This window comes from Bos indicus, chromosome 6 (assembly GCF_029378745.1).
Source record: "Bos indicus isolate NIAB-ARS_2022 breed Sahiwal x Tharparkar chromosome 6, NIAB-ARS_B.indTharparkar_mat_pri_1.0, whole genome shotgun sequence".
NCBI classification, from domain to species: domain Eukaryota; kingdom Metazoa; phylum Chordata; class Mammalia; order Artiodactyla; family Bovidae; genus Bos; species Bos indicus.
In genome coordinates this window covers 21405212-21549390 of record NC_091765.1, presented here as the reverse complement: position 1 = coordinate 21549390, position 144179 = coordinate 21405212, and the positions used below count along the sequence as shown (strand labels likewise).

At 38.3% G+C, this 144179-nt stretch overlaps 1 protein-coding gene across 3 annotated transcripts; it reads right to left on the bottom strand.

Moving 5' to 3' along the window:
* Positions 1-49403: 49403 nt before the first annotated feature.
* CXXC4 (CXXC finger protein 4) lies at positions 49404-79992 on the bottom strand. 3 transcript variants are annotated; one of them, XM_070791125.1, is made up of 5 exons: positions 79640-79992; positions 79441-79516; positions 75645-76984; positions 74883-74968; positions 49404-56206 (listed from the first exon to the last, which is right to left on the bottom strand). In XM_070791125.1, exons 3-4 carry the CDS (start codon positions 76725-76727, stop codon positions 74906-74908), a joined length of 1146 nt encoding a protein of 381 aa, XP_070647226.1. In that variant the 5' UTR covers positions 76728-76984; positions 79441-79516; positions 79640-79992; the 3' UTR covers positions 49404-56206; positions 74883-74905. The 3 variants fall into 3 exon arrangements, with proteins under 3 accessions (XP_070647226.1, XP_070647227.1, XP_070647228.1); XM_070791126.1 differs by lacking the exon at positions 79441-79516; XM_070791127.1 differs by lacking the exon at positions 74883-74968 and having other exon boundaries at positions 79640-79983.
* Positions 79993-144179: the final 64187 nt, after the last annotated feature.

Genomic DNA, 144179 nt, shown 5'->3' with positions numbered 1-144179 from the left:
AGTCTGGAAGATTACAGTTATCAAACCAGCTATGAAGAATCCCAATTATAAAACCCATTTTCCGGCGCCTTCTGGACTTTCCTTTCTGGCGGCTCTGCAGAGCTTAATAACGCTATAAAAGCATCTAGATTTTCTTTCATTGATCAGATGGCCCTCTTTTCCTTTCCAGTTTTCCTCTGATTAGAAGTGAATGTGAAAAAGAAGGTTTGTGGAGGCAGCCCGGGAAGGGAAAAAAATATTTAAAAGGCCCAAGCAAACAAACTGTTAAACTGTAAGCAACGATATACAACACTGCTCTCTTTACATGAGGCTTGGGAGGAATTTTACTGAACTGTCTGTGAAAGAGCTATGTAAAGCTAGGGGATTGAGGGAGTTGAAGTGAGAACGCACAAAATTGTAAGGCTTCCCAGAGTGGTTGAGTTCGGCTCCGTCCCCCAAGGCGCCTCCCCTCCCCCTCCCCGTCCTCCTCTAATGAGAACGCATTAAGCCTTTCTCAATGCCCTCATGTGCTCTTACACGGCAGAATCCTTGCATTGCAATGCACAATGCAGTCCAAGGATTTCTAACATCATAAAGAGAGAGAAAATGCTTTCTAGACAGCTCATCCAACCCTTCCCCAGCGCTCAGCAGGGATTTAAGTGTGTCTACTTCGGCTGAAAGTAAATGCATATTTTTGCCCCCAACTAAAAGGGACTTTTCCCCCGTTTCCTGCTCACAAAGGCATCTGTATATTCTCTCTGCATCTTACTCTTACACTGTGGACATTGTCAGAATTTGGAATTGTAGACCACACACACATAGTTTATGCTCTCGGTTTATAATACCTTCACATTTTATTTCCTCACACACATTGCCCATTATTTTTAAGCTCTTCGTGGAGATAAAGGAAATATGTAACCCAGCTAGGAAGGCTGGGAGCCCAAATTAATTTCAGGAATAATCCCACCACTTAATTTCTAGTTTATTTTTTACACTTCCTTAACTATGTAGAAATCAAGTATTATGTTTTCAAAAAAATCATCCAAAAAAATTCCACCACCCCTCTTCTTTTGACTGAGGCAAAGATTTCATATAAATAATTAAAATTAAGGTACACGTTTCTTCAGGATTTCCACGATTATATAGTATATTCAGTGAATAAAAACCCTGAATTTTCTTCCCATGGGAAAATGCTTTGCAAACACCTGCATTCTGCTGTCATTAAGCCCAAGGATACCTTCTGAGTTACCAAGGAGGCCCTATAAATGATGGCCAGCAGGATGAAGCCTCTGGTCTGACTGGGGGGGGTTAAATGCTGATAGGAAACCAAACCAGCTTCCCAACACCTGCTATTGTGGTTGGCCCCTCCCCTGCTGGGGAGTTTCATCAACATGTATAATAAAAATAAATGCAACATAATAAATAGGAGGATGTGTTACTTGTCTGGTTAGAGGGGAGGGGACATAAAGGTTTGGATTAGTTCTCTGAGGCGCTTCTTCTGTTGTTGATACTAGCCATTGAATAGGTAACATCCCCCATTCATCTACTAAAACAAGCTCAGAGGTGCAAGTGGAAGAAATGTAACATTCCATTTTTAAACTTTCATCAGGACAGATAGCTAGCAGTATTGGTGCCAGGTGGGATTATATGACAGAGAGCTCTGGAGTGTGGGCTCAGGGTGAAAAATGGAATGTAAATTGCGAACTGACACCTGGGCAGTGGAACTCCAGTCAGATTCAGGAGATCAGCTATCAATACTTGTACTAACCCTGCCCTGTACTAACAGGAGCTTGTTTCTGAGAGGGACAATATGCCCCTCCCCCTTCAGGCAAAAATGAACAGCTTCATCAGTCTCAGACTGTCTACCTAGCACAGATCCACAGTCTGTTCAGAAAGAAGCAGTCAAGAAGGATGTCGGACACCTTAAAGACAGAACTGCTGGATGAATGACTTGCTATCTGTTGTTTTGTTGTCTTTTTGCTTTTTGCCAATTATTTTTTGGTCTCTGTCCCCCAGGTATAATTTCTGTCTAATATAATTTATTCAAGTCATCTAATATTTTTTGACTGACATCTAGGTACAAGGAAGTTAAGAAATGTGCTGACAACTGGGAAAGATGGGTGATATTATATTCAAGGTCTCCTTGCCATATGTTGCACAAGGATTTTACCTGGTGCTGTGATAAAGGAGCTTGTTTCCACAGGGTTCTCTAGCATTCTTGATGGATTGCACCCAGTCCTGAGTGTGTCCTTGCTGACTGAAGGCTTATCCCAGGCTCCTTTAGGTTCAAGATTGCCCACTCCTCCTCTTCTAACCAGAAGGCATCTCCCTCAGCTAAAGAGCATCCACAGAGCCTGACGGTCACTTATTATAGAAATCAGTACAACATACAAAAATGTCCCAAATAAGGGAGGGTTCAGCTGGTAAAGAATCTGCCTGCAATGTGGGAGACCTGGGTTCGATCCCTGGGTTGGGAAGATCCTCTGTAGAAGGAAAAGGCTACCCACTCCAGTATTCTGGCCTGGAGAAGTCCATGGACTGTATAGTCCATGGGGTCACAAAGATTGAGACATGACTGAGCGACTTTTACTCACTTCCACTACGGAAGACTGACATGATCTAGTCTCAGGTCAAAGTCTACCTTGGACTTTTCTCAAATCAATCACCATGTGCCTGCAAACGTGACTGATTATACCAGATATCCTGTTTTGTTACACTGCAATTTACCAAGTACACAAGAGTGAACATAGACACGCACACACACACTGTCCTTTCTTAACGGAAGGAACTTCTACAGAGTTCCATCCCTCTTATTTTGTCAGCTAGCTTAGGTGATCCAGTTCCCTCTGATTTTCTGCATCTGCTTCCTTTAATCTGAGTGTGTTGGTACCATCTCTTCAGACCAGAAAAATCTGACTGAGAGGCTCTCAGATTATTCAGCATCCGGTAATTCGTAATTCTGTCATTTCTCTAGTTGCTGATAACTCTAGGTCTGTTCTAACTTTTAGGATCTTTATAATTCCACAAAAAAGCCAAATTCAAAGTTTAACGTTTTTGACTACCTCACTGTGTGATTTAAATATGGATTTTAGGCAGCACCCTGGCCAAGCATTTCTGACAAGGCATTCTACCCTAAGTATATGTTCATTTTAAAAATTTTGTTTGAGATTTTTAGTTCCCTTGTTTCTTCTTTGCCAAACTTACTGGCTCTCTTTTATTGGTCCATGCTCAGCTTGAACATATTAGAAAATAAAAGTTCACGTAATATCTTCGAGACAGTCCTGAAAAACGAATCTGAATGCCTGACATATTGTAGTTAGGTAATTGGACAGGCAAAATTCCAGGTATTAATTGGATACTTTAATTATTCCTTATTGGTAAAACAAATTTTAATAGTATAAATATATTTGTTTGTTATAAACAAATCTTAATAAAATAAAACTCAAATTCACCTTTTCCTTATAATTATTGTTATATTTTCAAAGCTATGTCTTATTTGCTTATCCCTACACTGTTTTCCTTTTCTCCAGCCTTTTATGCTTGTCGATGCCAGAGAAATAAGTGGGATGCAAAAGATGTACTCATTGTTTCTGATTATTGGTAATCATGGGAACTTTTCATAGAACACCTAAAATTTAAATGCAGTCTAGAGGAAGACAATACGCCTTTGTGTCTGTTGAGGGAAACCTCCTATTTCCCTTTGTTGTCTGAATGTATTTCACCCTTCTGTCAGAGTGTGTCCACTTTAACCTTTCCCTTCTCACTGCTGGCATCTCTCCAGGCTCCAAAATGCCTGTTTGACTCTCCTCTGACACCTTTATCTGATACAGTCACAACACTTCTTTGCATAATGAGCAGGCATACCCTACTCATCAGAAAGGTAATTAAAAAAATGTTTAGATTTTTGTGTTCACAGATGTAACAGTATAAAGGCAACTTTTGCTCAATGAGCCCTAGCATCAGAGGCGGGGGAGGGGAGGAATGGTTCTTTTAGTAAGAGCAGGTCTTAGGCTTCAATCTTTAAACTGGAGATACGGATTTGTGATTTTTTTTCCCTCCCCCATGGAAAGAAATCTTTAAATAAAGATGTCTTCATCTGAATTGACCACCGTTTATAAAAGCAAATCTGGTCGGGGCTCTGCTGCTTATGCTAAGGAACATTCCTCCCCATTACAACGGCATTTGCACATTTATAGGCGGAATAAAGAAAAAGATGCATGATACATGTGAAGGAGCCTTCTCTCTGCCATCCAGAGAAAGAAGAACTAAAAGGATTATAAAAGTTCAGATTAAAATGATATAAAATCTAGCTTTTGGCTCCAACACCAGAGCCTTGGTCCTCTGAAGCTAATCTGTATGCACTCTGTGACCTCCTCGCAGCGAACCCTGCTAAATATATTATTCCCACGGGGGCTTTCACTGCTGCTTGGTGTCAGAAATCAATATGTATGAGGCGCGTGGATGGGAATTTCTAATAGATCTGCCTGGCCCTGTGCTGCTTTTCAATATCTGCCTTGGACTATTAGTGCCGGCTCGGTGCCTGTGAAATAACCGAGATAATCTTTTAAGGTGCACTGTTAAGGTGGAACCTAAATGTTGCTGTTTCAATTAAAACAAAAATTATATTCATAAATCAGTCAGGTCCATGTAACCTTGTATAGTCACTCCAGACAACTGATTAGAAACAAGATGGAATTTAAAGCTTTAAGGAGTGAAATGTTATTTTTACCTTTTACTTAGAGTCACAGGAAGGTATTGCATTTTAAGGCTCATGATGTGTTATTTTGGGGGAGGGGACCCAACTAGAAATTAAATTGGCAACTTCAGAGTTCTATAACCAAATGGTGTTTATTTTATTTGATTCCTATATGTACAAGAGAAAATACTCATAATATACGGAAAGCAAAGTCATTTTCTCCTAGTAGATGAGAGCACCTTTGTAGATGGTCTTTTTTCATATAATTTATTCTCACTAAAATTATTGCATGAGTGATTTCCTTTTTTCTTTTCTTTGCTTGATAACTCCATAAATTAATTTTATCACTATCATGCAATTATATCATGTCGTGATTTGTTCTTATATCTGTAGAGATATTTAGAGATAAATGTGGGCAAGAAAGTGGTTAATTAAATTTCTGTGTTACTCAGCCTCATTGATGAATATGTCGCTTCTTGGCCAGCCCAGTGCAAAGAGGCTTAGGTTAGAGTTGCGTGCAGGGGACAAGGAGCCTGCCTCCTGACTCTGGGTTGTTTCCTCTTTGTTTTCAGGTTAGTACTCAGAGGCTCAGGGCATGGAGGTGCAGGGCCCAGAAACAACTAAGGTTCTCCATCATTACCAGTGATGGGATTATCATGATTAATGTGAATGAGGAAGAGGGAGGTGGCCAGTAAGCCACACATACATTCATCTGGCTTTTCACACTGCCAGGCTGGGGTCAGATCCCTGAGAGGAGTGACATCAAGAAAGGGCTCACCTGAGACCATCATTTGGGGCCACCTTCACCTCTGCTGCCTTGGGAGGCTGTCAACCTACCAAAGCTTGAGGAACTGGCATATAACTCCAGTTTTTCTTTTTCTTTTTTTACTTTTCTGCTTTCCCTACACACTTCACTTAGCACAGCACAATCCACCTGACAACCTCTGAAACCACTCTATGACTGCTTATCAGGCCTACCCTGGATGGGGTGTGAGGCTATAGCATAAGATCAGGGAGATGGGGCTGGATGCTGGAAGATAAAAAGGAAGCATATGGCTGGTAACCTTCAGGTCATTAGGGATCTGCCTTCAAAAATACCCCAAGCTTCTTAGGATTTATTTAGAGTGATATTGACTCAATTGTTTGGGGATAAAAAAAGAGAGAGAGAGATGTACTCTTTTAAGGAAATACTCTTTTTTCTACTTATTTATTGAATTTTAAAATAATTTTAATAGGAACTAAACTTCTTACACTCCTCAGCACAAGTTACCTTGGAAACTCCCTTTCGAGGCACTTTCTCGTGCACGCTTATTTTGTTTTAGAGATGCTAACCCACAGGTATGTTTTTAACTGATCTGTAACAGCACTTCAGAATTATTACAAGGAAAAAAAAAAAGTTCAAAGCGCAAGACACCAAACTGCTTTCTGAGTTCTTTGTTGAGGAAATGGAATTCCAAGTACTAACTTTATTTAAAGTTACCACCAAGAACCCATAAATAAAATGTAAATGTTTATGAAATGCTGCCCCACTAGAGTCATTTCTTTTTTTCTCGACCCTCCAGTGTGGAGAAAACAAGCCAGCTAGCTCAATTTTCAACTGGGTATATAACACAAACAGTTATGATCTAACAGGAGAAATCCCCAGCAGTCTAATCTGTCTACAAATTCCTCCCTCTCCAAATCCCTCCCTCTCTCAACCCTTCAATTAGAGATTTGCAAAAACAAACATTATCTGTGTTTTCTGCATCTCCCAGGGAGGTGTAATGTTGTGAAGTGGTGGCTATAATCTTTCAGCAATAGTAAGGGGAATTATGATGGAGTTTTATTAATGAGGACTTTTTACAAATTTTTTCCCCAGAAAAGGTAGGGAGGAGGGAAGCAACACCTAGGCAGTAGTGTTAAGCCCTATGCTTCTAAATGGGCTGAATAAAAGTAACTGTTTTTAAGAAAACTGACTAAAAGGCAAGGTAAAAAGGATAATTTTCGAAGGTGACTTCTTATCAATACATTGGCTTCTAAGCCTAAACCAAGTAAAACAGGTAGTAAAATAAGCAACAGCAATGACAAAATGTGCAGTAAAAATGAGCATAGGCATATGAGTGTCTATGACAAAAAGAAAAAAATGGTAATGTTTTTGTTTATTATCCTTATTATCCAACCCATAGTTGGAAAAAATATGCTGTGATAAATTTTCATCATCTTTTTGGCATTTCTTTTTTGATCATATCACTACAATTGTATCTAACATGAAATACTTAAAGAATTATACTCTGCAGCATTCTTATCTTCATTAAATATCAACTGCTTCTACCATGGCTAAAACAGTCTGAGAAATAACTATTGGAATTTCTCCTGAATTTGTCTATCTAGCCAAGAAAACTGAGAGTGTTCCCTTTGTTAATAGATTCTCCAACATGGTAGTTAAAATAATCAAATCTTTATTTTGCAATCAACATCACTGATGTAAATTTCACCACCCAGCCAAATAAAGTTAATATGTATTCAACCATTTCTGCTCCTACCTGGTATTAGAGATAATTCAAAACTGAGCATCAAACCATTATGTAGGAAGAGTCTGAGCTTGCATCATAAAAGGGCAGCTTCATATCTTGACATTTTGTGCAAATCTAAAAGAAAAAGGCTTTGTTCCACAAGTTCTGTGCCCTTTCTTCCAAGAGATATCAATATCCTAGACAGAGATTTAAAATGCAATGTTATTTATTTCTGTTTGAGTTAGTCCTCTTTGCTGTTCATTTCTCCCCACCACTCCCCACCCCCCCCATCTCAATATTTTGGCCCATAAGAATACAGTATTTGGCTAAATAAATCACAAATATAAGGAAGAAGGAAAGAGTAGAAGAAAGGGAAGTACATGGCAAGTGAGTTGCCTCTCATAGAGAGAGGCATTGAACCCATCACCTTCCTTTATACTTCCATGGATCCAACTAGAGAGCATTTACTGGGTGTCTTTACATCTCAGCCAGTGTGTGACAGGCTCTACAAACAAAAGGACTATATGATGCCCACAATAGTGGGCACAATGCCCACATAGTGCTTATATTCTAATACAGGAGAATAACCTAGACAATATTTAAAGTATTACATAGGAAGTTCGGTGTGTTCTCTAGTTCTGTGAAGTCTGGTTTTCAGTCTTTTCACTCACCATTAGCTCTAATACACAATCCTGCTCTGACACATCAATCAGTCAATGTCTAATCAGATTAAAAAAAAATAATAACACGCCATTCAAGGTGTTTCCAGGAGAGGGGAATTTAATGTCAAGAACTCCTTACTAGGGAGTTAGAAAGAGCTATTGGAACTAAAAGAAGAAAGTTGGGGCTGGTGATACACTACAGAGAAGAGCATTACCCAGAGACCCAGCTGAAGCCAGGAGCCCAGGCACTACCACTCTGGCACTGTTGGAACTACATCACATTTGAAGAAGGAGACCCAGGAGCATAAGCTTGCGCTAATCCCTCTGGAGGTGCTGCTGCTTCTGCTCTTAGAAAAGCATTACCTAAGCAGAAGCTTGTCTTCCCTGCCACTGGCTACCGCAGGAAGCATCTCCTGCAGCTGGGACTGGGACTGGCTTCTCTTTTCCTTTTGTCTTCCAAACTCCTACTAATGCCTCCCATTGGCAGAACCAAAGGAAAAGCCAGCTGACTAGGGCGTCTAGAAAGGCAGTTGGTATACAAAGGAGAACAATAAAGGGTGGAAACAGAGCTGAAAGACAAAAGGTGCACAAGTAGCTTTTCAAACAGCACTTGTTGAATGAAAAAGGAGGTACATAAAATGTACAAACATAGTAGGTAGAGAAAGGATTGGCAACCCAGCCTAGAATCGTGCTTAACTCTGGCAATTCCCTAATGTTCTGGGCAGCAAAACCAATATTTTTCCCAATGAACTGGAAGGAGAAGTACTGTACACAGTACATGACCAAAGCAGGCATGTAAATGTAAGTTCACATGTATTATCATGCAAGTAACAAGTTACTACAAAGTTGCTGCTTTGGTAAATGCAAGTTTTTCATATTAGGGATTCTGGATGATACTTGCAAGTCAGAATCGGCAAAATTCCAATTGAGTCTGAAGCGATTTCCTGAAGTACTTACTTATGCAGGAGGCTAGATTTTCAAGGAACAGTTTAAAATTTCTGTCCTAATCAAAATACATTTGATAGATATTCCCAAAATTATAAGAGCCCATAACAACAAAAGTATTTAACTATAGTAAATCTTAATTTCAATAAAATTCATCATTATATATATATACACACACACACATACCAAGTGGCATTTAGTTTATCAAAACTTAATGACTGCATGCAGTAAAAGCTTTGAAATGCAAAGTCTCATAATAGGCAGTCAAAAAATTCTACTTATCTACAACACTGAGATACTTCATCTTCCCTTACAAGATTTGATAAGATCTTTCAGTTCAGCTTTGCCCACTTCACTCCTCTGCTAAAATATTAAATAATTTCAACATGTCTCCATGGCACACAAGATAGTAAATGCCCAGCTGGTCAACATACAGTTCAAGAATTTCTACTGTCTGAAACATAACTAATATTACAATCCTATCTTTACATTTTATTTACAAGAATCCTCTGCTCCAATTCGTTGGTCCCTGGACATTGTTAACATTTGTCTGTCTTTTCACCTTTCATCAAGTCATTCTTTTTATCAAATTGTTCTCATCACTCTACCCCAGAACACCCCTGAGTCTCCACACCTAAATGTACTGCAGTGGCCTTCACTGCAATTTGGCATCCAGTGTGAGAGTGCATATGTTTTGAAAGATGTTCAAGTGAATTCAAGAGTACCCTTTATCAAAATTCAAATACAAGCCAACCTAAAAAAAAATACACAAGACACACACAAGAAAGGACAAACCAATGAGGCCATGAAGACGAATATGGCATATATTTTACTCACAAGAGACTATTAGATAGCTTAGTACTCGGTATTGGAATGAATAAAATTTTTAAATATTATTAACTTCCAGACATCTGAAATTTGTGACTTGTACATTTCTGTACATAGATAAGGCTGAACCTCTCTCTCCCTCACCATGGACAGACATCAAAAACTAACCGAGGTACTTTTTTTTTTTTTTTTTGGAACTCAGGATTACTTTCATAATCCTTCTAAACACAGTGCTCTGAGCTGCCAATTTTCATCATCAGAATGGGATAGGAGATAGTTACTTGGTATCTATTATAGACACTAAATTGGTCTTTAGAATATGGTAATTAGTGTTTTCATTTAACATTTAGTGTTAATTTAACATTTCGCCCACCAGCTGGATTATAATTCCTGTTGAAGACAGGGACAAAATATATCACCCCAGCCTATGCAGGACTCTACACAAACTAGGTGATAAATAAATATTTGCTTAAAATGATGAAATCTCTATAATGTAAAAGAATCTGAAAAAGAATATATATATATATATATATATATGTATATGACTGAATCACTTTGCTGTATACCTGAAACATTGTAAATCAACAATACTTCAATAAAAATGAATTAAATCAAATTAAATTTTAGAAAATCTTAAAAATATTAAAAACAATAAAATGGTGTAATCCATGCAGAAGCAGAAAGCTGTAGTTCCAGGGTATTCTGCTTCTTTGCTACAACATAACCACACCAATGAGTGTGCTCAGGAGAGGCTAAAACATTATGGTAAACTTGTTGGCCTTACTGAATATTTGGTTTCTATAGATCGTGCTTGATGAAATTCCTGACTCAAATCTCCTGAGGATCGCAGTCAAATACAACCCCATTCAAAATGCTGGTAAATTCTCCTCTGCCCCTCCTTTTCTACCTCTGAGTTATTCTGCAATTTGAAATTGTTTTCCATGTGTCTAGAAGGTAACAGAGAAAAACTGTTGCAGAATTCTTTTTGTGTGATAGTCACACACACACACTGTCCATTCTTGCAAATAATGATGTGATCAGCTCTACTTTAAATGTCATATAAAAATAAGCCTTCATCAAATGAAGCTATAACTAAATATTAGTATGATCAGTGGGGAAGAGTGATATGAACCTTTACTGCCTTATACTCACAAAAGTCAATGAAGGATTGAGTGTGAGCAATACAAACCCAGTTACATCCAAACAAAACACTCATTTAGTTTTGCAGTTAGAATTTCCTTATGTTTCCAGGAGCCACAAGACAATGGCGGCTGCCCTATTGTTGAAGAACTTTCTTCACATATGGACTGAAAATGTCACAACTCTTTAAGAAAAAAAAAAATCCCTCTTATCATCTTTCCAATCTGCCTATAAATAACACCTGGAGAAAAGGGGTTGACTTACAAAATGTGGAACAGCCTGTTTCTCTTATGTCCTTTCCTTCATAGAAATGAGTTTGATAGCAGTTAAAGTGTCAAGACAAATCCCGCCAAAATTCCTCCAGCAAAATCTCATTCATCATGGTGGGCTACTTTATCATGTCTTCTTGTAGCTAGATAATCCTTTTCTCATTTTGGTTCAGAGAGCTTTATGCATACTACCTCATTAACTTCATGAAGGGCAATGTGAGGTAGTTGAAGGCAGGAAACCCATACAAGACCTGGGAACAGGTTGTCAAATGTCAAGTAATACAACAAACACACAAGTACCATGTATAAATTGAGTTCATAAACAGAGAATTGTGTTTCATTTTCATTGTTAAGGAGTCTATAGTCTTTATAACAATGCGTTGTGGACAGTTAAAATTAAAAGAAAGTGGATTACTTATCTAGGAATGATGTTAGTATATGTACCATCCTTCTGAATAATTAATTCCAGCAAAAATAATTTGAATTAACTAGTTGCTCTGGATTTGCTGTTGTTTAGTTGCTCAGTTACAACCTAATCTTTTGTGACTCCATGGACTGTAGCCCTCCAGGCTCCTCTGTCCATGGGATTCTCCAGGCAAGATTAATGGAGTGGGTTGCCATTTCCTTCTTCAGGGGATCTTCCTGACCCAGAGATCGAACCTGCAACCCTTGCATTGGCAAGTGGATTCTTTATCACCAAACCTTTGTATGAAATAAACTGAGAGCAGTAGCAACAGAAAAATGTTATCCAAACTGGCTGTTCACCTACATTAATTTGCCAGATAACTGTTCAGTCCCTGGGATGACTTCTGTTGGATAAACCTAAGCTTTTTAGATATACTTTCATTTATAATTAATTTTTATACTTCAGTAAGCCTCTTTGCTCCATTATCGAAGTCAATATTAGGAAATAACTTTCTGTCAATTCAGCAATACTGTATACGTACATATACATACAGCATTATTTTTCTAATGGTCTGTATATAAAAAAATATGGAATGCATTGGAAACATATTTTAAGGAAGAATCACAAACAGACCTCCAAAAAGATATAATAGATGTTTCTGAGCTTACTTTCACAGGTTATGAACCATATTATTAGAATATTGGCTTTGACATAACTATAAAATGGAGGTAGTGGGCTTTAACCAAATTCCTGTAGCATGTATATTAACGTCCCTGAAGCAAAACCTTTCCTAGATACTCTCTTGTATACGTTTTTCTTTCCATTCTACTGAAATTTTGATTCAAAATAGCCAATCAGATCTGAGTCAGTGAATACCACAATTTGGACTAACAATGAAAGTGTATCAATTGAGTTCTACAATAAATACAACACAGGAATTAGAAATTGAGGAAGGTAATATACCACAGTCATCAAAGAGTCTCATTCTTTCTGAGACTATCGTCTATATCTCCACTCCTCAGCCCACCTCTATTTGTCCCTTGTTTCAACAAATATCACCACTGTCTAGCCACTGTCTCAAGCGAGAAAAGAATGACTCCTCTCTCTTCCTCATGGTCCCTCACATACCAAGAAAAGCTCTATTTTTGTAACACCTCTTTTATAATCAACGTAATTGCCACTACCCCCATCCAGGCCACCATTGCCTAGACTAGAATCTGCATTATTACTTATTTTTAAGTTGGCTCTATCCAATTTATTATTAACAGTTGCATATGTTGTCTCAGTTCAGTTCAGTTCAGTCGCTCAGTCATGTCCGACTCTTTGAGACCCCATGAACCGGAGCATGCCAGGCCTCCCTGTCTATCACCAACTGTGGGAGTCTACCCAAACCTATGTCCATTGAGTCAGTGATGCCATCCAACAACTCATCCTCTGTCATCCCCTTCTCCTCCCACCCTCAATCTTTCCCAGCAGGGAAAGCAGGGTCTTTTCAAGTGAATCAGGTCTTCGCATCAGGTGGTCAAAGTATTGGAGTTTCAGCTTCAACATCAGTCCCTCCAATGAACACCCAGGACTGATCTCCTTTAGGATGGACTGGTTGGATCTCCTTGCAGTCCAAGGGACTCTCAAGAGTCTTCTCCAACACCACACTTCAAAAGCATCAATTCTTCGGGCTCAGCTTTCTTTATAGTCCAACTTTCACATCCATACGTGACTACTGGAAAAACCATAGCCTTGACTAGATGGACCTTTGTTGACAAAGTAATGTCTCTGCTTTTTAATATGCTATCTAGGTTGGTCATAACTTTCCTTCCAAGGAGTAAGCATCTTTTAATTTCATGGCTGGAATCACCATCTGCAGTGATTTTGGAGCCCCAAAAAATAAAGTCAGCCACTGTTTCCCCATCTATTTGCCATGAAGTGATGGGACCTGATGCCATGATCTTAGTTTTCTGTATGTTGAGCTTTAAACCAAAATTTTCACTCTCCTCTTTCACTTTCATCAAGAGGCTCTCTAGTTCTTCTTCACTTTCTGCCATAAGGGTGGTGTCATCTGCATATCTGAGGTGATTGACATTTCTCCCAGCAATATTGATTCCAGCTTGTGCTTCCTCTAGCCCAGCGTTTCTCATGATGTACTCTGTATATAAGTTAAATAAGCAGGGTGACAATAAACAGCCTCGAAGTACTCCTTTCCTGATTCGGAACCAGTCTGTTGTTCCATGTCCAGTTCTAACTCTTGCTTCCTGACCTGCAAACAAGTTTCTCAAGAGGCAGGTCAGGTGGTCTGGTATTCCCATCTCTTTCAGAATTTTCCACTGTTTATTGTGATCCACATTGTCAAAGGTTTTGGCATAGTCAATAAAGCAGAAATAAATGTTTTTCTGCTAAAGTCCAAATATGATATTATTATACTTCAGTTAAGAATTTTTCTGTAGCACTTAATTCTCTTCAGGGTAAAGTCTAAAGACAAAAATATCCTTTATAAACTAGTTCTAGTCTGATTCTCCAACTTTACTGTTTTTAAGTATTACTTTCATCCATGGCAGAGGCTGCTAAACGTTCATTAAAACACATTTTTTTTTTCATTCTTAAAGACCAAGAATTTATTCCATAAGAGTTACATTTTTTTTTCTAAATTTATTAAGTTGAAATGGCCAGATCACAATTGCATTTTTTTTTTCAAATATATATCCAGAAATTCCACTCCTGGGTATATATCTGAAAAAAAAAAAACAAAAAAACACTCATTTGAAAAGATTCATGCACCCCAATGTTCATAGCAGCAGTATGAACAATTGCCAAAACTATAAATGGAAAGTAACATTTAAAAATTGTATAAAAATGGCAAAACAAAATGTTTTTAAACAATTGTTTTCCAACTGTTCTCAGAGCTAGACTACATTTTCCAGCATTCTTTGCCATTTGTGGTACCCATGTGACAAAAATCTGACCAATGGAAGGTGAACAAGAAAAATGTTCTCCAGACATGGAGAACAGACTTGTGGACAATTGGGTGGGGGGAGGGGAAGAATAGAGGTGGGATGTATGGAGAGAGTAGAGTAACACGGTAATATACATTACCATATGTAAAATTGATCACCAATAGGAATTTGCTGTATGACTCAGGAAACCTCTGTAACAACTTAGAGGTGTGGGATGGGGAGGCAACTGGGATTGGGGTTCAAGAGGGAGGGGACACATGCACACCAATGGCTGATTTGTGTTGATGTTTGGCAGAGACCAACACAATACTGCAAAGCAATTATCCTTCAATTAAAAATAAATAAATTGGAGGAGCCAAGATGGCGGAGGAGTAGGACGGGGAGAACACTTTCTCCCCCACAAATTCATCAAAAGAGCATTTAAACGTCGAGTAAATTCCACAAAACAACTTCTGAATGCCGGCAGAGGACATCAGGCACCCAGAAAAGCAATCCAACTCTTCGAAAGGAGGTAGGAAAAAAATATAAAAGACAAAAAAAGAGACAAAAGAGGGAGGGACGGAGTTCCGTCCCGGGAAGGGAGTCTTAAAAAGAGAGAAGTTTCCAAACACCAGGAAACCTTCTCACTGCCGAATCTGTGCCGAGCTTTGGAAGCACAGAGGGCAACATAACAGGAAGGAAAAAATAAATAAACAATTAAAACTCGAAGATTGTGAGTCCTACAGTAACTCCCCCAGCGGAGAAGCAGCGCAGACGCCTGCACGCGCTATTAGCAAGCGGGGGCTGGGCAGGGAGGCGCAGCGTGGGCTGCACCGCTTAGAGTAAGAATCTGGCCTGAATACCCTGAGCACTATCTGAGCGAAATAATTTGGGCTAGCAAACCAGACTGTGGGGTATCTACCACGCGAAAAGCCAGCCCTAACCTAAGACCGCCAGGCCCGCGCACGGAACAAAGAATTGAACAGAGATAGCCGGCTGCAGACCTTCCCCCTCTGGTGACAGGCAGCCAGAGCCGGAAGGGGGCAATCACAGCCCCAGAGAGACATTATCTATAAAACTGTAAGCAGGCTTCTTTGCTAACTAAAACTTTTTGGGGGTCTGGACGGTTAACATCTGCCTGAGAAGGTGCGCCAGTTTTACACTTTTACACCCAGATAACCGAGTGGCGGGGAGGCGATAAGTCGCAGCATTGGCGCTCGCCAAACACCTCATCACTTGAGCTGCTCGGACCTGGGAAGAGCACAAAACTCAGGCCCAACTGAGTCTGCGCCTCTGAGGACTACCCGAGTGCCTGAACGAGCGGCTTGGACCTGGGAGGTACCTGCAACCCCGGGCCAGCCTCGGATTGTTCCCAGCAGAACAACCTAGAGCCCGAGCAGAGTGGGCAGGGAGGCTACATGCGCCGTGAGCGGGGGCAGACCCAGTGTGGCTGAGGCACTGCGAGCGCACGCCAGTGTTATTTGTTTGCAGCATCCCTCCCTCCCTCCCCACAGCGCGACTGAACAAAGAGAAGAAATACAGCTCCACCCATCAGAATACCCACACAAGCTTCCCTAACGAGGAAACCTTGACAAGCCACCTGTACAAACCCACACACAACGAGGAAAAGCCACAATAAAGAGAACTCCACAAACTGCCAGAATACAGAAAGGACACCCCAAACTCAGCAATTTAAACAAGATGAAGAGACAGAGGAATAGCCAGCAGATAAAGGAACAGGATAAATGCCCACCAAACCAAACAAAAGAGGAAGAGATAGGGAATCTACCTGATAAAGAATTCCGAATAATGATAGTGAAATTGATCCAAAATCTTGAAATTAAAATGGAATCACAGATAAATAGCTTGGAGACAAGGATTGAGAAGATGCAAGAAAGGTTTAAAAAGGACCTAGAAGAAATAAAAAAGATTCAATATATAATGAATAATGCAATAAATGAAATTAAAAACACTCTGGAGGCAACAAATAGTAGAATAACAGAGGCAGAAGATAGGATTAGTGAATTAGAAGATAGAATGGTAGAAATAAATGAATCAGAGAGGATAAAAGAAAAACGAATTAAAAGAAATGAGGACAATCTCAGAGACCTCCAGGACAATATTAAACGCTACAACATTCGAATCATAGGGGTTCCAGAAGAAGAAGACAAAAAGAAAGACCATGAGAAAATACTTGAGGAGATAATAGTGGAAAACTTCCCTAAACTGGGGAAGGAAATAATCACCCAAGTCCAAGAAACCCAGAGAATCCCAAACAGGATAAACCCAAGGCGAAACACCCCAAGACACATATTAATCAAATTAACAAAGATCAAACACAAAGAACAAATATTAAAAGCAGCAAGGGAAAAACAACAAATAACACACAAGGGAATTCCCATAAGGATAACAGCTGATCTTTCAATAGAAACTCTTCAAGCCAGGAGGGAATGGCAAGACATACTTAAAATGATGAAAGAAAATAACCTACAGCCCAGATTATTGTACCCAGCAAGGATTTCATTCAAGTATGAAGGAGAAATCAAAAGCTTCTCAGACAAGCAAAAGCTGAGAGAATTCTGCACCACCAAACCAGCTCTCCAACAAATACTAAAGGATATTCTCTAGACAGGAAACACAAAAATGGTGTATAAATTCGAACCCCAAACAATAAAGTAAATGGCAACGGGATCATACTTATCAGTAATTACCTTAAACGTAAATGGGTTGAATGCCCCAACCAAAAGACAAAGACTGGCTGAATGGATACAAAAACAAGACCCCTACATATGTTGTCTACAGGAGACCCACCTCAAAACAGGGGACACATACAGACTGAAAGTGAAGGGCTGGAAAAAGATTTTCCATGCAAATAGGGACCAAAAGAAAGCAGGAGTAGCAATACTCATATCAGATAAAATAGACTTTAAAACAAAGGCTGTGAAAAGAGACAAAGAAGGTCACTACATAATGATCAAAGGATCAATCCAAGAAGAAGATATAACAATTATAAATATATATGCACCCAACACGGGAGCGCCGCAGTATGTAAGACAAATGCTAACAAGTATGAAAGGAGAAATTAACAATAACACAATAATAGTGGGAGACTTTAATACCCCACTCACACCTATGGATAGATCAACTAAACAGAAAATTAACAAGGAAACACAAACTTTAAACGATACAATAGACCAGTTAGACCTAATTGATATCTATAGGACATTTCATCCCAAAACAATGAATTTCACCTTTTTCTCAAGCGCACATGGAACCTTCTCCAGGATAGATCACATCCTGGGCCATAAAGCTAGCCTTGGTAAATTCAAAAAAATAGAAATCATCCCAAGCATCTTTTCTGACCACAATGCAGTAAGATTAGATCTCAATTACAGGAGAAAAACTATTAAAAATTCCAACATATGGAGGATGAACAACACCCTGCTGAATAACCAACAAATCACAGAAGAAATCAAAAAAGAAATCAAAATTTCCATAGAAACGAATGAAAATGAAAACACAACAACCCAAAACCTGTGGGACACAGTAAAAGCAGTCCTAAGGGGAAAGTTCATAGCAATACAGGCACACCTCAAGAAACAAGAAAAAAGTCAAATAAATAACCTAACTCTACACCTAAAGCAACTAGAAAAGGAAGAAATGAAGAACCCCAGGGTCAGTAGAAGGAAAGAAATCTTAAAAATTAGAGCAGAAATAAATGCAAAAGAAACAAAAGAGACCATAGCAAAAATCAACAAAGCCAAAAGCTGGTTCTTTGAAAGGATAAATAAAATTGATAAACCATTAGCCAGGCTCATCAAGAAACAAAGGGAGAAAAATCAAATCAATAAAATTAGAAACGAAAATGGAGAGATCACAACAGACAACACAGAAATACAAAGGATCATAAGAGACTATTATCAACAATTATATGCCAATAAAATGGACAACGAGGAAGAAATGGACAAATTCTTAGAAAAGTACAACTTTCCAAAACTCGACCAGGAAGAAATAGAAAACCTTAACAGACCCATCACAAGCACGGAAATTGAAACTGTAATCAAAAATCTTCCAGCAAACAAAAGCCCAGGTCCAGACGGCTTCACAGCTGAATTCTACCAAAAATTTAGAGAAGAGCTAACACCTATCCTGCTCAAACTCTTCCAGAAAATTGCAGAGGAAGGTAAACTTCCAAACTCATTCTATGAGGCCACCATCACCCTAATACCAAAACCTGACAAAGATCCCACAAAAAAAGAAAACTACAGGCCAATATCACTGATGAATATAGATGCAAAAATCCTAAACAAAATTCTAGCAATCAGAATCCAACAACACATTAAAAAGATCATACACCATGACCAAGTGGGCTTTATCCCAGGGATGCAAGGATTCTTCAATATCCGCAAATCAATCAATGTTATACACCACATTAACAAGTTGAAAAACAAAAACCATATGATTATCTCAATAGATGCAGAGAAAGCCTTTGACAAAATTCAACACCCATTTATGATAAAAACTCTCCAGAAAGCAGGAATAGAAGGAACATACCTCAACATAATAAAAGCTATATATGACAGACCCACAGCAAACATTATCCTCAATGGTGAAAAATTGAAAGCATTTCCTCTAAAGTCAGGAACAAGACAAGGGTGCCCACTTTCACCATTACTATTCAACATAGTTTGGAAGTTTTGGCCACAGCAATCAGAGCAGAAAAAGAAATAAAAGGAATCCAAATTGGAAAAGAAGAAGTAGAACTCTCACTATTTGCAGATGACATGATCCTCTACATAGAAAACCCTAAAGACTCCACCAGAAAATTACTAGAACTAATCAATGATTATAGTAAAGTTGCAGGATATAAAATCAACACACAGAAATCCCTTGCATTCCTATACACTAATAATGAGAAAACTGAAAGAGAAATTAAGGATACAATTCCATTCACCATTGCAATGGAAAGAATAAAATACTTAGGAATATACCTACCAAAAGAAACTAAAGACCTATATATAGAAAACTATAAAACACTGGTGAAAGGAATCAAAGAGGGCACTAATAGATGGAGAAATATACCGTGTTCATGGATTGGAAGAATCAATATAGTGAAAATGAGTATACTACCCAAAGCAATTTATAGATTCAATGCAATCCCTATCAAGCTACCAACAGTATTCTTCACAGAGCTAGAACAAATAATTTCACAATTTGTATGGAAATACAAAAAATCTCGAATAGCCAAAGCGATCTTGAGAAAGAAGAATGGAACTGGAGGAATCAACCTACCTGACTTCAGGCTCTACTACAAAGCCACAGTTATCAAGACAGTATGGTACTGGCACAAAGACAGAAATATAGATCAATGGAACAAAATAGAAAGCCCAGAGATAAATCCACGCACATATGGACACCTTATCTTTGACAAAGGAGGCAAGAATATACAATGGATTAAAGACAATCTCTTTAACAAGTGGTGCTGGGAAATCTGGTTAACCACTTGTAAAAGAATGAAACTAGAACACTTTCTAACACCATATACAAAAATAAACTCAAAATGGATTAAAGATCTCAATATAAGACCAGAAACTATAAAACTCCTAGAAGAGAACATAGGCAAAACACTCTCTGACATACATCACAGCAGGATCCTCTATGACCCACCTCCCAGAATATTGGAAATAAAAGCAAAAATAAACAAATGGGACCTAATTAAACTTAAAAGCTTCTGCACATCAAAGGAAATTATTAGCAAGGTGAAAAGACAGCCTTCAGAATGGGAGAAAATAATAGCAAATGAAGCAACCGACAAACAACTAATCTCAAAAATATACAAGCAACTCCTCCAGCTCAACTCCAGAAAAATAAATGACCCAGTCAAAAAATGGGCCAAAGAACTAAATAGACATTTCTCCAAAGAAGACATACAGATGGCTAACAAACACATGAAAAGATGCTCAACATCACTCATTATCAGAGAAATGCAAATCAAAACCACTATGAGATACCATTTCACACCAGTCAGAATGGCTGCGATCCAAAAGTCTACAAATAATAAATGCTGGAGAGGGTGTGGAGAAAAGGGAACCCTCTTACACTGTTGGTGGGAATGCAAACTAGTACAGCCACTATGGAGAACAGTGTGGAGATTCCTTAAAAAACTGGAAATAGAACTGCCTTATGATCCAGCAATCCCACTGCTGGGCATACACACTGAGGAAACCAGAAGGGAAAGAGACACGTGTACCCCAATGTTCATCGCAGCACTGTTTATAATAGCCAGGACATGGAAGCAACCTAGATGTCCATCAGCAGATGAATGGATAAGAAAGCAGTGGTACATATACACAATGGAGTATTACTCAGCCATTAAAAAGAATACATTTGAATCAGTTCTAATGAGGTGGATGAAACTGGAGCCTATTATACAGAGTGAAGTAAGCCAGAAGGAAAAACACCAATACAGTATGCTAACGCATATATATGGAATTTAGAAAGATGGTAACAATAACCCTGTATACGAGACAGCAAAAGAGACACTGATGTATAGAACAGGCTTATGGACTCTGGGGGAGAGGGAGAGGGTGGGAAGATTTGGGAGAATGGCATTGAAACATGTGAAATGTCATGTATGAAACGAGATGCCAGTCCAGGTTCAATGCACGATACTGGATGCTTGGGGCTGGTGCACTGGGACGACCCAGAGGGATGGTATGGGGAGGGAGGAGGGAGGAGGGTTCAGGATGGGGAACACATGAGAAATAAAGGAATAAAAAAAAGAAAAAAAAGAAAAAAAGAGAAAAAAAAGAAGAAAAAAAAATAAATAAATTAAAAAAAAAGAATAATGTGTCTCTTCTGAGTTAGACTGGTTAAAACGGATGTATCTTTCCCATGGTGTGTTTTTTTGCTTCTGCCTGCTAAATAAAGAGGACTGTGAGGATTTAGGAAAGGATCATCCCAGAAGACAAAGGAGGCACATTCCTGGATTATGACATGGAGGACGGTCCCTACCCCTGCCCCAGGATTAGAACTTGTGGTTTACTTCTTATAGCAGTTAGCATCCCCTTCGTTTCTACATGATCCTATGGTCTGACCCCAGCTACCTGCTTTTCCTGGAATATTTCAAGTGTCCACTCAGTTCTAGGTTTGGCATATGCTGTTAAATATCTAAAATTCTCTGCCCTCCCTTTTCTTTTAATTTCTCTCACTGCTGATCACCTGTCAGATTTCAGATGAAACGTCACTTCTCCTGAAAACTGTTCTCCCTTCCCCAAAGCCAAATCTGTACTCTTCTTGTGTAGAGATGTCAGAACACCTAGTGCCTACCTTATTTAAGCATGTATCACACACATTGTATTACAATTGCATATTTATCTATCTCACTAGATCTAGCTTGCTACCTTCTCAAAATGCCAGCCTTGTTCACTGCTACAGGTTTAGCAGCTTATACATAGACTGGCTTATAGTAAGCATTTACCTTTGAATCAATACAGGATTATGCTGCTTGTATTCATTCAATTCACAAATATTTATTGATACCATATACACCAGGCACTATGCTAGACAAAGCGGACATAGTAATAAATAAAGTCCCTGCCCTCATAGAGCTTAGCATCGAGTGGGAGAAACAAATTGTGACAAAATGCAAGAAGGAAAATGATATAGTAAGTAAAAAGTACCTGGGGTGGGAGTGATATTTAGGACTATGAATTAGACCTTCCATGACCTTAAAGTCTGAAATCCAATTTTCTCTAATTCTGGAGGCAAATTGCCTCAACCGTAATTTGTAGATAAGAGATTGACAAAAGTATAACATGGAAGTTTCAGTGATTCATGAACAGGTTTTTCCCAGCTGGTGTGAAGATCATATTCTTCCAAGCTTTCTCACAGCTGACCCCAGCAGGAGGGCACAAGGGAAGCATATTGGCCATGGTGTCCACTCACCCCAGGCTCTGGCTCTGAGCTCTATCTTGGAAATAGTACTTATTGCACAGTCTTCCTGGTGGTTTTGCATTTCCCCCTTGTCTCCATAACACAGCAACCTCAGCCTTCTGATAAAATTCCTTTATAAGCCTGCTCCACTTACTTTTTTAAAAAAAGTGTAGGTTTCCTGTGTTTAGTAATTCTCCATGTATAAGGAACTTAACATCTCTTTTAAACTGTGTTGGTATTTTAATTAAGATTGCTTTGAAGTTTTGTTAGCACATTAATTACAAACTTTCAAAGAGTTTCAAAGTTTCACAAAACCATAAAAGTTTCAAGTGAACACTCCCAAACCTATCCTCTTATATGCCCTGCTACTCTTCTGTAACTGTTGTGGAGCACAAGAATTTTCAGAAACTTGTATACTGTATTATAGCAGAAATTCTTCTTCCAGCTTGCCCGATCTTCCTCTACTTTCTTAAATTGTTTCAGTGGAGTTTCTTCTGGAAAATTAATAGATGCTTTGCTCCTCCTGCCACACACCCAACATTGGGCATGTCATTCCGTCCCATATGTGTACAGTAAACCTGTCCAAATGTACTCGTCTAACTGTGAACTTGGCCTTTCCACCCCACTTGGTGAGAGTTTTCTGTACAATGCATTTCAAACTGTATGTACTGTCACTAACAGAAATGAAATGTGGAGAAGACAATTCAGCTTATCATCTTGCAGTGACAGAGCTCTGTGCCTGGTTCCTTTGTCACACTGGGTAATGCCACGATATCAGCAGCCAGCCACATAGGAAATCTTGGAGTAATTGTCAACTCATCACCGTCCTTTGTTCTATAGATCTATTTTCTTCAACTCTTGCTGTAATTATACTTCCCAAATATGGCCCTTCTTCACTATATTTTTTGCTTTATCCTTCTCTTAAATGTTTCTTATTAAAATGCTCTGATCATCAGACTTTGTGTGTCCAGTTACTCTGTGGAAAAAAATGAATGAGTTCTAGGGCCAGATAAACCTTCATCAAAAATTCACTTTGTGGGACTGAGGGCAGATTCTTCAACCTTGTCTGGATCACTATTTTCTTATAAGCAAAATGGGACTAATAATGCTTATTGTGCACAGTTGTTATGAGATTGGAATAACTATGTACGAAATGCATATGTCTGAAACTCTGAATAATTAAATGAAAAACAAAGTATTTGTCCCCAAACTTAGAGGATTAATATTATTTAAAAATGTTTTACAAGCTGTTAAGAAATAAACTGAAAGTAGAAAAATAGACAAAAGATGTAAATTGATACCCAACAAACTAAATATGAGACTAAAATGAAAGAAAGATTTTAATCATACTAGCAACCAGACAAATGCCCATTAAAATATCCATGAGATCCTATTTTATCAAAAACTTAGTGAATAATACAATAATAAAAGCCAATACTGAGATGAAGCTGTATTAAGCAGAGACACTAACTTAAGAGTTTAATTGGTATATACTGTCTTAAAATCATTTTGCCCAATTCATGAGAGCCTTTGCTTTCTTAAAATTTTGACTTAATGGAAAGTAAATACCTTTCCAGAAAGCTCACATCATCGTCATTTTCAGAATTCTCCTTTCCTAGGAGAAAATATAAAATAAAATATAGGATAATCTTGTCAAGAAATTATGATATATGAGATCATATGGCTAACACAGTTCCTGAGCTACAGTCCTTTGAAATTCAGGGCATTTTAAACAGACACTTAGCATACCTTGGTCCCGCCTTATGTGATAGGTTTACTATGTACAAATCAATTAGAATCTAACTGTGAGATGTTCATACATTTAAATGCATGAAACAAACTCTCTTTGTTTAGCAGATAATCAAGAGAATACTGTTCAAATATGTACTTTAAGCTAGGTAACCAGATGTCTAGCCAAAGGAAAAAAATGTCCCTTATGTCTATCTTCATACATTTTTGCTGCAATATTCTCAAACTTATAACATCTAGATTATTTATTATTCTCTTACTTTTTTTCTATAATTCCTCACTCAGTAATTTTTTAAATCTAAGATGATTATTTTTTAATCCATGTCATCCTCTAGGATACCTTTTTCCACTATTCACCAATTTTATTGATTGACTGTCCTTATTTTTACTACCCATGACCCCTCATATTCTCTCTCCTTAACTATCTTAGGTTATATCAGTATAATCACTACAATACATAAACATAACTGCCTTGTCCTGCTATCTCTTCAGAGTTCTTTCTTGCTAAATCTGTTTACATGAGATCACATTCCTCTGGTGAACATAGATGGAGGAAAACTGACAGGTTTTACTTTTAGTTGATGACCACTAACTTCAAGTGAGCTCTGCCTCCCCGCCCAGCTCGATAAACCTACTGCTTTTCTCCAGTCAACTGACAGGGCTTCCCTTGTAGCTCAGTCCTTAAAGAATCTGCCTGCAGTGCAGGAGACCCGGGGGTTCTGATCCCTGGGTCGGGAAGATGCCCTGGAGAAGGAAATGGCAACCCACTCCAGTATCCTTGCCTGGAAAATCCCACGGACTGAGGACGGAGGAGCCTGCAGTCCATGGGGTCACAAAGAGTCAGGCACGACTGAGTGACTAACACTTAATCAACTGCCATTCCTGTGCTCTCAAACTTATCTGTCTCTCCCCTCCTTTTTCTTCTTATCCCCAACGCCTCCTCACTCACTGACTCTCAGGCTGACTTTGTTTCCTATTTCACTGAGGGAACAGAAGCAATTCACAATTTGTAAAAGTGGTTCCTCATCCTCGCCCTACCAAATAAATCTGCATCTAATTTGATGATGGAGGCATTCTGTCAGATTCATTTCTTTTCAACTGCAGAGGGAAGCAGGCCCACATGATGAGTCTCCTTTGATTCAATCTGTTTTTTTAAAGCTGACTTGTAAGGCTTCAGCAAAATACCCAGAAATTGGCACCAGCATGTATATAAAGACTTTTCTGATGAACTCTTTTCCTTTAGTAAATCATGACTCCATCCTGCGAAAGTCAGCTATAAATGATTACATCATGGAATAATAAGAATATTCTGGCTTATGGGTCATGTTGCATAATGCAGAGCATTAGCGTTAATCTAAGCGCTCTTATCTTTGCATTTACCTTCACAAGGCACTTCCAATTCATGGCCTTAGATTATGATTCAGGAAACTAATATGGAAGTAAGTGTGAAGCACAAACCTGGAACAAATGCCTTCTTCTGTTTCCAAATTAGTTTCAAGAGCTATACCCCTTGTAATGCTGAATTGTAAGTGAAAACTGGTGCAGTTCTGAAAGAAGGCTATGCCAGTCTTTAGAGCCCTGGCTCTTTTAATGAGGCTACAGTGTGCCTTACTGTGAGCCAGTGAGCAAATGCTACAAGGAGAGTCAGGGTGAGCAGAGAAGGGCTAAAGTAAGTTTAGGTCAAGAAAACAAGAGCATAAAAAAGTTGAACGAGTGAAATTTGAAGTGTACTTTCCAAACATGTAAAATTAAAAAGGTTGCATTCCTCACATTGAAATGTTTTAAACAATGGCAGGTTATAGAGGATAGGCAAACATTTTTACCACTAGAGCTATTTTTGATGAATCCCAAGCGTCCTTTGTCTATATTTTTTGCCTATTCTTTATTCCTTGCTTTTTGTTCATCAGTGCAGTGCTCAGCCGCTCAGTTGTGTCCAACTCTTTTGCAACCCAATGGGCTGTAGCCTGCCAAGCTCCTCCGTCAATGGGATTTCCCAGGCAAGAATACTAGAGTGGGTTGCCATTTCCTACTCCAGGGGATCTTCCCAACCCAGGGACTGAACCTACGTCTCTTGCATCTCCTGCACTGGCAAGCAGATTCTTCACCACTAGTGCCACCTGGGGAGCCCTGTTTTGTTCACGCGTGCTAAGTTGCTTCAGTTGTGTCCAAATTTCGACCCCATGGACTGTGGCTTGCCAGGCACATCTGTCCATGGGATTCTCCAGGCAAGAGTACTGGAGTGGGTTGCCATATCCTTCTCCAGCGTTGCTAAAATAAAGCAGTAAGAAGACAATATGATGTACTGGGAAAGAGTTAAAAGTTTTAAATTCCAGCCTCATTGTTACCAGTGTTTTGTGACTTTAGCTTAACTCTCTAAGCTGGAGTTTCTTCATTTGTGAAATTAGGAAAATAAAATGTCTACAATCTAGCTATATGGTTCAGGTCAAATAAGATACAGAAGAAATTGACTATTGTAATGCTTAGCGTGCTCTGAATACTCTGCTTCCTTTTTTTAATCATCACATAAATTTGGCTGGTACTCTGCTTGCCCTTCTCTTACTAAGAGAAACACCCTTCCTTGCTATCTCCACCACTTCTACAGTGGCATCTACATCTGTTTTATGGTGATGCTCAAATCTGTATCATTGCTCCAAAGTTCTCTTTTGCACTTCAGTTGCTACATGTGAGTATCCCATAAAAAACTCAATCCCAAAGTGAACTGTCTTTTCTTATTATTTTATCCCCAAAATACATCCTTCTTGTGCAGTGCAAGTCTCATGAAATGATACTACCAACCACCAAGCCAGAAACCTGGGTATTATCTTAGAGTTGGCTCTTTTTCCTTCACTTCCATTTCTAATAGATGGACAAGTTTTATTGTTTTAGCTTTTTAATCTCTCTTTATATTATTATTGCTTTAATCAGCCTCTTGCCTCTTCTCAGCTTCTTTGCTCTTCCCCATGTCTCTTTCAAATGAGCGTCACTGTCTTGCCTCTTCTCAGCTTCTTTGCTCTTCCCCATGTCTCTTTCAAATGAGCTTCACTGTCACCAAAATGCTCTGAAGACAAAATTTACTATTCTACTTTTTGTAAAAAAAAAAAAAAAATTTAGTTTTGGCTGTGCTGGGTCTTCATTGCTGTGTAGGGTTTTCTCTAGTTGCAGTGAGCAGGGGTACTCTTCACTGCCCTGTGAGGGCTTCTCATTGTGGTGGCCTCTCTTGCTGCAGAGCACGGGCTCCTGGGTGGCCCGGCTTTAGCAGCTGCAGCACAGTCTCAGTAGTTGCGGCTCCCGGGCTCTAGAGCACAGGCTCAATGGGCTCAATAATTGTGGCTCATGGGCTTAGTTGCTCTGCAGCATGTGGATCTTCCTGGACCAAGGGTCCAACCCATGTCTCCTGCATTGGCAGATGAATTCTTTACTACCGAGCCACCAGGGAAGCCCTATTTTTCTACATTTTAGCATACAAACTTCTGTGGCTCCCCCACGACATACACAGTAAAGTCTAAATTCCTCACTATGATATATTAAAGCCTCTCAGATCTGCAGATTTGTCTGAACTTACATGCCCCTTCTCCCACGGTAACCTCTGGCTATCATGAGTGTGAAGTTGTCTGCACACAGAATAATGTCCCAGGCTTTCTTGCATTACCAGTTCTGTTCCCTCATCTGACAGTGGCCCTTCTACCCCAGTTTCAGCCCAATCCATTCATCAAGCCATTGATAACAAGTTCATCACTCCACGCATCACTTGAACATTACTCCAAGAAGCCCTCTCTGATAGGCTCTTCCTGCATGAAATGAATCACTTTTTCCAGTGTGAATTCACTGTACCTTGTATCTGTTTCTATCACATGTTCTATAATTCATAAGTCACTTAGGCGTTTACATGATTGACTCCTTTTTCTACAGTTGCAAGTTTCTTAAAGGCAACAGCTATATCTAATTTCTTAATATTCCAAGTCTCTGCCAGTCAGTTTAGAAGACAGATGCCATGCTCAGAGTTTCTAACTTGAGGGCTGTTCAATAAGGAGACTCATTTCAAGGGGTACAGCAGGGAATTGGGGAATCAATAATGGATAAGTCAGAACTTGGAAGCTAACAGAGAGGAAAACCCATATGGAAGGATAAGGGAAGGGCAATTACAGAACCTGGAGAGGGTCATTATATAGAGAGGGCTTCCTGTGACCCCAAAATGGTGGCCTTTCAACAGTGATGCCATCAACCTGAAGCAGACTCCATAGGGAGAAAGAACTAAGATAATAAATATTCCTTCTCTGCTGCATGTGTGCATGCTCATTTGCTTCAGTCGTTTCTGACTCTTTCTGGCAACCCCATGGACTGTAGCCCATCAGGCTCCTCTGTCCACGGCATTGTCCAGGCAACAATACTGGGTTGGGTTGCCATGCCCTCTCCAGGAGATCTTCTCAACCCAGGGATCAAACCTGCTTCTCCGGTGTCTCTTGCATCTCCAGGCAAATTCTTTACCCACTGAGCCACCTGGGAAGCCCCTGACCCTGGCTAGTTAGCGTCTCCCATATTCTGAGCCCAAACCACAAGCCAGAGAGAAATGAAGCCCATTGATGCAGCCTATGTGGTTCGCTTTGAAGGGTGGTGTTTGAGGACAGAATACGTTGGAACAACAAAAAAATACATAATGAGGGGTCTGAAAGGGCTGACAGATCCTAATTGCTTAAAAAGTGTATGTTGAGTGAAAATTCATTGAAGGATTATTCACATAGCTTTGCCTCTTATACAAAATGGACAGTAAAGAGTTACACAAATTCTCTGAAATAGCATTTCTGCCAGCTTTATACAGGATTATGTTGTGCAGCCACTTAGCTGCTTCAGCAGAGAAATGCTTTAAAGGGAAAGAACGGAAAGCATTGGAGAGAAAGGGTTTTGTCATATTTCCTGGGGGAGAAATGTATTCCTGATGGTGTTACCCAGAAGGTGGTCCTTTCTGACAAAACGGTGATGCTTATGGAGGATAGATGGAAAAAGAAAAAATAGGAAGGCCTGCATATACAAATAAGCAAGTAGACACAACAAGACAGATGTCTAAATGAGAATGCCAACAGCACAGGGATAAAGAGAAGTGAGTGGAGAGAAGCAGCAGCAGTATGGCTAGAAAGAAAGGAGAAATGGAGAAATAAAGTGAGATAATAAGGATTTACAGCAAGGAAAGCAAGCAGTAGTATCAGCAGGAAAATGAGATATCCGTGCAAGGAATCTGTAAATCTCCCATGAAACTCACAACAACTGTGAGAGCCTTGGAATAGCATGTCTGCCAGCTTGGAAAGCTTGTCCAAGAAATGACAGGCTGCTCAGACAATAGGATCTGCAAGGACAATGTAGGTTCTTAAGGAAGATGAGGAAATAAGACCAAAAGATGAGATGATCGGGACCCAGGCCCGTCTGGATTGAAACGAATGCTTTCCCAACAATGAGAGATAGCTTTCACTAACTGTACTTGTAAAAATTCATTCTTTGCTGAGCTGATAACTTTTACACTCTGTGTATAAGGAACTACTTTCTAATGAATCATATAGTTGATTAAGGTTGGAATCATGTGGTGTCAAAATAGCCTAACCAGATATTTTTTTGAAAGAAATGAGTGACTTCATCAAGGATAGCAAGGAAAAATTATAGGAGGCCGTGTGACATTATCCTTAAGAATGAGGACTCCACATCAGACATATGTTTGTGTCAGTTGTTCTTCTACAAGGAATCCGTTATGTTAACTTGGTTTCCATCTTAGTTCCTTTTTATGTATAATGAGGATGTTAGTCCCTCATCAGAAGTTTCTTACGAGGATTAGAAGAGTTGTGTGTGCATGCTAAGTCACTTCAGTCATGTCCAACTCTTAGAGACCCTATGGACTTTGGCCCACAAGCTTCCTCTGTCCATGGGATTAGAAGAGTTAAGACATTTTAAATTTTACATAGTCAATGCACATTAACACAATGTCTCACAAACATTATGTGCTCTAATCCTAAACTACTATTCCTTCTAATGGAGGCTACTTTGTTACTTGATTTGCATAAAGTTGAAAGAAAACTTAAAAAACTGTTATATTTTGAAGAATGCAAAATATTGCACAAATTTATATCATTATTATTACATATAATTATTTATGATGTATCTGGTATAGGGGACTAGATCTAAAAGTAGTTTGAAATTAGCAATTTGTAGCACATCAAAATGCCATACCTATATTGAATTGTTGCATCATCATACTGCATTATAATATCCCTTGGTATCCTCAGGGACTTGGTTCCAGGACTTGTTGCAGATACCAAAACCCAAGGATGCTCAAGTCTCATAGTTGGGCCTCAAGATCCACAGTTCAGCAGGAACAGATTTAACCAAACACAGACCGTGTACTGCTGTATATTTACTGGGAAAAAAAAAAAAAACCTCAAGTATAAACAGACCCACAAAGTTAAAACTCATGTTGTTCAAGGGTCAACTGTTATTATAGTGATGGATGAATGCAGAATATTATTTTATGAATTTAACTGTATGTTAGTCACTAAACTTGGAGAAGGCTATGGCACCCCACTCCAGTACTCTTGCCTGGAAAATCTCATAGATGGAGGAACCTGGTAGGTTGCAGTCCATGGGGTTGCGAAGAGTCGGACACGACTGAGCGACCTCCCTTTCCCTTTCCCTTCCCTAGTCACTAAACTACAATGTCATAAGATGTCCCAGGTTTTAAATTACAATTTCTATTGAGTTACATGGTTTTAAAAACCATAATAGAGCATAGCATCCTGTATTTTTATCATCTAAATCTTAGTTTCAAGAGTTATTTCACTTTACAAGTAAAGCAACAACCTGTGTTTAATACATAGTGGATATTTCTGACCAAATAGATAAGACTTGTTTTGATTAAAATTGTGTTAAGTCAGGAATAAAACACATGGGAAAAAAATCTTAATGGTTAATCACTTTTAGCTAAATAAAAGTCTTTGTAAATGTGACTGATGAATCTAACTGAAAAATGAACAGGTTTTAAATACCTTGGAGCCAAGAAAACAGTGCAACACACTCCACATTCCCATACCACACTTTCCAACTACTTCCTCCAGCAAATGAAAACTACAGGTAAGCCAAAATCCACCCTTGCACAAAGTAATATTTATCATGTAGAACTTCTTTGCCATAACTTAAAAATTATGATTTTTGAGTCAAAACATTGAAAGGTTTTCTGTTCATTTCTATTTTATCTTGACTCATTGTAGAAAAATGTTCAAAATTATATTTTCATCAGAAGAAAACAACGAAATGGGTTGGTTGTGGTGTACTTACTAGAAGTCACTGAGGCTTTGGTATATGCAGAACAAGTGTACTTTCTTAGTATTTTCCTAGTCCTGGGACCAACACAAATCGGTAAAACATGAAGAGACCTGAGGTCAGATATTTCAACTATTTTAATCCAGAACTGTCTTGATTCTGTATCTAGAATGCCTATAAAATTAAATTCAAAGTCATTCTTCTGTCCCAACATCCCTGAATAAAACTCACAGTGCACTCTTCCCCTTCCCTTAACAGTGATTAACTAAAGAGGTGACAGTACTTCTGAAATTGGGCAGAAGGAGGGAAGCCAAATAGATATGTGATTTTAAATGACCCTACCCCCAAATTATTCTACTGAGTTTCCTAAGAGCATGGACCATTCTTCCTATTGTCTCTTACTGAGAATCTCTGGGCAGAAAACAAGGATCACAGTAATGGTAAATAGGAAATACTTCTAATGAAATGTTGCAAAAAAGAAAATGATATTTAATTTTCATAAACTAAAATGTATCAAGCACTTTTTAGACACTTTTGAAGGTTTTAAATGTATTGCTTCATTTGAAGTTCATGATAACATTAAGTATGATTTCCAAACAAGTGGGGTACCCAGGCAAGAGAGGGTAAAATATTTCACTAAGAGTAAAGAGCAAGTGAAAAGTGATAGAACCAAGATTTACACCTAGGCTGTCTGGCTCCACAGTCCACACTCTGAGCCATAATCTTATATTGCACAGAAGATGCATTTTTGCTAAAATGTAAACAAAACTGCATTTTTTTTAACGTAAAGGACATAATTTTGTTGCTTTACACCACCATGTTCTTGCTTATGCTGTCAAGTTTGTCTCTCAACTTTTGCTTTCTTTGCTATTGTTCATCCTTTAAGACTCATCTTGGTCACAGTCTCCTTCAAGACTTCCTTGGAGTAAACAAAAGTTATCTGCTCTGTGCTCTGAAGTAAACCCATAACTAATTCCATCAGCTTGTTAACTTACTCGCTCTCTAATACAGTTCTCAGGGCTCCCATGAGTCAGATATTGTACTAGTTGGCGTGCTTGCTCGGTCGCTAAGTTGTGTCTGACTCTTGTGACCCCATGGACTGTAGCCCCGTAGGTTTCTCTCTGTTCATGGGATTTTTCCAGGCAAGAATACTTGAGTGGGTTGCCATTTCCTCCTCCAGGGGTTCTTTCCAACCCAGGGATCAAACCTGCGTCTCCTGCATTGGCAGGCCATTCTTTACCGCTGAGCCACTTGGGATATGTATCATTTAAATTGCTTGTTTTAAGAACCTCTAACTTGGATGGCAAGCCTTACTCAATTTTGCATCTTCCGAGTTTGGTAAAATGGCTGGCACATAGCATGCTTAATGTTTTTTAACTGGAATAAAGATTAGTCATTGTATCTAGCTATGTTAAAGAATCGTTGACCAAAACCGTCCACCTCGGCCAGTCACGATAATAACCACTTGCCTGAGTTGTCTCACAATAAGAGGTCCTTAAGGACGCCATGCTGCTGCCGGAAAACTAACCGGAGAATTCTGGAGGAGCCAAAACAAGGGAGGAGAGGCCAACCCATGAAGTGTCTCATAAAACTAACCTGGAAGAATTCTGGAAGGACCATAGGAGAAGTAGACACCAGCCAATCCCTCCTGTCGATCTCCCAGAAACCCTCATGCTGAAATCTGCTTTGACTGAGAAATGCGCGCACTGTCAGAAAGGACCCTGAGTCAGACCAAACGTGGGCCAAGCAAGATGATTGGCCAGAGACAACCCGGAAACTAACCCCATTACCATAGAACCTGGACTGCTAGACACTTGGGCTAACCCAGTGGCTCAGAGGTAAAGAATAGGCCTACAATGCAGGAGTCGTAGGAGACGTGGGTTTGATCCCTGGAGGAGAGCACGGCAACCCACTCCAGTATTCTTGCCCGGAGAATCCCATAATCAGAGGAACCTGGCCGGCTATAGTCTATAGGTTCACAAAGAGTAGGATACGACTGAAGCGACTTCGCATGGCACAGCACAGGGAGCCTTGTGGTAGAGCGGTTCTCCTGGCTTCCCTCACTCCTCTGCTCTCCGCCCAGTTGCCCTTTCCCAATAAAGTCTTCTGCTTTGTTAGTATGCATTTCTCCTCCAATGATTCATATCCGAGTGTCAGACAAGAGTCCACTCTCAGGCCCTGGAAGGCGTCCCCCTTCCTGCAACAGTTACATAAATATCAAGCAAGGATCCATAGCAACACACAGGCCTGTTCAAAACACCAAGAAAAGGTAGGTAGAGATTCAGAAAGAAATATAAGTCCTTGCATAAAATCTTCTTGTAATTTGTTTAATTGGGTTTCCCTGATGGCTAAGCAGATAAAGAATCCTGCAGTGCAGAAGACATTGGAAACTGGGGTTGGATCTCTGGGTCTGGGAAGATCCCCTGGAGGACGAAAAGGCAACCCACTCCCGAATTCTTGCCTGAAAAATCCCAAAGGATCTCAGAAAGTCGGATGTGACTGATCAACTAAGCAAGCAATTTATTTAATTATTCAGTTGGCCAAACAGTTCCTTCGAGCTTTTCTGCATGATGTTATGGAAAAACATGAATGAACTTTTTGGCCAACCCACTATGTTCACCATTTTTAACTACCTTTATTTGTCAAGTCCTATGTTAGGTACTAGAGAGAATATGGGTATAAAAAAATGTATAGAGTTTATTCCCATGTCACATGTAGTGTAGTGGCGGAAAATAGAGTATGTACCAGGCCATTTCAAATGCATGTGGTAACGACTGCATTAATAAAGTTAGAAAAAGAAAGCACTTTGGACTGGAGTGATGAGAGAGTGCTTCCAAGAAGAGGAGGCACTCAAATTGCAGCTTGAATATATAAAATTCTAATTGGTAGCAAAAAGGAATTTCAGGAACAGAGAAGAGCCTAAACATAAACATTGTAGAGGAATAATATTTTGAGATATTAACTGAGATTTGCCTCTTGTTTTTCCTTTAACTCTTTGTACTGTATTCCTCCTCTCACATTGTGGGAAAGATAGACTACACAAAGAAAAATCTTCTGATTTTCAAAAACTAAAGCTTTTAAACCTCAAAAGGCAAGGCTTTTACACTGAAAGAAGCTAAGCCCTGAACCATTCAAGGTAATACGTTTATGCCATAAACAAGGAATAAAGAACTATACCTCCCTACTCAGACTACATGAAGATTGCACAGACTAAGAAAAATGGGACATAACCCAGGAGGAAGCTAGGGCTTAGAGGTTGTTAGATTCCTGAAAAGAACCCTGTCCTGTGCCCTCCCTTAACTTCGGTAAGCATAATTAAACCCTTAGGCTTGAGATACCAGAACTGGGATAGAGGCACGTCAAACCCCAGAATGAGAACAATAAGGGCCAGTCGTGATCAAACACTGAATAGGGTCAGGCATTATTCTGACCAAATCTTGAGTCATATCCAGATTATGAGGGTCTGACCATTATAGTAACCCCATTTTATAGGCCATACAACTAAGGGCTTCCCTGGTGACTCAGTGGTAAAGAATCAACCTGCCAATGCAGGAGACATAGGAGTTGTGGGTTCAATCCCTAAGTTAGGAAGATCCCCTGGAGGAAGAAATGGCAACCCACTCCAGGTTTGTGCCTGGGAAATGCCATGGACAGAGGAGCCTGGTGGGCTACAGTCCATGGGGTCGCAAAGAGTTTGACACAACTGAGCGACTGAGCAGGCACACACACAACTATGTCACAGAGAGGTTAAATAAGATATCCAAAGCCATCCCACTAGAAATGGCAGATTTGGTCTTTGGATCCCCGTCATCTGATTCTAAATAGGGCTCCCAATTTTTTGTGTGCAATCTAAGGAAGACACATTGTGCTACCTAAGATTTAGCTTCTAACACCGGCTAGGTTTAGGGATCAACATGAAAAACAAGTTCAGTTATAGAAAAAGAAAATTATTCTTTTTTTTGCATGACTGAATTGTGGGCATAATCATCATAATAATGATAGCTTTTACATGAATGATCCATTTTAAATCCTCCAATGGCTCTATGAGCATATTATTATCAATTTAAATGTGAAAAAAATGAAAGACCACATATATTAACTTGGCCGAGTCATCATAGTTAGTAGGTGGTCCAGCAGTATTGGAACTCAGGCAATCTGACTCCCAAGTCTACGTTCCCAGTTTCTATGCCATCGTTTTTCAGGAAACAGCAACTGTGGTGTCCACACAAATGCACTGCTTACATCTCCTCCAACGGGCAACTTGATTGATGCCCCAACATGACCACTGTCCCTTTAGGCCCACCTCTGCATTTACTCTGATACTACACCTCCTGCTAGTTGCTCCCACTCAATGACAGACCCTGAGGAGGATACACGTGGGACTCCTCCGATGGGGGTTTTGGCTCAAGGACTCCCATCGTCCTCACCAAATCTTATGTGAACTGTGTTGCAGTCAGTGATTCTACTTTATTCTCCTTGCTTGCTTCTCTCCTAACACAGCTGTCAAACCTATACCATGATCTGAAGCTTGCCCTCACCTTCTGCTGTTTCTTCCTTCGATATATCTCTTGTATGTTGTCTAACCCTCTTTTGGCATCTGCTTCTCGGTGAACCCCAACTATTGCACGTGGTACTAAGAGTGAACAGAGAAAACAGTGGCAAGGTGGGTATTTAATTATGTCTCACTAATGGCACCCCAAATCCAGTACTCTTGCCTGGAAAATCCCATGGATGGAGGAGCCTGGTGGGCTGCAGTCCATGAGGTAGTCGGACACAATGAAGTGACTTCACTTTCACTTTTCACTTTCATGCATTGGAGAAGGAAATGGCAACCCACTCCAGTGTTCTTGCCTGGAGAATCCCAGAGACAGAGGAGCCTGGTAGGAGGCCATCTATGGGGTCGCACAGAGTCGGACACAACTGAAGTGACTTAGCAGCAGCAGCAGCAACCATCCACTTTGAGTGAAAGATGGGTCACAGAAATGCCCTGGCACAAAGCCCAATTGCTAAAGATTTCACTCTGGGTGATGATTTGCCTTTCAGGCACAATGGTTCAGACATTTAAAATAGAGTTGTGTTGGCTGGTTACTGCTATATTGTACTGATATTGACATCCTACAGAGAACGGGACACTAAGGAGCATTATAAATAGTTAACATAAGAGCTAAAGGGATGCGTGTGCATGCTCAGTCGCTCAGTCTTGTCTAACTCTTTGTGACCCCGTCAATTTTAGCCCACCAGGCTCCTCTGTCCATGGAATTTTCCAGGCAAGAATACCAAAGTGGGTTGCCTACTGCAGAGGATTGTCCCAACCCAGAGATGGAACCTGCAACTCTTGGATCTCCTGTATTAGGAGGTGGACTCTTTACCACTGTGCCAACTGGGAAGCCCAGGGAGATTCTCAGTAAGCTACAAAAAGCCCTTATCTCTTTGAATGAAGAACAGATCAGCTAAATTTTCAGACCAAAGATCCAATAAGTCACAGAGTTCCAGAGACCTGAGAATGCTCAGAAGAGGAAGATCTATTACACAAAATGCAGGGGTTTGTTTGGGAAAACCTGAGATCTTAAAATATAAGTGGGGACATGCAGACAGTTGCCCCTGAAGGTGTTTGCTCTGCACTGACCCCTCAAAACTTGCACTGACTACTCAGAGGTGGCCTATAGCTTCACCCCCATGGGTTAGAAGATGCCGCAAAAGTTACAATTCTACATGGCAACTGATATCCCTTAAATCAGTGGTCCCCAAACTTTTTGGCACCAGGGTCCAGTTTCATGGAAGAAATTTTTTTCCATGGACCTGGGAAGGGGGGATGCTTTGGGGATGGTTCAAGCATGTCACATTTATTGTGTACTTTATTTCTATTATTACTGCATCAGCTCCACTTCAGATCATTAGGCATTCGATCCCAGAGGCTGGGGACTCCTGCCTTAAAGGACCAACCTCCATCTCCTCTCCTGGATTCCAGGACCTAACTAAAGCTAAATCCTGGGAAAACCCAGCTGGTTGTTGTTGGGCTTAATAAGGGAGGATGGAGACTGCATGTGAATGTACTTGTGAGAATTAGCTCGCCTGTACCAGCAAGAGCCTGGAAAGTAGCCCAGCGTTTGCATTTAGAAAGTGCTTAATCAAGAGGGTTGGAATATAAGACTAGGTAAGGAAAAATTCATTGACTTGGATGAAAGGGGCAATTTCTGCAAATTTAGCTTCCTGACAAAAGCCCTCAGGGAGTGGGCAAATTCGCAACTTGATTGATTAGCCTAAGATCTTTTTTGAAAGGGTTCTACATGACAACATGCGTGCTACCCAAACTTTCATCCTGCATGCTCCTTCCACACAACTTTTCCGTTCTACAAGTCCTCCCCTCCTTCTCCTACTCCTTCCCAGAATAAATCTCTTTCACCTCTAATCCTATTGTATTTTCTGCTTCTAGGTGGACCTATGTTGCTGTTGTTTAGTAGCTCAGTCGTGTCTCCACCAGGCTCATCTGGCCATGGGGTTTCCCAGACAAGAATATTTTTGGTGTGGATTGTTGTATACTGGCACAAGCAGTAAACACACCCAGTCAAAGATTTCACAGAAGCAAAAAGAGGACGTGAGATTGGAAACTAAGGTCTAGATCTGATAACACACCTTAAAATCGTATCTCCACCTGCTCGGTGAGGTGTTGTAGTGAGATAACTGTTTATTTATAGCAAGTAATTAACATAAACAAAGGTTGCTGGGAGTATCATAATTGGGGATTCAGGGTGAGAAAAAAGGGATTAGGAATCAAACAATTGAAAATCATTTTAACTTTTTATTTTTTCATTTTAACTTTTTAAAAACTTGAGATAGTAATGGATATATCCTTTATGTGGGTAGGTGATACAGTTATATTAAAATGACTAACCAAGGGCAAATAAGAGGAGGTCAGCGATTCTCTTTTTCAACTTGCCTTGTAGAAGTCTCCAGAACTCCAAGGCCCAGTTAGGAGGTCCTTCATTCACCATGAGCAGAGCTTTGGTGAAGTAAGAGAGGGACCAGGCATTCACAGAAGTTAAGAAAGTGTTACCTGATCAGATATGAAAAGTTAATACATTTACAAATGAATTCATTCATTTAAAAATGAAACACCACAGTGTTGATGTCCAGTAAAAAATCATTAACTAATAATTAAGAAGGAACTATTTGTCATTTGGATGAAAGAGCGCTTCCACGGCTGAAGGCAGGGTAAGAGAAGAGACCTCAACAATGCAGGCTTCTTTCAAAGTTGCCTTTGTTTGGTGATTGCTTTTCAGTTATGTCCATTGCTTTACATATGTTTTTGCTTCCAAAATAATAAAAATATGGAAGGATATCAATCATTCCTTTAAAAAAGTAATATAAATGAAAATTAATGTCATGCTGCTACAGACATTGAAAATACATGAAGCTTATTAAAATGTGTTTGTTTGGAGTCTACTTTAAAGGGCTTCCCTGATAGCTCAGCTGGTAAAGAATCCGTCTGCAATGCTGGAGACCTGGCTTCGATCCCTGAGTCGGGAAGATTCCCCTGGAGAAGGGAAAAGCTACACACTCCAGTATTCTGGCCTAGAGAATCCCCATGGACAGAGGAGCCTGGTGGGCTACAGTCCATGGAGTCACAAAGAGTCAGACATGACTGAAGTGACTTAGCACAACATTATTTGTATACTTGTTTCAGTGGAAGGGCTTTCCAGGTGGTGCAAGGGGTAAAGAACCTGCCTGGCAATGCAGGAGACTTAAGGGAGGTGGGTCTGATCCCTGGGTCAGGAAGATCCCCTGGAGGAGGGCATGCCAACCCACTCTAGTATTCTTGCCTAGAGAAGTCCATGGGCAGGGGAGCCTGGAGGCTACTGTCCATAGCTTTGCACAGACATGACTGTGCAGACATGACTGAAGTGACTTAGCACACATGCATGTTTTAGTAGAAGATTTCGAGAAATACATAATGTTCATGTAATTATTTAAGTTTGTGAGCTATTTGTGATATTAATTCTGAAGAGCTATGTTTTTAGGAATGAACACAGTACTGGATCCTCTTAGGTGACTTCTTACCCTAAAGAAGAAACATGCAAATAAATAACTAAACATTTACTTTTGTGAAATGTTACAGAAAAATTACAGCAGTAATTATATTTGAATTATCTAATATCAAGTTACATGAGAATTCTTTTTGTCAACTGTCATTTAGGCTTTTACATTGAATTTACAGTGAATGTATCAATATTATCAATGTTGTAAACATAAATGCCTTGTTTTTAGGATGACAACCATCTCTTTAAAAAAAAAAATCTAGTGTTAATACGTATGTGTATAAATTCTATTAATGACTCAGGAATGACAAATAAATTGAAAATTCATAAATATGGATAGAGAGTCATTATTGTCTAACCACTTATTATAAATAAGATATTCCATATAGATTGAAAGCATTCATTGTCATAAATAAAAGCAAGCGTAATTATACTTCTGATAAGCATATTTAAATGTCATACTTAGATTTCACAGCAGTGTCCCTGGATCAAACTTTTCATGTTGATATCTGTAGTAAAGTTCTATTTTAATGAAAAAAAAGTTGCCTCTTACTATTCAAATATAATGAGACTCTTAATTCAGGAGTTTACAAATTATTCTTTCTTAGCATTACCTATTGTAGGTGTTTTATTTTTATACAAATGCATTTTAATCTGATTTGGCTTCTCAAGATCTTGTACTCACCCCTGAATCACTGGTCTATACATTTATTAATCAAAATGGGCTCCCTCCTCCTCTTCAGTGTGAAGGATGTGAAATCAATCCACCTTAGCTACAGGGACAGAGAGAAGAGGGTGGTCTCTCTCATGCTGGCCACAGAAAGAGTATGGATTCAATTACTTACTGCCTTGTTTCTCCAACAGTATAACAGGCTCCACTTCTTCCTTGTCTAGTAAGAGATTTAAGTGCCAGCAATGATGAGAATGTTCACTTCCCCATGCAATGGAAAATTACTGCATTTACCCGCACTGCATCCACTCCCCCTTATTATGGTTTGACTCTGCTCTTCCTCCTACACTGATTCTCCACTCCTTTAGTAGAGTTGAGGGTAGTACACTTTTGAGCTCCCTGTATTCCTAAGTGAAATTCTGGTGTACAGAATTTAGACTTTCTTTTCCACCAAAGAACAAATATATTAAGCTATCATTTCTACCCATAGTTCAGCTTCTTCAATTGCGCCATCTTTGTCTTCAGGGTAATCATTTAAGTCTTTTCTTATATACACAGTTTTATCATTTGATAATAAATGGGAAATGCAACTTTGCCATTCCTAAGAATAGCAAATAAGAATTTTCTCATAAGCATAAAGTAATTGAGATCAAGATGAAAAAAATTAAGTGTGCTGAAACTTGATAAACCCTTGGCTTCCATCATACTCATTGGGCTGAATCCAGTGAAATGAAGGTTCAACCATGAGGTAGCAAATACAACTGAACAATCTGTGGGAAAGGCATTAAAGTTGGTGGTGAAAATCTAGTCTCTATTTTGAGATTTGATGACCTTAGTTCCCTGAAACAAATCCTCTCATGTATAATTCTACAGCTAATCTTCCTCATAATCAACATTTGTACACATTTCTATAAAGTAACGGGTTAACTGTAAGGAATGGAATTTTGCTGGTAAGTCTATCAAACTCGTTGTAAATTGTCTTCTTTATCCCAGAAATAGTGTTGTGCTCATGTAGATCCAATCAGAGACATACTGGTATTGTGTGCACCTGTGTGTTGTGTGTGTGTTTATGCATATACATGACTAATTAATAAAAATGGATCTTTCAAGTTAACTAAATAGAGTTATCATACAATTATACAGAAATTAATTATCCTATTAGAATTCCAGTGAAGATGTTTCTCTGCCTCCTCCCTCCTGCTGCTTCCTTGTCCATTAACCCTTCAATAAAACATGATGTAGTAGGTATTTATCATCATCTCCCTTTCCTTCTTTCTTCCCTCCTTCCCCCTTCTCTTCCTCCCTTTCTTCCCTCTTTCCTTATCTCTCTTTTCTCTCTTGTACTTTCTCTCCTTCTTCTTTTTTTCCTTCTTCAATCTTTCCTTTCTTCCTCCCTTTCATTCATTTTTTTTTTTTCTGCCCTTGGTACCTATTTCCCTTTTTGTTTCTGTCATTACCCTGATTTTCCCTGGAAACTACTATTAATTCCTTCTCAGTAAATGTGGTAGGGAGAGGCTGATCTCCACCCAGATCTTAAGGACAGGCCAAGATTAAACAAAATTTTTCATATTACATTTGTATAAGATACACCAGCGCTTCACTCTTTACAGGGACTAGCTAAGTGTTGGGCACAAAATCCAGTATAGGCCAATTGGATCCACCAAGAATTAGCTCCAGGATTTTTGCTAAATTTGTCAGGAAAGAAAAGTTTTCCCTTTACACAAATTCCTAGCAATGGAAGGTAAACATTTACAGGCAGTAGTGGCCAAAACATAAATCAATAAGGCCTCAAAATAAAACCAACTTACAGTACTACAGGCAGAGAGGTCTGAGTCTTTCCTTAGGACTTTTCAATTACCTGACATAAAAAACTCCTTTCATTGTTTCCTTTCATTCCTACCATTGTGAGTAGTTACAGTTTTTACCTTAAAGTGACTTGCTGAAATAAAAAATTCTCAACAGAATGATTTTCCTACAAACCAGTACTTCATTTACTCTTCTAGAAAACAAGAAGCTAATTATATTGAATCTAACCATCTGATTTGTGGTTCCAACTTAGCAACTCAAGAAAAGTCTGAGAAATTTAGAAACATACTTATGAAGATATGGATACACTAGATTTTTTGTTATCTATTTATTTTTTCATCCTTTATACAACTCTGCAGTTGTAATTTGACTAGGAGCATAAAGAGTGGGCTCCCAGGTGGCACTGGTGGTAAAGAACCTGCCTGCCAATGCAGAAGACTTAAGTGACATGGAAGTGATCCCTGTGTCGGGAAGACTGCCTGGAGGAGGGCATGGCAACCAGCTCCAGTACTCTTGCATGGAGAATCCCATGGACAGAGGAGCCTGGCAGGCTACAGTCCATAGGGTCGAAAAGAGTCAGACATGACTGAAGGGACTTAGCATGCACACATAAAGAGTGACATACTTTACTTCCTTTTAAATGCTTTAGGACTTCTAGTGAAATGCCTTTTTGAAACTATAACCCATCATTTAAGAATCTATTTCCTCAGGAGTCTCTGAATAAACCAGTAAGTAATTTATTAAATAAGGTTCACCTAGGAGTCATTGTTTACTTAATTCTCTTTTTAAAGGTAAGTAGATGAGACAGTCACGTACAGTGTAAGTATTAAAATGATTGAAAAGGGCTATTCAGCCACACTCCAACGGCAGTGAATAGCCTCACTGTCTCAAAATTCACAAAGTAAGACATATTAACTTTATGTCATGAATAAAATGCAAATTTATCTTCCAATTACAATTGATATTTTAGAGTTTACTATTGGTGGCAGCTGTAGGGACAATTAAAGAATTCTAATTAAAGCTACTTGAAACAGATAAAACCTATGCCAGATTCCTCCATCTAAGGCAGTTTCTGTTAAAGATGGAAAAGGATCAACAGTGATTTTTAATTTAAATCAAGAACAGGTTTGTTTACCTATTACATGCTACTCCCACTAATAACATAAGGAATGCATACATAGATTATGTAATGAAGGATATAAATGTTCAACATTGGCAGAGTTGTGATGATTACGGACAAGAATTAATCAGCATTCCTCATGCCATACACAATGCAGTTAGAATAGAAACAGCAAATCTGTTCAAGTAATGCAAACAAGCTGCATAAAAGGCTAAACAAGTAAAAGTATATCATCAGCCACGACTCAAATTACATCTTCAAATTGTGTGCCAGCTTCCTCTAAATTAGCCACTTAAGAAAGTCTCTGACAGACTTTATAAAACTGGAAAGTATTGCGTTTTCTCAGGTTTACAATTTTGTCATAGTATGGGAGTGCATTTAATAATTCAGGGTATAAATTAACCCTTACTTGATGCAACAGATAGAGTGGAAACTTATGTAATGTTTTTCTTAATTGTGAATCTGTCGATAACCCTCAGAAGTTCTACAGCTATCCATGGGGACAAAGTTGCTCAGATTGCCAAAGAACATGTCAACTGTAGTTTTACCACTAAATTTTTTTCAGGTTTTTTTATTCACGTTTCGTATGGGTCTCAACATTTTCCATCAAACTGTGAAATCAAGCATTTCAGTTTTTGTTGTTGTCATTCCTTGTTTTCTTGTTTTGAATATATTGAGGGTCCTTGAGATTTTAAAGGACTGAAATAATTACCATTTGTTTCTTTCAGATTTGGAACTACTCATTGTTTAATCATTGTTTAAAAGAAATGCAAAAAGGCAGAATAGTTGTCTGAGGAGATCTTACAAATACCTGTAAAAAGAAGAGAAATGAAAGGAGAAAAGGAAAGCTATACCCATTTGAATGCGGAGTTCCAAAGAATAGTAAGGAGAAATAAGTAAGCCTTTCTCAGTGATCAATGCAAAGAAATAGAGGAAAACAATAGAATGGGAAACACTAGAGATCTCTTCAAGAAAATTAGAGATACCAAGGGAACATTTCATGCAAAGAGGGGATCGATAAAGGACATAAATGGTATGGACCTAACAGAAGCAGAAGATATTAAGAAGAGGTGGCAAGAACACACAGAACTATACAAAAAAGATCTTCATAACCCAGATAACCACAATGGTGTGATCACTCACCTAGAGCCAGACATCCTGGAATGTGAAGTCAAGTGGGCCTTAGGAAGCATCAATAAGAAGAAAGCTAGTGGAGGTGATGGAATTCCAATTGAGCTATTTCAAATCGTAAAAGATGATACTGTGACAGTGCTTCACTCAATAGGCCAGCAAATTTGGAAAACTCAGCAGTGGTCACAGGACTGGAAAAGGTCAGTTTTCATTCCGATCCCAAAGAAAGGCAATGCAAAAGAATGTTCAAACTACTGCACAATTGTACTCATCTCACACGCTAGTAAAGTAATGCTCAAAATTCTCCAAGTCAGGTCTCAACAGTATGTGAAACAAGAACTTCCAGATGTTCAAGCTGGTTTTAGAAAAGGCAGAGGAACGAGAGATCAAATTGCCAACATCCGTTGGATCATTGAAAAAGCAAGAGAGTTCCAGAAAAACATCTACTTCTGCTTTATTGACTATGCCAAAGCCTTTGACTGTGTGGCTCACAACAAACTGAGGAAAATTCTTAAAGAGATGGGAATACCAGACCACCTTACCTGCCTCCTGGGAAATCTGTATGCAGGTCAAGAAGCAACAGTTAGAACTGGACATGGAACAACAGACTGGTTACAAATCAGGAAAGGAGTACATCAAGGCTGCATGTCACCCTGCTTATTTAACTTATATGCAGACTACATCATGTGAAATGCCAAGTTGGATGAAGCACAAGCTGGAATCAAGACTGCCAGGAGAAATATCAATAACCTCAGATATGCAGATGACACCACCCTTAATGCAGAAAGTGAAGAAGAACTAAAGAGCCTCTTGATGAAAGTGAAAGAGGAGAGTGAAAAAGTTGGCTTAAAGCTCAGTATTCAGAAAACTAAGATCATGGCATCTGGTCCCATCACTTTATGGCAAATAGATGGGGAAACAATGGAAACAGTGACAAACTTTATTTTTCGGGGCTCCAAAATCACTGCAGAATGGTGACTGTGGCCATGAAATTAAAAGACTCTTGCTCCTTGCAAGGAAAGTTATGACCAACCTAGACAGCATATTAAAAAGCAGAGACATTACTTAGGCAACAAAGGTCCGTGTAGTCAAAGCTATGGTATTTCCAGTAGTCAGGTATGGATGTGAGAATTGGACTATAAAGAAAGCTGAGTACCGAAGAATTGATGCTTTTGAACCGTGGTGTTGAAGACTCTTGAGAGTCCCTTGGACTGCAAGGAGATCCAACCAGTTCATCCTAAAGGAGATCAGTCCTGAAGCTGAAGCTCCAATACTGTAGCCACCTGATAGGAAGAACTGACTCATTTGAAAAGACCCTGATGCTGGGAAAGATTGAAGGTGGGAGGAGAAGGGGATGACAGGATGCAATGGTTGGGTGGTATCACTAACTCAATGGACATGAGTTTGAGTAAACTCTGGGAGTTGGTGATGGAGGGCTGGCATGCTGCAGCCCATGGACTCGAAAAGAGTCAGACATGACTGAGCGACTGAACTGAACTGATTGTTTAATCCTCAGAACTCTGGTGATAAGGATTCAGTGGGAAACTTGTGATAGACAGAGATTTCTGTCAAATGGTAGGTCTGGAATGGAAAACTCAGGTCTAAGGAAATTCGGGTACAAAATGCTTTCTCTTGTATACAATAATGAAGGAACACTTCTAGTCACATTCTCTGAAGTGCATTTAGGCTATTAATGAAAATAGGCATGACTATCTCTGTAAAGAATCAAGGGCAAAGAAGAAAAACAACAAATACTAAGAAATTTTCACTCTCACTTTTATAGTCATGAGCCAGCTTGCTCTTCATGAAGGAAAGTTTAGACATGTTTGAAAACCTCATTCCTTTCTTATGACTGGGATTCAACTAAACAATCTTCATTCTCAATTTGTAGTTTTAGTATCTATCCACTTTCTGCTCAAACATTTAGGTTCCCAGAGATGTTAAATAAGAGAAATGATTTTATATCTTTTGATGGAATTTCTAACAGACAGATAAATTATACTGAGTACAGAATTATGCTTTATTTTTTTAATGCACTAATTTTGGTCAGCATTAAACATTGAACTTCATGTATATACATGTATTTTAGGAGAAAAGATTGTTGTATATAATTATTGCATTAGAATGTTTGTGAATAAATACAAATAATGAATGTAAGCTTTTGTATGCAGTGGAGATGGGATAAATTGAGGGGGATGAATAATCAGTCACTTGTGGATGAAGGGTAAGGATTGAGGTAACAAAAGGTCAAAAGAATATGGGTCACTGGGAAGAGGGGGAAATGGAAGAATTCACCTGTAGTTTTTCCTGGGTTTCCATTTCTTCTCTGGACTTTCCTGGTGGCTCAGACGGTCAGGAGTCTGCTTGCAACGCAGGAGACCTGGGTTTGATCCCTGGGTTGGGAAGATCCCCTGGAGAAGGAAATGGCAACCTACTCCAGTATTCTTGCCTGGGAAATCCCATGGATGGAGGAGTCTGGTGGGGTACAGTCTACAGGGTTGCAAAGAGTTGGACATGACTGAGTGACTTCACTTTCCATTTCTTCTGTACTTTTGTCAGTATGGAAGAAAGGCGCTAATTAAATGATGATTAGAATGAAGGTGAACATACAACTGTGGCAGGTGAGTCCCAGATCTCAGTCTTTGCCCTTCCTCTCTTTTATTTATCTACACTCGCTTTGACAATCTCATCCAGGCTCATTATTTTAAAATTTATATCACCAGCCCATAAATCTACCTTGAACTCCAAGTCCATAGATCCAATTGTATGCTTGACATCTTGAATGTTTGAGAAGCAGCTCAAATTTAGCACATCTAAACCCAAAATTCCACCCCACTCCAGTACTCTTGCCTGGAAAATCCCATGGATGGAGGAGCCTGATGGGTACAGTCCATGGGGTCACTAAGAGTTGGACACGACTGAGCGACTTCCCTTTCACTTTTCACTGTCATGTATTGGAGAAGGAAATGGCAACCCACTCCAGTGTTCTTGCCTGGAGAATCCCAGGGACGGGGGAGCCTGGTGGGCTGCCGTCTATGGGGTCGCATAGAGTCAGACATGACTGAAATGACTTAGCAGCAGCAAACCCCAAATTCAGCCTTTGCTTCTCAGTTAAGGGAAAGGCAACTTCACTTTTCCAGTTATTCACATCAAAGGCCTTGGAGTTATTAATTTCTCTCATTCTTACATACCTAAAGCTCTACCTATTCAAATTCTATTTCCTTCATTTCCAACTATGTGCTGAATTCAACCTTTTTACAACCTCCAAGGCTGCCACTCTAATTCCACCACTTTCTTCTACTTGGATATGGCAATGGTCTCCCCAGACTGGTCTCCCTTCTTCCATTCCTGACCTTCTGTAGTCTTTTTCTTAATCCAACACAGTAGCCAAAGTAGTCCTTTTATAAGTTGGATCATTCTCTCTCCAATTAAACCCTCCAAATATTTCCCCTCACTCTGAGTAAAGGTCAAAGTCCTTCATGAGACACAGCACAGTCTTGTCTCTGTTTCTCCTCTAATATTGCCTACTATTCTCTCTCTTACCCATTGCACCCCAGACACCAGGCCTTGAAAACTTTGCTGGTCTTTGAAAACTTCAGGCTCTTTCTTGTCACAAGGTCTTGTTACTTGCTATTCCCTTTGCCAGGTAGGCTGTTTCCAAGATATCCACATTGCTTACTCACCTACTTAATTGCCTCCTTCAGCATGTGTGCTAACTCACTTTTCATGCCTGACTCTCTGCAACCCTGTGTACTGTAGCCTGCCAGGTTCCTCTGTCCATGGGATTCTCCAGGCAAGAATACTGGAGTGGGTCGCCATTTCCTTGGGAAAGATCCAGGGGATCTTCCCAACCCAGGAATCATACCTGTGTCTCTTAGATCTCCTACATTGGTGGGCAGATTCTTTACCACTAGCGCCACCTGGGAAGCCCCTTGCCTCCTTCAGGCTGTACCTCAAATGTTACCTTCTCTGTTAGGCTTTCCCTAACTCATTTAAAATTTACTCATTTAAAATTCCAACTCTCTTCCACATCCTGTCACCCCATTTGGCATATCTAATCTCATTTTCTCTCCTTATTTGTATCTAAATTATATATTACTATATGACATTTATATTTACTTCTTTGTTTATGACTTTTTTCTTTCCACTAGAATATGAACGCTATGAGGGCAGAAATTTCTGTCCTATGTGCTTATGAACATATTCTAGCTGCCTAGAAGAGAGAAGAGCACATGATAAATGTGTAATATCTCTTTATTGAATGAATTAATTCATTAATAAGGGCTATGAAGAGGTACCAGAGAAGGCAATGGCACCCCACTCCAGTACTCTTGCCTGGAAAATCCCATGGATGGAGGAGTCTGGGAGGCTGCAGTCCACGGGGTCGCTAAGGGTCGGACACAACTGAGAGACTTCACTTTCACTTTTCACTTTCATGCATTGGAGAAGGAAATGGCAACTCACTCCACTGTTCTTGCCTGGAGAATCCCAGGGACGGGGGAGCCTGGTGGGCTGCTGTCTTTGGGGTCGCACAGAGTCAGACACGACTGAAGCGACATAGCAACAGCAGCAGCATGAAGAGGTACAAGTTACTTTAGTGCCTATAATAGGTGAATTTAACAAAGTCATAAAAGTTGAGGAGAAGTTTCTTGTAAAAGTGTATTAGCTAATTTCTGAAGAATAAAGAGGCATTATCCAGGAAAATAGAGAAGGAACAAAGATTCCAGATATTAATAACAAAATGAACAAAATGTCCTGAGGTGAGAGGCAAAACCTATCTTGCAACTATGAGGATGGAAGAAAGTCTAAATGGCTGGAGCACGGAGAAAGGGATGACATGAAATGGGATGAGACTGCAGAGCTAAACTGCAAGATCCTTGCAACCACATTTAGGATCTTATTCTAAGAGCAACGGGAGATCGCTGACAATGAGCATGGAATCCCAAGAACTTTGTGTGTATGTGTTTTAAAAGAACTGCTTAGGCTGCAACATAGAAAATGTTTGAAAATTGACAGGAATGAATGGAAAGAGAATACTATGGTAGCGCTTCAAGTGGCCCCCATGAGAAATGACAGCAACTTGGACTAGGACGATGGCATGTCTCAGGTCTTTTGAACCTTCCTCTTTCTTTCTTCTGCCACTCCAGTCTCTTTGGTTCACTACTTTAACCTCAGGTTTTACAACCCCAGAGTATTTACTTGAGCCTTGCCCTCTTCTTTCAACAGGGAAAAATTTTAAATGAAAAAGCTTCACTCCACCATCTCTTGCCATGCATTCACATGATGCCTGTTCCATTCAACACAAACACTTTCCACTGATTTTATTTGTGTATTTATTTCAATCATTCAGTTGACTTTCATGATGATGGTAAATGTGTCAGGAGGAACATTTTATTTATATTGATATCTCCAGTAGTTGGCACATTGAAGATCACAATAATTCTTATTGAATAAATGAAAAATTAAATCAATTGCTGGTTTGCAAACACAAAAACTATTCACAATATTCTTCTTGCTGCTGCTCCATAGACATCACAAATTTTAGGGGGACAGAGGTCTTTTCCTATGGTCAAAGTATACAAGCTACAGATTAAATAATCTATTAGTGTTTGCATGTGCACTTGAAGCTCAAATATACATGTGTATAAATAGACATCTCAATAATACATAAATATACCTAAAATGTCCAAATTATATGAAGAAAATAACACATTTGGGGAGCAATTTGTGTAAATAATTTTCAAAACAGTTCCAAATGACTGCAAGTGGGACACAGTGAAATGTTAAATTATTAAAACACCCCTAAAATGTTCAAAAGATTTCATGTAGACTTCCCCAAATTCCCTGATTCCCAGAGAAGATATGAAGTATTATAAGATGTTGAATCATTAAGTTCAGTTGCAACTGTAACTGAATGGTGGCAGAATCTTTTACATGAAAGATGTTTAATAATCTACACTGACCCTTAGCTATTGGAAGCATGAATTGAATTGTGTCAGCTAAAAACAACACACACATATGCACACACAGATTAATCTATTTCCATCCCCCCCACATTAATTCAATATTAATAAAACTGTAAATATTTATAAATAATTAAAATATGAATGAAATTACATGGTAAGTCATGAAAAGTGAGAAAAGGTTTTGATGGGCATAATGAATAAGAATTTTCAGTTACATATGTTTCATGATGATATCAAAGGTTAAACAGTGCCATTTAAATGTTTTTCTTTTTTAACCTCCCTTCCAACTGTGCAATTTTCCTGAAGCCATATAATTTGAAACAGAAGATCACTTTTCAGAAAAGTTGTAAGCAGAAGATCATAATTCAAACCAAGCAACCAGATTCTCCTAACATCTAATTATTAAAGAAGTCAGTAATTCAGTCCCATATTAAGAATGCTTTACATGTAGTTTTGTACATGATTAGAATGGCTTTTAAAAGTACTGTTCTTGGAAAGAGACATGGACATTGCTTCCAATTTGTGAAATTACAACACCTGCTAACCAGAATGATTTTGTCATAAGAAACACATTGTAAACAAAGCACAGACTTAGAATGAAAAGACAGTTGACATTCCATTTTACATAAATACATGGAAAATAATAAATATTGACTAAAAAAATGGCCAAAAAAATCTGAATTGCAAAGGACATAAATATAGATCTTAAACCAAGTTATTAAAAGATTAGAAACAAAACTTACAAATAAGCAAAAATGTCCTTATACTTATGATATGCATGCAAATAAAATCTCAAATTTGTGTTCACTGTGTTTATTTCAAATAACATTTTTTTCTCCATCAAAAAAAGAGTAGAAATAAAATGGGGAATAACTTCTGCTAAAATATGTCAACTAAAACAACTGATACCAATAAAGACACTTAAAAATGTGTATTATTTTCCAGAAGCCATATGAAATTATCTGGTTCAATGTCTAAATAAGTTATAGAGTTCCCCTGTCTTTCCCTTTTTAGTTAATTCAAGCTATTTTGAAGAATTATTCTCTTATCATTACATATAAACCTCAAAGCATTTGTATCCTTGAAGATGTCAAGGAAAGTATTATCATGAAAATCTGGTTTTGCCATATTGTTGCTTACACCAAAATATAATAAAGAAGCATAGCAACTCACCTGCAAAATTGCTGAATACCCAGAAACTCTCATGATTCCAGTTATCTAATTCATGTTTCTCACACTATATAATCCAGTTCGGTTGCCAAGGCCAAGATATTTTATACTAGTGATATTCTAACAGAACACATCTTGAAATTTATAACATTGACAAAAATCTTCTCATGTGGTCTTTTTTTCTGTGAACATGAACTCTTTCAATTGTCTAACGCTCCATGTTTGAAACCATATTAATGATTTCCAAGATATAATACTGTGTTCTACAATAGTTTCTCATAGTTTATGAAGCAGCAAAAAAAATTAGCTCTTTGTTCTGGGAAGCAGTGAAGTAATAGTTAAGTGCCTTCACCACCAAATAATAAGCAGGGTGGACCACAATATTCTACAATAAAAAAGTAACACAATAAAAAGGTAATCTCAGAGTATTGCTGGGAGTGGCTGAAGATACAATTCCAGTATTGTGTATTTCTTCATGTACCTTAATGCTTTTAAGTATTATCACCAAGACTTTTCATTCACAGCACAAGGAGTTCATGGAAAGCTTTCTCGTGTCACTCTTATAATGAATGAATGAAGAAAGTTTGGATATACTCATTTCTTCCTCTATTTTGGGGAACTTTTAAAGCTTTCAACAAGAATATAGCCTTTAGAAATATAAAAGGCATCATGTTCTTTCTTTCCTTTAAATATATAAGAAAGACAAAAATATATGAAGAAAAAAGATGAACAAAATGGGAACATTTTATGAAAATTTTATAAACAGTATTCATTCTGCTGATGTAGGAGCAAGTTTAGAACGAAAAATGTTTTTATCGTAAAAAAAATTAGACTTTCAGGATCATATGCTGATTATTTAAAATCTCACAAATAAAAATTTGTTCATGGAAAAAGAGATCTTTGAATACTAAAGTCCTTTATTCAACAACACAGAAATTTCACAAAAACAACTTTACTGGGCAAATTGAATGTGTTTTTTTTTTTAAGTTTTTTTTTTTTTTTACAGTTTTGTACATGCCCCATAAGTAATTTTCTTTAATAAATACACTGTTTTCCAAAACTGCTTTTTTAATAATTGCACAAGCATACATACACCTTACACAAATATCTATTAGAGAATTTAATAGATAACTGCACAGTTCAGAATAGGAGAACACTGTGAAAGGAGTACATTTTGTGGCCCATGTTCCTGAAATATCTCTGACTTCCTTGCAATTGTGAAAATGAAATCCCTCTTAACATAGTAACTGTCTTTTATTCACTAGGAATACAGATCTCAGTGTGAAACTGCCAAATTTAATAAAAACAAAATTTGAAACATTTAGCTGTTACATGAGAACCAACTGTGTGATATCACTGTGAATCTAGCCATGATCAAAGACCCACAACGGTTTTTTGCTGAACATATTTGACCCTGAATAGTGTGTTCATTTAACTGCTTTCTTGTTTTCATTATTTGATTACAGAGACTATCAACTTAAAGACTTTATATGCATTAGTATTAATTGTACAACTTACATGCCAGGGGTTCTGAATGAAAGGAAGGGAATATTCCTTTCTTTTAGTGACTGCTTAATATTAATTCATAGGAAGTCTTCCATCTCTTGCTTCCTATGAATGTGTTTAGAAGAAGAAAGTTGGGTATTTGGAATTAAGCAACAGGAGACACTTTTATATATTCTTACCCTGGGGGAAGCCTATTACTGTTCTCCCTCCCAAGAATGGACACATTTCTAGTTTGTAAATATGCCCTCCACTTGGGCACAGACAGGAGGAATCCATCAGAAAGCCACTTTGGGATGAAGGCCTGGAAAGAGAGAGATTTGCACTCTGATGCTCTTGTGATATAAGGGTGCTGAGTGAGAGCTGGAAAGGGATGGGTCCACTGCTCTACACGGCAGCAGCCCGAGTACTTTCCATAGTCTTCCCAAACGCTGATGCATGATGGCACCTCCTCACCTACACCTCTGTACGTGACCTCTCACACAAAGTTTTTTATTTGGCTTATCTGAGATGTAATTTTTAAGTTGTAAAGATACCCCATATGATTTACAGCTGACTGCTATCTTCTGAATTTTCTTGATTCTGAATATGAAACATACAGCAAGGAATTTTTAAAAGTTACACTTCATTGGTATTTAAGAATCAAGAAAAGTGTAAATCTTTCAATCACTCCCTCAGTGCTGCTATGATGTGCTTTACAAGTTCTCAATACATCAACTTACAAGGGAAAAAACTGAGGGGAGGCCAGAGGAGTGATACCTTTCTTCAGCATCACCAAAGGGAACCTTATATGCACCCTCCATTACATAAATAGCTTAACCCAAAACATTAAAAAATGGGTGGTTTAAAAAAGAACAACATCAGGAATAAAAACACATAAGAAATTCAAGAAAAGCTGCACTCCTCCATATCAATAATTAACAGATTATTTCATTAAAAAATTGAATTCACATGTAAAAAAATCACATTTTACAATATACAAACTCATTAATTCTTTAAGAAAACAAAAACACATCAAGACATGCAATACTAGCATGTATTTTAGACTCACAGTACATAGCGATGAGATCTTCATATGTTATTGTATGCCTAACGTAGCCTGAATAAAAGTTTGTTTCAATTCTGTAATAACAATGATCACTTTCCAAAAAGCCAGGCAAGCTTACCATTCAAGTGTGAAAGTAAGTTTTCACTTACTCGTAATTCATTAGCAAATCGGTTAAAAAAAGTCAAATAAAATTAAAAATGGAACAAGAAAGAACTCATACAGCTCTTATTGGTCCCACAGCAGAAATAGAAATTCTAACTAGAACCTTCAAAGGAATATATATCAAGTAGAAAGCTATCTCAAAATTAATATACAGCACGTTTTAATTTGCGATGGTTTTCTTCTCTAAACATGGATAAGTGTAATACATCATGAATTTTCTTCAAAAAGGCTATTTGACAGTAACTGTAGACCTTGTATCCATACTCTAGGCAAATTAAGTCATATTGTTTTTCACATTGGCATTTGTAAGTACCTTCTCCCCCCTTGCCAGCACTCTAGCAATGAAGTGCTCCTTCTGCTTTTACAAAAACCTCTTCTGTCTGTATTTTTTCCCATTCATAACTACAACTAGCCTTTTAAAATTATTCATCTGCTAGTCTTTCTAAAACTTTACAGTTCCTTTCATCATCCTCTGTCTTCTCAAGTTATTTTTCTTCACCTGATCCATGTTGCTAAGTTGTCAGCAGGTCAATGGATGTCACAGGCTAAAATAGCTGGCTAGTGACTAGAGAACAAAAAGATACAGTAATGTGGAAACTTGCATACTCTATGTGTTTTTGCTAAACTCTGTCTTATTTCTGAAGCTGAAAACAGTCTTTATAATTTGGGGGGAAAAAGAGAGAGAGAGAGAGAGGAGAACTAAAACTCTTAGGGATCATGCCATCATAAATCATAGCCCATCATAATGGGCTAGCCTAAAGAACACTGACTGCAGAAGAAAACCAAACATTATGAAGAAAAGGTAGCTCAAGTCCTACGAAGCATTACTCCTTTTGTTTGGGGGCTGTTTGCATTTATGGAATTCCATAGACTGTGGCCCTGTCTTCTCAGGAATGGAAGCATCTGGTGATGGTGATGAGAACGGGAATGGGAAACATGGAGCATTTCACGGAGGGCCTACAAGAAGGCCACGGTTTTAACTGGGAGGCTGTGAGAAAGGAAGATCAAAAGAGATTTAACAGCCTCACTTCCATGAATGTGTTTCACTCTTTTGAACTTAAAAATGTACCAGCCATGTCTCGATGCAGGAGGCCTTTATGTAATGAAATTTTAAAACAAAACTACACTTTTAATATCATACATAGAATTTAAACAATTGGATATGTTTTATTAAGTGTTTATTTTTTTCTACCAAAAAAGAAGCAGAAAAACAGGCAAACAAAAAAATACATACAAACAAAAAAAACCCATGTTGGGCTGGGGGGAAAAAAAAGTCAGTCATGAATTTCTCCCCTAAAATATGATACTCTAGCCTGTATCCTAGAAAACACTGTTTAAAGAAAGAAAAAAAAGTTATACAACAGATTCTGCATGTTTCAACTACTCTGAGTACTCCGTCTTACAGTGCCACCCAAGACAAGTCAACTACACTAAGGATTTGGGAGGTATACCCTTCTGTACAGCTCGTTTGTAAGCAATGCAAGTGCATAACCACTACTCTAATATAGTGCTCAAAAGATTAATTGAAACTTTCCTAATATCTTCCCCTCTTAGAACAATACAACGGAAGGTAACTGCTGGATGCATCATCATCTTTTAGTCTTGTAAAACTTGGCATCAAGTCTCTACGGAAAGATGCATGGCAAAACACGCCACTGCTGTTGCTGCTCCTAGAAACAACTGGCAAAAAAATATTTAAAGCTAAAATTTATTGCTCCAGATTTAACTCGCAGAACCGGAGTGTTGTGAACAAACTGTTAATCTCCATAGATGCTCAGACATGATTGTCCTCTTGTGTCTAAACACACAAAATACAAGCTGCTATCTGTACAGTTTACAGTCCTGAAACACATATATTTGAAAATGAAGTATAGATATGTACTTTGCAAAGATACATGATTTTACAGCAGGGGCTTACCCAGACTTATTTTTTACAGCCACTTTCAAAATAGACAACAACTTCACTAGGATAGCTAAATTACATCAAAGAAAGAATCAGTGTATTGAAAGTAAATAGACTGGCCAATTCCCCAGGCTCCCAGATTATTTTTATATGTCTTTTTTTTCTTCTTTCCCCCCACTTTTTTTTTTGAAGAAACCCCTATACATAAAATGAAAATAATATCTGGATATTTTCTTCAGTGGTGGACTAAGCAGTTTCTTAAAACAAGACATTAGTTTGCCCTTCACTTCCAAATGCCTTGAAAATAAGATATACTACTGCTTTAAAAGAACCATCGGAATGCTTCAGCGCTGGGAACAGGTGTTCTCTATAAAAAAAGAGCAAGAAAACAAGTTAAGCTTTCTTTCTATGCCAATATAAAATTAGATTTTCTCCTTTACACTTCAACAATATTTCTAGTCAGCAATACACAAATAATGACTTGCATATTTCAACATTTAATTAAAAAATAAATGTTTAATCTTAGAATATTACAAAAATTAGAATATTGAATTTAACGCTAATTTACTAAATCTAATGATTAAAGCACACTGATCTAAAAAATAGAAGAAACACAGCTTAGAACATGGATGGCAATCAGAAGAAAGGGGAATGTACAGACTACTAACCAGTAGTAGGAAGATCAGCCAGCAAGTGTACTTAAAAATCTGTATCCACTACATACGCAGCCTATGTAAGGCTGATGTTTCAAATTTAGTGAAATAGTTTCTTCATTCTGGAGAATTTCTTTTATGACAGGACAACAACAAATGTAACATCAATACTGCTTCTATATTTAACTACTAATGCTAAACATTCCTACATATAATCTGATATGAGCTATACTGAAAAATATACCTCTATTTTAAAATGTCTGCATTTGCAACAAAATAATGTCATATACACAAAACAAACTTACAACTAACCAATGATACTCAATAGAGCAAAAATATCTTTCTGCACCAGAAAAATACTATAGTTTTCCAATGAAGTAACAGGCAACACTAAACATATGAGCAATTCTTTTAACGAGAAGTTTACAGTTACTATGGGGATTTTGCTAGATAAACAGTAGTTAAGCTGTCAAATTTTCTTTTATATATTAACATTACAGTAGTTCATCATTCCATACCCTTCTTTATAAAACAGGATCACATGAGTATATGTTGAAGGTACATGAGGAACAACTAGCTAAGAGTAAATCTTGATATGGGGCAAATGAAAACTTCCTTTTCTTCCTTAGATCTGTCCAACAAACCTATGGAGCCTATAAGATAGCTGCTCAAGATGAATAAGTATATAAATTGGAAAGTTGAATATTACCAAAATATATAGGAGGTATAAAAGAATGCACTCATACACACACACACTCCTCATAAACACATCTTCAGACAGTGTTAACAGCACCTGAATTTTCAGAACATATATAAAAATTCTACTACAAATACTCTTTAATAATCGAGGTTAGCTTTTATTTACTTTTCATATATGACTTGTTAGGTTGACACAATCCTACCATAGAAATGTCATCTAAAAATTTAACTGTTATTAATTGATTAAGATTCAAATGAAATTTTAATTGAATAAAATAACCATGCTGGCTATCTGCACTAAAAAGGATTTTAAAAAACTGTTCTCATAATCAATACCATATACATCACAATGAATGTGTTAAGAACAAACTAACACTATCTAATTCAAATTTGCATATAAGTATACAAAAAATATTTAGCTTGTAAAGTATTTTCTAAAAGCACAAACAAAAAGGTCCAGGTGTGGAGAAAAGGGAACCCTCTTACACTGTTGGTGGGAATGCAAACTGGTACAGCCACTATGGAGAACAGTGTGGAGATTCCTTAAAAAACTGGAAATAGAACTGCCATATGACCCAGCAATCCCACTGCTGGGCATACACACCAAGGAAACCAGAGTTGAAAGAGACACGTGTACCCCAATGTTCATCGCAGCACTGTTTATAATAGCCAGGACATGGAAGCAACCTAGATGTCCATCAGCAGATGAATGGATAAGAAAGCTGTGGTACATGCACACAATGGAGTATTACTCAGTCATTAAAAAGAATGCATTTGAATAAGTTCTAATGAGGTGGGTGAAACTGGAGCCTATTATACAGAATGAAGTCAGTCAGAAAGAAAAACACCAATACTGTATACTAACGCATATATATGGAATTTAGAAAGATGGTAATGATGACCCTATATGCGAGACAGCAAAAGAATCACAGAAGTATAGAACAGTCTTTTGGACTCTGCGGGAGAAGGCAAGGGTGGGATGATTTAAGAGAATAGCATTGAAACATGTATATTATCATATGTGAAACAGATCATCAGTCCAGGTTTGATGCATGAGACAGGGTGCTCAGGGCTGGTGCACTGGGATGACCCAAAGGGATGGGATGGGGAGGAGAGCGGGAGAGGGGTTCAGGATGGGAAACACATATACACCCATGGCTGAATCATATCAATGTATGGCACAAACCACTACAATATTGTAAAGTAATTAGCCTCCAATTAAAATAAATTTTAAAAAAAGGTCCATTGGTCCCATAAAAATAGTACTTATTAATATTGTAACCCATATTCCTCATAGTTTAATATGTCTTCCTCTTTCCAGTTCACTATGCATACCTGGATCCCATCATTTGACTTGGCTGAGGAGAAAAACCCCTTTACTACTTTTTACAATTACCTTTTAAATGATAAATGTAATTATACATTCTCATGACACATATTTAATCATTATTAAAGGTACTTATGAAATTATAAGAAAACATATTCATTCATCCTAATATTCATAATTTACAACACACATATATAAGCAGTAAATGAAAACTTAGTTTACACCAGATGCTAACTTGCTGCCTGATGCCAACTAAGAATACATTTTATATAAGTATGCATACTTATATAAATGTAGTCATTTTTAACAAGATAAGTTAGATCCAAGCATATCCATGCATTGCAGAATCACATATGAAAAATAAACATGTGCATATATATTCATATATATTCACATTTATGTGTACAGTATATGACATAGAGATGCCAACTTGCTTTCAGATGCCAACTGGAAACAAGACTCTAAGTATATACTTATATATCTTGTATCGTGATAAACATATATGTTCATGAAGATAAACAGAAGAAATATATATGGAGCACATTTTTTAAATAAGATGAACTCCTTATGCCTTAGTTTCATTTTTAAATCCTTCTTCCAACTCTTGGCTCTTCCTGTGCCCCTCTCCACCACTCAATTTTATTTGCAATATTTAGAAAAAGCAAGCTTTATAAGACGCCACCTGCAATCAAAGGTCATGGTTGTAAAGAAAAAGATAATCACTTCTCAATGCTTGTTAGCACTAAAAATTAGATAATGCAAATGTGAGAAAGGCTTTCCAGGTGGCACGGTGGTAAAGAATCTGCCTGCCAATACAGGAGACTCAAGAGGTGTGGGTTCTATCCCTGGGTTGGGAAGATCCCCTGGAGTAAGAAATGGCAACTCACTCCAGTATTCTTGTTTGGAAAATTCCATGGACAGAGGAGCCTGGAGGGTTACAGTCCATAGGACTGATGTGTATATATTAGTATGTATACAATTTTGAGACTGGTATGTATCTCCAAACAATTTGTTGCTAAAGAGGAAGGGAGAAGGTAAGCAGAGATGCTTCTTTTAAAAATTATTTCTCCCTTGTATTAAAATCTTTGAGGTTGAACCCTAAAAATGATTAGTTGGGAAATCACCTAAAATGTTTGAGAAAATTTAGGAAAACTACAGGTGCATTAATTTTAATAAATCTTCAAGGCATTCACCAGAAACTCAAGGTGAGGCTTCTCTGTTTTATTTCAGGGTTAAAAAAGGTAACAAAACTCTTCAGCGTCACACAGGCCATGCAAAAAGACTGGATGTATATCCAGCCTCCTACCCAATCTTCACTGGGATCATTGGAAAATTCCTTATGGCCTGGGCTGAATTTTTTTCAGCCAGGACAGGGTAGTAAACTGTTCTCACAGGTAAAATACTGGGTTTAACTATGGGTTCTGATGAAGTCTGTCCTAATTTGCGGCCATAATGAGGTCATCTTTATGAGAAGATTTCTATTTTAAATGACTGGGGGACTCAGCACAGCAATGTGGGCGATTAAGCACCCTGACCAGCTCCCATCGGGTTATATAAATTCAAGAGTCCCAGTTGTGGAGTCACACAGTTGATGAGATTACAGTGACTTTCTGGATCTCAGTGATGCTTGCAGGAAATCGTTATCCCTTATCGGGAGTAACAGAGAAGCCAGATTCCCCAGGAAGAGAAGGGAGCAGGGAGGTAACAAATAGAATTGAGTTGATCAGCAGCCTTCAAGGCTCACACAGGTGCCAACACTGACAAACAGCAGCCTTGCTCCCAGGAGGCCTGGGGAGAAACCTGCAGCCCCTAGTTCTCCTTCTAGGACTGCTGTGAAGTATGTCAGGGGAATTCATCCCTACACGCGCCACACCAGGACGACCTTCAGGTTTAAAGGAAAGATGGTAACGATGACCCTATATGCGAGACAGCAAAAGAGACATAGATGTAAAAAATAGTCTTTTTTGGACTCTGTGGGAGAAGGCGAGAGTGGGATAATTTGAGAGGGTAGCGCTGAATCGTGTATATTATCATATGTGAAGCGGATCGCCGGTCCAGGTTTGATGCATGAGACAGGGTGCTCAGGGCTGGTGCACTGGGATGACCCTGAGGGATGAGATGGGGAGGGACGTGGGAGGGGGGTTCAGTATGGGGAACACATGTGCGCCCGTGGTTGATTCAGGTCAATGTATGGCAAAAACCACTACAATATTGTAAAGTAATTAGCCTCCAATTAAAATAAATGAATTAATTTAAAAAAAAAAAGAAGAAAAGATGCTCCTCACTGATCATCAGGGAAATTAAAAAAAAAAAGGAATGCCTTCTGTTCTCCTCCTAAGTAACTTTAAAAAGCAAATTGTTGAATAACATAACTGTGTAATCCATGCCTAAGTACATTTTACATTTACTTCTTTTAAAAAACTGAATACAAAAAATTATCAATGTCTTTGGCAAAAATGTATTTCAGTTTGATTCTCATTAAATCAGCAATGAAAAAACTATTAAATGACCTAAAAACCAACAGACATCCCCAAATCTGCTACCTTAAGAATTTGAGCATAATTTTCTCTTCTGGTGCTTGCGAGGCAGTCACATGAACTGTTGTGTCTTTAGGTTGGGCACACATCTATGTACAAGCAAGCGTGTGAGGTCGCTTCAGGTGTGTCTGACTCTGTGTGGCCCTATGGACTGTAGCTCTCCAGGCTCCTCTGTCCATGGGATTCTTCAGGCAGGAATACTGAAATGGGTTGCCATGCCCTCCTCGAGGGGATCTTCCCCACCCAGGGATTGAACTTTTGTCTCTGGCATCTACCTGCATTAGCAGGTGGGTTCTTTACCACTAGCGCCACTTGGGAAGCCCCACACATCTACATATTCTTGTTTAAAATATGTTCACTCTAATAAAAACTCATCTCCTAAAAGCTGAAATTGAGTATCTGTATCTTCATACATATGAGTTTATACGGGATTGGCTATTCATGTCTAGCCAGATACGTATGTAAAATTTGTTGCAGTATTCAGGACACCAAACAAAACTAATCATTTTTAATAAAGCTAGACACATGTTTTCAAAGACCATATAAAAGACAACCTGATGTTGAAATTTGCTTCAGAATGCATGAAAGTTATAAACTGAGATATAATTAAGACATTAGCAAATTCCATAACTAAAGTTAAATATATCCTTCCAATATGTATTCATGTAGTTTCTAATCCAAAGACTCAGTGGTTCACCCAGGCCTTCAAAACTCTGCTGTTAAACAGGATGGCTTTAATACAATACATTCTAAGCTGAAGTCAGTATTTTGGGGTACCATTACTCTTATATTCATCAAAAATGTCCTATTTCCCCATTTATTATTAATTGAAGAAGCATAAATCATCCAATCATTTTCTGATCCCCATATAATAATGGGAAGTATGCTTTTTCCACCCAAAAACAAAGCAATCTCGAACTGCAGTTAGCCAACACAGCCTCTTCTAAACTCTTTTGAAGTGTTGTTTTCACTGTGAGAAGCCCCACTATAAGTTTATTAAACTTCTGAGCATCTAAGTCCTTGAAACCGGAACCTCTTACTGCATTCAATTTGTCTCTTTGCAATAGAACTTGAAAACCTTAATGAATCACTGAAATTTTGCAATAGGAAACACATAAATAAATATGATAAAGAATACTAAGGCTCATGGTTTGCCTTTAGATATTTGATTATATTTTGTTTTGGCTTCATATGAAACAAACTTTGGAGTAATATGGATGAACAAAAGGAAAAATCCTGATGGTAAAAAAAAAAAAGAAAAAACACTACTTTTTCTGATTTGATTCACAGAGAATGCTAAAATATCAAATTATATAGGTTCTTAATTTTTGTGCTGACAAAATTTCAAAACCTAACTGGAGAAATGGAAAATTATTTTATATAAACATATATATATATATATGTTTTATATGTACAATATTGTGAATGTCAAAACACACACACATGTATGTGATTACAAATTTGCATTATTAGTAAATATGGCCTAAAATTATATGTAGTAAATGTTGAGACTTTCAAACATTTTAGGCAAAACTATTATTCTATATCCTATTTATAAATAGTATATTTTAAACATCATAATCCAATAACTATAAGAATTATTAGCAAGCACAAGTATAGCATAGGTCAGTAAGTTTGAGAGAACAAGTAATTTATGATAAATGATAAGCTCACAGTCCAGTAATTCACTGTTACTGTAATAAAAGCAACTTTATATCTTAATAATAATACCAATTTTTCAATAATAATTCCAATGTTTTAGGATATATGGATTAATATAAGTACACAATGTTTCCATTTTTTAAAGCACATCTTCCTTACTTTCTCTTTTTCTCCTGTTATAAAATGTATGTGATATCTATCAGATTAATTTTTCTTATAATTCAGATTGACTTATAACTGTATAAATCTTTGGTATACTCACACCTTATCTTGGCCATGATCCAGATATAAATTAAAAACACCTATCACATGCCACTAACTGGAGTATTAGACCCCTCTTTAAAAGGGAGAAAAGAACCAAATAAGTAACTGCATAACTTTTATGACCCAAATTTTTGGAGGTCTTAATCATGATTATAAGGAGCATTCCAAATTTCTGGTTTCCAAATTGACATCTGTGGCTAGGATTTCTCTGATTAATGGTGGAACCCAGAGATGGCTTTTTCATTAGCATTGATTCTGTGTAGTCTATTGCTCCTGCTACTCCCTATGCCTGGCAAATGTGAGGGCTCTTCCTTTTCCTTCCTTCTACAAGACCACCACACCCTCCCCATCACCACTGCAATGGCATGACTTTAAACTTAGCTAACTTTTGTAAATGGAAAGATGAGATTGTATACTAGGTTGGAAAAGTGCTAAATCAAATCAACCTGGTAGTTAAACCAGTAAGAAAGACAACTAACTGTCCAAAGGGAGATGTGTGTATGGGAAAAGAGTGGGTTGGTAGGAAGAATAGTAACAGTTTGACACCAAGATTCAAACTGGCCTGCTGCTGCTGCTGCTGCTAAGTCGCTTCAGTCGTGTCCGACTCTGTGTGACCCCATAGATGGCAGCCCACCAGGCTCCCCCATCCCTGGGATTCTCCAGGCAAGAACACTGGAATGGGTTGCCATTTCCTTTTCCAATGCATAAAAGTGAAAAGTGAAAGTGAAGTCGCTCAGTCGTGCCCGACTCTAGTGACCCCATGGACTGCAGCCTACCAGGCTCCTCCATCCATGGGATTTTCCAGGCAAAAGCACTGGAGTGGGGTGCCACTGCCTTCTCCTCAAACTGGCCTACAAGTGGCCAAAAATGCACCCATTTTTGGTCCTAGTATCTAACGTAACTACTTCAGGCAAGTGTCTTGATTAAAGCTGTAAAGGATCATATTTCAATTACTTTTGATAAAAACACTTCAAATCACATCCTTCCAATAATAAGTAAATTATTGTATTACACATAGGTAGTTTAGTGATTAAAATATACTTGGATTTATAAAAATAAAATATAATAGCATGATATCAGGATAAGCAGAAAGATGCAACATTTTAAAAAATCCAAAAATATAAAAGAAGTTTGTTTTTTTTTTTTGAAAATGTGGAAAATTTTATTAACATTCAGTTTTAAAAGCTTTACGCCTGTGGTAGAAAAAAAAAGAAGTTTTTGAAAATTTATTTTAGATACTATTTTTCACTTACGTATAGGAGGAAGTATGAAAGGAAATGAAAACAAAATTGATATTTAAAAAGTGAAAATTAGGTTAATAAAATCAATATTGTCAAGAATGACACATCTTTATGAAAAATATATATCCAAATAGATATGGTTCTATAATAAATGAATCTGAATATACATATGAATATATGAATTCATATATATGGCAAAGCCACAAGTTAAATGATTCTATCTGCCCTCAAAATCACTCTACTGATTACTGTTGACTACAACAATATGTTTAGGTGAGATCACTGCTAATTAATTATTGAAAAACCACCAATATTCTCTTCATGATCAAGTTGTTGGGAAATTTTTAAAAATTCTGTTTTTCTTTTTAAAGCAGACAGTGAACTGTCTCCTCATACTGAAAAGAAGAAATATTCTTGTGAAATGTGAAGAAACGGGAGGTCACTTAAAAAATTAAGAGGTGATTTTTAAAATTCAAAAGTTATGATTTGGACAGCCTCTAACTTACATTCAAGTAAAATACAACAGTTATACTTAATCTCTATAAAGAATTCAAATTATAGTTCCTTTCTGTGATTATTATAGATCTTGGAATTTGAGAAATATTATTTTTTTCTATATTACATAAAATCCAAAAAGAAGTTTAATAGAAATTTTCGCTTAGACTAAGTTCTGTAGTGTTTTGAATGCAGCCACTTAAGTTCACTTGGTTCAGAATCTTCTATGACAAAAACCCAACTCCTGAGATAGACCCAGCCTAGAAATCAAAGCAGGTTTTATGTCCATTAACTACTTGGAGGAATTTAGGGAAAATGCCAAACATTTCATAGTCATTAGACATTATCATAATAAAAAAAATGTACTTGGTTAAAACTGTACTTCTGAGAATCACATGTTGCTTTTGGAGTTTTTCTTTAAAAAAAAGTTTTTTTAATAACTGCAGTGGACATTACATCAGATATTTAAATTTCACAGTCATTTTGATTTTTTGGTTTCTTTCCTTAATTTTCTTTTTCAATAATAAAATTAAAAGGTATATAGTCAACAATTATAATTTAATCAATTTATTACATGTTACCTCTTTGGAAATGCATTTTAGTTAGTCATCTCCATCATTAAGAGGACACACACTCTTAAGCATCCTCTCCTAACAGGGTACCAGCACATCTTGTGCTGAGCAAGTCCTTAAAAGTCAAATTTCTCCTCAGGGGTTTTCCATGTACTACTTCTTTTTCTATGTATATCACGTATGCTCCACCTTCATGCACACACAGTCACAATTGCATAGTTAACTAACTAGCAGAGTAAATTAACAAGCCTAACATTTTTCAGGCATAGGATTCATAAGACATAATTAATATTCTTTCATCAATTTTCTGGAGTCTTTTCTATATGCGCAATTCTGTATTTTCCAGGAAGTTCTCTGAATTACCACTTAAAAATTACCCTGCCAATTTGAACAGTCAGTTGTTTATAGATGCTGAATGGCCTCTATATCCCTAAACTCCTTCATCAATTTGAGCATTAGTTTTCCCATCCTGTCATTTCAGTGTTTCCAATTGCAGACTTGAACAAGTAACTCTTAAAGAGGAATTAGAAGAAAAAAAAAATCTAGTCAGTTTACAGGAAACTATTTTTTCCACTAAGGTAAATGAAATGATGCTGAGTGTTAGCCAAACTCGTGGCATCTTTCAAAAAAGTTTGAGGCATTAACCATTTCTACTCATTTCTTATTTAAACCAGACTCAAGAAGATGACCTTGAACATGACAGTCCTTTCTGCCAGAATGCTCCTTTCTTAGTTCCCTTTAAACTATAACACTACAGTCTGCCTGCCTCCCTCCCTTCCTTCTTTTCTTCCTTCCTTTACTTCTTCCTTTCAATGTGGCCCTTTCCCTTATTCAGCTCATACAAAGGTTTCCAGCACTCTATAAAATACACTTGAAATAACAAGTCATACTGTAGATTCTCACTGTGTTCAAATATTCAAGGCCAGTATTTCTTTTCTTTTCTTATTCCTTGAAAAATTCTGGAGTAGTAATAGAAGACAATACTACACCACATGACCACATGAGGCAGCTAAGTAGAAATCACAACTGCACTGTTTCTTATCTAGATCTGGGAAGAACTAAGCCAAGGATGGAGCAAGGAATTCAAGGCTTTTAAATAGGTGTGAGATTGCATTCAGAGTTTTCTAAAAGTACAATCATATCTTTGAAATGTGTCCATTTTGTGGCCTGAGAATAAAGAATGTAATTAGGAAGCTAAGTGTCTTGGATGAAAGAGTAAGGTGTAGAGTTATGGAGTTACATGGGTATTTTAAGAAGGTAATTAGAAACAAAGAAAAGTTTGAGTTTTTTAAGCCAAGGTGTATATATGTGTATGTGTTTCACAGCTCTTGCTTACAAATCTTAGAAAATAATAGTTCCTCAGTTCAGTTCAGTCACTCAGTCACGTCTGACTCTGTGACCCCATGGACTGTAGCACGCCAGGCTTCCCTGCCCATCACCAATTCCCAGAGCTTGCTCAAATTCATGTCCATCGAGTTGGTGATGCCATCCAACAATCTCATCCTACCTAAAGATACTCTGAATGGAACTTATCAAGGGTTTACCATATGTTAAGCATACACCATGAATTTATAAATCTACCTCATATGTACAGACCTGCCTGAGAGAAGACACGCTACTTACAGAAACACATTTAAATTTTACTCTTTATCTTGTTAACATCATTCCATTTACAAATATAATTTCTTTCTTCACTACATATCTGTTCAGTAGACTTGTTGCTGTCACTAAACTAGTGTTTTTCAAACTTTTTTGACTGCAACCAAGTTAGAAATACATTTCACACAGCAGCCTAGAACATGCACACACATTTATGTGTACATACATAATTAAAACCGAAGCTTAACAATATGTGCTCTTACTACATGTGATGCACTCATATATTTTCTCCTCCACTCTAATCTATTCTACTTTCTAAAAATCCTGGCCATAAGCCAACACATTGGTCTCATATACCACCAATGTGCTATCTACAAGTTCATGCCATACAAATAACATATACATGTGAAGAGCATCACATGAGGAAAACTGAAAACCACTCCACATCATAACACATTTAACAATAGATAGATAGCAGCCTTATATAGAAGATCCAATATTTATAGCCTTTGGAATTTTAAAGGCTGGTGTTCTCCATTTTGCTTTTCAGGAGTGAAAATTAGAGCATACAACATATTTAGGGTTTGTTAGAAGATTCCACATCTCACTTCGCATCCATCTATGTAGAATTGAGAATTTTATCTCTTACTTGTTTTTGACTCCATTAAAACCAACCTTGATCTCATTTAACCTATAAATAAGATATTTACCATAGAGAAGTCTTCCCCCAGCACAGTTATTTTTCTGCCACTGATTCACTGTCACTCATAAATCATCATTTCCACACAATTAAACTTATAGAGCTACTATTCTTTAAAAAATTCATTTCATCTCCTTTCACTCTGTAAAGTTTTGGAGACAATGTATCTTCTCTGGAATTTGCCAGATTTGCTGAACCATACAGAAATGCCCATGACTCTTCCTGATAAAGTAATTTATCCCTTTCTTCTCTTATCCTTCTTGATCTCTATCCTTTTGATACAATTAATCATTCAGACGTTTTTGGTTTGGTTTGCTTTGGTTCTGTGTTTTTTTTAAGTCCTTGAGCAAGAAACAGCACTTTCAGCCCAGTTTCCCCTATAGTTTGACACTTTTGTTCACTTGCTCCAGAAGGTCCTCTGAAACATTAATTTAGATGAAAATGACACCCAAATAGGATCCCATTTTCCACCCATCTTGATGTCTTCTTTCACTTACACTCTGAAATTATTCTACCAAATGTTTCAAAGGCATAAGTAAATACAATAACATCATCTAAAACACAATCTGTTTTTCCTTGTCTCTGAGTCAGCTGCCACTCCACTGAACTTGAGACTTAGCTCTGACTTCCAAACCAAATGTACTAAGTCAAGTATGAAAACATTATCTTCCCCTCTTTATAGTTTCCATTCTCCGTGAAACTTCTATAACTGCTGAAGCAAAGCAGACATCCATATCCTGTCTTTACAAAACTCCTTCTAATACTGCATTGCAGCCTGCTTGCATATTCCTTTCTCCCTTGTTTTTAAAGCTTTCTTGGATAGTATTTCAAATATTTTAGGACTTAACATTATTTTTTCCCAGAAAACCACTAGGCTTTTCTATTATTGCTCACTTTTTTCATTTCATAAATGCTCTCTTCTTAATAAGAGAAAAAGCTCTACATAGTTCATTTTTTAATCTCAAAATATTTATCTACCTGTTTAATTTCCTACACTCACACACATACATACACACACACCCCTATCTTCTGAACAAGAGTAACTCTACAATTTTTCAGTATTTGTTAAATACAATCTCCAATCAGAATTTGTGATAAGCATTTAACCATTTCTTACACTGATTTTCCTAAACTCACTAATGCACATTTAGAACAACTCCCTGTGTCTGCCCAAATAAAGAAAGTAACAGCTAAACAAAGGTACTGAGTTGGTAAAGTGAAACACACTCACACACACACACACAATCTTATTAAAAGATATAGAAATTAATGGCAGTAGTGTACCTTTGGTGAGAAAGGAGGAAGAGCACTAAATTGTCTAAATTGGCTCACCATGGTGACAAAGGTCCCTAGGTAACCTGTGCAGATTTCCCAGGCTTTTGACAATACAGGTACAAGAACAAGGGAAACTTGTCCATCAGGTTTATCCCCTTCCAAGTGAAATCAAGCCAGAGCTCTGGTGAACTGCATGATTAAAACAATATTCAGAAAACTCAAAATCACAAAATAATCTATCTAGGCTTTAATTCCTGATAACTACAAATAACTTGCTGGTGTACGGAATTATCTGTAAATATAATCATCTTCTCTACTTTTTATTGATGACTTTAAATTAGGAATGAGAAATCATATAGCATCTTTCAGGATGCAGAGAATATGAACCTACATACAGTATCAAAGAGTTGTAATGAAGGTTGATATTGTTATGTCCATTTCACAGTTGAGGAAATGTTCAGAGAAGTTATGCTGATGTAGCTAACATTGTTCCACTGGTAAGTTACCTGAAGCTAGTAGCTCCTGCCACCACCTATCATCTAAATTTGGGCCACGTGGCCCAAATACAAATTTAATTATAAAAGAAATGAAAAGCCAAGAAACTAGTAGTATATTTTCTAAATAGAATTTACATTTGGTTTTATATCAGCCAAAGAAATTTATCTTTAGTCATTAGTTCTCTGAAAAAGCAGTTGTTTGCTTTGCCACTTTCTTTTGAATAAGAAACATACCATGAAATAAAGAGGTTAAATATCAAAAAACAGAAACAGAGATTTCACAGGCTCACTCTCATATCTGGCTTTGGATGCTCATGTTCTTGAAATAAATTAAGAGAAACCCCTAAAGTTTCACAGAGGAAAAAATATTTTTCCTAATGTTTTAGAGTAGAAGTTAACAAGCCTGCTGGGATCCTTTTAGCCCCTGCAGAGCTAAGTCTTCAACATTATTAAATGGCTGTCGCATCTGAAGTATGGTGCAACATAACTCAATAAACAACAGAAAACATATGATGCCGGATGGAGGCAGGCTTTTCGATTACCCTGCAGAATAATTCAATTTCAGTACAGGTGTTTGCATGTGATGGAACAAGATGTGACTGAGGGATAAAACCACCCGTGTGTCCCTCCTCCAATAATTTGAAACTGCTAAGGATAACAGCATAAATGCTCAATGAAAAAAGTATGTTAAGAATGAACAGAAGCACTCTAGGACAAATAAAGAAATTAAATTATATATGCACAAAATCCTCACAACTTATACCAATCCCACCAAAAAAGTACTTTCTTAAAAACAAGTTTTGTTTAAAAAAAAAACACAAACTTTTTCTAGAGTGCTCTACTTTCCCAGCCAAGATCATCTGATATTTTAATCAGTGACTAAAAAATCACACTTACAAAATGACTTTACCATTACTTTGGGTTCATTATTACTTTTTAGAGACTAATCTAAAAATAAGAGGAAAACTAAAAGAGAAGTAGTCCTTTCTCCAACTTGCATATTTACATGGGCCTTTCAATAAATCCTGAATTTAACCTATTGATTTAAGTAGTGATTTTTATATGATGAATGAATTTATTTTAAAATTTTGTATAATTTGAATAAAAATAAACATAAGAAACTGAGCATATCCATGCTTGTGAAATGTTTGGATAGCAGGACATTTTGTTGCGTTTCTCCAAAGCAAAAATAAAAACTGAATTGTTTTCTAGTAAAAGTAAACTAATACAAGAACCAATCTGACCAACTCAGATTGAATAGTAAGTTCTAGGAGCACCAACCACTTCAGAAGAGATTTTTTAAAGCCACACTATAACCTATTCCTGGGGAAAACTCCAATAATGTTTTATGTTTATATCCAGAAGGAATATTCTACCAGCATCTTCTCAGTCACCCTGACATAGATCTTCAATCTCCAACTGCGTACTCTAGAGCAAATACGGATGAAACGCCCGTCACTTCTGACACACCTTTCAATTTTCAGTCTTACAGACTATTTTATAAATTGTCCTGTATTTGTCAATCTGTAAGTCTGAACTGTGCCAAAATCTTAACTATTCACCCAGAAAAACAGTTGACTAATAAAAATATGCAACAATGCTTCAGTAATCAATTAATTAAAAAGTTTAAAAATCAAGTAATTTTTATCTACTTCATCACTGGATACAATTTCCATTCTTGTTTAAAATATCCAAATATTTTTATATGATTAAAGTCTAAAGTTTGTTTTTGTTCTTATCGGCTTCTGATTTTTTTAAAAATTTTGCTTGGTGCTGACTGAATTTCAAACAAACATTCTTATAGGATAATTTACAAATGCTTTTAATTTTTTTCATTTTACTATTCCTAATTGCCATCCAAAAGATTGCTTAGAATTTACATGATGTTTGGATAGGAAAGGGAATTATTTTCATTTAGGAATTATTTAAAAATGTGTGATTCTTTTAAAAACAACTTTGACTACCTTGTATTAAATCTAGTGATGGAAAGAGAATCTTATTGGACTTGTATAATACTTTGCTGCCTTGGCTACAAATCTATTTTCTGACTTCAGCCAAAGCTGAACTTTTCTGTGCTTTTTTCTTAACATTTATGAAATTCTGGATCTTTTCTCTATGTTGTTTCTATACTACATTCCAGTGTTAATATATTATCATTTTGTTTGAATTTATTGAAAAATTTCTTCTTTCAATAGTTATATATTTACATTTTCCAATCAAAAAAATTTTTGTTTTTATACTGGCATGGTTCTGACTCTTCAATCTGAAAACCCATTTTTGAATTATGATATAAAATGATAAACCACTATGTATCACAATTTAAGATATGAAACATTCATATTTTACCTCTAGTTTTTTTTTGGTCATCAACTTCAAGAACTTATCCGACATGTTTAATTGGTGACCAGTTTCACTATTTAACCATACAGATTCTGAATCTGAGTGACACAACTATTTTATGTGTGTGTCTACAGGCCTGGTGTGTTGCGGTTCATGGGTTCCACCAGACCCCTGAGGAGCTTGACCTGACTTGTGGAAAATAATTTAGGGCCTGTCCATTCAGCAGATAATTGAAAATAGAGAAAAGAAAAGAGAGGGAAAAAAGACCGTCTTGCTCCTGACTTTCCAGCTTCTCAGCCTCTTCACTCTAACATGCCTCTTCTAAGTCCCTTGTCCAGCTCAGGGAAAGCATCAGTGGCGGTGGCCTTGGCGCTGTGTACCCAGCAGCCAGGAATGGGGGCAGGGAACACTCCTGAGGCACTGCTGACTAATGTAATTCCATAAATCAGCTAATGGGAGAGAAACCAGATCTGTGTGGTCTCTAATGCTGTCCCACAGAGATCAATCATGTCACCTGAACAATGTTCAGGGACTAAGAGAGGCTGGGGTGGCCCATGGGATGACTTTCTCCCTTGAGTAAGATTAGGTTGAGAGATTTTTTAAAGTTAGATCTTAGTATAAGAAATGTAACTGCTGTGAATACGAAAACTAAAGGAATACCTTTGTATGAGACTACTTTTGTATGAGACGAAGGTCTATCATAGAACTTATCATGATATATGATAAGTTTTTAAAAATATTTGAGAACTTAATATTAACCATTTAGGATACAAGTTATTAAGATAAGTTTTGTCACACAAGGGCATACAGCATGACTGCTTTGAATAATCAGTGATAATTTTTTAGTACAGCAATCGATTGAATGAATAGTGTTATATACAACTATACAGTACACAATAACACCAAAAAGCTAAATTTACGTTATGTGCATTTTTATCATATGAAATACTATAAAGCAGTGATTTTGTAAATAAATTTTTAAGGAATTAAGATGCCCTTCACCTGAGACTTATCAGGAAAATGTGGAAATAAGTAAAGCAATTTTAAAAGGAATGCCAGAGGGGAGGCTTTAAAAAATGTGGGCAAGAGGCCCAACACACCCATGTGAGTCTATCTTAATTTCAGTTTACTCACCCTGAAAATCTGATTATGCCTCCAGTCCTTGGCATGAGAATAAGTCAAAGGAAAGAAGAGCACGTGGGACTTGAAGTGATAAATACTAGTATCAGCAATGACTATAGTCCAGATATGAATTTAAAGCCAATAAATATTAGCTACTGAACTTACGCCTGAAATCCACAGGTAATATCCATAATGAATCTCCAAATTACTATCCTCAGCTCCGGAGTCTATCTGACATCTAAAACATCTCCACAGATGATGATAAGTTACAAAAACCAAATTAGAGAGGGAGGCAGGTCAGCAGGGGGACTTTGCACCATCCTGCAACCACTGTTTCAGCTCTGGTTCAGTCCTGTAAACCCTGCCACTCTGACATGCGTCCAGCTGGTTTCCTACAACCATAACTGTGTGGTTACACATGTGCTTGAGGCAATCATGCTGCCTTTCCTTTTAAAAGTGACCTAGATAGAATCTTAGCCAATTAATTTTTTTTTTTTTTGCTTTCTTTCTGCCAAATTGCATTCCACTAATCATCTTAGCCTTGAACCAAGAACAATTCTCTGGTAGGAAAGGGTATGTAGGGAAGAGAACATCTTCAGAGAGCTCCACAAAGAGAGAAATATGTTTCCCCTCTCATCTACATCCCACTTTCTGAAGATCAATAGATCTTTTTCCATGGGAATTTTTAAAAAGAAGAAAAGGTAATACTATGGAATTTTGTGATAAAAAAAAAAGCTAAAGAACATAAAGATCACAAGAAGTTTTGGGGAAAGCTATCAAAAGGAAGAAAAAAGAAACTTATGAAGTTTGTTTAGACTAATAAACCAGCATAGAAACTTGTGCAGAAAACCTACTGGTATTCACATTAAACTTGTTCAGAGAGGTTGCTTCCTAAATAAATCAGAATTATTCAGTGGTCCTGCCTACTACATACAATAAATTGGAATGCAGGCAGTACATAGGTCTAGCTAAAGATGAAGTCCACTTAACCACAGCAAATCTATAATTCTAGATTCTATAATTCTAGATGCTATAGTTCAAGGGTAAAAAAATTAAAGCCAGGTAGTGCTCATCGACTAAGCATTAACAGAAGATTTAAGTATGAACTAAATTTTAATTTCCCATGGGCCTTGGAGACCTTAAGAAGTTATAATAAATTAATCCAGAGAAGATATTTCAAAGCTAAAAACAAATTTTTTCCACCTAAGAAAACACATGATCCATGCCTTTATGATTGCTACTATCTTTGCTTAAGAAGAGTTGCCAAAGGCAATGTAATAAACCACCCTAGAATAAAGTCAAACTTTCAGCAGACATGGGTTCTCTTATAAGGAGGAATAAATGCAATATTTTGATGGAATTGATCATAATCAATGATGATATCAACATAATATTTGTTTGAGGAGAATTACAAAGTGCTATTTGCTTTGATTTATATCAATAAAACTTTAAAAAATCTGTATCTTATTTACATCCAAACCTGCAAAGATCTTTAAGTCTCCTTTCAAAGGCCAGTCCTTCTTGGAGAAAACTCCTATGCAGGTTTCCCTCTGATGAGAACTTGTGAGAACCACTCTCAGCCTACAGTCCAGCCCATAGAATATTCCCTAATGCTAAATCCATCACCTATATATGAGCATTTAGCCATCTACTCTGTGCATTATATCAAGAGGCTAAATATGATTATCTGTCCATATTTCATTACTAAGTATATCACCAAAGCCATTTACTTCTGATTTTCCGTTTTCCCCCTTTTGTTGTGATCAGGTCACTGTATGAAATTTCCACCAAACACATCAATCTTTTTGTTTAACATAACCGAAAGCCTAATATAACAAGTACTTTAGTGATTATTTGTACATTGTTTTAAGCACACATAGGAAAAGAAACTGTCATTGACCATATAGTGTATCAACCAAAACAGTGCTTGATGTATAGGACGATTTTGTGACCACATAGTGGTTACTTTGTTAAACACAGAACCCCAAGTTTATATTTTTTGTAACTGAGTTTTAGGAATCCTTAGTTTCTAAACTATGTAAATAAAATTACCATCTCACCTGCTACAAATTGTCATCTCTCCTTAAAAAAACTGCAAGTGGTGTTCAGTTTTCTCTACTATTTCCCCGTTCTGAAAAAATACCAACTATGCAGAAAATAAAATGGAAAACAGAAAAATTTTGTCATGGTAAGGAAAAAAAATTAGAAGAGTGTAGAAAATCAAAATCCCCTTTTGAATTCATGCATGTTAGTTTCAATGATCACTCTGTGTGTGTGTGTGTGTTCGTGTGTGTGTGTGTGTGTGTGTGTGTGAGAGAGAGAGTGTAAAAGGGAATGTAGGCTTGTGTGCCACAAACTGTGTCCTCAGTTACAACTGGGTCACTAATAGGTCTCTCTTGCCCAGTATAAGTATATAGAATGTGATGTATCCGACCCTTTGGGCAGAGATGCTTTTAAAAATAATAATAAGAGGGAAGGGGGCATTTTAAACCACCGAGGGTAATTTTTGACCATATTGAATGTGAAACTTCTGATTTTTCAAACCAATTACATTAGTTTTCTTCCTAGAGCTAAAAAAAAAAAAAAAGGAGGGGCGCCCTTCCGCATCTGGAGGGCGGTTCCAGGCGAAGTGCAGGTGGGGAGGGGGCGAGGAGAGGCCATGCCCTCCGCAAACCACCACCAACTGTATCTTACAACCTGAATGAAGCTTCAGGAAAAGGGGACTGCATCTTGAAGCCAGACAAGAAGCCCTGGAGGGGAGAGGAGAGGGGAGTGAGGAGGGAAGGGGGGAGACTGGGAAACAAGAAATCATCTCCTCTGACCTCTAGCGAAGTGCCAGGTTTTTTCTTTAGCTCTTCACATTTCCTAAATTTGCAGATCTGGTGTCCCGTTTTGCGGTTCCTGCAACTGCTGCAGACGCCACAGTTGATGAGCCTCTTGCAGGGCACGCAGACCCCACACCTTTTCCTCTTCTTCTTGGCCGGGTTGGCTCCGCCAGCTCCCCCTGAGGAGGACGAGGAGGAGGAGGAATGGTTCTGCGGGCAGTCTGCCAGGTTGGCAATTTGAAACGCACTGTCTGTGACGGCTGCTGAGGCTGCTGCGGGGGAGTGAAGGGCTGTCATGACGATGACCCCTGGAGGTAATGAGATGCCCCCTAAAGCCGGGATAGCGGAAAAAGTCCCCACGCGCTCGGGGAGATTCATTATCTCTGCTTCAGCAGCGCCGCATTTGAGCTTGTTCATGCATTCCCCCGCCAAAGGTCTGCAGTGTTCAGGGGATAAGGTGGAGAGGAAATTAGTATTTGCCATTTGCAACGATGGCTCTGGCGGGCAGCCAGCTTTCCCCAGCCTCTGGGAGTCGTTTCGGTGGTGCATGCTGGTCCTGCCGCCGCCACCGCCGCCGCCGCCACCACCACCACCGCCGCCGCCGCCGCCACCGCCACCGCCGGCGGGGAGGATCGCCGAGGAGGAGGCGGAGGAGGAGGCGGCGGCGGAGGAGGATTTCCTGCCGCCCCCACCGCCCCCGCCGCCGCCCCCGCCGCCGCCGCCACCTCCCCCGCCCCCGCCGCCGCCCCCGCCCCCGCCGCTGCCCCAGAGCATGGCGGTGGCGGCGGCGGCGGTGGCCGCGTTGTCGCAGTTCCAGGGGGACATGCCGATGCGCGCGGCGGCCGCGGCAGCAGCGGCGCTGCTGGGGAAGATGGGGGTGGTGATGCGCGCGATCTTGGCGGCCTGCGGGAAGGCGCCCCCGTTGGTCTTGTAGAAGGAGGTGGCAAAGGAGCGGTAGCGCTCCATCTCCGAGTTGTAATCCACAAGGCTGTTCAGGGACCCCTCGGGCAGGTGGCTTTCCTTGGGCAAGCCCGGGGCCTCCGGGCTCGGCCCGGGCTCCACGCAGACATTGGTGTTCATGGTGCAAGGGGGAAAGAAGGGGTGCAGGGTGGAAGTGGGGACCGTCTGGTCCGACACCTGGGTGGGGAAGGGGGGGAGGTGGGTGGGAGGGAAGGGGGTGATGGTGATGTTGGGGTGGGGGCCGAGGCGGGAGGAGAAAGTGGGTCCAGGTGGGGAGAGCAAGGTGAGGACTGCTTTATTCCTCTCTGGGGCGCATTTCCACAGACGGTGAATTCCCAGGCAGCGTCTTCCTTTGCATTATCCTCCAACTGTTACAACTAAAATAAAGAAAGTCATTCCAACGAGCTGCACGAGGAAAAAGATGAAAAAATAAACAGCCTCCCTCACTACCCCACCGCAGACACAGAAAGCTCCCACATTCTTCGTCAGGTCGTTTGCATAACAATCATCAAGACGTGACACCCCCCCCTCCTCATTCCCATCCTTCCCCCACGCTCCCAACCCCGATCCCTCCCTCCCCAGAGCACACCACGGCTCCTCCCCCCTATTCTTATAACCCTCCTGAGAAAATGTATTAATAGCCAGGATACCCAGGGTAGAGGAAAGACGGGGGTGACAAATGCCGAGGGAAAAGGGCAATTGGAGTGCTAAAGACATGCAAATCAGGGGTGGGAGGGCGATACTACCTAAGCAGAGGGCATTTAAACACTATGAAATGTGTGAACAAGTGCTGCCTGGGCATGCAAATGCTCTAAAGTAGAAAACAGCTATGGCCCTATGAGGAAAATGAACAGGAAATTAGCAAATGAAGTACTGAGAAAGTCTACAATACATCCGAGTATAAACTGTAAGCAAACACAATACAACTGAGAGCTAAGAGACTGCCCACATACAATCTGAACTAAAGAGGCAGGGAAAAAAGAACTACCAGCTGCCACAGTGTCCTTCTGTGTCTGCGGTCATTAGTTTGAATCCCAGCACAGCTGGCTCTGTTAGGGTCTTAATTCAATGGACCAAGGACAGGTCTCAATTGTACAAGCCATTTGGTGGTGGGGCATGGAGGGGGTAAGAGAGTGGTGTTCTACTTGTTTGAAAGAAAGAAAGAAAAGAAAGATGGACTAGATTTAAAAAAAAAAATTTTTTTTAAATAATGCAAACCGTGTCCTAGGTTTCAAACCAAGTGCCTGTAGTCACTTTAAGAATATTCCCAATAATTCCTAATGGAGACTCCAGCCTCTTCCCAAGACAAGAGGAAAGCATGGACTTTGAGGCTCTCTCCAGTCACTGATTTTTACATTGAGTAAAAGTAGGAGGACATCATTTAAGGTGTTCCATGAAGAAATAGTCATTAAGATGATTTTTTTCTTTAGCTCTGTTTAAGAGGAAAGTTTAATATTAACTGGGTATTTGCATTCATCTCTTTGCTTACAGGGCATTATTATGCTTAGGCAGAGGTATTTTAGTTGTTTATTACAGGGGGAGAGGTGCATCAGAGCCTTTTGAGAAGTAAAGCAAAAATGTAAAGTGTATATTAACCTAAAAAACCAGTTTCTTTGTTTCCAGATTTTTTTTTGGTGGGGGGTGGGACAGATATCTTTTTGTGACATCTTCTGAAACCCACATACTGGTCTAGAATGTGGAGTTCAGGGAATATCAAATGGGGGCCCAGCAGTCTCAGTCTCAAATATTCAGTTCAAAATGGATATCAATTATAGCAATTATGCTTATAATTAGATTAATGAGCCATTTATGCCCAAACTCCAAGTGCAAAAACTTCAAGTCCTGATGAGAAGGCGCCCTAAAAAAAAGAGAGGTTTATGTAAACAAATCCCTATTAGGCAAAGTAAATCAAGATAAGGAACCTCACCCCAGGCTGGATTAGAAGCTAGCAGGCATCTTTCAATCACAGCAAGTCCCTAATCACTCAGGAACCACCTCTGTGGTTTCGCATTAGGGAAAACTGCTCCCTTCAGAGGTCTGAAGGCAATACAAAGGGTGCCCCCAAAATGCTCCTGGCTAAATATTCTTGATGCTGGGAAGGTGATGGGGGAAGACACAGCAAGGATATGCATATAGCTTCAGTTTCTGCGAATCACATTGTAACTGCAAGACCATAATAACTGCTACTCAGTAAAAACTAGTTATGCCAACCATGCATTAGCTACCAGCGCATTGAGTGGAGGGAAAAATTTCAACATTTTAGTCTTTTGACCTTGTTCCAAATAAAGAAATCATTTAATGTCCCTTTTTCGGAGTATTAGAGTGGTGTCTCCAAACAGAAGCTTTCCTTATTACCATCAGCCGCCCCCCCCCCTTCCTCCCTCAAGGTTTAATGCCACCAGAAACTGTAGAAAATGATTGTGCCCAGTATCCAGGTCATTATTGTTTAATCAATGCATCTCTGGAGCATGAAAAAGGTACCTAAGCCATAGCTATTGTTTGGATTTTCTTTAAAAAGCAAAATAAAACACACACAAATAACTATAGTCATATTCCAAAGCTAAATTAGACATCATACTTCATGATCCTGTTTTGCCTTTAAACAATGTGACTGTACATGCCTAATATTGTATGTCTGGTCTACCAGAGACACAGAGATCAAAGGTCATATTTAACATTCAGGAGGAGGGGCGGGTGCAGATTAATTAATAAATTAATACAGCGACGCCTTTCATCGCTGGAGTCCAGCATTAATAATCTACTTTTACAATCCCAACGGACAGCAAACATTTAAGAGCAAAAAGCCAGAGAAAGAGAAAGAACAATCACTTACCAGTCTCTTTTTATTTGGGGAGCCTTAGAATTTGCAGACGCTGCCAGTCTGCCTTTAATTAGTTGCACATCACCCCCTAACACAAAGAAACACAAATCCAGATGTGTCTTGGCAGCTCCCAATTACAACTTTAATACTTGTAAACAAACTGTTGGGGAGGGGGGGATAAATAAATATGCGGATCAAAAAAAATATATACCTGTAAATGGCTTTTTTTTTTTCTTGTTGAAGAGAGAAGGAGGAGGAGATGGTGTTAGTGGTGGGGGTGGAAGGAGGAGGAGGTGGAGGGGGGGAGAGGAAAGAGCCGAGTGTGAGTGTATGTGTGAGAGCGCGGGGCTGTTCTCGGTGGTCTCTCCTCTCCCAGCGCGTTGCTCTCCGTCCGTCTCCAGTCGCTGTGTGCGAGGGAGGGAGGGAGCCGGGGAGTCTCTCCTCTCTCTCCCTCTCTCTCTCCCCCTCTCTCTCCCTCTCTCTCCCCTCTCTCTCTCTCTCCTCTCAGTCTCTTCTCTCTCCTCTCTCCGTCTCCCCCCCCCCCTTCTCTCTCTCTGTTTGTGTGTGTGCCTGTGTGCGGCTGCTGGGGGAGGGGAGCGGGAGAGAAAGGCGAAGGAGGAGGTGGGAGGCTGGGGGCGGGGGCGGGGGCGGGGGTGGTCGGCGCCGAGGTGAGGAGGACGCAGGGACGCGGACACCTACTGATGATTGGCTGCAAATTACACGGGGAACAAGAGGCGCACGCGGGCCGGCGCTCCCCTTCACAAATCCTCTCCTCGCCGGAGGAGCCACGTTTCCCGGCTCGCCTGCTGCTCGCCCTTCCTCCTCGCGCCTGGCTCTCCGGCTCAGCCGCCCAGCACAGAGGGCTGTTGATTATTTTCTTTTACTCTCGGAGATAATTGTTTGGAAGGGTTGGAAAGAGGGCGTTTCCGCCACTCTCTCTCTCACTCTGCGTGTGTGGGGGGTATGTGTGTGTGTGCATGTGCGGGTGTGTGTGTAAATAAACTTGTCTGGGTTTTCTGGCTGGGTAGAGAAAGCAGTACAAGAAACAGAAAAGGTCGTGTTTGTTTGAAAAATACTCTTATTTCACACTCTGCCGCATGGCTTTTAAATAATACTACTGATGTACCCAAGAAGATTTTAAAAATCCTGATCATTTCAATCTTTAAGGGAAAACGGATCGGTGTTCTGGTTGTCCAGCTCTTCTAAATATTAGTATGCCAGAATGTTTAAAAAAAAAAGAGTGAGCTTGACCGAGCTCAAAATCAATCTCTCTATCCCCTCATCCCCCACATTCTTTTCCAATGATTAAATCTGATTTGTAACTTATCCTATTTTTAATTCCAAACTTTACTTAAACAAAAACTACTTTTATAGCTACATTAATCTAGTATGACTTCTTGACACTTGGGGAAAATAGTTTAGTAATTGAAAGATAAATCTTTTTACCACAGGTCAAAAATAAATAAAACTCACTCATAAATGCAGCTATGAATTAACTTCTTCACTGCTGCCTTAAAGCACATGAGATATTCCTGGCTACATGCTATTGCACTACTGAAGTATGTTCATATTTATATGAAACATATAAAATATGAATCTTTTAGATAGTTTTAAAGAAAAATGGTTAATAACAAGGTACAAAAGTAGGAAAGAAAAAAGTTCAGATTATTTAAATTGATCTTATGAAGTTCTCTTTTAAAATTAAAACTGTACTCTAGAATACAATAATATAGTTTCAGAGAAAGACGAAAAGTATGATAATGAGCTGTTTCTTTTACAATAACAAAACGCTGGAAAGATATTTTAAAGCACTTTGTGTTTGAATTTTCAAGATTGACCTTGACCATATAAAGATTCTGCCAACTCTGGAAGACTGATTATTGATAAGTTGTTACCAACTGTGGTGTACATAAATGAAGGTGCTGTACCAAGAGTGGACAAATATTGAAATGGGGGCAGCTTGTTTTCTGACTCATTAACAAGTATGTTTTGTAATTTAAAAAGATAGAATAAATTTGGCTATAAAATCAATCAAACCAGTGACTTGGTATTTATAGACAAAATAACTAGATGGTTATTAGTAATTATTATTCAAGTTCATTGACATTTTTATACTTTTATTGATGCTTTGTGAAAGCAAAGAAGAGAATTTTGCATTTGATTTTTTTTTTGAACTGAACATCATGGTAAGTATATCAGCAAAATGTGGGCACTTTTTAATGAGTGCCTATACTCATTATACTGGAAAAATGATAGATTCTCAGACATCTCTTCAAAATATTTAAAATATCGATGTTTTGAAGTTTGTAAATAAACGATTTTTAAAATCAAAGACTCCATATATATGCATTAACATCCTATATTTGCATGTATATGGAATCTGGAACAATGGTATTAATGAACCTATTTGCAGGGAAGGAATGGAGACAAGACACAAGAATGGACTTTTGGACATGGTGGGAGAGCGGGATGAATGGAGAAAGTAGCATCAATATATATACAGTGTCATGTGTTTAAGATGGATAGGTGGTGAGAAGTTGCTGTATAGTACAGGGAGCCCAGTCTGGTGCTCTGTGATGACCTGGAGAGATGCGGGGTGGGAGGGAGGCTCCAGAGGCAGGGGATATATGTATAATTATGGCTGATTCCATTGTTGTATGGCAGAAACCAACACATTGTAAAAATTAAAAAAATCAAATAAAGATATCATGCTTTCTTATGCCAAACTTGCTTTCCTTTTCAGAATGCCTCAAGCTCTCTTTCAAAATGAAAACAAATGAGAGAAAATAAGCTCTAAATTCCAAAGAATTTTACTTTCTAGATTATAATGGGAAAACTCAGAACGCTTAGCCTTTATCATTAATTCAAGTGACTATTAATGACCCATCTGTGTCAGACAGTAGGGAGTAATTTGCAGTTTACTTTGTCCTTGAAATAACCCTGAGGTAGTTATTATTATTTTCAGTGGAAATAATAAGCCTGTAGATATCAGATAACTCAGGTCAAAAGGTTAGTATGTCCATGCAGTCACAGAGAGTTGGACACAACTTAGTGACTGAACAACAACAACAAGGCTGAAATCGGTACCCAATCCTGAATCTCCAAAGCTTTGTGCTTATAACCTCCGCTCTGCTGCTAAGTCACTTCAGTCGTGTCTGACTCTGTGCGATCCCATAGACGGCAGCCCACCAGGCTCCCCCATCCCTGGGACTCTCCAGGCAAGAACCCTGGAGTGGGTTGCCATTTCCTTCTCCAATGCATGAAAGTGAAAAGTGAAAGTGAAGTCACTCAGTCGTGTCCGACTCTTAGCGACCCCATGGACTACAGCCTACCAGGCTCCTCCGTCCATGGGATTTTCCAGGCAAGAGTACTGGAGTGGGGTGCCATTGCCTTCTCCGCTAGTCTCACTATTAACAATTCATTAACCAATAGCCCTCTCTGCATCCTAGAACCTTAGCTTTAATTATGATCACAAGCCCCTCATTTATGTGACATACAGAATATATTTTAAACAGTATATCTCCTAGCTCTGATACAACATCCATTTCCTTCCTGCTAGGGAATTGATTACATGCATGTGTGTGCTCAGTCGCTTCAGTCAAGTCTGACTCCTTTCGACCCCAAGGACTATAGTCTACCAGGCTCCTCTTTCTGTGGGATTCTCCAGGCAAGAGAACTGGAATGGCTTGCCATGCTCTCCTTCAGGGGATCTTCCTGATCCAGGGATAGAACCTGCATCTCCTGTATTGCAGGCTGATTCTTTACTGCTGAGCAGCCATCAGGGAAGCATTGAGGGAATTGATGACATCCTTAGCCAAATGTCCACCTGCAATATGTGATCTGGGTTTGATCCCTGGGTTGGAAAGATCCCCTGGAAGGGAAAGGCTACCCACTCCAGTATTCTGGCCTGGAGATTTCCATGGAATATATAGTCCATGGGGTCGCAAAGAGTCAGACATGACTGAGTGACTTTAGCCAAATGTGATAAAGGGCAACATTTCTCTTCTGGTCTAGAATATCTTATATTCTTTATTTTTTATATATGCTAGTTTTAGCACTTGCATATCTGCCATTTCTCACATTACTCCACATTCTTTTTTGTATTCTTCAGAATAATGTGTCAGAGTTTTTAGGTAAATTGTTGAGAACACTTAGTCCTCTATTAACTTTTCTTTGGAACTCACATTTCTATAAAGTACTAAAACTTAAGGTTCCTTCTCTGTGCAAAATGTCTGCTACAGCTTCCAGTTTTTTGGAAGTGGTTTGTGCCTTTACTCCGCTTTGTATGTTTTGTGATCTGCAGTAGGAGTTTGGGTGTTTCACTGGTATCTTCATGGGAAAAAATTAACTTGCGTATCACCTGAAAATGTGTCCTGTACTCTGCAGAAATTTTGTGCTGTACTATGAAATATTTTTAAAGCATGGCTGCTTTCATCATGGTCAATATTGTCATCATTATCCAGAATCTCTAAAAAGGTAATCTGTTGTAACAGATAGTTTTCAAAATGTTTCAATCCAAAAGCCATAGATGTATATTTGTTGTTTAAGTCACAATCCAGGGTGGGAATTGCAGATCAGAGGATGGCTCTCCTCTATGACTGATTCATGGATCTAGTTTCCTTCCATCACAGGACCTTGTCATCCCTGACAGACTACTAATCAACTACATCCAATGAGCAGAAGGCCAAGAATGGGGCATGATCCCTTCTTAAACATTTCATCTTGAAGTAACCCACAGCACTATGGCTCATTGACAGTTGTCAAGAACCAGTCACATGCTGCAGCTAGCTGCAGAGATGGGCTGGACAGTCACTTGCTAGATGTAACTCTATTACTGTGGAGTAGAAAAACAGTTTGGTGGACAGCTGGCCGTTTCCCAGAAGAGTAACACTGGAAGGAGAATAACCCATCAGAGAGGTTAAGTTGGCCCACACAACCCTCAATCGACCATGAGAGTTCAATTCCCTTGCGAGCATTTTTTGCTGATTACCATCCTTAGAGATTACCACTAAAAGCAGTCTTAATGATTTTGGGGAAAGTTTGGCAACTATGAACAAACTATGTTTTCTTAAATATCTGTAGGACAGCCAAGCTATGTATAAAATAGTCAAACAAAAATTTACTAAAGAATAAAGAAACAGAAGTAACACAAGCAGAGGAAATACCATAAATCTAAAATAAACTGACTTGGAGATAAATCTTAGGCATTAGCAGCTTGTCTACTGGTATTTTCAAAACCCAGAGGTAAGCTTTAATCCCTCCACCAATAATGTGTTTCCTGTTAGTCACAAAATCTACTCAGTGTTCAGGTTAGGTAAAGTGCTTGAAACTCTCTCACCCATCTTAGAACCCAGCTTCCCAATTCCTGTTCATACAGTCTCTGAGGGCTGCCTCTTTCCATAGTAATTAATACTGCAAATAATAATACAATAACCGCCACATTCACAGGAGGACTAGGCCAATAAAACAATAGGGAATAATGTCTTTAATTCTTCTCTGACTATAGCTACCTCGGATTTTTATTGACCCGTCTTCTTTGCCAGAAATGGAGATCCTTGACATCAGTGATTGTGTCTGATGTCACAATCAGTTTTGTGTCCCACCTCATACATCACCTGGCCCACAGAAGGTTCTTACATTCTGTGCCAAACACATTGAAAAAAGTAGCATACAAAATACAGGGAAGTAAGTTCCCCTGTGGTCTGTAGGATGAAAATGCAAAATTAATAAACTGGCATCCAAAACCCTTCTTTAATTTGTCCCATGTTTTGAATCTCATCTCGTGTTACACCTGGCAAGAACTGTCTACTCTAGCAGATCCACTTCTCCCAGAAAATGTTCATCACCTTTCCATGATCATACAAACTCTTTGATAAAAAACCATAAACTAAGATGAAGTTATTATTATTTATATGATATATTTTACTTGTAATGAACTATTATAATGAAATAATGCTTTTAAATCTCTAAAATTCTCTGAGATTTTCTTGGTGACTCAACAAAGTGGAATTTGATGAAATTAATCCTTAAAATCAATATTCTGCACACTTGTTATTTTCTTTCACTTTTAATTAAATATCTATACATCATTATCATAGTGTTGACCTTCATATTCGTAGCTGGCACTCTTAACCTTCCAACCACAGGTCATGTGCTTTGAGCTGTTTTCTAGCAATAATAAATTTGTCTTAAGCTATATACACTCTGTTGCCCTGTCCTCCTAATGACTAACAGGATGCATTTATGGAATGGCTGACCACTGTTAGGGATAAAATCTGTGACTGTTGAGGATAATGAAAATAATGGGTTCACAGGGTTAAACCCATTACCTTGGCCTCATTAGCAGCATATTCTAATCAACTCTGTTAATCAGGACACACATTCACATATTTTTACATACAATTTGGACAGTCTGTACCAAACACTAACTTGGGCGTTAATTTTTAGAATTGTTCTTTGCAAAACTTAATTTGGTCCAGGCCATTTCTTATTTTTTCACTCCTTCTCATTTCTATAAAATTATTGGGCTTCCCTGGTGGCTCAACTGGTAAAGAATCCGCCTGCAATGCGGGAGACCTGGGTTCAATCCCTGGGTTCAGAAGATCCCTTGGAGAAGGGAACAGCTACCCACTCTAGGATTCTGGCCTGGAGAATTCCATGGACTGTATAGTCCACGGGGTTGATACTGCATGGCAGGATAATAGGAGTTGTCCCCAAATGCAGAAACCCACACGGATGAAATAACAATAGGCTAAAAATGAAAATCTCTGGAAGAACATTTCTTCCATAAGGCTCCTTAATTTGGCTTGATCTTTGTAATATATGAGCTTCCTTGTATTTTTCCATAAATATTTGGTATGTTTTGTCCACTGGAGTATTAGAAAACCCAAGCAATAACATTCCAGATTTTTTTCAAAGGAAATAGTAGGTCAATTTGGTTTAAAAAAGACAAAAAACAAGTCACAGTGAGTAGCTTCCAGACACTCAAAGATATAAACACAAATTTGCAATTTGAGCCCCAACTTCCTTCTTGTGGGGTTCTCTTTCCTCTGCCTGGCAGTATCCAGGCACCCTTCACCGACCTTTCTTCTGGGAAAATTTGTCTTAGGCATGGAGCCATCTGTATGCTTTCTTGAAATTCATTAGTATCTCTTAAAGTGGATAAGAGATGATTGTTTCCGATAATTTAGGAACCTGATGAAATTGGCAGTTATGAGCTGACCAGAGAACACTTCCTATAGCTGCGGCAACGAGCGCTGCCGCGGTGTCCTTGCTTCCCAGAGAGCAGTCCAGAACGGGGCAGCGGCATTCCATGTGCTTTCAGCTATTCTCTCTGCACCCAAGTGTTATCTGACAGGGATTTACAGAATGCTGGAAAGCAAGTGACAGAATCTCCTCTCTCAGTTCCTCTCTTACTCTCAGGAAAAATCCCAAACCCATTAACTCAGGTAATCACTCTTTTCCTGAGCTCAAAGGTAGAAACTGAATTCATATGCAGAAACTAGGTATCTTATAAATAGGCTTCTGAATCTTCAAATTAACAGATAGGACTTGCCCAGTTATTCAAAACAAACAAAAAACTCAAAGAATTTTAATAATGAAGTTCTTTCTAAAATTGACTTTCTAGAGACATAAAATGAGGCATATAAAAATCATACTTTTTTAGCTCTGTCGAACAACTTGAAAATTAAATTTATTGTAAACTATTCTCTATTTAATAATGTTAATGGAATTTTTTGATTTGCCATTTTAAATAAAAGAAAGATTTTTCATAAAATGTGATTTTTATTTTTTTCTCCTGAACCTGAGATTTTTGACTTCCAGTGTAACCTGAATGACCCTATTTGCAAAAGCACAAGTTTCTGACATTGCTGTCAAGATTTCAAATCAAAACCAATTTTTTTATGCTTGGTTTTTTTAAAATGTAGGTTTCCATTGTCTGGTTTATCTTCAATTAACTATTCGCAACATAAGGGATTATTATCTTTCTCTGCTGGGAGGAAATATTCAGGATAATATCCCTGAGTTATTAATGTTCAATCCAGGAAGGTTTGTTGTTTTGTATTGTTTTTTATTTTCCCCAGTGCTGACCTTTGTTATGCTGTAGTTATAGCAACAAGAAGAGTTCCTTCTGTCTGTCTGTCGTATTCTCTTTCCAAACTAATGACAGTCTTTTCTAAACTAAAGAAAGCTTTACATGCACTGATGTCTTGATTTATTGATGCGTTTAGCTAAACCAGCAATTTAAATGGAAATATTTTAAACAAATGCAATTAATTGGAATTTGCATATTATAAATGTTTAGAACTATGAATTGTTCATTCATCTAGGCTTTTTTTTTATATATTGTCCTTAAGCTTCCCTAATCAACTTGCAGGTTTAACTTCTCAGTGATCAAATTTATTTATCTTATCATTATATCTTCTTAACCTAAACAGGGAGAGAGAGAGATTGAAAAAGAGAGCTAGAAAAGTCCTTTCCAGGAAAGTAATACATTATAAGAATATGCAGTTTGTCTGCCAAACTGGGCCAACACAATCTCACTATGACCTTGGGCATTCTAAGTCTCATTTTACTGATCTGGAATATCAGTTTAATTATAGTAATTACGTATCTCAAGGGTTTGTGCGGTTTAATTAATGTTAGCAACGTGTTGGAGCTATTTAGTAGGACAGTACTATAAAAAGCAAACTACCTGAAAATCACAACTCCCCCCTCCCCGTGTAGTACTTAATTTTATATACTCCTTTCTTCTTCAGAGTTAATATCACATTTATTACCTTTTCCCCCACCCTTCATATCTATATCTATGACCTCTCCTACCTGAATCTTACCTTGGATGACAAGTCGCCTCTGTCCCACATCTCTCACTTGCGCCATCACCTCCAAGAGCGCACACATTCCCAAGTCCAACAGCATCAGGATAACCATGGAATCTGAGTAAGCAGCTGTGGTGATGCACTTAAATCAAAGTCACAAGCATCTAGTCCATAATTTCAATTTGGGCCTCACACACATGTTGCTTGGGTCCATGGTGTTAAATAAACTGAATTAGACTTCCAGCCTCTTTCAAAACTTGGGAGGTCTGAAAACACTGTGTCTGCTTTCCCTCCTGTAAACAGTAGCTGGAGTTATGATTAGAAGTGGGGTCTCTAGTCTGCCCATTCTCTGCACTCCTTATTATCTAACACTTGTCCGCCTAAACATTGGAATTTGCAACCCAGGGCCCCTGAGTTCGTTTGTGCTGGCTGTTCACCACACAACAATGCCTGGCCAAATGGACAAGTAGGGACTGGAATCCAGCCCATTGCTCTGCTTGCCAAGCCATGTCCTGGTCTCATTTGCATAAAGGCATTCTAGGGAGCAGAAATGGCCTGGTCAGTATCCCAGCTATAAGTCAATTAAATAGAGCAGTGAATGTCATAGCCACTTTAATTAGCATTAAAATCTGGCATCCGATCTTTGAAATTATATCCTATAACACTATATCTAGACTAAATGTAAAATCATATTCAAGTTTATCCTTACCCTGTTTTTGTAGACCCATTTTCATCCTAAAACACATTCTAATATAAACTATTTTATAAATAGAATGAAAATAATATGAAAATTTTAATTGTGTTAACTCATTGCAACAGAAAACAGGAGCTGTATTTAATTGAAAATTAACAAAATGACTCAAACAGTCATGTATGTTGGATAGTCATAATAATGTTATATTTCTTTCTTTGGGAAAACCTGCTCTTTATAAGAGGAGGCCACTGTTCACACCCTAGTCTCTTTCTGCCAGCTGCTAACACTTTGTAATGGTTGAACTGCTAGGAAGAGCAGTTTTTTTTTTTTTTTTTTTTAAATCTATTTGTAACTTAGCTCTTTTAAAATGCATGATGATTTGATGGCATTTCCTTTTGAGTGTTTCTATTTTTAAAGCTATTCTATTCCTGTAATGTTGGCTACCTTACATTAGGGAAAACGAAATAATTCTGTTACCCAATGGCAGCAGTAATTGATTACACTTCTTTCCTTACCAAAGTTCAAGTGTCCAAAACTTGAACAATGTCCATTGAAAGCTAATCTCCAGTTACATTACGGCCACTAATGTACTTCCAAAAGGAATCTGGGTATCTGTGTCTTTTTCACATATAAAACATAATTTTCTTCTTTAACCACAAAGAGAAGGAAAGTTGTCAGATTTCCACTGACTGCAGGTAATAGAAAATGGCTCAAAACTGGCTTGAATGAGGTGGTCCCAGGTTGGGCATGCTCCAGGCAGGAACAATCTGAGGCTTCAATGTGTCATGGGTTGTGTAGGTTCTTCCCACTCTTTCACTCCGCCATCCCCATCATCTTGGCTCTTCCCTCAGGCAGCCTTCCCTCACAGGTACTGTTGCAGCAGTTCCACTCATCATACCCAGGCACAGAAAGCAATCAAGGAAAGAAAATGACTGTCTTTTTGTGTGTATATCTCTAGTGATAAAATTTCCTAGAAGCACTAAGGTTGACTTCCACTAAGATCTCATTAGCCAAAATTAGGTCACGTGCCCACACTTAAATCAACCACTCTCAAAGAGAGTGAGATTGACTTGTTTTGTAGGTAATAGAGCTGGACTTCCCAGGTGGCTCAGTGGTAAAGAATTCACCTGCTAATGCAGGAGATGCAGGTTTGATCGCTGGGTCGGGAAGATCCCCTGGAGAAGGATGTGGCAACCAACTCCAGTATTCTTATCTGAGAAATCCCATGGACAGAGGGCCCTGGCAGGCTACAGTCCACAGGGTTGCAAAAAGTCAGACACAACTTACTGACTAAATAATAACAATAATCCATAGAGCTAGAGATGAGATCATCCTGAAGCACATGCCAGTGTGAAGGATAGGAAATACCTGAACATAATTGTGGTTCAATTAAGAAAGAGGAAGAAGGAAGTAGGAGGATTAGATGAATGTTGGTGAGACCAGTATCAGTGTTTATTGTTACCCTACACAACTCCATCACCTCATTTCTGCTCTCTAAGAAAAGCTCCTCCATCCATGGGATTCTCCAGGCAAGAATACTAGAGTGGGTTGACATTTCCTTCTCCACTAAGAAAAGCTAACCAGCTCTAAATCTCATGAATCATGCCAAATTACACATGATAAGAAGTCAGTTCATGGACACCAGCTGTTTATGATGAGTGAATTAGTGAATTATAATTTCAAATATGAATGTCTATAAGTAGAACTTGTTTTTAGCAACATGGCTTTTTGGGTAAAGCTTTGATTTATTAACATATCCTTAATAGACTCCTTCAGGTTCTTCTCAAAATGATCTGCCTCTTGAGAAATTTGTATGCAGGTCAGGAAGCAACAGTTAGAACCGGACATGGAACAACAGACTTGTTCCAAAAAGGAAAAGGAGTACGTCAAGGCTGTATATTGTTACCCTGCTTATTTAACTTATATGCAGAATACATCATGAGAAACGCTGGACTGGAAGAAGCACAAGCTGGAATTAAGATTGCCAGGAGAAATATCAATCACCTCAGATATGCAGATGACACCACCCTTATGGCAGAAAGTGAAGATGAACTCAAAAGCCTCTTGATGAAAGTGAAAGTGGAGAGTGAAAAAGTTGGCTTAAAGCTCAACATTCAGAAAACGAAGATCATGGCATCCGGTCCCATCACTTCATGGGAAATAGATGGGAAAACAGTGGAAACAGTGTCAGACTTTATTTTTCTGGGCTCCAAAATCACTGCAGATGGTTACTGCAGCCATGAAATTAAAAGACGCTTACTCCTTGGAAGCAAAGTTATGACCAACCTAGATAGCATATTGAAAAGCAGAGACATTACTTTGCCAACAAAGGTCCGTCTTGTCAAGGCTATGGTTTTTCCTGTGGTCATGTATGGATGTGAGAGTTGGACTGTGAAGAAGGCTGAGCGCCGAAGAATTGATGCTTTTGAACTGTGGTGTTGAAGAAGACTCTTGAGAGTCCCTTGGACTGCAAGGAGATCCAACCAGTCCATTCTGAAGGAGACCAGTCCTGGGATTTCTTTGGAAGGACTGATGCTAAAGCTGAAACTCCAGTACTTTGGCCACCTCATGCGAAGAGTTGACTCATTGGAAAAGACTCTGTTGCTGGCAGGGATTGGGGGCAAGAGGAGAAAGGGATGACAGAGGATGAGATGGCTGGATGGCATGACTGACTCGATGGACATGAGTCTGAGTGAACTCCGGGAGTTGGTGATGGACAGGGAGGCCTGGCGTGCTGCACTTCATGGGGTCGCAAAGAATCAGACACGACTGAGCGACTGAACTGAACTGAACTGAACACAAATCAGGTGGGCTTCCCAGCTGGCTCAGCAGTAAAAAATAAGCCTGCAAAGCAGGAGCTGTAGGAGATGCAGTTTCAATCTCTGGGTCAGGAAGATCCCCTGGAAGAGGAAATGGCAACTCACTCCAGTATTCTTTCCTGGAGAATCCCATGGACAGAGAAGCCTGGAAGGCTACAGTCCATGGGGGTCACAAAGAGTCGAACACAACTGAAATGACTTAGCATTTAGACATGCAAATTAGGCAATATTTGAGCTTAAGATAAGGGATGGGGCTAAAAACTCTGGATAAGAGGAGAAAGCAAAGAGATGAGGAAGTTAAAATAAATTAAGAGAAATGGTATATCACGTCTATTTCCATAACTAAGTCCATCATGAATAACTTCTTCTTGTAACTTTTGCTGGCCCTTAAAACTATTACTTTAATATATTTGTGAGGTATGAGAAACAAAGTAAATAGCCAGTCTTTAAAATTTCAAGTTGATCCCCAGACTGACTCAAATTTGCAAAAATCTGGCATAATTTAAAAGTAAATAAATAGAAGCAACACTTAGCAGAAGGTTCTTAACATAAACAAAGCTGTGCACGTTTTGTTTATTTATGGATCCATGCAAAAGTGCCATATTCATCTAAAAATATTCAGCACAAGAGTGATTGATATAAAAATTGAATAGAATTAAGGAGCATTCTTTAAAACTAAAAGTTTGATGAAAAGAAGAATGTCTATTTTATTGTAATATTGTGCTTGGGAAAACATTTTTCTCCTTTACGTATATTCAGATTTTTTTAAGGTTGACTGTAAAAACTTTAGAAAAGTAGCCACCATTTCTGAAAAGTGCATTTGAATTGGGCTGTAGCAAACCCTACCTTTCATATAACTCTTGTATGTTGTTCAAGGTTAAGTGTTGAAATAAAAGTGTAAAATCTCCTATATTAGTCTTTTTTATTCAATGAATTTTAACAGCACTCCCAAAAGACAAAGCAGTTTTAAATTCCTATTTTTCTGGAACTCACATTCTAGTGGCATCTCCTTATTAAGCCGATGGCCATTCACTTTTCCTTTCTAGCCTTAATTATTCCCTGTCATATTTTAATTGAATAAACATTTCTTTAACACCAGATATATGCATAGCACAGTATGAAGTACTGAGAGAATAAAAAACTGCCCTGGAGAAGTTAATAATCTAATAGAGAGTACTCAGACAGGGAAAACACACGCACACATACACACACACACAGATTTAATGACAATTATCTCACTTCTTTTTTAACAAGAAGAATTTAAATGAATAGGTAAAGTGTAACACAAAAACAGACTATGAAAATATCTGTATTGGAAGTATGTTAAACAAACTGTCCCAGTGGCTAAGCTGGTAAAGAATCCACCTGCTAACACAGGGGACACAGGAGATGTGGGCTCGATCTCTGGGTCAGGAAGATTCCCTGGAGGAGGGCATGGCAACCCACTCCAGTATTCTTGCCTGAAAAAAATCCCATGGACAGAGGAGCCTGGTGGGCTACAGTCCATAGGGTCGCAGAGAGTCAGACACTACTGAGTTGCTAAGCACGCATACACACAGTGTCATGACAGCAAACAGGGAAGACTGGGCAATTTGAAGGACTGAGATGCTTCTCAGAAAGACCTCACAAAAGAAGGCTTCTTTGAACTGGATTGACTAGAAGAAGAGGAGAAAGAATATTGGGAAGCAAAGGAACACAAGTATATATCAGAACCCACAGTTGATGTGTTAATAAATGTGGCTCCAGCTAAGGGTTCCCTAAGAAGAAAAAAAGTGATGGAAATGAGACCCAGGAAGAAAAAGAGTCAAATTTGCACACAATGTTCAACCTTATGCTAAGTTAAAATAGAATGCTTAGTAGTAAAAAGAGGTCATTCGGTGTTTTGAATATGGGATGTTTACTATCAGTTTTTTGGGTTTTGAAGAAGTCCCTCTGATGTATGTTGGAGAAGATGATTTGGAGGAAGGAGACACATTCTGTCCCTTGAGGGCATTTAAAATTCAGATCCCTGTCACAGAATAAAATAGGAATGAGATCTAGTAGAAAATTTTAGGGATGCCTACAGTCTATTTAAGGGACAGATGAGCTTCAGAAGACAAGGAAGGTGACTCAGAAAGAGATATCAGGAAGGGAGATAGTGACAGGAATTCCCAAAAGGAAGGGTATTCCTAAACTGCTGAGTGGTCCACAGAAATAATGATGCTGAAAGGTCCAGAAAGCCTTGAAAGAAGCTGCCAGGGGCAATCCTAGGGTTGTAGTCAGAGCAGTTTTATTTTCACCACTAATTGGTTTGGGAAGAGATGGCAAGCTTCCATTACTATTACTGCTCCAAGTACAACCTCATGATCGACTTCGGCCGATATATGTGCCAAAACTTTGGTTATTTGATTATTTATGGGAAATTATCATTTATTTTATGTGGAGAAACAGAAACTAGAGGTGCCTGCTATGTATTTGAGTTTACCCCTTACAGAAGCCAATAAATTAGTAGGAAGGACTTTTGGCCGTTAAGAAAAAATCAAAAACTCTATGGTTACATGGATAACTATGCAGTTAGGTCATCTCTTGATGAAGGTCCCCACACCTCCATTAAGATGAAGAGAGGTCCATAGATTCTAACCTTTGTGTATGTCCATATACTCATCTCCTTATCAGAATTCACTGATATCCATCTATATCTATCTGTAGATATAATTCCACTCTCCCTGCCAACCTGGAGCTTATTCTTTCCTTTGACAGAAAAATTTCTTGAAAGAATGGTGTATATGCAATGTCACAATATCTTTTTTATCTACTGAACTGACTGCAATCCAACTAGGCTCTTGTCAGGATTTCTAATGACTTGCACCTTGTTAAATCCGAAGTTTTCAGCTTTACTTTTATTTGACCCATCAGCAGCGTTTGGCACTTTCTTCACACAGCTTTTAGGAAACCATATTCCTGGTTTACCTCCTGCATTATTAACCTCTTAACACCACAGTAATCCAAAGTTCATCTCCCTTACAGTTCTCATCCAATATTATGATTTTATTTTTTAAATACGTTCTTTCTTAAATTGGAGTGTAATTTCTTTACAATGTTGTGTTAGTTTCTGCTGTATGTATTATATAAGTCCCCTCCCTCAAGTACCTCCCTCCCACCAGCCCCCCATACCTCTCCTCTAGGTTATCACAGAGCACCGAGCCAAGCTCCCTGTGATGTGCAACGGCTTCCCACTAGCTGTCTATATACCTGATAGTATATATAATCTTACAGTTTTAAATTACATCTGTATTCTAAAGACAACAATATATAGATCTCCTATCTAAACTGTTACATGTAACAACCTGAAAATTGCATTGAAATTATTTTAAATTGAACACCTTTCTTCATAACGCCGCCAAAACTGACCCTCAATTAACGGCAACTACATCACTCTAGTTACTCATATCAGAAATGTTGGTGTCATTCTTGACTCTTCTTTATCTCTCACAGTCCGCATCTAATCATTAGCAAACCCTATTTGCCCCATTATCAAAATATATCAAGAATCAGATCTTAGCATTTTAACTACTAACACTGGTTCATACCATCAGCATGTCTCACCTAGAGACCCTCATGACTGGCCTTTTCCTTGCCTCCTTCTCTCTTGCAGTCTACTATCAATTTATAATTCATCCCCTGTGGCCAGCAGAGAGTGAAAGCTGATGACTCAGTATTATATCTTCATTAAAAAGGAGTAGAGCTTTTTTTTAATGACCGGGTTGGGGGGCTTCCCAGGTGGCACTTCAGTTCAGTTCAGTCACTCAGTCGTGTCCAACCTTTTGAGACCCTATGGACTGCAGCATGCCAGACCTCCCTGTCCATCACCAACTCCCAGAGTCTACCCAAACTCATGTCCATTGAGTTGGTGATGCCTTCCCAGGTGGCACTATTGGTAAAGAATCCACGTCCCAATGCAGCAGATGTAAGAGATACAGGTTTTATCCCTGGGTCAAGTAGATCTCCTGGAGGAGGACACAGAAACCCACTCCAGTATTCTTGCTTGGAGAATTCCATGGATGGAGGAGCCTGCTGGGCTACAGTCTGCAGAGTCACAAAGAGTTGGACATGACCAAGCAATTGAACACACAGAGCTCTTCAGAAAGTATAATGCTCTACTCTATGAGGTCTGCTGTGGCAAAGTCAGGTCCCAGGTTGGGAAGGAGTAGAACTCTGAAAACTGGGATGCGATGTCTGGGTTGCAGAACTTCTACACAGTAAATATCCAGATACTCCTGAACCCTCTGAGACCATCAAAGTAAGACACTTCTCCTTGTTAATTAATAGGCTAGATTACCTTTGCATGAGGTGTCTTTTCTGCAAGACAATGTGCTCTTCTCAAGATATGCCTGCATTTCTCTCCCTCCCTTTCTCCTGGGCTAAGCCAACAACTGCGGTCAAGTCACCAACTAACTCATCTGGGGAAGTGCTGAATATTCTAAAGTATCAATGGGACTGCAAGCTGAAAGAAGAGCTAGCCAATTTGTACTGGCTGGATCCAGGAGAGTATACATGGGATTGCATTCTAAGGATGTCAAATATGAGAGTTTTTTGATGTGAGAGCACTTTCTTAGGTTACAGGACTTAAAACCCATGCAAAACCCTGGGAAGAGGGCAAACAGGGTGGTTCCCCGAAGCTTAGAGATAGTGGTGGACTATACTCTGTGAGGCAGAAGTGCTAGAACTGCTGTAGCTTAGAGCTGCAGAGGGATCAAAGAGCTCACAGAGATAGGCATGCCTGAGTGGATGCACTGAGTAGGTCAGAAAACCTACCAGACTACTATGTTCCAAGAGAGAAAATTCCACTTACCAAAGGAATAAGGAATATGTTGGTGAGAGGAGTATAAGCATTACTGAGATGTTCTCTAGAGGGTAGGGATAACACTAGGAGATAACTGCTAATAATTGGGCTCACTGACAGCAATGGGACTCCTAGGATCTCTAGTTAATAGAGGCAAGGTGGCAGTGTGCCCATTAGGGCAATTACTATAATGAACATAAACATGGGAGTGGAGGCCAGAAGAGGACCTGCAGAGAGCTAGAGAGATGGTTCTGTGTGGGCAGCCAGCAAAGGTTGTGCTCAAGCTGCACGATAAAAATAAAGGATGGATGATCAGAAGCCTGTAGGCAGTTAATCTAATAAAAAGTTTCCATCTTTTTCTTACCCAGATTCCAGACCTGACTCAGTTTTCAGACCTAGAATTTTTTTATTTTTAATTTAATTTTTGCTTTTTATTGCAGTATAATTGTTTTACAATGTTGTGTTAGTCACTGCTGTACAATGAAGTGAATCAGCTATATGTGTACATATATCCCCTCCCTCTTGGATCTCCCTCCTTCCCCCTGCCCCTCAATTCCACTCATGTAGGTCATCAGAAAGCACTGAGCTGAGTTCACGTGTACTTTATAGCAGCTTCCCACTAGCTATCTATTTTGGCAACCCACTCCAGTGGTCTTGCCTGGAGAATCCCAGGGACGAGGAAGCCTGGTGGGCTGCCATCTATGGGGTCGCACAGAGTCAGACACGACTGAAGCGACTTAGCAGCAACAGCAGCAGTGTATATATGTCAATCCCAATTTCCCCATTCATCCCACCCTCCTCTTCCCCTCCATGTCCACCACACATTCTTTCTCCATGTCTACGTCTCTATTCCTGCCCTGCAAATAAGTTCGTCTGTACCATTTTTCCTGGATTTTCCTGGTGGCTTAGATGGTAAAGAATCTGCCTGCAATGTGAGAGACCTGGGTTCGTCAGGAAGATCCCCTGGAGAAGGGCATGGAAACCCACTCCAGTATTCTTTCCTGGAGAATCTCTATGGACAGAGGATCCTAGTGGGTTACAGTCCATGGGGTTGTAAAGACTCGGACACAATTGAGTGACAAAGCACAGTACCATTTTTCAAGATCCCACATGGTGGTGGTGATGATTTAGTCACTAAGTTGTGTCCAACTCTTGAGACTCCATGGACTGTAGCCCACCAGGCTTCTGTGTCCATGGGATTTCCCAGGCAAGAATACTGGAATGGGTTGTCATTTCCTTCTCCAGGGGATCTTCCTGACCCAGGGATTGAACCTGTGTCCCTGGATTGCAGGGAGATTCTTTACTGACTGAACCACCAGGGAAGCCCAAGATTCCATGAAGTGAAAGTGAAGTCTCTCAGTCGTGTCTGACTCTTTGCGACCCCATGGACTGTAGCCTACCAGGCTCCTCTGTCCGTGGGATTTTCTAGGCAATAGTACTGGAGTGGATTGCTGTTTCCTTCTCCAGGGGATCTTCCCGACCCAGGGATCGAACCCCAGTCTCCTGCATTGTAGATAGACGCTTTACCATCTGAGCCACCAGGGAAGTCCATATGCATTAATATAGACCTAGAAAATTTTTAATTGAAAGAGAGACATGTACTGTAGAAGGAATAAACTGTTAACACCATGGAAAGGGTACCCAGTCCCCATATAGTAATGATTATCCTAGTAGCTTCCAAGGGGACCTTGACATTTGCTTGAGTAACTTTACACTGTCGTGAGGAAGAAAGTCCAAACCTTTCAAGATCTCTTGACACAGGTTCCAAGTTGACATAGCTACCTGGAGGCCCACAGCATCATTAAGGCCCTTCAGTTCAGGGCAGAAGTTAATCAATGGAGACAAGCCCCAGGCATAATTCACACAGAGTTCACTGGGACCAGTGGGTTTTCATACTCACTTGGCCTCTGAACGCACAGTTGAAATGGACATACATAGCGTTTGAAAATACCTCGTACTGGCTGTTTGCCTTTTAGGTCAAAAACATTCGAAGTGGGCGATGCAAAGGCAAAGTCTCTGAATCATGCCCTTCAGATGTATCTGGATATATTATATTGAAACCAGCGGGAAATAAGCAAATATTATTGCCTTTATTAAAGATATAATGGATTCAGGATTAGTGATCCATCTCATAGTTCCATTTAATTCACCAGCTGGGTCCCTACAAAACCCAGATGGATCCTGGTTTAGAGTGGGCCACTTATTGAAAACTCAGCCTAGAAACACCAAGTGCATCTGCTTTGCTAGATGTAGTATATTTGCCAGAACTGGGTCACATTGCCTCAGGTACATGATATAGAGTAAGTGGTCTGGCCAGAGAGCTTTTATTCCCACCTCCTCAGAAAAGGGAGCAGGAAACCACTTGTATTCACTTCAAATGGGCAACAGCATAGTTTCACAGTCTTGGTTCAGCGCTGTGATAACTCTCCTTTCCTGAATCAAGACATAGAGTCTGAAGGGACCTCAGCCATAGCTTCTACTAGCCTAGTGGACTTGCTGCCAGATGGGAACACTTCCAGCAGGAGTCACAGTGGGCGTGACTTCATCTTGAAACTGGCTGCCAATAGGTCACTTCGGGTTACTTGTGTCTATTTCCTTGTCCCCATCTTAGCTGTTCTTCCCAAAAGCATTCTCCAGAACATTCCTGAATGCAAATTTCACAGTCTGACAGTCTGTTTCCCTGTGAACTGGCCTTCAACAACTGTAAACCTATCATAGAATTTACTCATTTATTGTTCTTATTGCTTATTTTTTTTTCTTTCCTATAGAATGTGAAATCCACATGAACAGGAATTTTTGTTTGCCTTCTTTTCAGGTATAATCCAATATCCTAGAACAGATCCTGGTTTATTGAAAGTCCCCGAGAAATATTTGAATAAATGCAAGCTATATATGAAGATTTAATTTATTAACTTTAACTTTTGGAGGTTATGACTGGTTTTATAATTTTGATGTGTCAAAAATCATCTTGCTTTAGAACATCTTTCTACGTGACCTAAAAGTCTCAAACTCTATTTAAGATCTTATTTTAAGAATATCTAGTAATGACATAATTTGCTATCAATTTTTAATAGCATCATAATTTTTCAAATTTTCTAAATAATTTTACTCAAATAGTATAGAGATGTACAATGGACAGGTAATGTTACAACCTAGAGAAACATTATCAAATGGCCATTCTTTAATATTTCTTTCTCAGCACTATATGAATATATTTTTAATTTTACCTAAATAAGATTTACCTTTTTGTTATTAATATTTTTACCTTTTGTTTTGTTTTGATTCCTTACACTACCCTCAGCCCAATTACTTTCCCCATCACCAAGGTTTACTTTTCCCCATACTTATATAATCCTTTACAAATACATTTGCCCCTTTTGAGTCTGGGCATAATTTGCTTCAGGTATCATGATGGGAAGCCCTAGAACCCAGGGTGCTGTCAGCAGCCTTCAGCTCTCCTTGTCTTCAGGGATTGCCTTAGCTTCAGAGAACACCTCACCCAAGATCACACTATTTCCTGAGCAGCCCACATCAAGTAAGTGCCTGATCCAGGTCACAGTACGACTTCCTGGCCATTTTGTCCCAGATCAGGGACATTATTCTAATGGCCCACTTTATCCCTAGACGATCTCCTTGCGTCAGCCAAGATTCTCATCAGGCCCATTTCACAGCTGATTTTCACCCTCTGCCCAATCTTGCTTTTTTCCATGCCAATGAGTGTTGATTCTAAAACACTCCCTAATAAATATCCTAGAGTCATTAACTCCATCTCAGTTTCTGCTTCCTGGAGAATCCAACCTGAGTCATGGATCACATTATGTATTCATCTCTGTGTCTTGCTTTTCTCCCTCACTATAATCATGGACTCTGTCCCAGACAACTGACATAGATCTAATGCTTTCTTTTGAATGACTATGTAATTTTCCAGGGTTTTCATGTATCACAATTTGTTCAACTTTCCATAAAAGGGAACATTCTAGTTTCCAAAGTTTATTTTTAACCACATGATAAGTTCTGAAATAAATGCCCTTATCACAAACCAATTTAAACTTGAAATTATGTGATTACTTGCAAAGTTCCTATTGCTTTCTTTCACTAATCAGCTCTCCTTTATTTGTTTAATGAAGTCCACAGTAGTCTACTTATGTCTTTATCTATTTTTTCAGAGCCCAATATTATCAATAATTTAAAGAATTTATGGCTGATAACTATGGAATAAAAGTTCTCCATAATTTCTTAGTCATTCTTTTTTGAACTTGGAAAAATGTCTGAAAACAGTACTATCGATATTCTTCTTTGGCTGGGATAAATCGCTTCCCAAAAAGTAACAATACTGCATTTACTCCTGTAGTAATCTAATCTCATGCACTGAAAATAATATCAAAATCTATAAATTTTGAAATTACAGACTAGGTTGAAATCCTGGCTGTACAAAATATTGCATGTCCAATATCCAAGTAACTCAAACTCCCTCCAATTCAGTTTCCTCATTTGTAAAATTACTCACCTTACTGGACTTTAGTGATCTGTATTTAACTTCTATGCAGAGTACATCATGAGAAACACTGGGCTGGAAGAAGCACAAACTGGAATTAAGATTGCCAGGAGAAATATCAATAACCTCAGAGATGCAGATGACACCACCCTTATGGCAGAAAGTGAAGATGAACTAAAAAGCCTCTTGATGAAAGTGAAAGTGGAGAGTGAAAAAGTTGGCTTAAAGCTCAACATTCAGAAAACGAAGATCATGACATCTGGTCCCATCACTTTGTGGCAAATAGATGGGGAAACAGTAGAAACAGTGTCAGACTTTATTTTTCGGGGCTCCAAAATCACTGCAGATGGTGACTGCAGCCACGAAATTAAAAGACGCTTACTCCTTGGAAGGAAAGTTATGACCAACCTAGATAGCATATTGAAAAGCAGAGACATTACTTTGCCAACAAAGGTCCGTCTAGTCAAGGTTATGGTTTTTCCAGTGGTCATGTATGGATGTGAGAGTTGGACTGTGAAGAAAGCTGAGCGCCGAAGAATTGATGCTTTTTTTTTTTTTAAACTTTACAAATTGTATTAGTTTTGCCAAATATCAAAATGAATCCGCCACAGGTACACATGTGTTCCCCATCCTGAACCCTCCTCCCTCCTCCCTCCCCATACCATCCCTCTGGGTTGTCCCAGTGCACTAGCCCCAAGCATCCAGTATCGTGCATCGAACCTGGACTGGCAACTCATTTCATACATGATATTAAACATGTTTCAATGCCATTCTCCCAAATCTTCCCACCCTCTCCCTCTGCAACAGAGTCCAAAAGACTGTTCTATACATCAGTGTCTCTTTTGCTGTCTCGTACACAGGGTTATTGTTAGCATCTTTCTAAATTCCATATATATGCGTTAGTATACTGTATTGGTGTTTTTCTTTCTGGCTTACTTCACTCTGTATAATAGATTCCAGTTTCATCCACCTCATTAGAATTGATGCTTTTGAACTGTGGTGTTGGAGAAGACTCTTGACAGTCCTTTGGACTGCAAGGAGATCCAACCAGTCCATTCTAAAGGAGCTCAGTCCTGGGTGTTCATTTGAAGGACTCATGCTAAAGCTGAAACTCCAATACTTTGGCCACCTCATGCGAAGGGTTGACTCATTGGAAAAGACTCTGATGCTGGGAGGGATTGGGGGCAGGAGGAGAAGGGGACGACAGAGGATGAGATGGCTGGATGGCATCACCAACTCGATGGACGTGAGTTTGAGTGAACTCCGGGAGTTGGTGATGGACAGGGAGGCCTGGCGTGCTGCACTTCGTGGGGTCTCAAAGAGTCGGACATGATGGAGCGACTGAACTGAACTGAACTGAATCTTTACAGAACTAAAGATTCTATAAGTTCATTGTCTGACAAAGTACTTGACACAGAGAAGATGGTCTATAAGTCATTATACTTGTTTTGTTCTTGGATATTCTTGGATTTCCATGCAGGTGTGTGTGTGTTGAAATGCTATACTCATATTTTTTCTTAAAGTTATTTATTCTGAAAGAAGTACACCTTTATTCTGTTTAATGAAACTAAAGAATACTATTTCATATGACCTTTGTGATATCTAATTAGATGCATTTACATTTTTCTAATGGGCAGAGGAGCCTGGTGGTCTACAGTCAATGGGATGGCTCAGTCAGACATGACTAAGTGACTAACATACACACATTATTCTAAAACTTCAGGTTCCCTGTCTGTCTCAAGTCATGAGTGTAGTTCATTGCCCATAGGCAAAAGCAGAAGTGGATAGAACAAGTTTATGGACTTGCTAAACTGAGTCAGACAGTTTCAAAACAGAAATAAATACAAAATCCACTACTGGTTCAAGAAGTCAGGTCAGACCTGAACTAGAGCCATTGCAGAAGCCTCAGCATGGAATCAATCCATGTAATTTCCCCTCTCTGTTCCCTGCATCAGTGCTGTTTTCCTTAGCTGGGGGTGCCTGTGAGCCTTCCTCAGTCCTGTACAGAGAACAGGATACTTCTTTTTATCCCAGATGACCCTGATTTACCTTACAGGTAATATGCAGCTCTGCTATGTAGTGCAAATAGTTCAAATCCACCTCCCCTTCTGGGCTACATATTCTCTATTTAGCAAAATTTTATTCTTGATTTTTATGTCCTCTGGTTTTTACTTTCTCCATGGATTATTTCTTCCATCCTGCCTAGCAACACTACTAATCCAGGTACACAGAAACATCACTCAGGACCCTTCATCTCTTCCTCAGGTGAAAGGTGACTCAGCTCAACCAGCCTCTCACCTGTTGGAGACTAGGTATTTAAACCCTGAGTTGCAAAGCAGTTGAGAGAGTGGAGGAAGCAGAGAATCTCCAAGAGAAAACACAAGAGAGGCACATAGAATTCTCTTTTAGAGATTTCTCTCTAAATCTCTACCCAAAGTTTGTGGCAGCAGAAAGAGAATCCTAGATGGAATCCACACTTTTTTTTGTTGAGTAAACAACAAAAGCGCATTTGGATACAGTGCTTTGTGAAACATTCTGGACCAAAAACTGCCCTACACTTCAGGAAGAATAGAAAATATAACATTTTAGGAAAATTTAGAAAATTGTATTAAATGTATCGATAACATCTATATGAAATCTTTTATTTAGTGGTTTGGAGTCTAGGATGTCACCTGTTGCTCTTTGAAACATCTGAAAAGGTGTGTGAGTTAAGGGGGGGGGGTGGGCATTTCAGATCATCAGAGTGACTGAGGTGCATAACTTGCATATTGTTGGCAGTGACCAAGGATGTAACTATTCTGTGTGTATTCCTGAAAATCCAGTCCAATAAAGAATCTGTTTACATGCAATGTTATTGACACCCCAACTTAGAAATATGATAATATAGATGCAGATATGCTGCCAAGCTAATTATAGCCTCACTGCTTTACATGTTACCTGGTTGGACTTAATCCATAACATAGCAGTGACTCCTTCACCCATAACCTCTAACTCTGGCTACATAAGTACATTCTGAAGTGTTTCAGCTGTTGTATTCAATATCAGAAATGGAAAGCCACAACTCTTCCTTGCTATGGAAAATCGGAAAAAAAAAAAAAAAAACACGCACATAAAACCAAAAACCTAGCTGATAGGGACTTGCTCCCTTCTAAGATATATTTCTCATCAGCCAAGGACTCTTGTTTCCTAGAAAATATACACAACCAAGAAAAACAAGCTGCTCAGACTCAGAGCCCAAAGCTCACCTGGGCCACAGGCCTACACATGCACGCAAGCATACAGATACCTGCACACAGCTCGTTATGCAAATTGGCAAAGACTAGGACAGGCTATGTTTACTAAAAGACAAATTCTCCGGGGAGAGTTTTAATAAAAAGATATAATCCACGGGGATGATATTGAGTGTTCTCAAGCTACAGATACTGATAGCTGCTGCTGGTGGTGGCTTAGTCGCTTAGTCGTGTCCAGCTCTTTGTGACCCCATGGACTGTAGCACACCAGACTCCTCTGTCTATGGGATTTTTTCCAGGCAAGAATACTGGAGTGGGTTGCCATTTCCTCCTCCAGGAGATTTTTCTGACCCAGGGGATTTTTCAGTCTTTGGTGTCCTCCATTGCAGGCAGATTCTTTTACAACTGAGCCACTAGGATGGCCCATACTGATGGCTAAGAGATGCATAGTCATGATCACAATGTAAATAGCAGGACTAGTGAAAATCTCCTAACCTGGTAAGAACTTCTGCCAGCTGAAATATTTTTATGTCTTTGTAAAAGTGTTACTGTGCTCTTGTTAGTGGGGTGGTGGTTTAGACATTCACATCATCATGTGGAAAAAGTTATACCTGTCTGCATTAATGGCTGCAACATAATTTTGCTGACTAGCATTGGGTGGATTTGTGGAAAATAACATTTAGAAGGATTCCCTCCTCTTTTCAATGTCCAAATTTGAATACAAAATTTTTCTTCACAACATCTGATTCAGCAGTTCTTTTAAAGATCTTAATGCAAAGTGACTACTTATTAGAAATTGTACTTAATATCTGAATAAATTTTATCTAGGAAAGATATTGAGGGGAATTTCTTATTTTGAAATCCATACAGAGAAGGTGCCTCTATGTTCCTAGGACCATGTTCCAACATCTCTGTGATAGTGTTTACATGTTAAAATTCTCAAAAATTATTTTCCTTTTTGCTCCCTCTTTGCACTAGCAACTGAAGTAAAATACTATTGTATAGGAAAGATCCCCTTCAAAAGCAGAAACTGCATGGAATTTTATTAATACTGCCAAAAATATTAAATCATGTTACAGCAGATAACTATATTGTTATGCTTTAAACTTTTAATAGTATTTGAAACCCATCCCATGTTCAAACAAAAGCCCAGTATCTTAGGTCCAGTTTGAAATTCGACTTTTAAAAAAGCCATGAGACACTTGTAGAGACACAGGTGTCATAAACAAGAATTGCACTTTGGCAGCACCAGAAAAGACCCAAAAAGCCTACTCCTCTAGATTATCCAGAGAGCAAAGTAGATTTCTGTTCTCATCGTCTCAAAGTCATGTGAAGCATAGGTGAAATTTGAGGGTCCCTAGCTTTGGAATGTTAGAAATGATCAAAAGAGATGGGATTGGAACAATCAGTTAATATCATAAGCTGCCCAGGAGTCAAGCAGAACTGCTCTCTGCCCTAGGCTGTACCACTTGCTGAGTCAGTGTTCTAACCTTTCTAGACTGCATCTTTCTGAATGAAGTTCATCATAAGAAAATGATGACATCTGGCTCTAAAAAAAAATTAATAAATAAACTTTATTTTCTTGAACTTTCTATAAAATTTCAGTAGAAGCATGAACAGTAAAACCAAGGAAATGGCCGACAGATCTCACCAATCAAATGAAACATTCTCTATGACATAAAAACAAAATATTCTCTGTGCCCCAAATTATAAACAAAATATTTATAAGGTGACCTCCTGAATGGAAAAATACTTATTAAAAACATGCCAAAGCATCATACCCTGGCTTATGAAAAACACAAATTCAAAAGAAAATTAAAACTCATATTTTTAAGACTAAGTAGAAATTCACACAAAAATATGAGTCACAAAAGTCAAAATTTGCAGAGCTAGTAAACTTATGAATAAAAGTGCTGGACTGCCTGAAGAACCAACCAATTTCCTTTTCTCATACTCCGCTTCCCCATGCTTAAGATTTTTATTTTATAATTTCAGTTTTTTCTCATTCTTCCTTCTGCACCCAGTCCACTTCTCAAGTCGTCGTATCTCATTCTCCATTGAGGAAGTAAAAGTAGTATGGCAAAAACTCCAATACCACAGCGTTAAATCTGTAAGTCTATCTGCATTTATTCCTATGTTCCCTATCTTTCCATCACAAGGGTTGAATTGTAGCTAGTATCTCTGTTGGCTATCATTACAAAGATACTACATAACAAGTCACTTAAATTCAGCAGCTTAAAAATATTCCTTTATCATCTCATTCACAAAACTGTGGATTGATTGGAGCTGGTCTGTTTCACTCGGCAAACCTAAGGGATTGCTCGGCTGGTTCTCTTCCATCAGAGTTATTCTGGGCTTCAGGCTGAAGGGGCACCAATTTCTCAGTGGAAGCTCTTTTCATGACAGAGTCCTCCAGAGGGGAGGATAGGAACACATGACACTTCTTTTTTTAATCTATTTTATTGAAGTATAGTTGATTTATAATGTTGAATTAGTTTCTAATGCATAGCAAAGTGATTCATATATATATATATATATATATATATATATATATCTCCCTTTTTTCATAATTTTTCCATTATGGCTATTACAATATATTGAATACAGTTTCCTGTGCTATCCAGTAAGGCCTTGTTTATACCTTCTATATGTAACAGTTCACATCTACTAATCCCAAACTCTCAATTCATCCCTCCCCCATTGGCAACTGCATGTCTCTTCTCTGTCTGTGAATCTGTTTCTGTTTCATAGATAAGTTCATTTGTGTCATATTTTATATTCAACATAGAAGTGATATCATATGGCATCTGTCTTTCTCTTTCTGACTTCCTTTGCTTTGTATGATAATCTCTAGATCCATCCCTGTTGCTGCAAATGGCATTACTTCACTCCTGTTAATAGCTGAGTAATATTCCATTGTATATATGTACCACAGCTTCCATTCATCTGTCTATGGACATTTGGGTTGTTTCCATGTCTTGACTATTGCAAATAGTGCTTCTATGAACACAGGGGTGCATGTATCTTTTCAGATTATAGTTTTGTCTGGGTATTTGCCCAGGAGTGGGAGTGCAGGACCATATGGTAGCTCTGTGCGGTGCTGTGCATAGTTGCTCAGTCATGTCTGACTCTTTGTGACCCCACGGACCAGGGCCTACCAGGCTCCTCTGTCGATGGGGATTCTCCAGGCAAGAATACTTGAGTGGGTTGCCATACCCTCCTCATGTGGTAGCTCTAATTTTAGTTTTTTTAAGGAACCTTCATACTGTTTTCCATAGCAGCTGTATCAACTTATATTCCCACCAACAGTGTAGGATGGTTCCCTCTTCTACACAACCCCCAGTATTTATTGTTTGTGGACTTTTTAATGATGGCATGGCATTTCTTATGATTAGGTTTGGAACTGACATAATGTCACCTTGCCTGTACTACATTGACCAAACCAAGTCATTTGGCCAAATCTTATATCAATCTGTTGGGGAAAGAATCCTATCTCTATAGGAGGGAATGTAAAGTCACATGGGTGTGAATACAGCAAGGGGCCAAGAATTGAGGAGAGAAGTGCGATCTACCATAGTTAGACAGCTGTTAAAGGAGTGAACAAGAAAGATATGACTTGGCTCTTATAAAACTTAGTCCAGTGGGGAGATGGAAGTTTTAAGTAGAGAGATGTGGTCGACAGATACATTTTAGATTCAAGAATCATAAGTACACAGTGGATGCCTTTTGTTATTTTTGAAGATGAGAGAATCAGAATGAAGGAAGAAAAGACTCAAGGACAGAATCACATATTTAAGAGACAGCAAAGAATTAAAATCTCTTGAAAGAGATGGGAAAGGAGGGTCAAGAGAGATAAAAATAAAGCCATGAAAGTGAAAAACATAATCAAAATCAAGAAGGAAGTTACTTTCCAAAAGACTAGTAATACAGAAAAATCATGCCAAGAGTTCCAGAGGACTGTGGACTAACAAGTGTTCATTAGATGTGACTATTAGAATTGGTTGGTGATGTTGATGATGATAATGTCAGTGGAGTGATAGGGCTAGGTTCTAGATTGAAGTGGGTTGAGGAAGTAGAAGCAGTGAATATGATCTATGAGGTCTCTAAACTTAGTTAAGAAGGGAATGAAAATGACAAGAAAACTGAAGAGGCTTGATTGAAGAGATCAAGAGAAGAAAGGCCAGAAGGTGAAATAGAAGATAAGACCCTCTAAGAACAAGCCACTACTTTCTTCTCAATTCTCATCTTTTTTTTTTTTTTTTCCTTTTCATGCCTCTTGCCACTTAGAGTTCCTCAAATAGGCCACGCTGTTCTCCATGGATAGGCACAGAACAGCACAGAGCTACCATATGGTCCTGCACTCCCACTCCTGGGCATATACCCAGGCAAAACTATAATCTGAAAAGATACATGCACCCCTATGTTCATAGAAGCACTATTTGTAATAGTCAAGACATGGAAATAACCTAAATGTCCAACAACAGATAAATGGAAGGTGTGGTACACATATACAATAGAATATTACTCAGCTATTAAAAGGAGTGAAGTACAGCAGGACAGTACTTTTTCCTGCTTGAAATACCTTTTCAAAGTAAGGCATTCTCTTGTGTTCCTGAGTGTCTTTACAGGGACAAGAAATAACACTTATGGATACATGCTTTGCACTAGGCATTGTGTTCAAGGCATTAAATTAATTGCCTTAATGAACTGTCATAGAAGCTCTAACAGAGACATTGTTGTTGTTACTCAGTCACTCAGTCATGTCCAACTCTTTGCGACCCCATGGACTGCAGCATGCCAGGCTTTCCTGTCCTTCACTATCTCCCAGAGCTTGCTCAAACTCACATTCGTTGAGTCAGTGATGCCATCAAACCATCTCATCCTCTGTCGTCCCCCTTTCCTCCTGCCTTCTATCTTTCCCAGCATCAGGGTCTTTTTCCAATGAGTCATAATAATAATAATAATACAAGCATAATTATTCCCAATTCACAGGTGAAAAACTGGATTTAGAAAGGTATAGTGACCTGTCCAAATGTGCATGTTGTATGTAATAGATTCAAAATTGAACTTATGACTGACTCCAAAGCCTGTGTTCTAGTTTCAGCTTACTTTAGCACCTACTTTTTGGTAAATTGTCCCTTATTGCAAGGGTGTGATCCCTCCTATGAGTAATGAAGATGATAAAAGAGGTTTTGCATCGTAACAGAGTAGCGTTGCTCTTATCCACCTTTGCAACATGGATATATCTTGCATATGTCAACTCTAGCACTTATTACAACATACTATAATATTAAAAAATATAAACAGCACTCTCACAGGCAATAAGGAGCCATACAAGTATTTGAGTGTTTAAGTAGAGAATGACATATCACTTAGATAGTTGAGAGAGAAAACAATTATGCTAATAGGGAAGGTGAATTGGTAAGTTAGACTGGAACAGAGGGAGAAACTAACTAAGAATTTTTAAAGCTAAGTGCGAGAAATTAGGGCCAAACTAAAGTTATCATAGAGAGGCTAGAAATGAGAGGAAAGAGTTGAGGGGGGTTTAAGAAGAATCCACACTACTACGTATAAAATACATAAATAAAATAAAGACCCACTATATACTCAACCACAGAAGGCAGTGGCACCCCACTCCAGTACTCTTGCCTGGAAAATCCCATGGATGGAGGAGCCTGGTAGGCTGCAGTCCATGGGGTTGCTAGGAGTCGGGCACGACTGAGCGACTTCACTTTCACTTTTCACTTTCATGCATTGGAGAAGGAAATGGCAACCCACTCCAGTGTTTTTGCCTGGAGAATCCCAGGGACGGGGGAGCCTGGTGGCTGCCGTCTATGGGGTCACACAGAGTCGGACACGACTGAAGTGACTTAGCATAGCATAGCATATACTCAACATTCTATAATAGCCTATAAGGGGAAAGAATCAGAAAAAGAATATATATGTATATATACTATACTAGTAACTATACTTCAGTAAAAATAAATAAATGAAGATAATTTTAAAATTGTATAAAGGAGAGTCACTAGGACTTAGCCAGTTGGATGGAGAGAGACTGATGACACAATTTTCTAGCTGAATGGATTGAATGGACTGGTGTATCTCAATGAAAGTGGGAAAATAGGCAAGAGCACAGATTTAAGCAGGAAGTATGGAGCCAGCTATGAAATAGATGAGACCCACAGCAAAGGGAATGAGATCATACCAAAGAGATCCCAAATCAGCATGCTTACAACCGAGTCTGAGAAATTCTATACCCAATACTCATTTGATTATAGGAAGTTTGAGTTCTCAATCATTATCTGTGGATTTTGACTCAGAATAAGCTGGCAGCCAAACAAATTTTTGTACAAGACTTCTCAACAGAACACCATTTCTCAAGTTTTCTGAGGACATGATAAAAATATATTTTTCAAAAATATTTCGTTTTGCTCTTCCTGCAGGTAGCCTAAGGTGATCTCTTAGGCTACGCGCTTGACCAAGAAAGTCCCACAAAATAATGCAAATCAAGAGTTTTAAATCTTTGTGGGCACCTTAAGAACACCTGTGGACTCAGGCCATCAAGGATATGCATATGTGAAAAGCCACAAAGTATCGGAAAGATGTCATTTTATAGAAATAAGTTCATGCCATTCCATTGCTACAATGGTGGAACTGGTATGTTTGCCTAGAAAAAACAGTGGATCTGAGCACATGGTCAGTGTTGCAGAAACAGTGCTGACTTTTTGCTGCACTTGCTTAAAAATGTGGAATAACATTGAACTTAATGTAGATTCTCTAATCATTATGCTCATCCAGGTGAACAAAGCCCCTTAGGGTGTGCTGTTTATTCACAGAGCTCATGGGTGGATTAACTCATACAGGAGCTCACCCTGCCACAGGGAGATGATCTTACTGAAAAAGAATCTATTGTTCTTAAATCACAAGCTGAGTTTGCACAGAAGAAGAAGATATCCCTGAAGAAATAAAAGAAGCAAAATTATATTTCCTGGAAATAAATTCAGCATAAAACAAATGCAAGTTGATAAAAAATTAGTTTAGTTGGAAACTTTTAAATTGTTATTTTTAGTTCCATGTTACTGACATGTAATGTCTTTAATACCCATCACCATCACTTCTACCCAATTGTTTTGTAGATTTTTGATAATGGCGTAATAATCCGGCTATTGCTTTCTGGATTTCTTTAGTGTCTAAAAACTAGGAGATCCCTGTAAGATTGCCAGTGAACCTCGGGGAGCATTAAATAACTGGCTGATATCAAGTCAGCATTTTGAGCAGTGAAAAGACATCATATCCCACACCGTCATGTGTATCATTTTCCCCCTACTAGTGTTGACATTGTTTGCAACTTTGAAGTTCTGTGGTGGTATGTTGGAGTTTAAAAAAAAAACAAAAAAAACAAGGTGATATGAATGATTTTGCAATCTACTTCTATATTTTTGGCCAGATATTATCATAAGACCAAACACTGATGCATCTTCTCTATTAAAGATCCTATTAGAATATTCTTCCTCATATGTATTAGAAAAATCCCATGCTTCTTTGGTGGAATGGTTAAGGTGTATTGAGGAGATGGATAAAAAGTTAAATTATCTCTGCCAAAGTTTCAGCAATGGGAGTCTGGTCATTAGTGCTCTCTAGTGGAGCAGGGATTTTGTGCTTCCATCTTCAGATATCTCTCAGAAAGCTGTGTTTTCCAGAAAATCTTTTATATTACTCAGCATGGCCTGATGCTTACCAGCTTTATAGGATGTATAAGATACTGAATGTGGGGTCATAAGGTGTCAGCAGTGAGCTTTTAATCATTCTGGACTTGGTGTGAAGTTTGATTATTTTATCTAACCTGGTTTGGAAGTGGTTTTTTATTCTGTTACTTTGATGAGTGCTACACATACGCACATTCATCTTTCATGCTCTAGGAAACTCTGAAACAATATACCTTTAGCACCAGATCTTATTGTTTCAGCATCCTTGGTACTCTCCTTTTATAATTCTTAAATTAGAGGTATTCTATATTTATTAAATTTATCATTCTAAATTTATTAAATTATAGACATTTATTACTCCATCTTCCCAGGTGACTCAGTAGGTAAAGAATCTTCCTGCAATGCAAGAGATGCGGATTTGATCCCTGGGTCAGGAAGATCCCCTGGAGAAGGGATTGACAACCCTTACCAGTATTCTTGCCTCAGGAATTCCATGGACTGAGGAGCATGGTGGGCTACAGTCCACAGGGTTGCAAAGAGTCAGACACTACCAAGTGACTAACACACACACACTCAAATTATAAATAAGCAAAACTTATAGACAAGGAAGAATAATTTCTGAGTGCAAATCAATAACATTACTTTGCCAACATTATGTTTCTTAGATTAATCAGAGCCTGAATGGAGGGGGGAAAAAATCAAAATCCTTTCTGGCAAAATTTATCTGGAAGAATAAAATACCTTTGGTATTAACTTAACCAAAGTGTTCAGATTTTTCTAAATTGACTCCAGTTGGAATACTCCATAATTTAACACATTGGTGAAAAGCTCAAATAAATGGTATGAAAATAAATATATAAAGTTGCATTTTGAAATGCAAAAACATTTCTGTGTGGAAGAATCCCAGAAGAGCAAGTCATATTTTGGAAAATTTTGGTCATTTACACATTATAAAGACAACCGGTGAATTTTTATTTATTGAACAAATTATGATGCCTAAGTTTTCAACCCAGTATGGTAGACAATAGTGTCTCTCTAGCTCTATACTTATATCATCTGTATCTATAACTATCTATCAGTATGGAAAATAAAATGAATGAATAAGAGTGTGAGTAAGAAACTCCAAACTGGTTTAATATGTATATAGATAGAAATACAGCTAGATAGATGATGGATTGATAGATGTGTGATATGTTCAGTCATGTCTGACTCTGTTGACCTATGGACTGTAGCCTGCCAGGCTCCTCCGTCCGTGAATACTGGAGGAATACTGGAATGGGTTGCCATTTCCTCCTACTCCAGGGGATCTTCCTGACCCAGGGATCAAGCCACATTTCCTTCATCTCCTGCATTGCAGGTGGATTATTTACAGCTGAGCCACTGGGGAAACCCCCTAGATAGATGCAAATTTTGAACTAGTTCAGACTTTCTTACTCACTCTCATTCATTACATTTATTTTCTGTATTGCTACTGTCAATAGAGTTTCTAATAACAGCTCTTACCTCAGTGCAGCAGTACAACCCTGAGCTCCATCCTTTAACTCACTGGTGCTTTTTTCCTATTACTGAGGTGCTACTGTAGTCCTTCCTTTTGGGCAAAGAAACGCATCCTATAGAACATAGCTTATGAAATAGAAAGCAATGGTGTGCAGTGAATTTGAAAGACAAGGCAGAGGTTTAACAGGGACAGAAAATTGATGCTTGGTGGACCAAGACAGAGAGGAAGAAGTGGAGGTAATGTTTGGGTTGGACCTTTAAAGAGACAAGAACAGCACGGGGCAGGAGAGGACAGGGAAACACAGCGTAGCCTGGTTATAGTGGAACAGGAGAGGCCTGTTTAAGGGAATATTATCTACCACCAGCAGGGTAGAGCTGAAAAAAGATCAGTTTCCCTCCCATAACAATTGACAAAACCAAGTATCCTGGACCTTGCCCATCTAGTGATCTGTATTTTTTAACAACCTTCACATCAACGTACCACTGCTTGAATAATAATTCCCATCTGAAGGCCAGCTTCTCTGTATAAATAGCATGAATGCAACAGAGGTGCCTATGGTGCTACATTTCATAATGACAATGTGGCTGAGGTACTTTGCCAGCTACCATGTTTTATTTTATTAATGCAATCTACACCTCAACTCAAAATACCCCATTCTATTGTTTCTATAGCTTTCAGACCATATCATTCATTTACCCACAGCTGCAATCTTACCATAAGTAATTATAGGAACATGGTTCAGACCAACTTTCAGATCACACTAAAGATCATTTTAAAGCCACCATTCATACAAGTTCAACTCAGAGAGCTCTCCTTAGTAAGACATGTTCTTGAACTCCTCTAACTTATTCAGCCATATGAAACTCTGGTGGCAGAAAATTACTAACTCTGTGGCTTTCATCTACAACTCCTGCCATCTGGAAAGATGTTTTCCCAGGGCTCTGAGTAGGACAGGCAAAATCCTGAACTCCATGTGGAGCCTTTTGTCCAACACCTATGAGCATCGAATGTTATTCTAGAGTATCCTAAATGGGAGTTTTTCATCTTGCTGCACAAAGAATTTGACGAGGTTTCATACACCTAGGTATTATGATTCATTGCAGCCAATGCTGGGGCAGATCCTCTAGAACCCAATGAACTATATTTACCCAACTGGTTATACTGGGACCTTGCTGCAGTTCTGAGCACTATCCCTGACTCAACATACTTCTACTCCTGCCTCCTGATGATCAGCAAACTGAAGTCACAGTCTCAGAAGCAGCTTGGTATCTTTATAAGTCCACAGGACACTGTTGAGGTTTGACAGAAAACAACGAAATTCTGTAAAGCAATTATCCTTCAATATAAAAATAAAGTTAAAAAAAAGAAAAAGATGCTATGGAACATCAAAAATGTGCCAGGGTGAAAAGAATGATATCTAGACCCCTATCTCCTGACAATTATTTTCCTCTACAGTCTCTGATCTTGGTTTCCTCTTGTACTAAATGTTCCAGGGAAATTGCTTTAAAAAGACTCCTGGCATTCTCTTCTTTTTCCTACTCTGAAGTCTCCTTCTTGTGTCATAAAATGAGCTCCTTTGCATGTGACTTGTCTTCTTATAGCACCAAGATTAGAAGAAGATTTCTGCTTCTTCCCTGTTTCCATATTATGGAGGATTTAAGAGTCCTTTTTGGAAAGAGACTGTGGCAATTGAGAATAGGTGGTTTGGAAAGATAAAAGATAGCAAGCACAACTAAAGTAGGTAAAGTGCGAGTTTGCTACTAAAATACATAATTAGATGATAGAAACTATATTTTCTTATACAAAAAAGCACTGGTGAACTTTTTATGATTTTACTAAGAGTGTATGGTTGCTTCCTAAACGAACATTGGTATAAAAATATGTATAAGTGTGGTATAAGTACAAATTCCAAATGGTTGAAATAGTAGCTAGAAGATATATTGGCAGAATTTTAACAAGTAGTACATTGTTATTAATATATTAGATATTGTGCTGCTGGCTAAACCCAACAAAGTGGTAGAGCTTACTAATATTGCTGTTTTCATCATGCAAAAATATCAGAAGGATGCAGATATAGAATATAAATATGTATTTGGGACTGGAAAAGGAATAAAGCAAATGTAAAGTTTGAGGGAAGTATAGTAAAAATCATTTATGCTTCTGATGTTAAGTTCTACACATACAAGGAACTAGGGTTTCATTGTCCATGACATAATTCAGTAATTAGTATTTCCGTTCATACAAACGGTACATTAATCTCAGTCATATACCATATTCATGCAATTAAATCGTGCAACTTGTTAAATGTATGAAAATGAGTATTTACTTGAGATTCAAATATAACAACAACAGTAACAGGAACAACGATTCTATTATCACTTTTCCCCAATAATCTTTAAATACCTATTTGAAAAACATAATTTCACATTAACATACAACTTCAGCGTTAATGTAGAAAAGTGCTTGCAAACTAACTCGTTCCTGACACAAAGTCACAAATATCATCCTCTGATTTGAGGAAAAGCAGAATTAAACTGTAGTTATTTCCAGATGTTTCTGTGATCTGTGTAAATGCTATTGTGAAGGAACAATTCCCAGAGGAGGGTGTCCCTGAGAAAAGAGGTGCCTGATGAGGTTGGAAGCTCCAGATCCTACAGATAGGCTGGAAATATCAATGAACAAAAGAAGGATCCCCTAAAGAGAAAAGAAGGGCTGAAGGGAGGAGAAGGGGAAAAGGAAGGAATTCAAGAAACGTTCAACAGGTTGGGGCATGCTAGCTGGGGAAGTGAGGGAGACAATGGCGTAAGTGAAGCTAATCAGGCATTCACTTAGCAAATGCCTGAAAACTGTAGCGGCTCAGATGTTAAGTGGTTAGAAATGGATCATTACCAATCTAAAGTAGTAGTAAGAGGGAGCATTTAGAACCCAGGCAGAATAGCAGTGGGAAAGTCTGTCTTGAATTGTCACAGCCTCCCTCCAAAAAGGGCTCTTATGCTTCTATGACACGGGAACTAGACAGAAGCAGAAATCCAGGACTCGCAATGAGAAACCAGATGAGCCACAGGTAAAAGAGCTTAATTCATGAAGAAAGGGGATTCAAGAGTACACGGAAAGAAGAGGCTGCCAGGAGGCTTCTCAAGCAATCTCCTCATATCATTTATTACAAAGGTAGGAGACGGAGTTGTATGACTGGGTCTAAAGTAAATTAGACTATTAGTAAATTTAGACTGGGTCTAAATTTACTTTAGTTCTAGACTGGGTCTAGAACTAAAGTAAATTTGGAGGAAAGAGAAATAATACAGTGAGAGAATCTAGACTGTATTTAATAAATCTAGGTCAACAGAATTGATTAACCTGAGAATGAATATATCACTTCAGTTCAGTCAATCAGTTGTGTCCGACTCTTTGCGACCCCATGAATTGCAGCAAGCCAGGCCTCCCTGTCCATCACCAACTCCTGGAGTCCACCAAACCCATGTCCATCGAGTCAGTGATGCCATCCAACCATCTCATCCTCTGGCGTCCCCTTCTCCTCCTGCCCTCAGTCTTTCCCGGCATCAGGGTCTTTCCAAATGAGTCAGCTCTTCGCATCAGGTAACCTTTATTGGGTGTCAGTTTCAACATCAGTCCTTCCAATGAACAACCAGGACTGATCTCCTTTAAGATGGACTGGTTGGATATCCTTGTAGTCCAAGGGACTCTCAAGAGTCTTCTCCAACACCCACAGTTCAAAAGCATCAATTCTTCAGCGCTCAGCTTTCTTTATAGTCCAACTCTCACATTCATACATGACCACTGGAAGAACCATAGCCTTGACTAGACGGACACTTGTTGACAAAGTAATGTCTCTGCTTTTTAATATGCTATCTAGGTTGGTCATAACTTCCCTTCCAAGGAGTAAGCGTCTTTTAATTTCATGGCTGCAGTCACCATCTGCAGTGATTTTGGAGCCCAGAAAAATAAAGTCAGCTACTGTTTCCCCATCTATTTGCCATGAAGTGATGGGACCGGATGCCATGATCTTAGTTTTCTGAATGTTGAACTTTAAGCCATTTTTTTCACTCTCCTCTCACTTTCATCAAGAGGCCCTTTATATATTTATATATAAATAAATTTTTCCTCAACTATTTAGAGGACATGCCCAAGGCATGGTGATTTGCTTGTGATGCTCTACAAATTAGAACTATATTCATTTCCTTATTTTTTTATAAATAGAGGCTCTTTCTGATTATTAAAGTAAAATGTGCTCATTGGAAATAATTTGAAAAATATATAAACACTTTTTAAAAAATCAGAATCACATTTAATACTTGAATACAACTTAGACATAACTGCTGTATACATTTTGCTATATTTCCTTCCTGTCTTTTCTTTCACATATTTTGTTTCTGAATTGAGGGCATAATGATCACAAGTTTATTTTTTTTTAATATTGTATAAATAGTTTTCCATATTATTAAATCCTCTTTTTAAAAAATAGCATTTCTAACGGCTGCATAATTCTCCAGGCTATGCACACACAAATTTGGGGATTTTTTTTTTTTTCCTTTTTATCTAAGGTAAGTTTTTCCCTCCTCACCAATTTTTGCTTTTAGGAAAATTATCATAAAATTATTTTATACATACAAAGACTTCTATGTATTTCAAACAGTTACTTTCTTTTGAAATGCAAATGATCACCAGATATAAAATGATTTCATAAAAAAGATAAGACTACTTTAAAAAATTTTAGTATATATTTTCAAATTATTTTAGGAGAAAACTGTTTCCAGCTAGCTATAATCCTACTTTTAGAATTATTATTATTCTAAATTCACTTGTATTGAATCTATTAATCATTTATTTTAATTTTTAATAATTTAAATAAAATTACTAATAATTTAAATCTATTATTATTTTACTTTGGTAATTTAAAAGATTTCTGTTGTGTAAATCTGTACTTTGTACATTAATAGAATTTAGCATTTTCTCTAAGTTTATGAGCTTTATATTTTTGTACCCTGTTTGATCAGTTATTTTATGATTCCATGGTAAGAATATTAATTCCTTATAGCTCTCCTTGGGATAAATAATATTTACCATATGTGTTTTTTTCAAAAGTGTATTTGTAATATTTTATGTCATTTAGAAATTTTAAATTTTTATGTAACTTAGTTTATCTGTTTTCTTTGTCATTTTTGCTCTTTGCTTTTAAATTTAGAAATTTTGAGTTTAGAAAATTATTTGTCAGATTCACAATCAAAATATATGCTCTTATAGTTTTATGGGTTTCAAAATTTTTTTTAATATTTAATCATATAAAATTAAAATTTATTATACTATAAAGCATAATTCTAAACTGCTTTTTATATCGCTTCTTCATTTATTTAATAAATATTTATTTGAACTACTTTTCAAGCTCTTGTCCAAGAACAAAACAGACAAAGCTCTTTGTCCTTAAGAAGTTTACACTGTAGCTTTTATCATTCTATCATTCAATCTTCTTACATTGTAGATTCAAATAGGTTATCTATCTATTATCTATCATCCACCTCTATATATAAGATACAGATATATTTTTTCCTCAATGTTTAATGTTCTCAGTGAAGCACAATGAACAGTTAGTACTAGATGAGGAAGGATGGGGTAGGTGTTTGACGGGATGGGAGGAGAGAGGAATGTGTCATGTAGGAAGCAACCTGGAGATCCTACCTGAGTTTAGTAATCAGTAATGTTAAAAAAAAAAAGAAAAGCATGCACCATGATTGGATGCTTTTCTCCAATCACATTCAGTTGCATAGGGACAAATGTGAAGTAGGCAGAGAGTTGAATTTATTCAGGTCTGTGTTGGTTCCAAGTGAGTACAAGGAAGTCAGAAAGGGTAGTACTGTTCAGTTCAGTTCACTCAGTCATGTCCGACTCTCTGCAACCCCATGAACCGCAGCACGCCAGGCCTCCCTGTCCATCACCAACTCCTGGAATTTACCCAAACTGATGTCCACTGAGTTGGTGATGCCATCCAACCATCTCATCCTCTGTCATCCCCTTTCTCCTCTTGCCCTCAATCTCCCCCTGCAGCAGGGTCTTTTCAAGTGAGTCAGCACTTCTCATCAGGTGGCCAAAGTCTTGGAGTTTCAGCTTCAACATCAGTCCTTCCAATGAACACTCAGGACTGATCTCCTCTAGGATGGACAGGTTGGAGCTCCTTGCAGTCCAAGGGACTCTCAAGAGTCTTCTCCAACACCACAGTTCAAAAGCATCCATTCTTTGGCACTCAGCTTTCTTATAGTCCAACTCTCATATCCATAAATGACTACTAGAAAAACCATAGCCTTGACTAGATGGACCTTTGTTGACAAAGTGATGTCTCTGCTTTTTAATATGCTGTCTAGGTTGGTCATAACTTTCCTTCCAAGGAATAAGTGTCTTTTAATTTTATAGCTGCAATCGCCATCTGCAGTGATTCCATGGACCATCATTATCATCATTGGTGACAAAAAGAGTGAAGGGATCAAGGGGACAAGGGGCGAATTCAGTTAATGGGAATAATCAATTGGCAAGGTTGAAAAATTACTGGGATGGGGGTACCAGAAGAGTTGAGTTAGAAAGGATATTAAGTTTATCAAGGGGTTGAAATGATTGGTAATGAAAAAAAGCTGGCATGACCCTAAGACTGAGTTTCTCTTTTACTTTTGCATTTGCTTCACCCTAGTCTCATCCTTGTTCAAATATTGAAATGGTCTAAACTAAGAAGATGGTATTATTGGATAGAATAAATAATAAATTGAGATAAATTATTGAAATATGAGAAAGAATGTCCTGAAGTAGAGCAGACAGTAAAAATGAGGGGTAGGGAATGTGCTGTGATGATGTGGAACACTTCAGAAAGAAGAAAGACTTGTCTGAAAGTAGCAATAAGCATGAACTCCACCTTCAGACCCAGTGGGACCATCCCAGAAAAAGGAAGTACAGACCACAGAAAACAGAAACGTAGTAACGGTGCTCAGTGTTCACGAGACTGGAAACTGGCCCTTGAGCTCCCCACCACCATCTGTCTCAGCCTGAGCTCTTTTTGTCTCAGCAATCTGCTGCCTGCTCTAGATTTCCCAGTTTGGCAAACCAATCATTCAATTTCTCTGGCTCTCTACTGTTTTTTTTTTTTTTTTCATTCCCCAGCTGATGGCTTAATTTCCTCTCTGGCCTACCACTTGTTTTGGAAAGTGCTTCTGGTCACTGACCTCTTTGTCTTGGCTCAGAAATCTGGTTTGTGTACATGTCTCAGTAGTCAGCCCTGTAGGATGTGTAGTCACCCCACATTCATGGAATATACATCTCTCCTTATTTTCCTAAATACTTACAGCAAGTAAAACCAGCCAGATTTAACAAAATGAGCTTGATTTCCATCATAGCGGAAATTTACAGAAGTTGATATACTGTCCAGTTTGCTTCATGGAAATTTACAATAGAGAAATGAAAGTGAAAGTCGCTCAGTCATATCTGACTCTTTGCAGCCCTATACAGTCCACAGAATTCTCCAGGCCAGAATACTGGAGTGGGTAGCCTTTCCCTTCTCCAGGGGATCTTCCCAAACCAGGGATCAAACCCAGGTCTCCCACATTACAGGCAGATTCTTTACCAGCTCAGCCACCAGGGAAGCCCATAGAGAAATGAAAATGGCAAAAAACTAAATTTCAACATCAGTTTCTCAAAGTTAACAGTCACCAAACACCTGGATGCTCAACCACTTCTTTAAAGATTCCTGCTAAAATTATATCCCTTCAACCTCCAGCCAAAGAAAGAGTTCAAAATTTTATTTCTTGTGAAACAAATTTTTATTATGAATAATATTTTCATATGGATAATGTGGTACCAGTTTTGTTGTTGTTAATCATTTTATACTTAGGAAAGTCTCACATAGCATATCATTAAGGTATATGACTTAACATTAATTATAATATTCTTTAACTGTTGAACTTTTGATAAGAAACAGATCTTCTCTGTTATACAGATTTCAACATATAGCTTTATTTTTAAAATTAAGATGTTGTTCCATTCTTTGTTAACTCTGGTTTCTGTACAGTAGATTCTCTTAACCTACCCCCACTTATCCAAGTCAGTGGTAAGTGAAAGTCAAACTTGCTCAGTCATGTCCAACTCTTTGCGACCACATGGAAAAAGTTCATGGAATTCTCTGGGTCAGAATACTGGACTGGGTAGCCATTCCCTTCTCCAGAGGATCTTCCCAACCCAGGGATTGAACCCAGGACTCCTGCATTGCTGGTAACCAGCATTCTATTCCTTTGTAAATACACTCAGTGCTCTTAGCGACCAGTCACCCTCCTGTAACTTTGAGCATTCTGTGCCCTACAACTGAGTGGCAGGCTTACCAAGAATCACTCGAGGTTGTCCCAAAGTTATTATCTTCAGTTTCACTTGTTGTCATTTTAAACTACAGGCCAATACCACTGATGAACATAGATGCAAAAATCCTTAACAAAATTCTAGCAATCAGAATCTAACAACACATTAAAAAGATCATACACCATGAACAAGTGGGCTTTATCCCAGGGATGCAAAGATTCTTCAATATCTGCAAATCAATCAGTGTAATACACCTCATTAACAAATTGAAAAATAAAAGCCATATGATTATCTCAATAGATGCAGAGAAAGCCTTTAACAAAATTCAACATCCATTTATGATAAAAACTCTCCAGAAAGCAGGAATAGAAGGAACATACCTCAACATAATAAAAGCTATATATGACAAACCCACAGCAAACATTATCCTCAATGGTGAAAAACTGAAAGCATTTCCCCTAAAATCAGGAACAAGACAAGGGTGCCCACTTTCATTGCTACAATTCAACATAGTTTTGGAAGTTTTGGCCACAGCAATCAGAGCAGAAAAAGAAATAAAAGGAATCCAAATTGGAAAAGAAGAAGTAAAACTCTCACTGTTTGCAGATGACATGATCCTCTACATAGAAAACCCTAAAGACTCTACCAGAAAATTACTAGAGCCAATCAATGAATATAGTAAAGTTGCAGTTGATATAAAATCAATACACAGAAATCCCTTGCATTCCTATATACTAATAATGAGAAAATAGAGAAATTAAGGAAACAATTCCATTCACCATTGCAACAAAAAGAATAAAATACTTAGGAATATATCTACCTAAAGAAACAAAAGACCTATATATAGAAAACTATAAAACACTGGTGAAAGAAATCAAAGAGGACACTAATAGATGGAGAAATATACCGTGTTCATGGATTGGAAGAATCAATATAGTGAAAATGAGTATACTACCCAAAGCAATCTATAGATTCAATGCAATCTCTATCAAGCTACCAACGGTATTTTTCACAGAGCTAGAACAAATAATTTCACAATTTGTATGGAAATACACAAAACCTCAAATAGCCAAAGCAATCTTGAGAAAGAAGAATGGAACTGGAGGAATCAACCTGCCTGACTTCAGGATCTACTACAAAACTACAGTCATCAAGACAGTATGGTACTGACACAAAGACAGAAATATAGATCAATGGAACAAAATAGAAAGCCCAGAGATAAATCCACGCACCTATGGACACCTTATCTTTGACAAAGGAGGCAAGAATACACAATGGAGAAAAGACAATCTCTTTAACAAGTGATGCTGGGAAAACTGATCAACCACTTGTAAAAGAATGAAACTAGAACACTTTCTAACACCATACACAAAAATAAACTCAAAATGGATTAAAGATCTAAACATAAGACCAGAAACTATAAAACTCCTAGAGGAGAACATAGGCAAAACATTCTCCGACATAAATCACAGCAGGATCCTCTATGACCCACCTCGCAGAATATTGGAAATAAAAGCAAAAATAAACAAATGGGACCTAATTAAAATTAAAAGCTCTACACAACAAAGGAAACTATAAGTAAGGTGAAAAGACAGCCTTCAGAATGGGAGAAAATAATAGCAAACAAAGCAACTGACAAAGAATTAATCTCAAAAATAAACAAGCAACTCCTCCAGCTCAATTCCAGAAAAATAAATGACCCAATCAAAAAATGGGCCAAAGAACTAAACAGACATTTCTCCAAAGAAGACATACAGATGGCTAACAAACATATGAAAAGATGCTCAACATCACTCATTATCAGAGAAATGCAAATCAAAACCTCAATGAGGTATCATTTCACGCCAGTCAGAATGGCTGCGATCCAAAAGTCTACAAGCAATAAATGCTAGAGAGGGTGTGGAGAAAAGGGAACCCTCTTACACTGTTGGTGGGAATGCAAACTAGTACAGCTACTATGGAGAACAGTGTGGAGATTCCTTAAAAAACTGGAAACAGAACTGCCTTATGACCCAGCAATCCCACTGCTGGGCATACACACCAAGGAAACCAGAACTGAAAGAGACATGTGTACCCCAATGTTCATTGCAGCACTGTTTATAATAGCCAGGACATGGAAGCAACCTAGATGTCCATCAGCAGATGAATGGATAAGAAAGCAGTGGTACATATACACAATGGAGTATTACTCAGCCATTAAAAAGAATACATTTCAATCAGTTGTAATGAGGTAGATGAAACTGGAGCCTATTATACAGAGTGAAGTAAGCCAGAAAGAAAAACACCAATACAGGATACTAATGCATACATATGGAATTTAGAAAGATTGTAATGATAACCCTGTATGCGAGACAGCAAAAGAGACACAGATATATAGAACAGTCTTTTGGACTCTGTGGGAGAGGGCGAGGGTGGGAAGATTTGGGAAAATGGCATTGAAACATGTATAATATCACATGTGAAACAAATTGCCAGCCCAGGTTCGATGCATGATACAGGATGCTCAGGGCTGGTGCACTGGGATGACCCAGAGGGATGGTGTGGGGAGGGAGGTGGGAGGGGGTTCAGGATGGAGAACATGTGTACACCTGTGGTGGATTCATGTTGATGTATGGCAAAACCAATACAATATTGTTAAGTAATTAGCCTCCAATTAAAAGAAATAAATTTATATTAAAAGAATATAAATAAATAAATAAAACTTTTCTACTCAAAAATAAATAAAATTAATATTATGTAAATCATCTAGGTATTTGTGAAAAAAATCAACAACAACAACAAAAACTCCAATTAGTTTCCATGAAAATTAAACCTAATGCTTTGGAAAGTCTTAAAAATTTTGTTATAAATTGTAATTTAATTCAGTGTGGACAGAAACAATCTGTAAAAGCTTGACAAAGCTTTTGTTTCCTAAGGGCTTTAAATTTTAACTTCACTTTAAAGACTTCATAACTGGATATTATAAGTATTATGAGTGTCATTTATTCCAAAAAGCTGTTCAAGAACTAAATAAAGGCTTTGATCTATATGTAGAATTTGCTGAAAAATGTGTCCTTCTATACATTAAGTTAAAGTCAACTTTAAAAATGTGTTATACTTCATTACTCCCCATTTAAATTTATATTTTAAATTAGCAAATTAACTAAAACTTCCCATAACATTCCCATAACATGAATGGCATCTACTGCGTGTTCCCCCTATATCACAATCTTCCTGAAACCCAAATTTAAGTCTGGTTCATCTAATTCAAACCATTCACTTTTAAACACTATAGTAATATTATTCAATTCTTGCCTAATTTTTCATGTCTTAAAAAACAAGCAAAGGACAACAACAACAAAAACCTTAGTTTTATATTACTCTTTAGAAAATTCAATTATTCTCCTTTTCAAAGCCAAGTTCCTCAAAAGAATGAATTATGATTTCTTCCTCCATTTATGCATCAAACTACAGTAGCCAAGTCTGGCAAACAACCTGGCAAAAGCCTGGGACTACTGTTGAGAAACCCACCCATGACTACTTCAATTAGACACTCCCAGGGGACTTTCTTCATCCCCCATCTTTGATTGCACTGTAGTATTTGAGACTTAGTTGTTTGCTTTATCGTCAAATCATCATCTTTCTTGGCAAGTCCTCCTCCATCTCTTGTTTTTTCTCAACCTCAGACCCCCTCTTTGTATGCTTACTTTGTGCAGGATTTGTCAATGGCTCTTTTATGTTCCTTTCTTTAATTTCTGATTATAAAAGTAAAACATGGCCATTATAGAATATTAGATATTAAACATTATCTTGAAAGTAACATAAAATTTACAATCAGGCATAATCACGCTACCTAGCAATTACTACTGTCATCATACTGATATTTTCCCTGCCTTCTTTATGCCTAATATATTTAACAGAAATGAAATGATATCTATCTTTAGTTTTGTTTTCTACTTTTTTCATTATTATTTTCTGAACTTTCCAATCAGTATTATTAAATATTTTTAAGTATGATTTTTTTTATAGTTGGATGACATTAAATTATCTGGATTTGTACTGGCTTATTTGAGCACTCCACCTCCACTGCTATTCATTAAACTTGCTTCTGTATAGATATATATTCTAATTCAAATACAAATTTTAGCTTTTTAAATGTAGAGTTTAATTTATTCACATCTAGTCATAACTAATAATGTTTCTTTTTTAAGCACTTCCATATTAGAGAATGTATCATTTCTATATTCCTCACAAATTGTTAACTATTTGGCTTGCTATTCAACTCTTAGATCTATGTTTTTTTTCTGCCCTGTGAAAACTTTAGCTCAGATTATATTCTGGAATTTAGTACTGTGAAGCAGAGCTAGTCAGCCACCATGTTTTTATTTTTTCAGGTGACTTTTTTCTCCTGTCTGATCATTTATTTATCCCCAGACTTAACAATTTTTGCTAGGCTATGTCTAGGGTTATTGTTGAAAAGTAACTTAATTAAACTCATATTTTTAAGAGTAGCTTCATCAAGGCCCAGCAATGAAGAATAACCAGACAGTGGCATCTTTTTCTTAAATCATAAAATAAGAATTTTCAACATGTCCACAGTGCAGAACTGGCTCAAATAATAGCATTAAATGTGTGATGCTGGTAAACCTGCAGACTTATGTAGTGATATAAACTTATAGAGACTTTGACAAGAATTAAAATACATAGTTTATTCAACTCTGCTCCAAGAGATATTTGCTCATTTTTTAATTTCCTAGTTATATTTGTGTATAACTTAATCATTATAAGAATGTTCCGGCATATCATTTAGTTTAATTCTCAACATAACTATGAGAAGGAAGTTTGTTTATTATTTTCCTACTTTATATATCAAGTAAAAGATGTTCACAGCAATCCAGGAACTTTCCTCAGTTTATTCAATTAACTGAATCTCGGAGTAAGACTTGTAGCCAAGTCATCTGTTTCCAAATAGATAGGTTTTTAAGTCTACCAACTTTTTTTTTTACATAATTTATATAATCATAAACCCAAGAGACAGAGGAACAATCTTTGTGGACTGGAATAGAGTAAGGACAATAAGGACTGGTGTTAGTCATGATATATGCTGGAAAGTTTCATTCTCACTAACTGGAATTTTACTACCCTGGATTGATTAAAAGGTCCCCCAAAGGTCTTTTGTTTTTGTTTTTGAATCTTTTCAGAAAGCCTATTTAAAATATAAAGTTTCCGGGGAGAATCAAGCTATATTTGTCTTAAAGGGAGAAACTTGAGCATATATTATTATGTTTGGAAGAAAAGAATAACAATTGCTGTGAGAAATGTGATGATCAGGGGAGAAAGGGAAAAGGTACTCATCAAAAGAAATCAGGCTACCATACTTATCTGTTTCATTGTATAACCAGGATCACATCTGCTTGATAGTACTATAATATTCTAAACTGTACAATGCACATCTTTTCAATGATCAACTAATGTGGAATAGACCCTTCATCACTTAAATAAAACATTTCAAATTCGATAGGCATTATAAAATAAATCCCTAAAATATACATTTTAGCAGACTTTTGCATTAAATCTTCTGTAGCATTCCTAAGAATTAGAAACACACATATACACACATATATGTATATATATAGTATATACACTTTTTAGAACTGTGCTGCTGCTGCTGCTAAGTCACTTCGGTCGTGTCCGACTCTGTGCGACCCCATAGACGGCAGCCCACCAGGCTCCCCCGTCCCTGGGATTCTCCAGGCAAGAACACTGGAGTGGGTTGTCATTTCCTTCTCCAATGCACTGTAAAGTTACTTAAAAAGTTAGGACACATTATATTGTAACAAGCATGTAAGTTTTGTACCATATGAAACTATTACACCTGCTAGTGGATTACTGTAATGCACACCTTATGATTAAGCAGTCTCGCAGTAAAGGGTTTCTGTACTTTCAAGGTACTTGCAATTTTTCCCTACTAACAATCATTGTAAGGAACTCGAAAGGATCTTCTCTTTGTAGGTAACAAACTAGCTTGCCATAATGTCATGAATGCTGTCCCAGACTCATGAGACTCCTGAGTCAGAAATAAAGAATTTTGTTATTTACAGGGATAGCAATAGCCAGAGTATCAGGATTTTCTTGTGCTGGTTCCTCAAGCTTCATTTCCCACAGAGCAATGCATCCAATAGTTTACATTACAGAAGATCTCTGAACTTGGAGATCCTGAATCCTTTATGTATAAATGCACAGGTATCATGTCTGCCCTCTGCTCTGGAGGAAGACACTATCTCTACCTCCCAAGGATGTTTGCTATACAAAAATCTTTGAAAGGTAGTCTAGAACAAAGAGCAGTTTGTACCTCGCTCTCAAGATGCACAGAGATGCAAGACATCTTTGGAGAAATTTTCCCCCAACAGTTATTTGCAATGTATTTAGTACTTTGTGATAATTTATGACCATATGAAATAAATACTGAATTACATATTCACATTAACCTTATTGGGATATATGACCTTCCTCTGTCTTACAGCTTCAATATTTTATGTCTAGTGACTTTACCTGTATATGTTTCAAGATTGTGAACCTCTTCTTCAGCTTCTCAAATACACAAAGTCTATAGGTATATAAAGTCTTTATCAGTTTTTGGCATTTTTAGAGCAAACTTGTTTTTCATCTTGCCTCCATGTCATAAAAAATAGTTCAATTTTTTAAAGAATATATTTCCAAATAAGCTTGTCAATCATATATCAAAACCAAAATACAAAAAAAAATTTAGGATAAGATAACAACACTTGGTAGAATTAGTACTATATTTACAAAATGTACATATATTAAAATTTTTTGATGTTTATATATTCCTATAATTATACAAAACATACACAAAATTATTTTATGTTACTTATGAAAATGATGGAGAATATTATTTGTTCAGTTCAGTTCAGTCACTCAGTCTTGTTTGTTAGGCAGAATTAAAATTTATATGCAATAGAATGTTTGCTACAGATACATATGCATACACACGCTAGATATTATTTCGAATGTTTCATCTGCAGAAAAGAAAAATCCCACCACTAGTCCACTGTAAAACAAATGTGGCCTATATATATATAATGTATTGATAGGCCACATTTGTTTTACAGTGTATATTATATATACATATAATATACACAGTATTATATGTATTATATAGTATTACATAGTATATATAATATATAGGTTATATGCAAGTATTTCAATATGGACAACTTATTTTTAGTATCTTAGATTCTCATATTTTGATAATACATATGATTAGATAGCATATATTTAAAAATTTCTGCCTTTCATTCTGGTTTTAAAAGTCCTTAAATATATTCATGCTCATTCAAAATGAAAGCAATTGAGAGCAGGTTAGAGAAAGCTGAAGACAAAAGAGGCTAGACAATACTTCTTCAAAAGTAAATAGATCTATGCACTATTCAGGAATGATTCAAACATTCATTATCACTCAAATAACTGCCAAGTGATTGAAATCCCTCTAATTGCAAGGACCCTAACTGTAGCTTATTGCCTTCCTCTCCCATCTCCTGCCTTCTCTGGGTCATTTCATTCGCACCTCTCTTTCAAGCCATCTGGGGTCCCTGGTACAGCCGGGTTTTAATGCCGAACACCTGGCCTGACAGTGTTTGCTGCTCTCTTTCACCTGCCAGCCCTTTGTTCCTCCCCAAGATTGCATGAACACTGCAAGTCCTGTCAGGCATGCACGCACAGAGGCTTTCCTGCGTTCAATCTCTTCCTCCAGACCTTAAGTCTGGTAAATCCTTTCATTATTTTGCCTTACCCGTTTAGCTCTTCGATCTACTCTGTGATCTCTAGAAGCTAAAAATCCACATGAGAATTAAATCTAGATACATGTGATACCTCTAGAACAGTACAGTGGAAGAGAAGAGAAGGGTTAAGTGAAGAAAATCACATAAAGACGCCCCGTTCTTATATGGAATAGTTATAAGTTATCTGGCTTTGCATTCAAATTTAAAAATTCAGCAGCTATGAGATTTGAAAATGTGTGTAATCAGTACTTAGAGAAATATCAAATTGCTCCTCCACAACGCAGATAAGCCCTACTAACTACCTAAGACTTGGTTTTTCATTCTTTATCAAGTACCTCCCAGGATTTGCATCCCACCTCTTGAGCTCCACCCACACACAAAGCTCCTTTTACACTTCCAAAAATAATTTCTGATCTGACATTCCCAGTGATATTGAGTCTATACCTCAACTTCCATCTGTTTCCCACTCTCAATTTCTATAGACTATACAACCAAGAATATGGTACTTGGCTTAACAGTCATTCTCCTTAATTATTCGGAAGTCTTTCCAAACTTTAGCCTTTTCCAAGTTTCTCCTTTCAGTCAATACAGACAACTTTCCCAGTTTAACTCAGACACAATTATACTTCTCAGAGGCTTCTGCGAAAATGATATCATTCACTTCAGTGCTTGATAAAATAAATCTGACTTAAAATTTTAAAACTTGTACAAGTGAGAGCGAGAAGGGCCAGGGGACTCATTTGGTACAGGACAAACTCCAAGATGTATAAAAATTCATGGCATCCTTCAAATGTGTAATGAGTAAAGACGTTAAAAAAAATCCAGAAAAAATATTTGCCATTCTAAGCATGGAAGAAAAAAAAGAAAAGAAAAAATATAATAACAATAAAGAATTCCATGAACTTTACTGATTAAAACACAAAGAAGCAAGTAAACCAGAATGTCACAGAATCTTACCACAATCCTTTAGTTGAATTAGAATGTTTCCATGGAAAACTGTGAAGAGGCCAACTTTGGGAATGAGGTAAGCCGAGTAATTTTAAATTGTGTTGCAATCATGAAGTTAAGGCTCCTATTATACAGGGGCTCAAAACTGATTAGGCAAGGCTTAGTTTTTGATGACTTATACTTGATAAACCAGTTTCAGAGAGGTTTTTTTCAAGTTTGTACAGAGGTCAGGAGAGCACCCAACTCAGGTGACTATGGAGAAATGTTAAACACAAGCTCCTCACTAGAGACCTGCTCTCAAGTTCCTGCCTGTTGTCTCTCCTGCTCCATATTCCACCACCTGCAAGAAATATAACTAATATTTTAATAAGGCAAAAAATCAGATTAATCTAATGGTAGAACTCTGAGAACTCAGATAATGTTTTTAAAAATTAAGAGGTAGACAGACATGCAGAAGAAGGATATTCTAATCTAAGAAACTGGGAAGAGAGAGGAACATTTCCAAATAGAATCTCTGTATGTATAATGGCCTTTGTTGGCTAAGACGGGATGACCATTAGATGTAAAAGTGATTCATAATTCACTGTAAAATATACTAGGGATGGAGTGAGAAGCAAAATTTGCAGTCTCATGTTTGTCTATTATATAAAGTCAACTTAGTTAACTTAAGATTTTAAACTAAGGAAATAAATGAGCTCTCTGAAGAGAACTGAACTTTTATAAGACAAGACCATATGTGGAAAGTGGAAGTAGAATGATTCTTGGTTAAAAGAAAAAGATGGGTGGGGAGGGGAAGCAAAGTAACATAGAAAATACCAAGGAACTTTCTAACTGTAGAGAAATCCAGAGGGTGGAGTTGGGGAATTTAAATGAAAAACACAGGAAACATAAATATAAGTATACTACAGGTCACCCAGATAGACCCAGAAAATTTCTCAGAGCAAAAATATTGTTGAAACAAGATACCTAAATATATTTCAGTAATGTGAAACCTCTGGGTGGAGGACTTCAGTGGTGTGTTTTGGGAACCCTTTCTCCTCTGTTCTGATGGACATTTCTGTCAAGTCTCTGGATGAGGCCATGGATGACAAGTTGATATATCTGCAGCAAGAACAAAGTGGACAAATACCCCAATAACTGGCTTATCAACTTTCAACTTCTTCAACTGGTCCCACATTTTTTCTCTCACTATTGATTTTTATCTCCCTATATTTATGCTTCCTTTTCCTTCCTATATAAACATTCCTAACATTATTTTACATCTATGGCTATGTTTCCCAAACAATATTCATGTCTCTGACCTTTGAAAATTACTATTCCAGCCACCCCACCAGAACTATCCCTGCTAATTTACGGTGGTTTCCTAGTCATCAAATCCTATGGACCTGTCTCAGATCTCATCAGTCTCTCTGGTATTTACCTCCTTTGATAAATTCATCCTTGTTACCATTTCACTAGGGCTTCTCTCATAGCTCAGTTGGTAAAGAATTTGCCTGCAATGCAGGAGACCTGAGTTCGATTTCTGGGTCAGGAAGATCCCCTGGAGAAGGAAATGGCAACCCACTCCAGTATTCTTGCCTGGAAAATCCCATGGACAGAGGAACCTGGTGGGCTACAGTCCATGGGGTCACAAGAGTTGGACACGACTTAATGACTAAACCACCACCGTCTCATTTCCTTTTAGGTCTTCCTCCTCCAATCCCTTTAAAACACCGGAGCTCCTTGCAATTCCACTGGTTTCTCACTTTCTGCTGCCTCATAGGGCAATCTCACATACCTCCTGACTTAAATATCTGCAGCAGTCATCCAACACTGAGTCCCAGACCAAGTGTCTCCCCCTGAATGTTCTAAAGGAAACCAGAATTTAAGAAAACTAATTATATCCTTCTACTCCTAACCTAACCTGCCCCGGAAGGCATGGGCCTAGAAAATAGAACCAGGAAACAGTCACTCACACAAGGTTATAAATTCCTTCTGAATCTCAGAAGGAATGGTAGTATTACCATTCCTTGCTGCAATGGTAGTATTAACCAGCCACAGTGTGTACAGCATCAAGGAAAGCAATTTGATCTCAGGTTACTTGTATTCTTATAAAGTTATCACTAAAATATCACTTCAAAGAAAAATAAAAATACAAGTTTCAAGGTTCAGGTTCTTGGTGTTCATTTCCTTATTAAATGATTTCCCTTATATAGCATTACTCTTTCTTCCATTAGATCACAAAATTCACAAATTTAACTTTCCTCATTGCATCATTCTTATCCCAAGGATAGAAAGTTGTGTTCTGTAAGGGACACGTTTCTACATTGGGAAACTGGTTATTTCTATATAAAAAACTACATGCTTAGTCTTTCAAGGAAAGCAATATAATTTAAAAATAGATCCTTTTAAAATTATCCATTTAATTTTTCGTTTTGACATATGGATGATGTAAACATTCATGTATTATTATTTGGGTGTGGACCATAAAGTCTTCATCTACAGCTAAACAGAACTTCTTTCTCCCTCTTCTATGCAACCTTTATAAAGTAGGGCAGAGAAGAAGCTGGTTTGCCAGATTCTAAACACATGAAAACCATTGCACCTAAATTTAGAATTTTTAAAATCTTTTTCCATATTCCAATTTGGCTTTGAGATAATTTGAATTCTTTAGCTGCACTTTCAAAGTTACTCCTTTTTTCTCTTTCTAGGTTTGGGAGCATGGTAACACTGTTTGTTTATATAGCACTTTATGTCATTATATGTGTTAAGTCTGATCCTACAGAGGAAGTGGGCTGGTATAAAGTCAGCCAAGGTATGTTCATTGGATTTGATACAAGGAGTAGAATGGCAGAATGAGAAGAATTACTTTTTCCCATTAATGAGTAATATAGAGGAAATAGTCCCTCCTGCATGTTCTCTTGGTCTCTGGGCTTGGAAGCACAGGTATAAGAAGAGTGGGAATAACTGGTTGACCACAAATAGTGATCCTCAGTTCCAACATTCCAACCATAGTTTTTCCCACTTGAAGGACTATGCCCTGTAGTCCTTAGAAAGATTTTCATCTGTTTGAGAAGTTCTATGAAGTATTAATATGGAGAAGGCAATGGCAGCCCACTCCAGTACTCTTGCCTGGAAAATCCCATAGATGGAGGAGCCTGGTGGGCTGCAGTCTATGGGGTCGCTAAGAGTCGGATATGACTGAGCGACTTCCCTTTCACTTTTCACTTTCATGCATTGGAAAGGAAATGGCAACCCACTCCAGTGTTCTTGCCTGGAGAATCCCAGGGACCGGGGAGCCTGGTGGGCTGCTTTCTATGGGATCGCACAGAGTCGGACATGACTGAAGTGACTTAGCAGCAGCAGCAGCATGAAGTATTAATATGTCTGTTAATTTTCTGAGGTCCTAATGAAGGGTTAGATTATCAGACCCTTGGCTTTGTTGTTCAGTTCCTCACTTGTGTCCAGCTCTTTGCGACCCCATGGACTGCAGCACGCCAGGCTTCCCCATCCTTCACTATCTCCCCGAATTTGCTCAGACTCATGTCCACTGAGTCGGTGAGGCCATCCAACCATCTCATCTTCTGTTGCCCCCTTCTCCTCCTGCCCTCAATCTTTCCCAGCATCAGAGTCTTTTCCAAGAGGCTTCAATCCTAATAGCTGAAACAGTAATGAGCCTACCTCTACCTCTTGATGTGACTGTGGCAAGACCACATTAAAGAAGAACATGTGATAGAGGAGATAATGTTGGAAAACACAACTTGCCACAAAAGTGATACCAGGAGGCCATGAACTGAATGAGATATCAAAGAAATTAACTACCACACCCCTCCTATAAAGTTATTCGTCCATTTTGGGACAAATATTCACAGAGTATCTTCTGTTTCAGGTACAGTTATGGGCACTAGAAATAAAACAATAAAACACAAACATTCTTGCCTCATAGTCCTTTGGAGTCTCATCAGGGGCTCATACAATAAATAGTAAGCATAATACATAGCACATTAGATAGTGATAACACTATCTAATGATATTAGATGAAATAGACATACAAATACACAAAGATGGGAAAAAAAAGCACAGGAAGGAAGATAGAAAGTACACGTGGTAGATTACCAATTTAGATACTATTAATAGGGAAGGTCTCACTGAGATGATAATTTTGAGTAAAGAGTCAAAGAAGATGAGAGGGTCAGCCAGGGAGGAGCTGGGGGAAGAGGACTCCAGGTAGAAGGTACAGTAGGTGTAAAATCCCTAAAGCAGTAGTGGGCTTGGCATGTGTGGAAGAGCAAGAGGAAGGGGTGGAAAATGAGGTCACAGTGGGAATGAGAGTCATATTATGCAGAGACCTGCTGGTCATTGTCAGCTTTAAGCACTGATTTTGAGAGAGATGGGAAGCAATCAATGAATATTTAGTTCATAAATGAAATGAACTAACTCTCCTTTAAACAGAATCACTCTAGCTCCTCTGTTGACTATAGACTGAAGGAGGCATGGGCAATGTAGGGAAACTGGCTCAGAAGCTATCAAATTAATAGATAAACAGGCTAAAGTAGTAGTAGTGGTGGTGAGAAGTAGTCTGATTCCATCCATATTTGAGGGTAGGAACAGCAGGACCTGGTGACATAATGGATGTAGACTATAGGACAAAAGTGAAGGATGATGCCAAAATCGTTGGCTTGAAGCACTGGGTAGATATACTGGAAAGATGAGGCTGAAAGTGGACAAAGAGAGAAGGAGAGCTAGATGGGTGAGTATTCTGTTGAAGCTTAAGAGGAGCATCTGATTCATAAATTTATTCTTTGTGAGACCAAGAATATCTGTGGGTTGTTTGTTTAGTAAACAAGAGCATAGATAAATGAGTTGGATCTTATGAGCAAAGGAGAAAGCTTTCATCAACCATTACTACATCAAACAAGACTGCTCAGGAATCATTCCAGCAGCTTCCATCTTTCCCACACTACAAGGAACACCTTATGAATGGCTTCCACATAGTTAAAATTTCCTTCTAGGTTCCCATCTTTTTTACCTTGAATATTTTCAGCTTCCAAATAACTACAGTTCTTAAGATGTCAAAAAGCTTTCTGGGTGAGCATAGCTTTGTCATAAATGGGACACTTTGAGGCATAAATGCTGAAGGGACAACTCCTCTTTATTTGCATTGATTACTATCAGCTGCCAGTCAGGCAGTACTTACCCCACCTGCTGACTAGTCCCAAAGCACACTCATCCTAGACAAAAGCAAAAGTGAAAAGAAAAAGGTTGACAGTTTCAGCTGTTAACAGTAGTCATTAATTAACCATTTTGCAGAAGAGCTTCTAACTATTCATTGAACCTTCATTGCTATTATGCATACATTTCTTGGGCACCTCAAAAGTGTTAGGGGTCCAAAAATGATATAGAATACAGTCCCTGCTGTTTTGAAGTTTACAGTCCATTAAAACTCACATATTTTTCAGTTTTCTACATTTGCTCAGGGTCCTAGTCTGTTGCACTGTATTGTGTTAAGGAAAGAGATTACACCAAACGCAAGAGAAGACAAGAAGAAAAAGAGAGTTCACTGTGTTTACATGGCACATATACTTATCTCAAGGCTTCTAAGTGACTTTTTGTTGAAAGTGATTTATTATGACACCAAGTTCTATCAATGAGAACTTTCCTCAAAATTTGCTGCTGCTAATGTCTTTCTAAAAGGGCTACTCTTGACACACAGAAAATACATCTATGCATTTTCTAATGACAGAAACAAAAGCTTAGAGTGATGGGGAAGCAGTCTGAGGAAGAAGAATGAAAGCACTGTGAAGGTAAGGACTATGATTGCAAATTTCCAGGTCTCAAGAAGATTGGCACATAGCAGGTACTGTATAGTAAATGTTTCCTAAAGAATGGATGGATTGATGGATGGATAATGGGAGGATAAGCAGAAGAATGAATGGAGACATGAATAAATTGAATAAAGATATTAAAATTCCAATTGTGAAATTTAGGCCAAAAATCTTCATTTGGAATTTGCAAGTGAAAGAAATATGACTCCTGCTCTCCAGTTCACAATTTCCGCATCTTGTAAAGAATATGATTGGATATTTAAGGTGATTTCTATATCTAAAATAAGCTATTTTGATAATAATGATGATTTTTAATTTTTTGAGCCTTATATTCTTTCATGGTTCATCTCTGAACTGGTACTTTGGGAATCTATTTTTAATCATAACAATATTAATTCTAACTTACATATTAATTAGATACCTAACTTTGTAATCCTACAAGGAGAGATTCACTGTGTGTCTCATACAGAGGAGGAAACTGAGGTTTAGACAGGTCAATATTTCGCCCATGGTCATAGAGGAAGCATGGTAGAGCTGAGATTCTAAGTGAGATCTGTCTAATTCTGATTCCCACGACTTTGTTATCTACTATTCTATACAGCTTATTTTGTAAGAGTGTTTTGTGTATGTGTGTGTGTATAAAGGGTCTGTTACTTGAGAATACGTGCAAATTTGCTTCCTTACAGTGAGGCTGGTCATCAGTGTTGCTAGGCTGGACACAGGATTAGGACTGGAAAGTTCCACCCAGCATGAAAGGAAGCAGGGATAAATATCCTACATCAGTGTGTTCAGGAGTCAGCTATAAGGCAAGAAGACAGAAGATGGGGCACAAGGAACCAAGAACACTGGACATTTGGGAGGGACTGAGGAGGAGGACAGTTTGAAATCCTGGACAAGTGGGCAGAAATTAGGGAATTTATCAGAATAGAAAGGGTCAGAACAACAGCAAGCAGGGGAGCAGAGCACAGAGGTGTGTCGGTAGCCCTTAATCATGGAAGCACGTCCCTCCCGCGTGGGAGTTTTTAACCATTGCAAAGAGAGGGAACAAATTCTGGATTGCAGGGCTAGGCACAGCATGAATAAGCAGAATTGGCAGCTGTGGGCTAAGGGGAAGGGGGATCAGTAGCAGCTGCTGGTGAGCAGCTCCTGACACCTTAGCATGCCGTCTTGGCTCTTGAGGGTTTTCGCTATCTGTTCAGTACCTTTTGCAAGGGGAAATTGGCTCGGCAGCCTATATCGTAGCCTCCCAGCTGGAAGAGTGCAATTATGGATCTGGAGTCCACCACGGCTGACAGGTTCTTTCTTTTTTTTCCCCCTGTCAGGAAAAAGTGACTCATAGCAATCATATATTGGTGTCATATATGACTCTCTCCTCCCTGTTCCTCTGACCCCTCCCCCACACACTTACTCACCACCCATGTAAATCTCCTTTTGTATTTATACATTGCAAGTTGTTGGTATTTGCAAGACACTGTGGTAGGTAGAGGATATGAAAAGATGAATGAGATATTATTCCTGCCTTTCAGGCATTCACAATCTATATAAAAGAGAAGTGTATAAACCAATAATCACAGCTAACAGGTATGGAGTACTGTAGTGAGGTATGATTACTTATAACAGGCAGATGCTATTATATTTATTATATGTATTAACTTGTTTAATCCTCAAAGCCACCCCATGAAGTAGGAGTTGTCTTCTCACTTTGTAGTTAATGAACCTAAGGCATGGAGGTGCTAAATCACTCACTCAAGGTAACTCAACTAATAAGTCAGAAGCAGGATTTAAAACCACACAGTAAGGCTACAAAGCATGCTTTTTAAAGATAATGTTATTCTGTGTCCTCACAAAGAAAAAACAACTGAATATACTTATATTGTTGTTAAGTCCCTAAGTTGTATCCAACTCTTTCGTGACCTCATGGACTGCAGTCTGCCAGGGTCCTGTGTCCATGGTATTTCCCAGGAAAGAGTACTGGAGTGGGTTGCCATTTCCTTCTCCAGGGGATCTTCCTGACCCAGGGACTGGACTCACATCTTTTGCATTGTCAGGTGGATTCTATACCACGGAGCCACCAGGGAAGCCACTTACAAGGGCGAGCATTGAGACATGCCAAAGAGGCAAGAGGATCACAGAAAATGTGCAGATTTTGGAGTGAGTAGGGTTCTATCAACTGTCCTATGATTTTGGACACATTCCTCAACATTTCTGGGTCTCCATTTATGCATGGAGAGAATAACACCTACCTTCAGATGTTTTTGTAGAGATAAGAAAACTACCATAGTGTTGGCACATATTAAGTACCTAATAAATGATGCTTGTAATTGTGTTGTGACTGTGGTTGCTTTTTGTTATCAGTGTGATAACATATGTAAGTATTGTGGGTACAAAAAAGAAATGACCAATTTTGTCTTAGTGAGCAGGAAGATGTTGAAAGGAAGGTACTGTGAGGCTTCCCAAAGCAGGGTGGCATTTGAACTGCATCTAGAAAGACTGGCAGAAGTTTTCTTGGCAGATAAAGGGAAGAAAAACATTCTAATCAGAGGGAACAACTTGTGCATACATGCCTGGGGAATATCCAGTTCTGGTGTGGATGATTTTGAGGGAGGGGGTGGTGCTAGGAGAATGGCAGTAGTGGAAACAAATCATGAAAGGCCTTGCAAATCTTTGAATTTAGCCCTGAACACATAAAATACTGAAGGTTATATGGTAACTCAGTAGTTTTCTGGATCCTTCTAAACTAGTTTTTTAATAGAGTATTGTCCTTCCTTCTTTGTAAATATTTTAGAATACATTTATACCACTCCAGAACACAGACACACACTGTTCTAGGGCTGATCCAACTGAACTCCATTTTACCCTAGAGTTAACATGTCTTCCCCAGTTCTGTCTATAGTGCCCGGGCAAATCAACCAGGGTGAATGGGGGATGATGAAGAATAAATGAGACAGAAATATTCCCTTCAATTACTTGTTGGAACTGTTGCCTTTATTGACCACCTACTTTTGACCCACACATAAACTATCAAAACTGCTCCCAATTTTCGGTAAGAACCCGTTTTGGTTGTTGTTAAAATTAATTATTTTCTGAGAAAGGTGAGTAACCTATATGTAGAGGGCTAGACTCTTGCTCATATAACTATTGCACAGAATTGTTTGACATCATGTGATATCTATATTTCTGAGATTAAACAAGACAAAACAAAAGCATATAAAAAATAAATGCCAGTATAGATCAGTCTTATGGACTCTGTGGGAGAGGGAGAGGGTGGGGAGATTTGGGAGAATGGCATTGAAACATGTATAATATCATGTATGAAACGAGTCGCCAGTCCAGGTTCGATGCACGATACTGGATGTTTGGGGCTGGTGCACTGGGACGACCCAGAGGGAGGGTATGAGGAGGGAGGAGGGAGGAGGGTTCAGGATGGGGAACACAGGTATACCTGTGGTGGATTCATTTCGATATTTGGCAAAACTAATACAATATTGTAAAGTTTAAAAATAAAATAAAATTAAAAAAAATTTTTTTAAATGCCAATAACATTAGTTTTGAAACAGTTCCTGAGTAAAATAAGCATATAAGTTTTTAACAAATGAAGAAGTGGGAAAACAAACTGATACTGTTTGCTTTGGGCTCTGACAAAGGATCATCTCAATCACAGAGACCTTGAAGCCATGCCTAAAACCCAAGGCGGGAAACTCCATCTGCTCTCCTTGAGAAGATATTAATAGTATTGTCAAGGCTGCCACTGGATAACTATTCGACTTTCAGGAGTTATTGCTTCTGTTACTGGTTCTTATTTTGTCACCTTTCTGTACTCATATGGCCCTGGAATACATGAAATGATTACATAGTAAATAGTTGCTTAACTTGCTACAACTGCTTATTTACCATTCTGTCAGAGATCACATCATAGTTATTTTAATGAAATACCAGATAATCTGGGTTACACAAAGGAAGGCCAAGCCCTTCAAGTGAATGGGGTTTACCATATAATTCCTTAGTGAAAAAAGTTATTACATGCTGTCCCTTGTGCTTCCTTTTATTGGGTGTGCAGACTACAAGATTAATCTTTTAAGTTTAATAGCCTGACTTCTTAGTCATTTTTATTGCCCATTTCATTTCAGATGTGTTTAATCCCATTTTCCTAAATTTGGATGTGTTGACAAACATCCAATTGTTTTCAATATTTAAATATTAGTCTCATCAGAACTATATAAACAGTGTTTTCCTCTCATTGTAAAGTGAAAATTTAACATAGCTAGTCCTCAAATATTATATTAGTTTTTAAATGCCTTACATCATTACCAAAGTCAACTCTGTAAGATGTTACATTCTTTCTGAACATCATGTGTGACTTGCTTTTCCTTCATAGAATGACTCTTTAAAAAAAATTATACCTATTATATTCACCCGATTTTTAAGTAAAAGGTCATTTTTGCTCCATTCTTTCAAAATCATTTATCTTGTCATTATGCATGCTAACAGCACTCTTTAATTCAGCATCATCTACAAATTTCATTAACATATTGTTTACTCCCAGTTCCAGGTGATTAATGTAGACATTAAACATGACTATACCTTCGTGACTTGGTTGGATATTCCTTTGACATAAAATAGCATTATTCATCATTACTCCTCATTTGTAGTTCTTCTATCCATTTTCCTTCTGGTGGCAGGAGAATGTTCAATGGAACTTAATTTTAACTTTTAAGAGAATATCTAAGATTACTAAAATTAAATATGTTCTTTCTGCTGCATTTCTCACATTCATTAAAGATAGTTCTGTAAAAATTATAGACAACCTCATTGACCTGTAAAATTAATCTATAAATCCAAGTGATCTTTGAAACATGATGCATTCATCTTGAACGAGTTTAAAGGTCTACACAGTTTTTCTAGGACTTAAATATTGCCGGTCTTCTTATATATTTCAATTTTAAACTTTAATTCCTAGGCAACTTATGGCATACTTGTGTTTTTTGGTGATATGATTATGAACATACCTCAATAGAATTCAGTTGGCTTTCCACTCCATTCTAATTTTACTTGCCTTTTAATTTGAATAATTGTGAGAAATATCTCTTCTAGTTGAGGAACATGGAAAGATGGATGTGTGTATTTGTTACTTTAAGAACATTTTTCCATAACAGAACAGATATTCACACAATAAATACTAGTATAATCTTTGCTGTTGTTTTTTATAAGTTGGTCTCCGTTTTTAATGTTTGTACATGGAGTGGTAGTTGAGTAGTGTTTTTTTCTATATCCTCTGCAGTCCAGAGATTAAAATCATCTAGTCACAGGCCACATAAAAATAATTTGGGGCATAATTTAATTATATAAAATATATTATTTTAATGAAATAAATTATTTAATAGTAATTTAAATGGCAATGTCTCCAACATGGCAGCCACATAGTTCCTAACACACAATTCGAATCACATGATTATGAAGTAATTTCCATAACAAAGAAATTTATTTTATTAATCAAATACTCTCATTTCATCAGTTTTTAATCATTACATCCAAAATAGTTTGGCATTGTAGCATTTATTTTCCTATGTCTTATTCCCCCTCTCCTAGCAAATTAGGCTAACTAGTCATACTAATTTCACACTTTTTAGGGATGGGGAAGACTAAGACATTGTGTGTCAATGAGAGAGTAGGAGAAACTTGCTAGGGGCTCTGGGGGAGGAACCTCTTCTCAGGAATTCAGCAGCTTTTCTTTTCATTCTCTGAGCTCTCCCCATCACCCCCTACTATCCCCCATCCGAAGCCATGTGAACAGGCACAAAGTCCAGATTACTACTGGCAGTAAACCTGCCACAATGGGGGAAGCTGAGAATGGAATCTGAATGTGGGCAGCCAAGTAGACAGACAGAATCTGGTCCATGTGGCCTCACTGAACCACGGGAAAAACTCAGGACATATCCTGAAGAACAGCAAAGTGGTTGTTTTTTTTTTTTTTTTTTTTTAATTGTAGGCTAATTACTTTACAATATTGTGGTGGTTTCTGCCACACATTCACATGAATCAGCCATGGATGTACATGTGTTCCCCATCCTGACCCTTCCTCCCACCTCCCTCCCCATCCCATCCCTCAGGGTCATCCCAGTGCACCAGCCCTGAGCACCCTGTCTCATGCATCAAACCTGGACTGGTGATCTATTTCACATATGATAATATACTTGTTTCAATGCTATTCTCTCAAATCATCCCACCCTCACCTTCTCCCACAGAGTCCAAAAGTCTGTGAAGAACAGCAAAGTAAGCTCTGGGCTTGCTCATTTACAAATACACACGTGTCCTTTCTCTATAAGTCTACCCCAAGAGGATTTCGGTTACATAGAGTCAAAAGCATCCCAAAGTAAGCATACCCTATGTAATTCTGAATTTAGGAGGTGAATCTGGTTAGCATCTAGATCCTTGTTCAGATTAGACATGAAAATTAAACTTTTCAATTTCATTTTTTGCTATTCCCATTTTTATTGTACTGTGTGATTTTATGAAGACATATTTAGGGCTCAGGATTTTTAGCATTTTTTTTCTGGATTCTCTGTTAAATACATTTATATTAAATGACCACTCTGACCAAAGAGCTACCTACCTAAGGTAGTGGGTCTCCCATACCATGCTGGAGAAAGAGACATTTGGATTATTGAAAATTCCTAATTGTGTCCTTACCAGTAGACACATTTATGTGTTTGGAAAATAAAAACCTTAAGAGGCAAAAATGTTAATGCCCATTATCAAATTTCTACTGAGTTTTCTTCTCCCTGTAGGCAGGCTTTAGTCTTCACTAGTTCTTTAGCTTCCTGGGTGTCTCAGCTGTCAAGAATCTGTCTGCAATGCAGGAGATGCAGATTCTGTCCCTAGGTGGGGAAGATCCCCTGGATGAGGAACTGGCAACCCACTCCAGTATTCCGGCCTGAATAATTCCATGGACAGAGGAGCTAGACAGACTACAGTCCATAGCGTCTCGGAGCCAGAAACGACTGAGAGCACACACACGTTTTCAATAGATTGTATGGCTGTGAGCGTGCATCGGAATCACCTGGAGGGCTTGCTGGAACGAAGGCTGCAAGGTGCCACCCCCGGTGCCACCCCCGCCAGCTTCTGACTGATAGGGTAGGGGTGAGGCTGAGACCACATTTCCTAACAGCTCCCCAGGTGATGCTGATACTGCTGCTCTGGGAAGCTCCTTTTGAGACTCGGGGCTTTATCAGCGTGCCTTGTGCCTCCTACTGTTTGCGGATTTTCACAGCGAGAGCCACTTAATTCACACATGTTGTGTTGATTCTGCCCCACGAAGGTAAGAAGGAATACAGGCCTTTCATTGGTTCAGTAGGACGTAACTTTACGACATAATTTAAGACGTACCTTTTCAGCGTATTCCATGTGAGTAACAGAGTTGAGTTTTTCAGCTCTGGCATTTCATCCCGTCCTGGGTTCTTTGCTGGACGTGCTGTTTCGTCTGGGACTAGGACACTGACTTCCTTGCTCAGTTCCTTCTGGAAGCTGAAGGTAGGCAGGTAAGGTCATTTCCCACATCTGAGAACTGACCTGGTTGCCTTCTGGATGTTTGTGACCCTACGCTCACCTTTGGTGGTGTTGGTTTGCCTGTGACGATTCTTTCACTGCTCATTGTTTAGACTTTGAGTTTGCCTTTTCTATGCCAGTAAGTCTCGTGTCCTTGGCCTGGCATTCCCTGGACCTGGTTTGAAATACCTCAGGCTACCTTCTCTGCTTTTCAAATGCAGATATTCAGGTGAACGCCGCTGTTGCTGTTTCT

Bases quoted from the DNA above. Each gene is read 5' to 3' on its own strand.
- CXXC4 (XM_070791125.1), bottom strand. From the start codon at position 76,727: ATGAACACCAATGTCTGCGTGGAGCCCGGGCCGAGCCCGGAGGCCCCG. The intron at 74,969-75,644 runs GTCAGAGGAGAT...TTTTCTGCATAG, and splicing joins AACCTGGCACTTCGCTAGAG to TTGGTATTTTTTCAGAACGG.